This window comes from Haliotis asinina, chromosome 1 (assembly GCF_037392515.1).
Source record: "Haliotis asinina isolate JCU_RB_2024 chromosome 1, JCU_Hal_asi_v2, whole genome shotgun sequence".
Lineage (NCBI taxonomy): Eukaryota > Metazoa > Mollusca > Gastropoda > Lepetellida > Haliotidae > Haliotis > Haliotis asinina.
In genome coordinates, this window is record NC_090280.1 from 82,802,570 (window position 1) to 82,946,748 (window position 144,179).

Consider the following 144,179-nt stretch of genomic DNA (forward strand, 5'->3'; position numbering starts at 1 on the left):
GATACACGAGCACCACTTACTATACAGATTTTACCAAGAAAGTATGTTACCCAACATACGAAACAAGTCTCTTAACATTTGCTTTAATAAGGTCAAAGGAAAGGTAATATCACTACAGGCACTTTAATGATGAGTCTGTCACAGGGTAAACGCAGTATTGGCAAAGGCAGCCAAGTTTGCTAATCTCGGGAGTTTACAAATCACACAGTACAGCTTTAGGATTGTAGCAGAGTCAACAACAAGCAGTGATGCAGATGAACATCTGTTGCTGCCAGTTATGTCCGAATGTCGTAGGATTGGTAACTCCTACCTTTCATCATATCATCCAATGAAGCATAAATGAACGTATTAACATTGACATTCCTTCCGTGATATCTAAGCAAGTCTTCATCAGAAATCTGGATACTGGGATGGTCATATACCTATTGGGCGCATAAGAGGGCAGTTAGACGATCGGTGGTGCGCAGTCTTGGGCAACCAGGGAATTGTAACATGGGTGAGCAAGCGTGGACTGAGATGGCAGCACGTGCATACGATGATCGAGCGTCGTCTGCAAAGCAACCCACATCCTGCTATGCTGATCATACAGGGAGGGCCGAACCGCATGACCAAAAGAGGGAATAGACAATTGAAATCAGAGAAGGTAAGGCACACTCTACAATGTTGCTACCAGACTGTACGTTAGTCTGGTCTGAGATGCTTCCCCTGATGAAGTGACCCGAAGGTAAGACTTGAACACTTTTTGTGAGTTCCTGGAGCTGTAAGGTTTATTGAGTTGTAGGAGCCAAATCATAGGTATGAATTTGGTGGTGTGTTTTGGGTGTTTCTGTTTTGCTAATGCCTGTGCTCTTACAGGTTAACCGTTGGAGGTGAACCCGACAGGGTTACGTGGCATATTGATTACGCTATCTTTCGGTCCTTTTTTTCGGTGTAATTGCTAATACTGTTAAAATGCTTGCTCTCCCTTACGTACCCACACAGAGCTACGAGTCACGGACCTCTATACCTTCGGGGTGCGATTGGCATGCTTGTATATTTCAGCCTATCTAATTTGTAATATTCTGGCTGCATCCCTTATCATCCTAAGTTACATTTTGTTATCCTTTCCTTCCCTGGCCTCACTGATAGTAGACATAACGAAACAAACTATAGACTGAATACCCCACTCCTGCACGTCATACTTGCACGGTCCTTAACCATTCTTAACCGCAAGGACGAACAAGTATCCCATTTTAACGTCTCAGAATTTGATCGAACTCTCAACCTTCCGCCCTCTGTTATATTGTGCTATAGTGAACATATTGATTTGTTTCATTTTGGAATACAACTGCTAATATATTTCTTAGCGGTTTGTTGTATTTTAATCGAGTGATTCCTCATTTATCTTTCAGTTTCAACCTGTGAATAAACATGTAACAATATAATATTCGTAAATATATTTCAGCATAATAAAAAACATGTTTAAATACCCTTGCCTAAACACCTACCTGTATTCGTCACAGTGCAGGATGGAGGGTGTACGAAATTCCCTGTATCCGTTAGTTGGCCTGATGAGTAGTCTGGATCTACCATTGTACCAACCACCGATCAAATACTCAACGAGTTCTGTGCCGTTGGTGTCAAGGAGGCTAAGACCATGGTCCTGGCAGGCCTTCACCTCGTACACTATACTTGTACATTCTTCAGCATCGACTCCTAAAGTGATCAAGTCTTTGATCACTTTATTGGCTCCATTTGTATAAACTTCCATAGGAACACCTTCAAAACAAAGAAGTTTTTCCGCAGTCAGAGTCATAATGTAACTTTTTATTGTAGTTTTCCTAAACTGAAATCTAATTCACTTAGTAGTAATCTGGGGAAATTGTCTTCATAGTTAGTTATCGCATTTCCTCTGCTAATCGCCATCCATAGAATCTAAGCTTACGATGAGAGGTGTTACATAATGTGTGTTACATGATGACCTTAAAAGCTTACTCATATTAGGAGTGCATGAATAAGTGCGTCAGTTTTACGCCGCACTCAGCAATATCCCAGCTTTATGGCGGCGGTCTGTAAATGGTCGCGTCTGGACCAGACAATCCAGTGGTCAACAACATGAGCATCGGTCTGAGGAATTGGGAAGTTGTCTTAGCCAAATCCGCGAGCCCCGTAAGTCGCCTCTTGCGATAAGCATGGGTTACTGAAGATCAGTTCTATCCCGCACTTAGATTAGGTTGAATCACCAGCAAATGCGACCCAGTTAACTATATGAGTATACCCTGGTGACTTGCCCAACCATGCTGACACTGGGACGCCACGACCATAGCCTTCAATCTCAATAACATATTATTTCAAGGCAAATAGTCGCTGTACAAGGATTTGAAAGACATGCTCCTACAGGTCAGTTAAGAGAACTCAAAAGTAACACTCTGAGAATGTACTCAAGTGCACTCTTGTCAGTGTGAAGAAATGGAGGTCGGAGAAGCAATGGGACAAACACAACATCTCACAAAGATATATCAATGTTTGCACTATCCCTGTAAAGATTTCCCACTTTAGCTGTATCAATTCAGGGCAAAACTACACTTTTTTACACAGCACATGCCTTTAAATTCAACAGTGGCTAATAGTAATCTCAATGCATAATATACCTGTGAAGTTCCGGTTTAAAATTCATCCTCTGTAACCCGTATTTGTCGTAAGAGCCGACACGATGGATCGAGTGGCCAGACTCGCTGCCTTGGATGTCACATGTCATTGGTTACCAATTCAGACAGATGCTCATACTATTGATCATTGCCTTGTGTTGTCCATATCAGTCATTAACAGGAATAATACATTGTACGGTATGAAACTCAACTCATTCACTCGCTAAATGCCTTTAAACAGAGCAAAACGTGCTTTTCAACCTAATTGCAACCGCAAGTAAAACGTAGTTTACGTGGTCTTCTAACATAAGTAACATATCACTTATTTACATCGTTTGTGTTTTCTTTCGTGATATACTGTGCTTCCTAAGATGGATTTTTACTGCATCGTTTAAGTTGCCATGTAAAATGCTTCTCTTATTGAACACTTTTACTAAAATTATGCTATTTCACAACGAAAGCCTTTAGTTGCACGGGCAATGTCGCGTTCCAAGGTTGTCCTGAACGTGAAAACGAAACCTTTGAAGCTTGCAAGCAATATATTGTAGACCTGTTAAAACGCATGTGAACACTAAGGATTGGCAGTACAGTGGCATTGTACGGTGCCCATCATACCGGTAAGAACAACAACAGCCAAGCAAGGCCAACTCCCCTGTCGTGACATTTGCGTCAACTGACGACAAATTGAAACCTTCAGACACCGAAGCCAGGTTCCAAACGTCTAACTTCGGCGTTGCCGGTGACTTAACGAAAGTGCAACGAGTGACATTGGCTGATCTGAAACGTAAGGGTTTGTGTGTGTACTGTGTTCATTAAACCAGCCAGTCTTCGATTCAGTCAGGCGATTCGCACGTCTAGACCTACATGGACGACACCCAAGGGACATCGCCGCTACTCCAGTCGCTTCCATGGGTACCGTCGGTGCAGAGACGCCAACCCGTGGAGAGACGTCGAGGTCACATGACTCCGATCCCCTACAACCGTTACGATGGAGGAAGAATAGGTAGGAGACGCTAATGTTTTCTTACATGCTAATGTTTCCTTACATGCAAATGTTTCCTTACACGCCAATGTTTCCTTACATGCTAATGTTTCCTTACATGCTAATGTTTCCTTACATGCTCATGACCTGTTTACTCTTACACGATATATTAATGGTCTAATGTCCAAAATTGATTATAGTGAATTCATTCAATTTCTGCAACAATTGCATGTTTAGTTGAAACATACCTGCACAAAATCATAAATATACCACAACATTTTGCTTATGATGCTTTTGCTCATGCTCCGCTAATGCGCATAGTCTAGCTACTGTCGGGAGATTATCGGGCAGGGTTTATATGTTCAGTCATGCAATTGCTAAACACTGCCAACATTTGAATTTGAATATTGCTCATCCAGTTGGCATAAGATCTGATAAGGTCCTAACTAGAGAGGATAAAGACATAGTTCTAACAGGAATGTATGTAACGCCCGTTTGCTTCTCGTTCCATCGGTCCATAGATAGAGCGAAGGCATTAGAGTGAGTGAAGTCAGTTTTATGCTGCGCTCAGCAATATTCCAGCTATATGGCGGCTGTAAATAATCGAGGCTGGACTAGACAATCCAGTGATCAACAGAATGACATGTGTCAAGCACGTCGGCAAGTCAGACCCCCTCCCCCAAGCTAGGGCTCGACAGTCGACAGCGCAGCGTTCTCCGAGGAGGAGAGTACTCCTTTGGACGTGAGACACTCTTAATTGTGTTATAACTAAATGTGTTCGGAAGAATTTATATCAATTTTGCTTCACTCATCACCTGTACATATGTAATGGTAGATGTGTAGGGGACAGAGAGGGTGGCTAAACTTATATATCAGGAGCGGGTTGTTGTGTCATTGATTACTTTATTGCATCTGTAAATACCCATCCATACTGTAAATACCTATCAGTGCATTCTCGAGTTTCGAAGCACTTGTTCCTGTTAGTTTAGATTCTATATATGGTATGCAAATCACGAGGAAACATTGCATTCTGGTGTATATTTTGTTGACAGTTACATAGACAGATTCTATATATGGTATGCAAATCACGAGGAAACATTGCATTCTGGTGTATATTTTGTTGACAGTTACATAGACAGATTCTATATATGGTATGCAAATCACGAGGAAACATTGCGTTCTGGTGTATATTTTGTTGACAGTTACATAGACAGATTCTTTCAAATATATGCATCAAATCGGTGATTTACATAGGGAGATCTTGACATACGCTTCAGAGTGTGTGTGTAGTTTTTTGCAATATTCCAGTAACACTGACAAGGTGGTGAGGGTACATGATTCACCACTTGGGAATGTGTGAATATCATTTTGGGTAGTGTGTATTTCGAAAATCAATAGACTAATAAAAAACACACACTAATGTGGACTATAATGATAGTGAAAGGATTGTTACGTACCTTGGACAACTGTGAAAATGAAGAGGAACAAATTGAAGGAGCGTGTGTCTTCCAACATCATGCAGCGCAGCGTCTGTTGTCAGCTCCCAGATGGCTACATATGACCAAGATGCAATCGATAAAATCAAATCAGCCATATATGTACAAAGTTTTCATTGATTATTTCTGTCTATAAACGGCACCCGTGGTGGGTGCTGGGTAACGCTAAGAGCTCGCCAACACCCCTGTTGTGGGGATATTTGGTCCATCAAGCCGTGGGTTGCGGCCCTGAGTCGGTGGAGGATTTGGATTTTGAAATATCATAAAATATATTTGAATTTTGCCTAGCGTCTTATAATTCTTCCGCTGGAGTATATCATCTGAGTATCCTTGGTGCTGCAAGTCGGAAGCCCACATTGTCCTTGTGATAATCCGTGGTGGGTGGGGAGCTCAGATGATGAACCATATTAAACTAACTATGGCCTACACAACTCCCATTAAGAGAAACAAGCGTCAACTTGACAATGATGATGATGAACTAAGACCGTCTAATCCGACCGTTGATTTCTAGTGATCGAGACTCTTGACAAGTCACCTATCAAATTAAACCCGTTTACGGTATCAACAGGTATACATGGTATCGCAGGGGAGGTACGAAATATCAGACGACTGCGCGCAGGTTCCGTACTTGTAGAATGTAGCAGGAAACAGCAATCAACCAACCTGTTGTCAACTGAGGTGTTTGATGGAGTTCAGGTTTCAGTTACTCCACACAGGACCCTGAACATGAGCAAAGGGATTGTTAGAGACCGAGATCAATTGTTCGCTGATAACACTGAACTTGCCATCGTATCAGAAATGAAAGATCAAGGAGTGACTTTCGTTAAAAGCTCTACAACTCGGATTAACTCAGAAACAAAACTTACTAACACATACCTCTTCCACTTCTCTTCTCGGAGTATTCCAAAATCAGTAAGAGTAAAATCAGGATATTGTAATATCAGTGTTGATACTTATGTTCCCAATCCACTGCGATGCTTCAAATGCCAAAGGCACGGGCATGGCGTCACTACCTTTACTAACTCGGTAACATGCGTTCATTGTAGTGGGAAAACTGAGGACTGAAACAATATTATTAAAAAATACCTCAGCTGCTCTGGGACACATTTTGCTTTTCTAAACAATGTCCAATCTGGAAGCAACAAATGGAGATTAACAAAATGAAATTTACACAGAATATCAGTTTTGATGAACCTAAGAAACTTCTTGTTTCCGCACAAGACACAGTTACATCATAGGCCTCAATTACGAGAACATATTGCAAATAAACTTGCTGAAACTCTCGCTAAACACTCTTCTTCTTCGAATTATGTGCGTAAATGTCAACTATATCAAAAACAACAAGAAGGAAACCTATTAAATTCAACTCAAATAATGAAGAAGATTATAATGAAACATTTTCTATTCATGAACTTCATACTGCTCTTGATCAAGTTCACGATACTGCTACAGGAGCTGATAGCATACATTATCCACTTCTGAAGCAATTACCAGAATCATGTTTAGAAACGCTCTTATATATTTTTGATGATATTGGAATTCTGGGAAATTTCCTTCTTCATGGCGAGATGCGAAAGTAGTACCAATACCTACACCTGGACGTGATCAAACGGATCCATCCAATTATCGTCCGATTTCATGAACTAGCTGTGTTTACAAGACCATGGAACGCATGATAAATAATCGACTTGTTTGGTACTTGGAAACAAGTAACCTCATAACAGAGATACAGTGTGGTTTCCGTAAAAGCAAAAGTACTGTCGATCACCTAGTGCGCTTGGAATCATTTGTTGAAAACGCACTAATTAATAAACAACATGCTGTGTCTATATTTTTTATCTAGAAAAGGCATATGACACAACCCGGAAATATGGTATTTTAAGGGATTTACATGGCTTCGGCTTGCGAGGTCGTTTGTCGGAATTCATAGTCAACTTTTTAAATAACAGACAATTTCAAGTCCGCGTGGGTTCTACCCTGTCTGATCATTACAATCAGTACCAGGGTGTTCCACAAGGTAGTATTTTGTCTGTCACACTTTTTAGTATACAGATAAACATTTATCCAAAGTTTTAAACGATTCAATTGATGGATCGTTATTTGTGGATGAGATTAATATTTCCTGTCGTTTTAAAAATATGTATACCATTGAACGGCAACTGCAGTTGTGTTTAAACAAGATTAATAAATGGTGTTTTGAAAACGGCTTTAAATTTTCTAAATCCAAAACTAACTGTATACATTTTTGCAGAAAATATAAGCCACACAAGGACCCAGAACTATCTCTAGATGGAACTCCCATCAAAGTTGTAAAGGAGGCCAGGTTCTTGGGCCTAATATTTGACTCACACTTAACATTTCTGCCTCATATTAAGTCCCTTAAAATTAAATGCCTGAAGGCTCTCGACTTATTGAAAGTTGAGGAGTGGGGAGGAGATCAAACTACCCTCTTACACCTGTATCAATCACTGGTCCGTTCAAAACTTGATTATGGCTCCATCGTATATGGCGGAGCCTGCAAAAGCAATCGTAAACTTCTTGATTCTGTCCACCACAAAGGTTTAAGACTTTGCCTTGGGTTTTTCCGAACTTCACCCATTGACAGGTTTTACGTTGAGGCCGATGAACCATCTCTTAATTCGTATAGAATTATCCTTATAATACAGTACTAAATTATACGCTAATGAATCTAACCCTGCATATAACTGTGTGTTCAAACCACTTTATGAGGATTTGTACGAGAAGAAGTCTTCTCTTGTTCCTCCTCTAGGGCACAGAATTAAACCCTTTGTGTCTTCGGCCGACATTTAGCTGGAAAACATAGCCCCATCCCGTGTTCTGTCTTCTCCTCATTGGCAGTTGGTCAGGCAACAAGTGGGCCCCAAGTGGACCACACTGACCACATATAAAAAATCAGAAACTAATGAATTACAATACAAACAAGAATATCATCAATTAAAACATAAATATAGCAATTATAAATCCTTATTTACAGATGGGTCCAAGGACGGTGGCACAGTGGCTCATTGGATCCAGAACATTATCTTCTAGATTACCAGACAATAGTTCTATTTTTGCAGCTGAAGCTAATGCCATATTAACAGCTCTTAAATATGTTGAAAGACACCCTAAACATAAATAGTATATAATCTATTCAGACTCTCTTTCTTGCCTTCAGGCTATTGCAATATTTCTTGTAAACATCCGCTTTTAATTGAAACTATTGAAATGTATATTTAGTAATCTTGCTACTGGCCAATACGACAAGTTCTTTTGTTGGATACCCAGCCACGTGGCCATTTCTGGGAATATGATGGCCGATCTTGCTGCCAAATCTGTGACACCACGTCTTATTCCTTACACTGACTATAAAGCTACCATTAGATCTTATATCCGTGATCTGATGCAGAAGTGGGACACCCAAGTGGGCATATATATATTACATGCAATAAAACCTTATATTGGTTATACCTACTTGGGTTGCCAGTCCAGATTTGAAGAGGTGATCATGCGGCGATGTCGTATTAGCCATACGAGATATACTCCTGAATACCTTTTAAAAGGTGTGGATCCTCCGTTTTGCATCCCTTGTGATGAGAGAACCACGGTCAAGCATATTCTGCTTGACTGTCTTGAATTCTCCATCAATAGGGATAAATATTTCAATGTAAAAACAATTAAGGACCTTTTTAACGTCGTAAGTTCTCATTTAATTCTTGGATTTTAAATTTTTTAAAATTTCTCCTTTTAAAAAGAGATTTTTAAATTGATTTTATAACTGAATTGTGATTATTATGTTCTGTAGATAGTTGCATTTCAATTCATTGTAGTTTAGATTAGTAACTTGAATTGTTAGTGGCTGTACCCTCAAAGGGGGTTGAAGTATTGCAAAACTATTGTCCTCTTGAGAGGGTACGTAAGTCCCAAATCATTCCATGTACGTTTAGACTTTCCACTGATTTTAATCGCAGTATATGTATATTTTTAATTTGTGGCTAGATGTGACTAAATTCCTAATATCTGAAGGGATGGTGTAAATCCAGCTAGGGCCCATGCAGGAGGTAAAGGCACTGTAAGTCCCCATGGTCCCTAGTATGGTGATCTACTTTCAGTTGTTTGCAATCTATAGACTGTTTTTATATTGTATTGTCCGAATAGTGATATAAGTTTTAACTTTCCACGCTAGTTTTAATTCTATTTGTTATATTCTAGTTGTTTCAATGTCTTTCGTTGACAGTTTTTTTATGATATACATATATTCTATTTCAGTGTTAAATGTTCTCGTCACGATATGGCTGAAATATTGCCGCTGTGACGTATAAATATTAACTGACTCACTCACTCAAAATCAGTTGTAATACTGATGCAACCATTTAATTAACCATTAACCGCTCGATGCTGTGAAAGCCAAATACTGTAACAGTACAGTTTGGTCAGCTCCATGTGACACTAAAGCTACCTGTGTAACCTATACTGACTAACAGAACCCCGCTATAGTAACAGTGAAGGGATAAAGGTTCCAAGTATTTGTTTCTTATAGTTTAAGGCCTCTAGATACAAAATAACAGGAGCACATTTATTTCAACACGAATCCGGCAAACATGGAGACCTTTGTCAACATGTGCTCCGTCCAAATAATTTTATCCCTTTTACCATATCCACATACATAGACATGTTGGCATTTCTTGTACTAGGATGCTTGTACGTCGGCGCATTGTGTACTGTTATGGCAGAACACACGCACGGGTTTGTTTCTTTGCCTTTATAGTATTTATTTGTTCAAATGATTGAAAACAAGACGGATTCGATTTAGTTAATTATACATTAAGCAGGTGTTTATATGTGCAGAAATCAAACGTTTCTGATTTGTGATGTATGCTCAATAACGAATTTTTTTCACTTTGTAGTTTCCTGAAACGCATCATCAGCTACAACATTCTGTAGTAAATGATCCACAGTTTGTATATTAACAACCTTTGTCTCACAGCCAATAAAGGAGTGTGTCTGGGAACAAGGGATATACCTTTTACCAACGTCCTGCCTGTCTTGTATCTACCTTTAGTCGTTCTTAAACTGCTTTTTCCGTGGGCGACATGATATGGCTGCAAAATTGCCGAAGTAACTTACAACATCCTATCAAACTCTCTCGTGGGGGCGATACAACCCTCGGTCGTTATTTGTATTATGAGGGTTTGGTAGTAGAAATGTGTCAATTTATGGCTGCTGGTGGCATTTTGTATTCACGTGTGGTTTAGCATGCTCCAAACCATGCTGAGGAACTCCAAACCATGCTCAGGAACAAATGAACTGCTTGTCTCAAACACTCCCTGTAGCCCGATATCATAATTTATGATAGGAGACACCGCATTGCCTTTGTTGCCACACACGTCGGGTACAATGCGATTGAGTCAGTTAATACTTACCATTGTATCGGGAATATTTCAGCTATATCATGGCGAGAACAAATTTGACGCTGACGAGAAATACATATGTATTCATTATATTATTCATTTGCAGCAGTTTCCTCTTACATTGCTAAGTTATTATTATGTTGTGTTGGGTTTTGTTATTATTATTACTCGTAATATTATGTATTGATTATCCTTAGTTCTGTTCTGAGTTCCCAATGGTCCCGTGTATGATGATCTACATTCAGCTGCTGATACTTTAGAGCCCATTCATAAGCTGTAATGTTCTGTATAGTATATATAGTAATATAATAGTATATGTAGCTTTAAATTACGTGGTAGTTATAAATGTCTAGTTATATACAATACTAGTTATTTTACTGTCCTTTATGCGACAGATTTTATAGAAGAAACGTAAAATGTGATGACTGTTTTCGTCACGATATGGTTGAAATATTGCCAAAAGGCATCTGTAAAATGATCGAACAGAACCATAACAGAATACTTTGATAGTCTAAGTGGAGTTAGGCAAGAGTGTTTAATTAGTCCATGTCTATTTTCAATGTTCATTCTTGAGTTTCAATCTATGATTGGTGCAGACTTAAGAGGTATATTCATAATACTTAATATTCATAATGCTTAATATTAAATTTAGAGCTACATCTGTGATTGCATGGAGATGATTTATGTATTTTCGATGACACTGTCTCTGGGATACAGAAAAAAGATCGATATTTCACGTAAATTTTATGTAAATACGGTGCAGAAGTGTGAAGATTTCAGGAACAAAAATGTGCTATTCATAGCATTCACGATAGTTTTTGTAAATGTGTTTCAGATGTAGGTAAACTATCGCAGGTTCAGCTGAATTTGGTAGACATGGAATTCATGTTGATGTTTGCTTAAAATGTATGAAATATTGGTGTAAATTGTTAAGAATGCCTAATACCCCCTACCCCAAACATTAAGAATCTAGACAATCGTATCAGGTTATTGTTGAATATGTATGGTTTTGGAAACGCGTGGGTTAGTCAAGATAGTGGAGATATATCATACTTGTGTCGTTATTTCAGCAGAGATTAGAAGATTGTGGACAACAAAACATATTTAGCAATGTTAATGCTTCATCGAGACTTGTACATTAGTTTAGTAAATCATTGAATATTATGTATCAAATATTAAGAGTACGGAAGTAAGATACTTTTATTTGTTAAGAGTAAATGAGCTTCCTTTACGTTGTCATGTTAGACAAAAAGAACCCCTTACTATAAGTAGAAGATGTAGAATTTGTAATAATAATAATAATAATTATCACCCAAACCCTCTCTGCTGCCTTTCATTTCTAATCTGTAATAAATAACAATAATAATAGTATTGAAAATGAGGTTTATTTCATATTTAAATGCGATGCATGTATCTCTTTAAGAGTGAGTGAGTTAATATTTAACGTCACATCGGCAATATTGCAGCCATATCGTGACGAGAACAATACAAGTTACAGTAATGTTAAGATGAGAAAAGAGAAAAAGTAAAACCTGACAGCGAAGGACAGTAAAAACACTAGAGTATCACGGAACATAAAACTAGCATTGAAAGTTAAAACATTGGAATTAAAGAAGACAACATAAAACCGGGGCTATAGATCGCCAACAACTGAAGGTAGATCACCATACTAAGGTCCATGGGGACTTACATTACTTCTGCTACCTGCATGAACCCTAGCTGGATTTACACCATCCCCTCAGCTATTGACGATTATCCTGAAATTTAGCCATTACTTAAAACAACAAATATTCTACGATTAAAAACTAGTAGTAGATTTAAATTGACTATGAGAGTATTGGACTTACGTACCCTCTCAGGAGGACAATAATTTTACAATACTTCAACCCCCTTTGAGGGTACAGCCACTAACAATCTAAGTTACTAATTTAAACTACCAATCATTAAAATACAACTATCTACAGAACATATCAATTACAATTCAATAAGAAAATCAATTTCTTCTAAAAATCCAAGAATTAAACGAGTACTAACTGTGCTAAAAAGATCCTTCATTGTTTTGACATTGAAATAGTTATCCCTTATGATGGAAAATTCAACACAGTCAAGCAGGATATGCTTGACCGTGGTTCTCTCATCACAAGGGATACAAAACGGAGGATCATCGCCTTTTAGTAAATAACTGTGGGTGTAACGCGTATGGCCAATGCGACATCGTCGCATAATGACCTCTTCATAATGACCTCTTCTGACAGCCCAAGTGAGTGTAACCAATATAAGGTTTTATGGCATGCAATTTATTTTTTCCCACTTGGGTGTCCCACTTCTTTTGCATCAGATCACGAATGTAAGTTCTAATGCTAGCTTTATAGTCACTGTATGGAATAAGAAGTGGCGTGACAGATTTGTTGAGTGCAGCCTTAGCAGCAAGATCGGCCATTGCATTCCCAGAAATACCTACATGGCTGGGTAACCAACAAAAGACGCTGTCGCAGTGCCCAGTTGCAAGATCATTATGCAATTCAATTATGTCAATTAAAAGTGGATGTTTACAAGACACATTTTTAATAGCCTGAAGGCAAGACGGAGAGTCAGAAAAAATTATATACTGCACATGATTAGGGTGTCTTTGAATATATTGAAGAGCTGTTAATATTGCGTTTGCTTCTGCAGTGAAAATGGAGCTGTTATCAGGTAATCGATAAGATATTGTTCTGGATCCAATGACAGTGGCACAAGCAACTGTGCCACCATCCTTGGACCCATCTGCAAATAAGGATTTGTATGTACTATAATTATGTTTTAATTGCATAAACTCTTGTTTATATTGTAATTCGTTTGTGTCTGATGTTTTGAACTTTGTTAATGTGAGGTCAACTTGTGGCCTCACTAATTGCCAAGGAGGAGAGGAAAGAAGACGAGAAGGCGCTATAGTGAGTGAGTGAGTTAATATTTAACGTCACATCGGCAATATTGCAGCCATATCGTGACGAGAACATACGTGACAAAAATAATATATATGTATATTATGAAGACCCTGTCGACTGTATGCAAGATTAGCCACAGATTAGCCACAGATTAAAATTACACATATGCTACGATTAAATAAGTGGAAGATCAAATCTGACTTAAACCGTTTTGGGACTTACGTACCCTCTCAGGAGGACAATAATTTTACGGTACTTCAACCCCCTTCGAGTATACAGCCACTAACAATCTTAGTTGCTAATTCAACTTCCATTCATAAAATATTAATCTATTTACAAGACATGTAACAAGTCTAATTCTTTTAAAAACGCAATGATTAAATGAACACTGACATTACTAAAAAGATCCTTCATAGTTCTTGATTTAAAATACTGATCCCTTGTGATGGAATATTCCACACAGTCAAGCAGGACATGCTTGACTGTGATTCTTTCATCACAAGGGATACAAAACGGAGGATCTTCACCTTTAAACAAATATTCATGTGTATATCTTGCGTGGCCAATACGACATCGTCGCATGATGACCTCTTCAAATCTGGACTGACAACCCAAGTAAGTGTAACCAATGTAGGGTTTTATTTCATGTAGTTTGTTGATACCTCAACACCTCTTCTGCATCAGATCACGGATGTAAGACCTAATGTTAGCTTTATAATCAGTGTAGGGAATATGAAGTGGTGTCACAGATTGTTTGAGTGCTGCCTTAGCAGCAAGATCAGCCAGTGTATTCCCAGAAATGCCCACGTGGCTGGGTAACCAACAAAAAACGATGTCGTATTGGCCAGTAGCAAGACCATTATACAATTCAATAATTTCTATTAAAAGTGGATGTTTGCAAGAAACATTTTTAATAGCCTGAAGGCAAGAAAGAGAGTCTGAATAGATTATATATTGTTTACGTTTAGGGTGTTTTTGAATATATTTAAGAGCCGCTAGTATGGCGTTTGCTTCAGCTGTAAAAATAGTTGTCTGGCAATCTAGAAGATATTGTTCTGGATCCAATGACAGTGGCACAAGCTACTGCGCCACCGTCCTTCGAACCATCTGTAAATAAGGGTTTGTAATTGCTATATTTAGTTTTTAATTGGTTATATTCTTGTTTATACTGCAATTCATTAGTTTCTGATTTTTTAAATGAAGTTAATGTTAGGTCGACTTGAGGCCTAACCAACTGCCAAGGAGGAGAAGAAAGAAGACGAGAGGGAGCTATGTTTTTCAGCTCAATGCCGGCCGAAGAAAGGAAGGGTTTAATTCTGTGTCCTAGAAGTGGAACCAGAGAAGACTTCTTGTCATACAAATCCCCATAAAGTGGATTGAACACACAGTTATATGCAGGGTTAGATTCATTAGAGTATAATTTAGTAATGTATTGTAAGGATAATTTTATACGACGTAGTGTAAGAGATGGTTCATCAGCCTCAACGTAAAGACTGTCAATAGGTGAAGTTCTGAAAGACCCAAGACAAAGTCTTAGACCTTGGTGGTGGACAGAATCAAGAAGTTTAAGGTTGCTTTTACAGGCTCCACCATATACGATGGAGCCATAATCGAGTTTTGAACGGATCAGTGATCGATATAGGTGTAGGAGGGTAGCTTGATCCCCTCCCCACTTTGAGTTGGAAACAACTTTCAACAGATCTAGTGCTTTCAGGCATTTGGCTTTGAGGGATTTAATATGCGGCAAAAAAGTTAAATGGGAGTCGAAAACTAGGCCCAGAAACTTGGCCTCCTTTACAACTTTATTTAAATATAGTTCAGGGTCTTTATGCGATTTATATTTCCTACAAAAGTGTAGACAGTTAGTTTTCGACTTTGAGAACTTAAACCCATTTTCAAGACACCATTTATTTATTTTATTTAAACATAACTGCAGTTGCCGTTCAATAGTATGCATATTTTTACCACGACAGGAAATATTAAAATCATCCACAAAAAGTGATCCATCAATTGAATCGTTTAAACCTTGGATAAACTATTAATCTTAATGCTAAATAAGGTCACCGACAAAATACTGCCCTGGGGAACACCCTGATCCTGTTTATAATGATCAGACAGGGTTGAACCCACACGGACTTGAAATTGCCTGTCTTTTAAAAATTGTGATATAAAAAGAGGCAAACGGCCTCTCAAACCAAAACCATGTAGATCCTTCAAAATGCCATGTTTCCATGTGGTATCGTAAGCCTTTTCAAGATCAAAGAAAATTGATACAGCATGTTGTTTATTGACTATAGCATTTTTAACAAAGGATTCTAAACGTACCAAATGATCAATGGTACTATGATTTTTCCTGAAACCACACTGAATATTTGTGATAAGGTTATTGGTTTCAAGATACCAAACTAATCTATTATTCACCATACGCTCCATGGTTTTGCAGACACAGCTAGGTAACGATATTGGTCTATAATTCGACGGATCTGTATGATCCTTACCAGGTTTTGGTATTGGAACTACAATGGCATTTCGCCATGAAGAAGGCAATTTGCCAGACGTCCATATTTGGTCAAATATATCCAAAAGTGTCATCAAACATGATTCAGGTAAGTGTTTCAGTAGCTGGTAATGTATATTATCATCACCTGTTGCAGTGTCGTGAGCTTGGTCAAGAGCCGTATGGAGCTCATGTAAAGAAAACACTTCATTGTAATCTTCCCCGTTATTTGAATCGAAATTAAGTTTTGTCTTTTCCTGTTGTTTCTGATATCTCTGAAACTCAGGGACATAATTCGCCGATGATGAATTTTCGGCAAGAGTTTCGCCAATTTTATTTGCAATTTCAGATGTGTCAGTAATTAAATTATCCCCATCTTTAAGATGGTGAACACCAGCTTTTGAACCTTTACCTTTAATTCTTTGAAACACGTTCCATACTTTGGATATTGGCGTACGTGAATTAATTTTGGAGACATAGTTTCTCCAGGATTGCCGTTTGTTTTGTTTAAAGGTACGACGTGCTTTCGCGTTGAGTATTTTAAATTTATTTAAGTTGTGGACAGTTGGGTGATGGCGGAAATATTTTTCTGCTTTTTCTCTCGCTTTCCTGGCTTGTCTACAATCTGTATTAAACCATGGTTTCCGTACATGTGGATTCGTAGAGGACTTGGGTATACACTCATCAGCAATTTCATTTAAAACGTCAGAAAAACACTGAATGGGATCAGCTATGTCACTACAAACTTCGGGCCGTATTTTAGATGTGCATAAAGCAAGAAATAAAGACCGGTCTGCTTTGGAAAAATTCCATCTCGAATATGATGGAGAGTCAGACGGATTAATTTCTGATAAGATAGTTGGAAAATGGTCACTTCCACAGAGGTCATTGTGGACCGACCATTCAAATTCATTAAGTAGCCTAGAATCTGAAAGAGACAAGTCTAAAGAAGAGTAAGTGCCAGTTGCAGGGTGCAGGTAAGTGCTAGAATCATCATTGTAAATACACAAATCATTATTGGAGATAAAATCTTCCAGTATTTGACCCTTTGAGTTAGTGTTTGCAAAATCTTGGACTAAAAGCTGTAACTCATTAAAATTGGAACGTAAGCCTCTACAATTCCACTGTACTGGTTTTTTAGAATGAACTATCTTTTAGAAGGGTTGATTGGGGATCTGCCCCGCACTTTCTTTGAGGGCGATAAACTATGTGCCCTTTGATGGATGCTATCAGAAACATCCATATCCTCTAGTGATCCACATTTGTTAGATATTTTTATCTTATCCTTTAGATGCCCGATTTGTTTTTGAAGTGTCTATCCGTGATTTGATTTTGGACTTTCCAGGTTAGTTCTCATTTCTGTCAGGTTGAGAACAAGTTTGTGGAAGAGAAGATTGTTCTTGCAAGTGGTTCAGCCGTGAAAGTGATTTTGCTGTCTGAGTGAACTGATCAGGAGACAATCGTGTAGGAGTGTCAGAGTTTACCCATGTCAAGTCTGTTTGGCATGAGTGCGAGGAGGTATTTTTAATTGTGACTGAAGGACTTTCCTTATGGGTTGTTTCGGTTGATGAACTGGCGATAGAGGCATAGGTTTCACTGTGTTCTCTAGACTGAACAAGCTTTTTTGCTTCAGCAAAGCTGACATTCCTGGTATATTTAACCCGATTTATTTCCATCTGTTGTTTCCAAACAGGACAGTCTTTAGAAAAGGATGAGTGACTCCCGTGGCAATTGGTGCATTTTTTATAACTATTGTCACAATCTTCTGTTACATGTGTATTCTCAGCACAGTGAGCACAAGTAACAGACAATGTACAATTATTCACTCCATGTCCGTACTTTTGACATTTAAAGCACCGCAGAGGACTAGGGATGTACACATCAACGTTCACATTACAGTAACCTGCCTTGATTGATTTAGGAGGGTTTGGCGCTGAAAACGAGAAGAGATAAGTGTTTGTTGGAACTGATTCATTATTTTTGCGGGTTGTAAATCTCCTGACAAATAACACTCCTTGGTCTTTCATCTCAGAAGCGATATCAATCTCTGTCATGTCAGTAAAGAGGCGATCTCTGTCTCTTACGATCCCTTTGCTAGTATTCAAAGTTCTATGAGCAGAGATCTTAACGGGAACACCAACAAACATATCTGTTGATAGCAGGTTCATTGCTTGCTGTTTCCTGTTACATTCGACTAACAGGGATCCTGAACGCAACCTCTGAACATTCTTCACTTCTCCTGCTATGCCATAAACTCCTTTTGAAATCGCGAAAGGATTTAGATTCAAGGGAGTCTTATCCAAAGTCTCAATAATCAGGAAACGTGGCCAGTAAGTACTGTGGAGGGTCGTTGTTCGTCATCAGTGTCATGGGGACGTTTTGTTTTCTTAGAGGGTGTTTCGTAGTCCATGGTAAGTGTATAGTCGTTCATCATCCGAGCTCCCCACCCACCACGGAGTATCACAAGGACAATGCTAAACACAAGCGGATCTCCGACTTGCAGCACCAAGGATACTCAGATGATATACTCCAGCAGAAAAATTAAAAAAGTTCAATAATTCCACCAGATTGGCCCATGAGCCACTGCCTTCTGGACATAGGACTCTAGGCAAGTTACAAAGTTGGATATCGAAATCACAATCAAAAGAAAATTATATCATCATGAAGCTAGAACAAAATTTGTAAATAGTGTCTCAAATTTGTGCAGCCAAATTTACATGTACATGGCTTAGCATGACCAGCCGATTGGTTGAACCGGACCCATTCAACTACCCGTCTAGGTGAAGTAAGGGTCGAAGGGGTGTGTTGAGCAAAGGAAACACGGTTACAGGCTCCCAGTGCCCTCAACCCCCAGACTCCCGTCCTCCACCGACACAGGGCCGCAACCCAGGGCAAACGGGTTGGTGGACCAAATATCCCCCTGGGTCCACAACGAGGGTGTCGGCGAGCTCTTGGCGTTACCCAGCACCCACCACGAGGAGGTGGCTCGCCACGGGTGCCAGAAGGCGCTATAGTTTTCAGCTCAATGCCTGCAGCATAAATGAATGGTTTAATTCTGTGCCCAAGTGGCGGAACAAGAGAATCCTTTTTGTTGTATAAATGCTCATAAAGAGGATCGAAAACGCAGTTAAAAGCAGGGTTAGATTCATTAGAGTATAATTTAGTAATGTATTGTAAGGATAATTTTATACGACGTAGTGTAAGAGATGGTTCATCAGCCTCAACGTAAAGACTGTCAATAGGAGAAGTTCGGAACGACCCAAGGCAAAGTCTCAGACCTTGGTGGTGGATAGAATCAAGGAGTTTTAGATTGCTTTTACAGGCTCCACCATAAATGATGGAGCCATAATCAAGCTTCGAACGGACAAGTGAACGGTATAGGTGCAGGAGAGTAGCTTCATCCCCTCCCCATTTTGAGTTTGACACAACTTTCAACAGATCAAGTGCCTTCAGGCATTTAGTTTTCAGGGATTTGATATGCGGAAGAAAAGTTAAATGAGAGTCGAAAATCAAACCTAAGAACTTGGCCTCCTTAACGACTTTGATAGGAGTGCCATTTAAAAATAATTCTGGGTCCTTATGTGGTTTATACTTACGGCAGAAATGGATGCAATTAGTTTTTGTCTTAGAAAATTTAAAACCATTCTCAAGACACCATTTATTTATTTTGTTTAAACGTAATTGCAGTTGCCGTTCAATAGTATGCATATTCGTACCGCGACAGGAAATATTAAAATCATCCACGAAAAGTGATCCATCTATTGAATCGTTTAAAACCTTGGATAAACTGTTGATCTTGATACTAAATAAGGTCACAGACAAAATGCTGCCTTGCGGAACACCCTGATCCTGATTGTAATGATCAGACAGGGTAGAACCTACTCGGACTTGAAATTGCCTGTCAGTTAAAAACTGTGATATAAAAAGAGGCAAACGACCTCGCAAACCAAAATCATGTAAATCTTTTAAAATTCCATGTTTCCAAGTAGTATCAAATGCTTTTTCTAGATCAAAGAATATAGATACTGCATGTTGTTTGGTAATAATAGCATTTTTGACGAAGGATTCTAAACGTACTAAATGATCAATAGTACTATCTCTTTAAGAAAGAAGTGTATACCAAACTGGGATTCTTTACCAAATGTATGTAAATTCCATAAATTATCGACCTCGCAAGATGTGACCTCTGAAATGTAAATCTGCACTAGTTGAATAATAATACACGTCAGTTTCTACATGACGATGGCCGAAAAAACCCTCTCTGTATACAAGTATTGCCAAAGTGAAATTAAATTATAACACTCTCACTCGTTTTCCATTTCTAACAAAGACCTCAAAGAAAATACACAAAAGAAAATACTCTCACTTGTGTGTCACCACAATAAACGCGGACAGGAGTAAAATAAGGAGATGCATTAAACGTATTTAAGTGTACATTTGATTACGTTTGAACATGAATGAGGGAAATTCAAAACACGGGTGACACACATTTTCAACATTAATTCAGTTCACTCGCTGCACTGCGTGTGCACAAGGTGTTCAGATCAGGACCTGGTGACACCATCCCTCGCAGCCATCACTGCGATGCCTTGGAAGAGATTGCCTTGGAAGAGATTGCACTAGTCCTCGGACATGATCTACCCGTATCGGACATGATCTACCACAGTCCAGACACCATGACGCTCTCCGCACTAAATGTGCTCACCTGTCGAACGCAGTTCGACGCAAAACGTTTGTATTGACGTCAATAGACATCTTGTCTCCCATTTGTCGCCGAAACAAAGACGTCACTAGTTACTGAGGTTCCATGTTGTATCCTGTTGCACCATGGAACACGTCGTTGTCGGCGTAGTCCAGATGGGACAGGTTCAAAGTTTGGTTAATATGCTCGAATCCCCACTTCTCTTCGGCGATGTCTGATGGTATGGTCGGAAAGATTTCGAAGATCAATCCCCAGCAAGGTGGTGTGGCTTTAGTGACTGACGGTCTTTAGCTCTTATTTTATCGGTGTTACATGTAATATTGATCTTTGTGTTGTTGGTCCTTTATCAATTGAATTGGTTTGTTTTTTTAGATTCAGATTGTGATAACTTGCTAATGTGTTACTGCCTTTTGATACAGATATTAAAGTAAGTTAAACCAAATGTTTCGTCACTTTATTGCTGAAGAATTGCCGATGTGACGTAAAATGTCACTCACTCACACTCTACGAAGAGTAGGCACCTGTCCTGCCGTATCCTTTGCTGTAGCAAAGGGGTGATGAAGGTGAAAAACAGGATGAATCGGTTCTGAGGAAGAGTGGTCACTCTTGGTCTTCCATTTCTAGGACGGTGGTGGGTCGAAATGAAATGGATATAATGGCGATATGATGCTAGACGTGCAACGGCAGACTAGGACTCCCATGCTTCCAAACTTCCAATGACGATAATTCGGTCAGCAGCTCTAAATGCTTCGTTTGCGCTGTAAATTTCGTAATAATGAGATGATGAATTTGGTTTGTCCTTTCACAGGCGATGTCTCTTCTGATCACTATTCACATTCACGCCGGCCTGTATTGGTGGGGTTGATAAGCAGATATCACGTGATCTCACACAAGCCAATCAGGACTTTACTCGTCATACAGACGAAGGTCTAAGGTGGGAGAAGGGCTGGGGTAGTTTACAGAGGACCAGTCAACACGATTCTAACTATGCTCGCAGTGCGGATTCAGTTTCATTAAATCACTATTAAGTAATAACTTACAGTATATATAGAGATCCTCATTGTTTTGTAAATATTTACCGTTTCTGATGGAAAAATCAAAGCAGTCAAGCATGGGAAATATGAAGTGGAGTCACAGATTCGTTGAATACTGCATAGCGGCAAGATCTTCTTTACTGAATTGTTGTGATAATCCTAATAGCAATAACTGCAGAAGACTGAGGGTTCCAGCGTTAAATGTGATACGTCATGTGTACTTAATGACTTCTTATCTGAAACCGAAGTGCGAGACACTTGTCAAGACTCCGTGAATTATTTTCGTATATCTGGTGAACAGTAAATCGATGTGGATAAGACTGTCCTTCTTTTCCCAGCGCAGTTAAACAGGAAATGTTTGACAAGATGCCATGTCATAACAGTGAGCATCCTGTTGTGTCATGTTGACAGTTTTTTCCTACCTCTAGGAATAACAATCCGAACAATCATTTCTGCTCTCGGCATTGAGCTGGAACATATATTTCCGTCCTGCCTGCATTCTCCTTCTCTTTGGCACTTGGAGAGGACACGTGCACCAGCTGACCGCACACAGACAACATTCAACCAACCAGGAACTAATGAATCAACAATATACACAAAAAAAATAATTAATTAAAATGTAAATATAATACACGTAAACCCTTGTTTACAGATGGGCCCAAGGTGGCTATGTCGACTGTGCCTCTGTCATTGGGTCCAGACAGATATAGATTTTTTCTGATTCGCCTTCGTTCCTTCAGGCTATCAAAAACTATCTTGTAAACATTCACTTTTAACCTGAAAAAGGGAATGATAGAATCAGTTTTCGACTGGGAAATTCGACATCGTCCTTTGTTGATTACTGAGCTAAGTTGGAATCTGTGGCAACAAAATGGCCGACTTTGCAGCACACTTCTTATTCCGTACTTTGATTACAGAGCTACCATTACACGTCAATATTTCATCAGTGATCTGATAAGTAGGACATCCAAAAAGGTATCAAGAAATCACAGAGAATATAGCCAACTATCGGTTACACCTATTCGGGTTGTCAGTCCAGATTTAAAGAGATCTCTGTCCGACGGGTTTTCGTGAGATGTTCTAACAGGACCTTAATATGAGATGGTGTCGTGAATCGGCGATAGGTCTAGTTTTGGTCTCTCTGAAACGTAACCTTTGTTTATGTTTTCTACGCCACACGTTTGAGATATATCTAATGATGGGGATAACGGTGTGTTTAACATGTCTTTGCTGAGGCTCACCGAACTGCAAATGGTTGTTATCTGATTAACCCTCCTGAAGGCCTGGCGGTATTAAAATGCAGTACTGACTTTTGTATCATATTGAAGATTGTCTTCCACAGCAAGCTGATGCAGTCACAAAGTTTGTCACATGCCTTGTGACGGCAATGGTGACTTCGAATCCAAATTCTGGAAGATACTGTCCTTGTGTAAGCATAAAATCACCAAATGAATCAAATCACCCGAAAGCAACAGATTCCTGTAATGGAGTGCACATGTAATCCCCATACGTTGGCCCTCTCCTTGCTCCCCATCACTTGTCACCAACATGCCACGCCTTAACAACAGACGACCAGGCCAATGGGGTGTTGAGCGCAGGAAGTACCATGCACTTGCACGTCCATTCATCGAGCATATCCAGGCATTGAGACCGATTTAAGACAACAGGAAACGTTGCTATTCAGGTCCAGTTGCCCGTTACGTCAGGATCTAAACATTAGCCTTGAGCACCTCCGGAATTGTTTTCAGACCGCAACTGCAACAGCACGAACGGCTATAGGGACAAAACATTGAAGTTTCAGAACACGTACAGTCCGTAAAAGTCTTGCGCGTTACACTCTATGCCGTCGGCGCTCATACATCGGACAGATTCTGACGCCATGTCATCACCGCGACACATTCAGCTGGGCCCAGAAAAGTGGACAGTTGGGCAACACTCCATGGGGAAATGTCATTTTCTCATACGAATCGATTTTCAGCTTAAGCTTCAACGATGGAAGACGCCGATGGAAGATGTATTGACGCCAAGGTTAAAGACTGGTGCCGAACAACATTGGTGAAATGGACCGATTTTGTGACGACAGCGTCATGGTATGGGGAGCCAGAAATGCCCATCGCCCTTGTTTGTAATCCGTGGAAATCTGAGAGTCCAGGGGTACACTGACAACGTTTTTCGCCAAACGCTCCTTCCACTGACAACACGACAATGCCTACCCCTATACAGCAATCGGCGCGTGAGCTTTCCTGAAACAGCCATCTAGTCCCAGTGATGCACTGGCCATCTCGATCTCCGGCAGAGTTCGAGCCATTCTAAATCCAGTCATGACCATAGCAGAATTGACAGCAGCTCTCCAGCAACAGTGGCAAGTTATTACACTTATATGTGCTCCTCTGTGTACGCCCAGCAGACTGCGGGCTATCATCAGAATACTGACAATCTGTGATTCCGTACTTGGTTGCAGTGATTTTACGTCATAAGGAAACTAAACTTCTGAACCATTTGGTTTTTGATGTATTCACTAGGGACAACCTAATCGTTTTACATATGATGCCATATGTACAACATCGAGTCCTATTACATATCTTTGCTTGAAAGATTGTGTTTTAAGACCGCCATATGATTCGGTGATGAGAGAATAACCAAACAATATATGTATATACATGACAGGGTATGAGAATTGGTTTAGGCACTGACAATTTAGCAGTCTTCGAGGTGACGGGAACGGAACTTGAAGAACTTTAGAATGTCTTTTATGGATGAAAGAATACGCAAACAATACGCGTTTTAACCACATCGTTATTCTTCACAGCGGAAGGCAGGCAAGCTGAATTCCTGAAACCAGAGGGCGAACCATGTCTGGCATAACATCCCATATATATTTATTTTCTTCTTTGATTTAACCACGTCTCTGTTTACCAGAAGAAATAAATAACAGACGACAAATTCATCAATGATTTGGCCATTCATTCATCAATCATAAGAAAGAAGGATAGGAGGTGATATTTCTTGGTGAAGTTGAACTGATCTCGCTACAAGTAACATCACTTCTGTAAAGGATTTACCTGTATTATATCTAGGATCATGGACGACTTACACTGCCTCGTAAACCACCCTGAAATTGCAATACAGTCAACTGAATTTAAACATTGCAATACCGCATTTTCCACGATTTCCAGCCAGAGTCGGAAATCAGTGTGAAAGAGGACGTCGTTCTGTCGAATAATGCACAACTCGCTTGGCTTTCTCTGTGGCTGAACATTCCACACTTGGCGTGTAGAAAGCATCTTCTGGCACAGGTTAGATAGTCTGTTTTCATATTATCCTCAATGAGACCGTTGGTCCACTTGCCCGAGACACTGCGAAATCCCCCTTCGCAGGTTTCTCCTGAATTGGCAACAAATGAAACCTGTTTTATCAAACTGTGGTTTGTGAAAATTAATGTGTATCAGAAAGTACAAGGACTTTGTGTATCTTTGTGTAACTGATAGGATGACAGTAAGATTTTTGAAACGTTACCTAAACGGATTCGGTGAGCCATGCCATTGAAACCTTTCAGGCCTAATCGTCTGACAGAGCCGCCTGTCGGATCTGTTACATCGAAGATTTTATTGATTCCAATCGTTTTGCCTTTTCCATAAGAAATATTTCCATTGCCCCAAAATGCCCAGAACCATCTGCAATGAGAAAGAAGATGTTAAGAAGACTGTGATGCAGCTGTCCATGTCCATTCTGTTATTCCCCTTGATAACATTAGGATAACATTATAAAAGTACTGTACGTCACTTTGGTCTCTGGCCTGGTGATGTAACTTCAGTTGTCCTAGTTTCAGTGTTATATTCTAGCTAGTTTTAATTGTATATGTGACATTCCATTTATTGTACTGTCCTCGACTGTCAGATTTTATAATGATACTTATTTGTTATTACTGAATAACTTGTTTTAGTCACCATATGAATGGCATATGGTAACTGAAAAACAATTCTTTTCTCACTCTGATAACATTAGGGCTAAATATTGTAACATTTATAATTTTAATATTTCACACATGGTATTATATTTTAGAATTTAGAAACAGGTACATTTTGGGGGGGAACTTATGAAAGTGCAGGAATTATATTTTGTGTATTGTATTCTAGATACTTGCATGGTTTTATAGTACACAGCCTTAGCGTTAGTTTTAATGTACATACAATGCCACGCCTCGCTGACAAAAACGTTTCGAATCTCTGCATTAGATACAAGTACACTAAATATTTCTTTCCAGCATTGAGATAAATAGCCCCAGATCACAAATACTACCACTGCCAAATTTTCTTTGCACAAACTGTCAAGTAAAGAAGATACCGCTGGCTCCAGCCTTCTCACTTTTCGTCGTCTGTTTTTCGTGATGTCAATACGTACCGCAGTCAACTGTCGCACATAGTGATATAAAGTAACGAACTAAGTCATCCACGAAACAATGTGACGTCGCATTTTGTGGGTGATGAAAGGGTGATCATTATTGTGGCGTTATATTTATTTCTCGTCAATAGGAATGACTGAGACACTATTGCTTTGGTTTGAAAATTATCTGAGTGATAGAAAACCGTCAGTTGTCATTAATGGCCACGAATCAAGTCCAAAATCTGTATTTCCCGGTGTTCCCTAAGGCACTGTCTTGGGCCCACTATTATTGCTCGTCTGTATTAACGATTTAACAAATGGAATAGTAAGTAAAGTTGAACTCTTCACTGATGATACTTCCCTATATTTAGTAATTGCAGATCCGTTTCAGTCTCAGACATTGCTTAATAATGACCTAGAACGTATTTCAGACTGGGCAGCAAGGCAGGTTAATTTCGGTGCTGAAAAGACAGAAGCTACGTTATTCTCCAATAAGACTAAAAAGTTCGAAATTTCAACTTACACTCAATAGTACTGCGATTTCTGAGTTTGAAGACATAAAAATCTTGGTTTGATTTTACAAGATGATGGAAAATGGCAGAAACAGATTGACATACATTATCATCGCCAGTAGTGCTGCCATACTTAAAGGTCACATGCAACCAAAAAATCAAACATAATTAAAACACATTTATCACTTATTCATGACATATAATATACATTGCTGCTTTTAAAAAAACAAATAAACAAAATTATATCGTACAATCGCGATTCAAAAGTGCAATATTTTGTACTTGGGCTTACTTCCCCCGAAACGAAACCCTCGGGAGACCGAACCCAGTCATGGCGGGTGGATATGACGGCTTCCGATTGGCTGTTTCATTTGCTGATATGCTGAGGGTTCATTGTGTGTACAGAAAGATTATCTGTTTGATGGGCATTTTAGAAGTATAGCGAGTCACAAAAAGTAAGATTCTTTATGGATTACAACTTCTCTTTGTGTACTTGATGCGTCATTTCAGTATGGATTCATATACTGTTGTCAAACAAAATCATATACACTAAAAGAAGTCGTTATCCATGAAGAATGTATATAGAGATGTTGGGTTGGAAAATACATGTTCTCTGAATTTGCGCTCGATCCAGTCAAAAATCATGTCAGTAGAGATGGTAGACTACTGCGTGGCTGGAATCTGTCATTCGTCCAAGTACAAAGCAGGACTTGAAACTGACAAGGGTTTGCACCAGTTTCCGTCAGATCCACTCATCCGAAAAAAATGAATGTAGTTTGTTTGCAACCCACAGACATAAAAACATGTCATGTGTATCACACGTGCCTAATTACATAATGTGGCAGACACGGGACTCGGGTGCACGAGTCATAAATCAACTTATTTTCTTTATGTCGTATAGTCTGATAGGTGTTAAGTTCAAATTGCACGTGGTCAATGATTGAAGCTGTGTACTGCATGTTGTCTTTAGCAGACAGGCAGACAGACATATAGGTGTGAATAAACCAGACACTGAGCTTTCTCTGTGACAGAGACTGCTTACCACAATCAACAAGTTTTTTTACGTAACGAGTAGATTATTTACTTGTTTGTGTACACAACCAAGATTAGACTACTGCTCACGACCTCAGACGCCGGGCATGCATACTGTTTCAAGCTCCGCGAACCTATTCACTGCGCATGCGTTATGGACGCAGCGCAGCACAGCTGTTGAAACCAGTTTTCCCCTCAGCGCTGGGGGGAATTTAGTGAAACGTTTGAACTCCGATTTCGCGGGCTTTTTTTCATCGCGTTTTTTTCAACTTTATAGGTTGAATTGGCTTTTGTTATGATTTGTACCAGAATCTGCAAAGTTGTGCTTTACGTTGCATGTGACCTTTAACATCGTACTTACTACTGTCTTACATAAGGTAAAATTTCGCACGGTTGTCATGGTAACGACAATTTGGCATACTAAGTATTGTCTTATTCTTTAATCTTCGATTAGAATTTAATGTGATGTGAGCATTCATGTTGAGAGAAAAGAAGCCGTAAAAGAAGCATTGTTATCAAACGCTTTTGTAAAAGTGAGTTTCTAGCCACCTGCACATAAACCTGTTTTCATGATAGATATCTGCTGACTCGTGGCACGATTCCGACCGTGTCATGAGCATGTGTTTGTGAATCATAATCACACAGTAATGTTACAAGGCGGCCACACCGCATCATTAAGTCATGTAGACGCACGAGAAATTCAATGGAGGCCCTAAACTAATGGCTAGTCTCTGAATATATATTATTTCAATAGTCACAAAGTGACCCATATAAATATGAAAGGAGCCCCAGTCCGACCAGAGAGATCCCTGAGGGAACCTAGACTTCCTTCATTTATGGCGTTAGCTATGCAGGAAGGAGTTGACAATAGGGCAAATACTGTGGTTCAGGGAGTGTGAGACAGGTTCAGCGTCTGTTATATCAAATCTGCAGGAAAACTCACTGCAGGGTTCGGGTTACAGAGTAAACATGGGTGTCGGGACCAACGTCTCCAACGTCTTTAATTCGTAAGTGGTGAGGCAACAAACTAATGAGGCTGCGGGTCCTGTACTATGTTTCTGAAATATCTATGATGCCGGACATGAAGTCTATAATTTAAAGGGGCGGTGGGGTAGCCTAGTGGTTAAAGCATTCGCTCGTTACGCCGAAAACCCGGGTTCGATTCCCCACATGGGTACACTGTGTGGAGCCCATTTTCTGGTGTCCCCCGCCGTGATATATTGGAATATTGCTAAAAGCTGCGTAAAGCCAGCTCGCTCACTCACTCTATAATTTAAACAAATCTAGCTATGTGTGTCTTTAAGTCACTCTATGAAGAAAGGTTCCTTTAAAATTGCATGTGGAACGTAGTAATATTTCACTGACGTTATCATATTGGAAAAAAAACACGCCAATCTATACTTCATTGTGACTATGATTAAGGCATCATGGTGAACGACAAGTGTTATTTCCTGTGAGTTAAAACTGACAGGCTTTCTGTGCCAAATATTTTGAGCTTCGGCCAAAGGTGACGTTACGCTGTCAGGAAATTATGGCCTTGCGCAATGCTTTGTTTCGCACTTAATGATAAGTCATTGTTAAATTACATATGATGTTTTGAAGGATAACCTAAGGTGACTTAGATACTTTGTGATTGAAAATGATTTCTGCACCTGTAGCCCCGATATAGATGTTCCTTTGTCTTTATGAAAATAACATATTTTCAAGGCACACTGTCAGTGTAATTGTGCCTATTGTGAACCAAACGGCACTTGATTCGGCAAGCTAACGCTTTAACCACGAGTGTACCCCATCACTCCTTGACACTCTTAAAGAAATATACATTAGCACATTTATTACACTGTGACAGTTACACATTTTATTACACAGACTGAACCCAGTTCTCACCATTTTTTGTTCTTCAGTTTTTCTGTTAGTGACATGATCTGTACACTGATGACTTAAAACACGTATATTAATAATAGTTTTTTTTTTCAATTAATTAATATTTTTTTTCAGTTCAAAGGTTTTTTCCCCTTTCTAATCTAATTTAGGTTTCCATTTGTGCAGCAATTTTCAGTTTCCATTGCCTGGAAATTCTGTACGAAGGTACATTTAAAAGTTTCACCCAGTAACAGTAAAGCACACAGACAATAAATTTTGGTAGTCTGATAGATTAATAAGACAACATATATTCCAAAATTGGGGGATGCCGAAATTGCCGACGATAATCTATAATGTATAACATATCATACAGCAAAATCAAAATCAAAAGCGAATATGAAAACTCATGAGCAACAGAAATGCTGTCAGATAGTAAGCTTTCAATAATTATTGAAACTGCTTACATATCTAAGTTTATGAAATAATATAATTACTAGAATATTTTTATAATGAATCTACCCATGAGGAGAAATTAAAATAAGTGTACAGTCAATTTGGGAAAAAAAAGAAAAACCAAAACAAAACAACGTCCGTATGGGATAATATCTGCATTCTGAATCAAAACGAGGTCATATCGAATATGGGCATGTTTATACATTTACAAAATCAATTTACACCGGGAAACATTAATACCTTCTAATCATCTGTTTCGAATGTATAGATAATGGACTTTTGCATATGAGCAGTTGGATACAAGTATACACTAAAATTAGGGACCTACCGGTTCATGCTTGTGTGTACACATCCGTCTGGGTTTTGTTGTGTTAAGTAATGTCTCCTCATATATATATAGGAAGTGTACCTAAGGCCAGTTATTTTAAACTCTAATGTAATTCCAATTACAAGAAGTATAAACAACGATATTACCTTCTGATCAGAAAAACTTATCAGCACCCACACACCGTCACCAGCCCACCCTAGGCCTACCCAACCCACCTCTCTCCCTCTCTCTCTGTATGTCTCACTCACTCACACACACACACACACACACACACACACACACACACACACACACACACACACACATCCAGTATTCAAACCTTTGAACCTTTTAAGCAGACAGCATGTGTATGCCGAGAAAAGCACACACGTTAATCGCGATGCTCCCACGTGGGTATATATCAGTTTTCCATGTGTTGTTAATGATCTCAGTAAATTATCGTATGTTTGGACGCGTTTACAAACACTTACAATGAGACAGCTATAATACAGAACCATTGAAATACATATTAAAGTATTGTCAATCTTGTAACACTCTAATCGTTTATACTTCTTGTAATGGATATGACATTAGAGTTTAAAAGACTGGCCTTAGGTACCCACTGCCAACGATCTACGAGTCGACTAAATGTATGAAAACCTTACCCTGCTCATACCAGAGTGTTGAAATGCATGTCCTACAATAGCACCACTTACACATGGCACACATGCATGCTAGAAAGCACACGGAAATAATGGTCAGTTTTACCCGCCTTTGAAATACATGTAAATGCAGAACTGTCCGTTTATTTTAACACCGCGGTAAAGGTTTGTAAATCTGACAGTCAGATGATACTTAGATCTCAGACGTTGTTCATGTGGCCGCTGGATGAAACGTGTATTTTCTAATGTTAGTAAATTTGGGTAATACACTCATTCTGAGTGGTGTTGCTTGTGAACCCTCATGAATAATGGATATTTAATGCATATTTCATTTTCTTTTCAGCATAATACATAACCTTTCGCATAACTGTGTCTTCAACCGCCGTAATGAGGATTTATACAACCAGAAACCTTCTCTTGTTCCGAATCTTGGGCACAGAATTAAACCATTCATATCTGCTGCCAGCATTGAGCTGGAAAATATATCTCCTTTGCGTTTGCTTTCTTCTCCTCCTTTGCAGCTCGCTAGGCCACAAGTCGACCTAACATTAACCACATTTTCAAAAAGATCAGACAAAAATGACGTACAATAAAACCCAAAAATTAGTCAATTAAGAAATAAATATGATACATATAAGTCCTTCTTTACAGATGGATCCAAGGATGGTGGCGCAGTAACTTCTGCCATTGTCATTGGATCCAGCACAATTTCTTCTCGATCGCCTGCTCCATTTTTACTGCAGACGCTAACGCCATATGAACAGCCCTAAAATATAGTAATAAACACGGTAATAAACATCCCAAATATAAACAATATATCATCTTTTCAGACTCTCTTTCTTGCCTTCAGGCTACTACAAAGTTACAACATCCGCTTTGAATTGAAATTCTTGAATGGTATAATGATCTTGCTGCTGGCCAATGCGACATTCTCCCCTGTTGGTTACCCAGCCATGTTGGTATTTCTGGGAACACAATGCTCCTAAGGCAGCACTCAATAACTCTGTGACACAACTCCTTAGTCCTTAGACCGATTATGAAGATACCATTCGATCTTATATTCGTGATCTGATGCAGAAGAAGTGGGACCCCGAAGTAGGTATAAATAAATTACGTGCATTAAAACCCTATATTGGTTAAACCTACTTGGGTTGTCAGTCAAGATTTGAAGAGGTCATCATGCGACGATGTCGTATTGGAAATACGAGATATACTCATGAATACCTTTTGAAAGGTGAGGGTCCTCCTTATTGCATCCCTTGTGATAAAATAATCGCGGTCAAACATGTCTTGTATAGCTGTGTTGAATACTATATCACAAGGGATAATTATTTGAAATCACGAACTATGAAGGATCTTTTTAGTACTTTCTCATTTAATTTTCTTTCTCATTTGAAAATGGGATAGATGTGTTAAGTGACGTGTGAATAAATACATATTTAGTAGGTTGAATTAGTACTTTTGATTGTTAGTGTCTGTACCCTTGAAGGGGGGGGGGGGGGGGTTGAAGTGCCGTTAAAGTATTGTTCCAAAACTTTCAAAGTGAAATTTAAACCTACCAATATTTCAAACATAGTATTTTTGCTACTTTGAACATCCGGCTAAATACTCTTGCTATAGCCAGTAGCTGAAGGGATGATGTAAATCCAGATAGGGTCTTGGAAGGTAGCAAAGGTACTGTAAGTCCCCGTGGCCTACCTTGTCTTGCTCGCAATCTATAGCTTATTTTTTATATTATGTCTTGTCCAAATTGTGCTGTTAGTTTTAACTTTATATGCTAGTTTTACATTCAGACTGCTGTCCTCTAGTTACTTCATCGTACTTTGAAGACGTTTTTATAATTATAATACATACTCATTCTTTATAATCATGTTTGTACTTGTTGCAATATGGCGGAAAACTGCCGACGTAACGTTAAATAGTAACTCGCTCACTCACTTCAGCCTAATACATGATATACTTGGTACACTGGGGATGAATACCTACCTGTATTCGTCACAGTGCAGGATGGAGGGTGTGCCAAATTCCCTGTACCCGTTAGTTGGCCTGATAACTAGTCTGGATCTACCATTGTACCAACCACCGATCAAATACTCAACGAGTTCTGCCCCGTTGGTGTCAAGGAGGCTGAGACCATGGTCCTGGCAGGCCTTCACCTCGTACACTATACTTGTACATTCTTCAGCATCGACACCTAAAGTGATCAAGTCTTTGATCACTTTATTGGCTCCATTTGTGTAGACCTCCATAGGAACACCTTCAATAGAATGTGTGTATTAAAGTGATTATAATACCAATAGTCATTAACAGCGGGTACGTAACTCCACAAACATTCAAAGTAAAATAAAACTTTCCACACTTTTAATCGTAGAATATGTGTCGTTTTAATGTATGGTTAGATTTCCTAAATTACTAAACGCTGAAGGGACAATGTAAATCCAGCCAGGGTGTATGCAGGAAGCAAATGTACTGTAAGTTCCCATGGTCCCTAGTATGGGGGTCTACCTTCAAGTGATGGTGGTATGTAGCCCGTATTTTATATCGTCTTGTCCAAATAGTGATATTAGTTTTACCTTTCCACACTAGTTTTAAAATATAACTGTCATATTCTAGTTGTTTACTGTCCTTTGACGGCAGGTTGTATGATATACATACATTCCATTTCAGTGTTAAATGTTTTCTTCAGTTGCCAATGTGACGTTATATATTAACTCACTCACTCGGTATCAGCAACATGAATGCCTACAGCTTCAAGCAGTGGAATTGATATCATAAGTTGTTGAATTCTTTAATGTTGTGATACGGTTACAACCCCTTGATTCAATAAGAGGTAGGACAGTGTTTAAAGGTAATGGTCAAAAAGTACCAAATACTTCCTGATGTCTATGTCTTCCACATATGGTAGAGACGTGGTACACACATATGGCAGAAACGTGGTACACACATATGGTAGAGACATGGTACACACATATGCTGGGCAAATGCAAAATGCCGATAAAAAGGATAACAGATTATTTTACAAATGGAAACTAGTAAAACATATCACAATTAAATAAAAATTGTAGGTAAGTTAGGTTTAATTTTTTGTGGGTGTGTTTTTCGTAGGGAGGGGAAGAGTTGGCATTGTATCCATGTGACAGTTGTCCAAGCGCCGCGAGGGAACGATGGGAGAAGTTGACACGCAGTTATTGCTCCCTCGACCGGCGCGTGGGAGTTTCTGCCCAATGTTTATAGCATTCGAAAAATAAAACACGTTTGGGGTTCCTTTTTAATCTTACTCATTACCATAACACTACAAATACAAACAACGAAGAGAAGGAGATAATTTGTGAAATTAGTGTTATTTGTCAAGAATTATTTTTTTCTTCAACTTTCATATAAGTTAATGTGTTCTGCTGTAATTATCGTGCTACCTATATATCAGCTGACGACTGATTTATACTCCAATTCCTTAAGAAATAGAAATTTGAATTTGCATACAAAGTGTAAACATGAGATGCTTGATTGCTTATGTGGCATGGTTGATTTGTCAGGTGATATGTTGGTCTGATAATGATCTCATTTGTGTTACAGGAAAGCAGGCTGAGGGAGAGCATGCTGACACGTATATAGGCAGCTCAAAGGAGTATGAAGCAATAGGTGGAGCTATGCAGGCTGTGTACTTCATGGGAAAGGACGGCATTGCAACCGCCAAATACCCCAAAATTGAGTTTTTAAGTGAAATGAACTGTCCAGCAGTTCTAAAACTAAACTGTGGTAGCTATGCAGCGTATATGTCAAGACATATTGCTGATGAATTTCAGGTAGAATTGTCATTTGCTTCTCAACAAGACATGGGTGATCTTATGCTCAAGGGTGAGTTTATATCTGTAAGGACACTGAAAACACTGATATTTCTGTAAATAAGAAACTGGTTGTGCACACCAAACTGTTGAACAATGCACAAGTTGAAACGCATTTCTTAGGCTATCTTCTTAAGTAAGCGAGTGTGACTGTAGAAGTCTTGAAGACCCAGAAATGAGACTTAGAGGAGTCCATCAAATTCATTGGTTTTTTTTGTTTCTCTAGTGCTCTCTCAGCTGTCTACCACAGTTGGGTAGCACTTGTCATGTTTCTGAAGAAATAGAAAGACAGCAAGGCCACCTCTCTTGTAAAATATATCAGTCTACAAATTTGTCTACGCTTTACATCTGATGATGGGTGATATACCTGCTTTTACACAACTAAATATGGTAAAAAAAGGCAACTGTGCTTGTCGTAAGAGGCGACTAACGGGATCGGGTGGTTAGGCTCGCTGACTTGGTTGACAAATGTCATCTGTTCCCAGTTCTGCAGATCGATGCTCATGCTGTTGATCATTGGATTGTCTGGTCCAGACTCGATTATTAACACACCGCCGCCATATACTTGGAATATTGCTGAGTGCGGCGTAAACCTAAACTCACTTATTCACTCAACTAAACATGGTCTTCCAGAAAGTCCACCTTGACATAGCAGCAGTGAAGTCAGCAATAGAAGGGTGCCCGAATGATGCCAAAATGACAAAGGCTGGCGACACTTAATATCAGAAAATGTTCAAGGAAGACACTACCGTCGTGGAAAGTCATGTTACTTTCAGAAAACAGAAGCTGGGTTATGGGCATATTAAAAAGACACAGGATGAATGTAGTAAGATCAGGAAAGATTTCATTGATTCCTTGACAAGTAAAGTAGGGAGAAGATTCCCCAGTTACTCTACAGATATTACTACTTCCTTTGATATCTTTCGGTTGGGAAACATTTCATTCCTCTCAAAAGAAGAGCAGCAGGACTTCGGTAATGACAAATTAGAAATTCTACTGAAACACTGTGGTCCAGTTGTTTCAAAGGCATTTAGAAGTTGGAAGAATCTAACTAAAAGTGCTTTATGGTTCAACCTCTTTATTATACAAGGTCACGTTTCGAGACAGATTCTAGTCTCTTCTTCAGGTGAAGTGGTTCAGATCAAACTTATGGGCAAGTTGTTAGTGAAAAGACGGTGGATCCTAACGAGTGTAGACTGGATTGGAAACTAGTGAAGTCGATCGTTCGTGAGCAAAGGTACCCAAAAGATAACACCCATACTCTATGGAATATTCTCAGAACGAACCACATAGAAACTCTACAGGAAATCCTCAAGTTGTCTCAGGTCTGCTGTTGCTTCTTCACACTGCTGAGTTTGAAAGGGAATTCAGTGCCCAAAACAATTTACATACCTCTAAAAACCACATTCTAAAGCAGAAGCGCTGAAGCACAATGAGCACTGAGAACACCGCCAATTACCGTTATTGTCGCTTAGTGACGTAAAGGGAACAAACAAACATGTAATTTGAATTTCAAAGTTAACTGAAACAGAGTAATTGGCATGTAAAGATGAACAATCACTTGTCACGGTGTTGCCAACGCACATGTCGACAGGGAATTCGCTAAGTGAAGGTACCAGGGCAACGCTGAACATGCTCAAGCAACATCACTCTCCACTCCCTCTTTATGCAGTTGCAGTACGTGTAAAAGTATGTTACGCCATCACATTACGTTCTCTGAGACAGTCTTCACCAGGGATGATCTGGGGTAGAACAGGTTTTTAGCAACCAATGCTTGCCATAAAAGGCGACTATGCTTGTCGTAAGAGGCGACTAAGGGGATCGGGTGGTCAGGCTCGATGACTTGCTTGACCCATGTCATCTATTCCCTACTGTGCAGATCGATGCTCATCCTGGTTATCACTGGATTCAGATATTGCGAAATCTCTGACAAATATTCCTCCTCGAATTACTATGTTCCCGGTTATTTACAGACCGCCGCCACAGAGCTGGAATATTGCTGAGTGCGACGTAAAATTAACTCACTCATTCGACAGTCTGCCAGACACTATATGACCAAATTACAAAGTCTGAGTGGTGATAAACCACTTCGGGGTACTACTGACACCAATGCGAAAGACAAAAATACTGTTATTGCATGTTTAATGATTGTTCGAGGACTTACTTATTTTCTGCAAATGAAACTTAGTAGAGGACCTATCGGTTAGAGATTCTTATTTACTTATTACATTGGAATGGTGTGTCCAATCACAGTGACGATTCCCCCTACCGTATTAAAATCTTTTACACCATCTGATGTTTCTTCGTCATCAAGATGGAATTTTACTAAAACTGGGCAGGTTAGGAATTTCTTTGTTCTAAAAGCCCAACATCTGTTCTCGTTGATGTTTCCAACTCTTCTCCGACGAGTTTAGCAAGATGGCTGATGAATGTATTCCCAAGTCATTCCCAAATCCTCCCTTATGTAAACCATGGTTTACTACCGATTGCAAACACGCTAGGAAAGCATGGAGGAACACTGACCGGCCGCCATCAAATTTAATGGTCCATAATTGAAATGATTATACAATTCTAAATGTTCAAACACAACATACATGACATACACTCCAACATAACAAAATCAGTCTTGGCAAATGTATGTTTCAAAGAAAAAAAATCAACGGTATGAAAAATAATCCCGATAATTCAAGGTAATGTTCTTGATTACCAAAACACCAAAAACTCCACCTTGCAAGTATTCACACAGGGGTTCAATACTCAGTGGACTAAACTGAATGAAAGACAAATAGTTGTTACTAACCTTGGACAACTGTGAAAATGAGGAGGTACACATTGAAAGGCAGTACGGCGTCCAACATTATGTACCCTCAGAAATAGCGTCTGCTGTCTTCTCTAGAATTTCTACATTTAAAACTTTTCAGACCTGGAAAACAAATCGATACAATGTGTGTTCATCTAGACGACATGTGAAGTTGTAGCTGGCTACCTTTTCCCAAAACATCATATCATTGATAACGTTTGCTTGTTTGGTGACGTGCGATGAGTTCGTGCTTCCCCAGAGCATAAATAATTTACCAGATACTGAACAAGGACATCCTTTATGTCAAGTATGTCTTTTTTTCTTGATCAATAAGAGATATTCGATTATATGATTATGTAATTGTTTTTAACCTGGGTCTGGGGATTTTCCTTTCCTTCAGAATACGTCCTTTAGATCGCTCCTTTAGGATGTATGAGTGTTCTCTCAGAAAGAAGAATCAGTTTGTTTACAAATGTTATTCACAATGACAAATCGTGTTTACCAGAAAGACAAAATGTGTTCAGTGTTTTTTCTTCTTGTATGTAACAGTTCTTCAAATTGTTAATATCGAACATACGACTGCAACATAACTCGACGAAATGATGAAAATGCTGTTTGTTCTACTCCCTTGCGTTGCGAAGTTTGCTATTTCTAAAACCATATCTGACCATGGAGAAACTACCGATAGCATATGTGTGTAATAACACACATAACTGACAAGGAAAACTGTCAGTTTTGGTAATTTTAATTTTGGCTTCAATTCCTCTATACTGCTAGCGACTAAAGGCATGGTGTACATGCAACTAGGGTCCACGTAGGTAGCCAAAGTACTGTATGTGCATTATACCCACATATATATTTAATCTTTCAACATTGTATACTCGCATATTATTTTATATATAATATATATAAATATATATAAAAAATAACAGGTATAATTAGTGGTAACGCCACTTATATCAACCGACGAACGTCCCCATTTGGCATTTCTTGTGTCTGGATCGATAAAAAAATTAACCAATAACAGGCTGATTGGTTTTATGAGGATATAAATGCAGATTAGTCCAACGTTAGTGTTTATGCATGTACATTTACTAATCTGTACTGAATACACTCTGTCGTGTCTGAACAAAAAATACTGTACGTCCGTATGATCCCTACTTTGCAGACCTACCTTTTAGTTGTTGGTGATCTCTAGCCCGTTTTAATACGTTGTCCTGTTCCTAAATGTGTTTAATTTTACAGCAATATGCTTGTTATAATTCTCTATCCTAGATACCCTTGTTATTTTGCTTCCCTTCGTCGACCGACTTTTATATGATTTAACTGCATTTATTATGAATGTATAATTTGTTATGTCACGATATGGATGAAACATTTCGGATGTCACCATAAATCTAAACTCTCTCACTCTTAGGCCTAACACGGCCGGCGGGTTAGCATTAAAGGTTCAAGCGTCCGCTTGTCGCAACGCAGTCAGTTACGATTTAAAGTACCATAAGCAATATTTCAGCTGTATCAAAATTCATAGTACATACATATCATATGTAAAACCCTGTCAACAAAGGACAGTAAAATTAATAGCTTTTAACAAAATGAATCAAAACTTGGCTAGCATATATCTTTTGAAAGTAGTAAAACTGTGTTTGGACAATACAATGTAAAATGGTCTATAGATCGCAAACAACTGAAGAAAGATGGCCAGGCCAGGGACCATGGGGAATTACAGTGAATTTTGTTGCCTGCATGGGCCATAGCTAGGTTTATACCGTCCCTTCAGCCGCTGGGTATTGCAGTCGAATGTAGCCATAACTTGAAATCGCAGAAACACTACGTTCAAAGAATCCGGCAAGTACAAATTGAATTTAAAGATTGTAAACTTAGGTACGTCACGCTGAAGTTCTGGGTTCGATTTCCCACATGGATACAATGTGTGAAGTCCATTTCTGGCGTCTCCCGCCGTGTTAGTGCTGGAGTAGTCCAACAACCGGTGTAAATGGAGGAATAAGCCTAGTTCCAATTTATGCGATATCAAGTAGTGTTCCTAAAATTGTGTTTCTACAATTTACCGGCATTTGTTCTAAAATTCATACTTGTGTTAGTCACGATATCGTTGGTGATGAAATATTGCCGATGTAACTGTAAATTTTAACTCACTCACTCATCACATACTTCCCCACTACAATTCTTCACGGGTTTCACAAATGATTGCCATACAAATGAAACTTTAGTTGTAAGGGAAAGAGCAAAAATGAAAGATGTCGGAAGGATGCCTGATGCACACTTTGAAATCCTCGGTCCCGTGGTCAGTGATGATTTGACTGGGCACCAGACTGATATTGATTATAGTTGCAAACAAATAATCTGTAGGAGACAAAGTAAGCAAACGTACCATGATTAACTATTAATAACGGCTTTAAACGGAATAATACTTAAAAGAATACACGCACTTACTGGAGTGGAATGAACAGATACTAGCATCCCCAAGGATGCACACAGTGATCTCATTGTACGACTTTGCTTTGAATTGCCAGCATTAGGGAATGTACAACCGGTTTGTAAACAACATCAATGATTACATACAGTGTGTAACATATAAAAAAAACATCCTCACGTTTTTGGACAATCAGCTGACTAACAACTATATCGGCAATATTTCTTTCCCTTTCACTGTTTTATTTACATGCCCTAAGCATATAAAATGTGCAATGCTTAGTACGGTGGCCAAACCAATGATTTATAGCCCAGTCTTAGATTGGATTGTTGTGAGCTGACCCATTTTAAGGCACACATACTACCTTTAGAAGTATATCTGTGATCATCTAGTTATTTAGCTGTCCACTGTTGGCAGCTTTTAGTTTTTTTGGAAGGTATTGTTTAAAAATATATGTTTTGATGAAGTCACAATATGGCTGAAGTACAACCGACTGGTCTTACACCAGAAGGTGTTGGCTCATCAGCCTATCTGGTTATGTTGACGCCCGATAGATGTATGTTCCTAATTTCGTTAATAATTAAATTGGAGGACACGTATAGCTACTTGCGTCGTATTGAGCATAACATATCTGTTTCCTTTGTGTCCTATCTTGTTTTCTATCTTGGATATCCCGTATAACAGTCCCTGTTCTGGGAGCAGAGGTGCTGAAATATTTTGCTGTCATCACTATATCTCGTGTCACTACAAATACCTGGGTCCAGTCTCACAAAGCTGCCGTAAGCCTAATATTTCGTAACTCCCATGTTACAGTATAGGAGGTCCAAATTCTACGAGAAAGGTTTTAGGCGTACAAGAGCTTTGTGAAGCGGACCCCTGCTTCAGATCGAAGTGAAATAAACAGACGTCCCGAAACACACATGGTGTCTGGAAATTGTGATTCTTCGGGGAGATGCACAGTGACTGAAACTAAGGATCAATTGCCCATCAAACTTCATGACTAATCCATTTCCAAAGCTGTTTTGGGAATTTGTTGCCAAATTAGGAATTTCATTCGTTTTCGCATCGGTTCACTCGAGGTGAGTTTTTGCGACGAGAGCAATCTCTTAATCCCTTATCAATCACTACATTTACACACAGGGCATTAATATCTTGCATTTAACTTGCATAACTATGTTAACCAGCATTTGGCCAGTTTCGTTTGCCTGGAACTCAAATTAATATACATGAATATTTAAATATGTGAAGAAGGACCCGCTTTGTGGAAGCATTCGGAATATTTGTATTGCGAAAATATTTCATGAACGGAATACAATAGTTCGAAACCATTTAGAAACTGTGTGAGCGTAAACGTTCGTGATAAAAAATAACAACAACAAAGCACGAATAGGCTGTATGCGTTTGTCTCTTGATGACAGAGCGTGCAGTTACCTGATGCGGAACAATCGATGTAGATGACAATTAAGCATGTTTAAAGCCTTCCCGAATTTTGTGATTTTTGCCATCATATAGCACTGGGTACAAAAACCTACCACACAAGGGAAAACACTGTCATCAAGGGTGAAAACTTGTATGCAAATCGTTCTTGATGGTGTCAAGTGGGATTGGCGCTACAGCCTGATTATTATGTATCTCAAACGTATTCATAAGTACGATCAATAGCTCGCTGCACTTCCGCGAAGGCCTTTGATGTGGGTAAAGCACAATGAAATCAAACGGTTTCAACGTTTCTCATCTTATGGTACAGTTGCTGATGTATTTGTTTTGGATTCAGCGGAGAGCAGGGACTGTCTGCACTTGTCCACACGTCTGTGGCACAATCACACAATAATAACTCTGATTGTTAGTGGCTGTACCCTCAAGGGGGGTTAAAGTATTGTAAAATAATTGTCCTCCTGAGAGGGTACGTAAGTCCCAAAACGTTCAAAGTAAATTTAAACTTACCAGTGCTTTTAAATGTGTGATTATTCTTGTTTTAATTTTGGCTGACATTTCCCATAATCGCCAGCAGCTGAAGGCATGGTGTAAATCTAGCTAGGGTCCATGTAGGTATCAAAGGTACTGTAAGTCCGGAGGGTCCCTAGTATGGTGATCTACCTTCTGTTGTTGGCAATCTATAGCCGGTTTTTGTGTGGTTATGTCCAAATAGTGATATCAGTTTCCAGTAACTTTCCAGGCTAGTTTTGATTCTAGTTGTGATATTCTAGTTGTGTTACTGTCCTTTGTCGACAGTTTTTCATAAAATACATATATTCCATTTCAGTGTTAGATGTTCTCGTCACGATATGGCTGAAATATTGCCGATGTGACGTTAAACACTCACTCAATGAAACTTCTTGTTTGTAATCTTTAGGGGCATTCCTTCCCCACTCTTGTACGTTTTCCATATTTTGGTTGCTACCTGCTGGGATGAATTGACAATGTGGTGTGCAACGGATCCATTCATTCACTTCACGACCTCACGTCATTGGATCAGGTACATTTCAAGACAGTGAGTGTACAAGCTAACAGATATAATAATAGCCGGTGTTTAAGGAGCAGACGCAAGGTGTTTGAGAAAAGCGGAACTTTAGATATTAAATATATGCACTAGTGAGTCTAAACATTTGAAAGGAAGTATATATCAATATTAATGAATAATAAATTATAAATTCCATTCACAAGGTGGATCCTCATAGCGCTAACAATCCGATTACTATTATCACCCGGGATAATCCAACCTGCCAGTGGAGCGCTAACCTATGGCACTGGGTACCCATTTTATGTAAGGTGTAAAGAGGCATTGTGAAACAAACTCACTTGTCAAAACGAATGTATGATGAATGCATGCTGAACAGTAAGCCTTATAGTGGTCCATGACATTAAAGCAGCATATGTTTATCTCGCTAAGTAACAGGATAATTAAACTTAGCTTACGCGATCGGACGCTTTAACCACTTGGCTACAGCGCCACCTGCTGAGGAAACGAAGCTGGTACTGTTCTAGAAATTTTTAGAACTGCAACTACATCTGTGTCCATCTAGTGTTGGACCGAGGTTTGCAGTTTATTGAAAGCGGCAGGCACCGTGTGTGAGTTGTGTCTTACGCCGAATTTAGCATCCTCCGAGCAAAATCACAGCGGAGGAGACCATATGGGCGTCACACATTGTAGCCATGCTGGAAATCCAACCCGAAGTATTGAAGCACCATCTTGGGATATGCGTCAGCCGTACAAAAGCACTACAGATACTGACATCACTGAGACAAGGGAGTCACGAGAGGATACTTAAATGAAAGTCCCACATGGAGGTGTGTGATTATAGTGGCATAATCTTTTGAGTGCCATTCTACGAGCTGGTGGTGTAGAGATGACGTTTCGGTATAGATTCGTATACTTGAAAACGATGTAAGAATGTGCACCGAAATGTCGCCATTTATGATCTATGTATGTAATACAATTACGTTGTTCATGTCATGGTTCAGTAATGTTCACATTAGAAATGATATCAATAACTGAAAACACCTTTGTATACTTTACTTTGGAATAAATATTATTAATCTCTGATATATGTTTCAGGAAACCATTGACTAGAAAGTGAATGAGGTCTTCGATCAGAGTGATGAAGATGTCAGTGATGTAGATGTCCGTGATGTCGATGTTTAGAGCGTTCAGATTGAAATCAGCCGTTCAAGTGACACTGTCACCACACCATTTGACCTAGACTAGGAGCTGAGTTCAACTTCTCAACCTACTAATGGAGACTTCCGGACAGATACTGATGAGTTTAGATTATTAATTTCGCCACTGAAGGAAGGTGGTTTAAAGTAAACTATGATTATGTTTTATGCAGATTAAGACATTTGTAATATGAATATGCATTACAGACCGTGTCACTGACAGTGTACCAGGCATGAAGCTTTATGCATTCATGAGGAAGTACTGTTTTCACTTTCAGACACGTGTAACGACTACACATTAGTCTGGAACAACGTTGGCACGGTCGTGAGAGCCGGACACCAGTATACTTAACGCCAAAACAAAATGATGCTCTGGGCCCTGGCGTATGCCGCTGAGAACAGAATCCAGACCCTTCACCTGTCAATGATTGCGGTCTGGAGGAAGCGCAGGACATTCCGGTGGCAGTTTTCTATCACAGTGCTGGGGAGCTGGAGGGGATACCCACATACAAGCTGTGACCCACATTCCAGACAAGTTCAGCGAAGAATCTTCAAGACAGTGAAACTGTAAATCTAAACTGGAATAGTCTTACACGCACAAATACACACATTTACAAGAAATACTCATGACGCTTCTCATTTGCAGGTGAATCTTAGCATATTTCAAGAAAACCCTTCAAACCTCCGTGGAACAGTGGAAATACTGAAGCACCTTCATCAATTTGTTCGAAATAACAATGGGATTCTGACGACCATCCTGTGTTGTGTGGATGGACTCGCTTGAGAAAGACATCATGATGCCCACAGAGCGAAGATGAACGAGTCTACTCGAACCAAAAGACTCCTTGGACTAGGGCCCACACCACAGGATTTCCACTATAGGATGGTAGAATTGTTAAACCTCCATTCTAAAATTAAGATTTTGTAAAAAATGCAACTTTATGTTCGTGACTACGATAATGTTATTTTCAGGACATCATGGTTGTATTCTTCGACGGATCTTGCCAGAATCAAAGGGGCACACGTTTGATCATAGAAATGTCAAAACTGATGTTGGCGAGTCGTTCAATGCTACAGCTGACTCCGTGAATTTTTACCACACTAGGATTTGACTTTCTGGCTGCGATGAGCATTCTTGGACAGGCAAAATTAGATAGCCCTCCCGAGTATGGGCCCACAGATGTCGACGGAATGAGTGAGTGCGTTTAGGTTTTTACGCCGCACCCAGCAATGTTACAGTTATATGGCGGCGGCATGTAAGGAATCGAGTCTAGACCACACAATCCAGTGACTAACAACATTGGCATCGATCTGCGCTACTGCGGACCGATGACGTGTCAACCAATTCAGCGAGCCTGACCACTCCATCCTGTTAGTCGCCTGTTATGGCAAGCATGGGTTGCTGAAGGCCTCTTCTACTCAGGGTCTTCACGGGAATGTCGACGGAATGGACGACAATACCATATTTAGTAGAAAATACCCATAAAATTTGAGTAGCACCAGGGATTCGAACCCAACACTGAAGTCTGAAAGTTGTTTTGTGTAGATCACGAACTTGGTGATCAGGGTAAAATGACGTGATTAAAGGTAAAAAAAAGTTATACATAGGAACTACATCATCTTAATAGCAGAAATTGTTGTACGTTAGGGGTGTTATACAGTTCACAGTAATGATATCTTCTGTTATTAGAGATATCGAGGACCCAGTGTAGCGGGAAGAAGAGCCCAAGCAAGTGGTACCACATGGAGTGCGCGGGCATGGAAGAAGATGACACCACAATGGGAAGTTGGTACTGTTCACCATCATCTGGACAAAGCCTACAAATACTTCATCTGTAAAACAACCGTCCACGGCAGTATCATGATTGGGTGCAACAACGATCTTTGTCCACGTGGAAGCTGTGTTCACTTGACCTGTATGTCACTACAGGACGTGTACAACATTGGTTCACTTACTTATCACATGCTAGGTTTTCCAGGCGTCAAGAAAACAATGTATAGTAATGGGTATGATTCATAGTTGTTAACACTTTTTATACATAACTAATACTCTATTTCCAGATGAAGACTGGTATTGCTGCGAAAAATACACAACCAAGGAGATGCAAAGACTCCCCTCTAGTGACTGAAAATCACATCTTCAATTACATTGCGTTCCTCACCATGTGTTCCCTTATGAACGAGGAAGGATGTTGTCCGGGCAAATGATGGACCCGCCATGTGCTCCCAACTGGCGACATGATGCAATTCCCTTTCACAGCAGCAACTATGTGATACTTGCTCATCGCTTGTTGACAGGTATGTTACAGGCAGTGTACCTGTGTGTGAAACAATCGTCTAGCTATAAAGGAAGAGAAAGTGCTCAAGTGCAATGCATTCTATAGACATAACTGGTTATTGTAAGTAATCATATTTCTTCAACCTACCTCATAATATTAACATTATTTACTACAGGAGTAGCTGGTTGGTTACCGGCCAGGCGGAGGGAAGTGGAGTGTAACCGAACTGTAAACCTTACGGGAATTGGAGACAGGAACATGGCCAATGCATTCCTAAACATAGGCTTCAAAGATAATGAACAGATAATAAATGCTTTCAAATGTATGAAAGTAAGCGACACGTGCATTTTCATGTCCTTTTAGAGGGCATGTATCATATTCGTGATACATATACCTACTGCACTGTGTTGGATTTTAAAATATCGCTATTGTACATAATTTATTGCATTTTGTATTATATTATTAATATATTTGGACGCTACTGATTAGAACGAAAGTTGTCCCTTTAGTCATACATTACTGTTTACTGGACAATATGAATGTTTTAAGTTAATGTCTTGTTGTCCTGTTAGAGCTTAAAGATGTATTTCTTTGTTTCTGGTTTGAAAGAAGGGGTTTGATCATTGTGTATATATGTTAGAGTAAATGCGTCCAATCATGAAATGGGTACATTTCCTGGAATGTTTAGGAACTTTCCATATTTCCTGATTCACTCAGTAAATGTACACATTTCCTAAATATTCCAGGCAATTTACATATTTCCTGCTTTGAGGGTCTGATTTCTTACACATTTCCTGGTATGAAGTATTTGCAAAAATGAAAACAGGAGAAAGGACCAATGTTGATTATTTTAAGCCAGTATCAAAACATAAAAGTCAAAACAAAGCAAAGACAATGTTAAGAGTATAATAATTAGGTTATAATAACAAAGTGTTTAATCCCAGATGAGCTATCCTACATAATACAGCTTAGGTTTAATGGACAAGCAAAATTATCACTTTATTGTGACAATTTAAGCTTGAATGACAACGACTATTACAGTTAAGTCCTGCTTTGTAACATTATATTTGTTGGTATTGCACTGCTTAGCACTTCGCGCACAATTGCACTTAATATATCCTTGACCACCACAGATTGATTCTTGTTATCTGGGAGTACGTCGATAACGACTTTTCAGTCTAAAAAGAACTGCAAACATTTTTTTTAAATGGGGAGTAATTTCACTAGAATCTGAACAGGATTTAAAAAGGTGGTGTTCTTGGCCGCGATACAGGGTCATGTCTTCACTGCATTGGACAGCATCGCGGCTCTCGGCGAACGTGTGCAGTGAAGCGCCGTAAAATCAGACGCATTTTTCAATCGCAAAAAATCGAATTGCCCATGTGGAAAATTTCAAAGTTCGCGTCAAAATCCATGAAGTTGTTGTTTTGGAACGCCATCAATTTAGTCAAACGGAAGTAGTTCTCACAATAAGATGTGTTAATGCGCGGTGAATCGGCTATAAGCTCAGATGAGCGTCAACCAGAATTGATGCCGTCTGATTTTTCTTCACAACAAATCAGCATCTAGCAGTTTTTTAATTCATGGTGGAATTTCATAGTTACAAAATATGTTTATGAAAACTATACAAATACTTCAGTTTAATGTCAACAAACCACTAGATGATAACTGACCTTGTTAAGAAGACCTTTCTTTGTGTTTACACTTGCATATACTGATCTGTTATAATGGAAAAATCAATACAGTCAAGCAGAGCGTGTTTTTTTTCGTAATTCTTTCATCACAAGGATAATCGATGATTATGAATGTATATACAATGACCAATCCGATATCATACTTTATGACTTTTCAAATCTGAACTGACTACCAAACTGGGCATAACCAATAGTTGGGTTAATTGTATGTAATTTATTAATATCCATGGGTATATATCACACATAGCTGGGCATATTATTCGGAGAATAGCGCCTGGAATTCACAGGTTTTCATATTTTTCTCGTTTGATTTTAAGATATGTACATATTATTCCCGTAGTTGCTTGACACATGTCATCGGTTCCCAGTTGCACAGATAGATGCTCATGTTGTTGGTCACTGGATTTTCTTGTCCAGGCTCGATTATTTACAGACCGCCGCCATACAGCTGGAATATTGCTGAGTGCGGCGTAAATCTAAACTCACTCACTCACTCACTGGTCTCGCCACGGAATGGCTGAACTATTGCTGATGTGAGGCTAAATATTAAGTCTTTCACTCAAATGCGCAACAACTTCCCACAAACACGGTGTTAAGATGTAAGCCTTTACATGTCATTATCAAAAGAAAATAAGATAAGTCTTATAATGAGCAATAAAATCCCGTAACCGCGACAATTAATTTTGTTTGTTTTTTCGCCGAACTCAGCAATGATCCAGCTGTATGGCAGCGGTTTGTAAATAATCGAGTCTGGATCAGACAGCTGACTGATCAACATCGATTCACAGTTGGTCGAGGTGGGGTAGTCTTCTGGATAAAGCGTTTGTTCGTCAGGCCGAACACCCAGGTTCGATTCCCCATAGTTGTACAATGTGTGAAGTCCATTTCTGGTGATTCCCGCCGTGATATTGCTCGAATAATGCTAAAACAGGCGCAGCACTAAACTCACTCAACTCACACAGGACGTTTAGAAAACTAAAAGTGGGTAAAACTAATCTCACTCACTCTACGCAATTGGCATGCGATGATATGAGTTAAATAGTCTAGCCACATCCTTCTGCAAAAGGGACCCGTGAAGGTCCCAGGGTAGAATAGGCCTTCAGCAACCCATGCTTGCCATAAAAGGCGACTGTGCTTGTCTTCAGAGGCGACTAACGGGATCGGGTGGTCAGACTCGCTGACTTCGTTGACACATGTCATCGGTTCTCAATTACGCAGATCGATGCACATGTTGTTGATCACTGGATTGTCAGGTCCAGACTCGATTATTTACAAACCGCCGCCATATAGCTGGAATATTGGTGAATGCGGCGTAAAACTAAACTCATTCACTGTTCGAAAGGGTCGTAATTCCGAGCTTTTTTTTAAAAACAAAATTACGACTTGAAAATAATTGTTCGAGTTCGAATTGGAGGCTTGTGTTGATAAGTATCGTTCTGATTTAGGTAACCACCCTGTCACTGACTTACACTGATGGCAATTTAAGTTGTCCCAGCTGTTTTCGTAGTCTCGTGACTTTCAATGGTCAGTTTGGGACAGCTATTTCGTCGTATGACGTAGATGAACTAAACTGAACAGTCGAGGATTGTCAGAAAATGTTCCTTAAATATGAGTTGAAGACAGAGTTTACGACCGCCTCAGCAAATTAGAGTGAATGAGTTTACGTTTACGCCACACTCGGCAGTATTCCAGCTATATTGCGACAGTCTGTAAATGATCGAGTCTGGACCAGAAAATCAATGACCACGAGCAAGAGCATGAATCTGCACAACTGCGAACCTGTCATATGTTTCAACCAAGCTAGCGAGCCTCTCCACCCGATCCCCGTTAGTCGCATAGAACTCACGCATGACTGTCGATGGAATAAATAAGATCCTTTCAGCAATGGTCCAGACATACAAATGTTCTGTAAGTGATAGTAAATCCACACTTCCAAGCCGCCCCAACCTCTACCTGTACATATATAACACACCTGTTTCATTTCATGAACAAATAGAATTTGAACAACTTTTACACTTGAAGTGGGGTGAGTGAATTTGATTTTTCGGCGCTCAGCATTATTCAAGCTATATGGCGACCGTCTGTAAACAATCGAGTTTGGACCAAACAATCCAGTAATTCGGATATGTTGACAAGTCAACCAAGTAAGCGAATCTGACAACGCGACCCTGTTAATGTAACATCCCCAGTTACTGTGAGTGAGTGAAGTCATATTGGCAATATTTCAGCTATATGGTAAAACTAGTTTTAAATTCATAATACATCCATATAGTATATAAAACCCTGTCAACGAAGGACAGAAAAATTACCAGATTATCACAAAATTAGTTAAAACAAGCTAGCATATATCTTGAAGAGTAGAAACCTATCGTTGGACAATACAATTAAAAAATGGGCTTTTGATCGTCAACAACTAAAGGTAGATCACCATACTATGAACCATGAGGACTTACAGTGCCTTTGTTACTATACTTTTGCTACCTGCATTTTGCTGTAAGCACCCACTTTTATACTTCGACTTATCAGAGGTGCAACACAATAGGAAAATGCTGAATTCATAATAGATCTGGAAACATGACTAAACTTCGACATACATACAGTGGTGCTTTAGTGAGTTCATGAGATGTAAGTTCAAATGATAGCTTCCTCATCAGAAATTTCTAAGACAGAGTACAAACGATTCGGGTCGATGTGTTGGAGACGATTGAGGGACTGGTAGTGTTCCTGAGGTGGATTTTGAGCGTTCCATGTGCTGTTATGCGCACCATATGGATTTGAGTACCCAGCACCCCTCTCAGACAGATCACAGGTCTGACTGTCACTGACGGCACGCGGTTGGTAATCCCCAAACAATCGCCGGTGATCCACTCGCCGACTTCGGTCATCCGCCATCTCAGCATATACAGAACTGTGAACCGGAGATATGTAACTGCTGTTGGGAGACGCCTGATGTTTCGAAGAGATTGTCCAGAGGTTGTTTGGAAGGGCGTAACCTCCTTCTTCCGTATCCCGATGAACAGCTGACAGGTAGCCTTCACTGAGAGGCAATGGTGCGCCCATGTCCCCTATCTCTCGGAGTCCGTCACCTGCATCTCCTTCACGATCATTCGCCGTGTTGACGATATCATCAACGTCTCGGGCAGAAAGCTGATACGGAGAGGATGCTGGTGGTCTGTTTTGGGTCTTCCCTGGACAACTGCAATTAATTATAGTGTGGAAACTATGAGACTATTAAACCATCATATAGAGGGACAAGCAGGTCAGAGTAAATATGATGTTACGTCAGTTTGTACAATATATCAGTAATTTCACGACGAGGTCATATTTTATAATGAAACTTTATTTCTGAGCAATGAATAACTTGTTGTAACTTGTAACTTGTAACTTGTTGTAACTTGTTGTAACTTGTAACTTGTAGTCACGTATGGCTGAAATATTTCCGATGTGAGCAAAAATATTAAATGACTCACTGCTAGTTTGTTTTACCATTCTTTAACGTGACAACGTCATAAATGCTTTCGTTTTTAGATCCATGACAGATTCAAATTGTTACATTAAATTTTAATAAATATAAAAAATAACACTTTTTAATGATACGCAAGAAGAAGCATTTAAATACTTTGTTACCCACTAAAATCCTCTATATATTCTTATTTGCTACCTGACGGCGAACATAATCGAATCTGGACCAGACAAATCAACGAAACGGGATTTGAACCTATAACCTGCATTCAAGGGAAGCAACTCTGCACAACAAAAAGGGTATTCAAGGTAAACACAGAAAATTTACATCTGAAAATTATTTGAATGGATAACAGGAATAGATGGAATGAATTTTAGGCGGCTATAGCAAACGATCCTGGGTATTTTCCATCAGAAAGCGGTGGAACAGTAGCGATGATACTCACCACCTTACTGAGAGAAAAACACAGGATGCTGTAATAACGATGGTGATGGTGATGGTGATGGTGACGACGATGGTGATGATGGTCATTTTCGGACGACCACCTGTTCACAAAAACAACAATCAGACATGCACAACGAGTTTGCTGCGAGGGGAACAAGCTTAAGCTGCCTCGCTTAGATACGTCCTCCACGTTGTCAGTGTGTTTCCAGGTCAGCCACTTAGTGTCATTCTGGCTTGACTGATTTGCTTTGGACAAGGCCACTGCAATTCGAAACTGAAAGTTGGTCATACGTGATATAGATCAGAAGCACCTACAGGACCTAGATTGGGAGGAAATTTTATTTCAACGCGTCACTTTATGACTAAACGCTGTAGTGACAAACAGTAGTTTCTCGAGAATACCAGTATCGGGCGGTAAATAGTTAGTCACGTACACACTGACGCATAGATTTCATTCCCAATACGTGTCAGAGAACAAACCGCAAGTCGTAAATGTGTTAGGAGAAGGTGTAAAAGGTGCTGCTCTCGAAAGATAGGTTGGCAATACATTTTTTGCAAAATGAGTGTGATGTTTTCATATCCGGGGAGAAAACCTGGTAGTTCGATTTCGAATTAAACAAAGAGGTATCAAATCTGGGACAGTATCTACACTGTAAGGTAAAGGGATTGTGGAAGAATATAGACTAACATCGACTTAAAAGCAATAAATGGCCAACCATTTTTCACTTGGGTAAACCTCATGAAAGTAAGAAATACTGACAGGCTGGTGTTTGTATGTGGTTTAATGACGTTTCAGTCAGTCTGTTTTAGACCAAGGAGTCAGTCTAGTCTGAACAATCCAGTGATTGTCATTATGAGCATCGACCTACGCAGTCAGCAAGATCGATACCCTTTGTCCCCGTGTGAGTGAACCTTCGTAGTGACATGGACGATTGTATGTCAAATATGATTGCTCATTCTCTTGACATGTCTAGAACATACATGATTATTTATAGGTGACAACAAATTCAGACCACTTTCGACATTACTTTGGTTTGATTGGTCGATTTTTATAACGCCGCAAACAGCAATATTCCAGCAATATGTCGACGGTCTGCAAATAATCGAATCTGGATCATAAATCATCCATTGATCAACATCCTGAGCATCGATCTACGCAATTAGTGAGTGAGTGAGTTTAGACTTACGCCGCACTCAGCAATATTCCAGCTATATGGCGGCGGTCTGTAAATAATCGAGTCTGAACCAGACAATCTAGAGATCAACAACATGAGCATTAATCTGCACGCAACTGGGAACCGATGACATGTGTCAGCCAAGTCATCGAGCCTGACCACCCGATCCCGTTAGTCGACTCTTACGACAAGCATAGTCGCCTTTTGTGGCAAGCATGGGTTGCTTGAGACCTATTCTACCCCGGGACCTTGTCAAGCAAGGCAGCGAGCCTGACAATCCAAAGCTGTTAGTCGCCACTATGACAAGCATGTTCACGGGCAGATGTCAGTGGTGTAATCTCCCAAATACCCTTCTAGGAATTGTATCGTGCTGTTGGTATTCCTACATCACATGCATGATAGATATGTACAGCCAGTACCTCTATTTGGTGTGGTATCCTGTTCCGACTCCTTGCCTTGGCCGCAAATGTCATCACAAAGATGTTCACGGATGCATTCATCTACACAGGCTGTTAACAAGAGGTCACATTGAAGTGTGTCATTCACGGACAGATTACGACAGTACATGCTGCAGTTCTGGGAACACGCCTCCACATATTGAATCTTTAAACTTTCATCCACATTGCTTTCATTGAAACACCTAACAGTGAAACCCAAGCCGATTTCATTGCAGTCCTCACCATCCAGTCGACTGACATTCAGTTTGAACGACGTGACATGACGTTCATTTTGTGAGCTGTTTCTGGGACTCGTCTTGGCACAAACTGTTCCGCGAGCGCCATCTGTACACTCGTAACAGCAGACTGTCCAACCGTTAAATTCAATCCAGCATTCCCTCTCACGGCATTCTGACCTTGTTGCATCTGTTGTCATTGCGGAGTGTGTGATTTCGTTGGTTGGTTCATATGTTTTGGACTGGTGATCTATAGAAGACAAATCTGTTTTCTCTGAAGATTTCCCAGTACACTCTCCTGACCAGCGATGACAAGGACCTGGGCACCCGGAACACTGCTCGTCACATTTCTTGCCGTGCCAGCCTTCAATACACCCCTTCTTACACGACACGTTGAATCTGTGGCACAAGTTGTCGAGGCATTTTGATGGACATCTCTCCTCGCACGATACACCATAGAATCCATCACGGCACTCTTTCAGTTGAAAGTCAGTATGTGAACATAAACGCAATGACATTCATTTAGAACCTGCTTTTAACATGATCTAATTATAAAGTGATGACTGCCATATACCAGCTACTTGGATTCTCGACCAGATACTAAACCATTTGTTTGCACTGAATGAAATACGAACATTTCTCCTCAGCCTAGTGCTTAAAGTATTCGCTCGTCAGACCGAAGATCTTGGTTTGATTCCCAACATGGATACAATGTGTGAAGCCCGTTTCTGAGCGGCGTAAAATCATAACGACTCAACTCAGTCATGGGTCATGGGTACTTTTGTGTCGCAGCCCAGTCACTGACAGTATGTTTAGAAAGGTTAACTCATACACAGTATCAGTAAATCAGCTTTTCTTCATTTCAAACACTGTAAAGGCCAAGTCTTTGCAATTCTCAACCTAATCACCAGTGTTCCTTTAACGTGTGGTTATATCACAGTGACGAGTAATATTCGGGATGTGTTCTTAGAAATTATGTGTGGCATAACGGTGAAAGTTGAACGTTTCATGTGTATGTCATTGGTCATGTGAATGCATGTGTTTGTGAAGCCCATTTCTGGGGTCCCCCGCCGTGATGTTGCTGGAGTATGGCCAAATGCGGCGTAAACCCATACTCACCCATTCATTAATTGTATGATGAGTCCGATATATGCATCATCAAACTATCACTTACCATCATTAGAACTGCAGTGGACCCCGACAAGCACACATGTAATCAACCACAATTCGACTGCGCCCATTATATACGATGTGTCTCAAGGGATAGCCTTCTTCATCATCTGGAAAAATTAATGGAATTGTCTTGTGCTTAACTTCTCATTCCACCCAGTGAATCAACTAACCAACAGATCAACAATGATCCAACTAGCAACTGCAACGACGCGTATCACCTCGCAATATTTCTTTAAACATCACATAAGTGAGTGAGTGTAGTTTTACGCCACTTTCAGCAATATTCCAGCAATATCACGCCGGGGGACCACAAATCAGCTTAACACAGTGTACCCATTGTGGAATCGAACCCTGGCCATCAGCGTGACGAGCGAACGCTTTAACAACTAGGCTGTCCAACCGCTCCAAACATTGTATAAATTTAAAACATTTCAAACTGGGAATAATCAGCTATACCGGTACAGTACATTATTAAGTGTATGGGTGCTCCGTTATATGTTTGTGTTCATCAGTAGTCAAACTAGGGAAGATCCCGGATAGTAACCCCCCTTATTAAGAAAAGTTAACTGCGGCCCAGATGAATGAATGCAAATCGTTGTGCGGCTTCTCGAATTCACTACTCCTGGATCAGGACCGATGATTCATCCAGATTAAATGCTTTGTGGTATAGTCATCAATGGTCAATGTGCTTTCCCTTCATTTTGTTTGAAATACAGTTTCTTGAACCATATATCGATTTTTCAGACATTCACCCTTATAGCTGACGGAGGCCATGGAAGGTTTAGCACTTTGTCGAACACCACGAGCATGGATATTGTACGGACGTAACATGTAAACTAACTTCTACCAACAAGTGACCCATCATGGCTTCAAACTCGCTGAACGACGCACGGTAATGGGGCTATAAATATATTTTATGGTTATCTAAAACGCCAGTTTTTCTGAATCAAACATGTTTGAATCATGAAATAGTTTTTAGCATTTGATGTATTTTATACAGTAACAGCGACAGAACCCTGTCAACAGACACGAGAAATGACGCCCCCCAGGCACACTACGTTGTCTGTCTATTATGACACCGCGGTACCGTGTTGATGAATCACTGTAAAACTGTTCATACAGTACTTCTGGTGATGCGCAGAAATATACTTAGTCTACAAATTATGTCCCTAAGTATCGTAGATGATCATATTTTTGGGGTCCAGTACAGGTGTAGGTAAAATTGTTATATACTGCCACGTATATGAGACCTCTTACTCACCTTAATTCACTTTACAGAGCATGATCGACATTGGATCCTGTGGACTTCTTGGCTGGTCATTTTGAGTGTTAATTGTACTGTCATTTACAGAGATCGCGGCTATGGCAAGGAAAATGTGAAGTATCATTTCCGCGTCGTTTGGGATTTTGTGAATACTTCCGTGTTATGTGAACTATGTCAGAAACCAACAAACGACAACGCCGTGTCCTGTCATAAACAATTGTTTCCTAAAATTATTTAAGTTCTCAAATAGCAATGGCCATTTATAAAGAGCCTGTTTACATGCACCTATCCATGCTCTAAGCGGTAAAACATTATTACCCCAAACATCCCACCGGATACCCATTTACAGCTGGGTGAAAAGAGGCAGTTCATGACCAAACTAACTTTCCTAAGGTGAGACCACAATTGTAGTGGTGACCTGTGTACAGTGTCTGTAAATGATGGGGTTATTTCCATGTCACCATTTGCCCTCGTGAACCACTGCAGAAGAACATGCTGAACATTGTTTCGTGCAGTGTTTCTTGGTTCTGAATGGTACAATCGATTTTTAATGTATGAATGATCACAGGTATACAGATGGAAGAGAAGTGTCATAATACCCACGTTTTGTGACAGGACCTATATCTAATCACAGTTAACAGATAACTATTTCGTAGTCAAAGTGCTCAACAAACTTTTTGTCAACGCGTAAGTCGACAACAAAGAATATGAATGATAAATTATCCCCTCGCAACAATGAAGTTGTGGAGATATATAGGAACCAGTTCCATCCGTCTGTCCGTCCCTCCGACCGACCGTCACACTTTGTCCGAAGCATATCTCCTAAACCATTCGTGATAGCTTAGTCAAATTTGGTAGTCATGATAACCAGGATCCTTAGATGTGCATTTTGTGGTTAGACCCAGATGCCATTATTTGATGATTTCCGATTTTGTTGAGGGGTGACCTAAGGGACCCTTGCGATTTGACTCAAGGTCAATCCGGCGGCATTTGAGACAAGATAATAAATATGCATTTTAGCTCAGTTTTCTAAATTGTTTACTGGGACTGTATATTCATGACAAGAGTTTCGTATGCACCACACTTGAGACCGGAAGCACCGTCATTTGTTATGTTTGAGACACATAATAAGTTGTAGTTTTCTTTTGTTTTCTTGATATAATTTGGTAATTTTCAGGATATTCTATCTCTCTGGCAACCACACTCAAACTCTAGTGACTAACTAAAGAAACCTGCAAAATGTCAGTGGCAAAAACAAAAACGGTATGGATTTATGCATCAGATTTTAAGTAATGGTTCTGAAGACACGTCTGATTCCTTTGACACGTTTCTGTGATCTGCACCACTGTTTGAGGCACACAGTCGTCTCCACTGTATGAGGCTGAAAACGAAGATCCACTAATGTAAATTTTATATGGAAAATGTTTTATCATTGAAACAAACACCGAAGACCAGGATTCGATTCCTCACATGGTTACAATGCGTGAAAACCATTCTGGTGTCACCCGCGGTGAATTTCCTTAAATATTGCTAAAACTGGCGCAGAACTAAACTCACTCACTCATTCATTGGAAACACATTGCTCACCGAGTTTACGCAATAAACATCATCAACATTATCATAAAATCAAAAGCTTAGCTTTCTTCTTTGGTTCTGATACTCGCATTAAAGGTCACATGCAACGTAAAACACAACTTTGCAGATTCTGGTACCTTTCGGTATGCACTTACCGAAACAAATCATAACAAATGCCAATTCAACCTATAAAGTTGAAAAAAACGCGATGAAAAAAAAAGCCCGAGAAATCGGAGTTCAAACGTTTCACTAAATTCCCCCCAGCGCTGGGGGGAAAACTGGTTTCAACAGCTGTGCTGCGCTGCGTCCATAACGCATGCGCAGTGAATAGGTGCGCGGAGCTTGAAACAGTATGCATGCCCAGAGTATAAGGTAGTGAGCAGTAGTCTAATCTTGGTTGTGTACACAAACAAGTAAATAATCTACTCGTTACGTAAAAAAACTTGTTGATTGTGGTAAGCAGTCTCTGTCACAGAGAAAGCTCAGTGTTTGGTTTATTCACACCTATATGTCTGCCTGCCCGTCTGCTAAAGACAACATGCAGTACACAGCTTCAATGACTGACCACGTGCAATTTGAACTTAACACCTATCAGACTATACGACGTAAAAAAAAATAAGCTGATTTATGACTCGTGCACCCGAGTCCCGTCTCTGCCACATTATGTAATTAGGCACGTGTGATACACATGACATGTTTTTGTGTCTGTGTGTTGCAAACAAACTACATTCACTCTTTTCGGATAACTTGATCTGACGGAAACTGGTGCAAACTCAAAGTCCTGCTTTGTACGAATGACAGATTCCAGCCACGCAGTAGTTTACCATCTCTACTGACATGATTTTTCATTGGATCGAGCGCAAATTCAGCAACAACTCTATATACATTCTTCATGGATAACGACTTGTTTTAGTGTGTATGATTTTGTTTGACAACAGTATATGAATCCATACTGAAACGATGCATCAAGTACACAAAAAGAAGTTGTTATCCTTAAAGAATCTTACTTTCTTGTGACTAGCCATACTTATAAAAGGGCCATCAAACAGATCATCTTTCTGTACACACAATGAACCCTCAGCATATCAGCAAATGAAACAGCCAAACAGAAGCCGTCGTTACACTTGAGTGCACATCCACCCTCTATGTCTGGGTTCGGTCTCCCGAGGGCTTCGTTTCGGGGGAAGTAAGCCCAAGTACCAAATATTGCACTTTTGAATCGCGATTGTACGCTTATAATTTGGTTTATTTGTTTTTTTAATATGTCATGAATAAGTGATAAATGTGTTTTAATTATGTTTGATCTTTTGGTTGCATGTGACCTTTAACATATTTCATATCACCACAGAAACCTTCAACAAATGGGAATGAAAGACAGTTTATGAAGCCCGCATGTAAATACATGGAAAATAATTAATAACATTATATTAATCTATGTAAAGCAGTTACTACATACCCCACAGGTACGACGACAACCAATATGGCAACTGGGATGCCAATGGCAAGAGGGAGCGTATGATCTGAAATTGCAGGAAATGATTACAATAAATGCATACTAGTATCTTGTTTGGTTTCAGTTCAATTCAGTCAGCGTCGATGAACTGAGAAAAATATGAAAGTGTTAGTGAAAAGGTAGCACCGCAGACTCGAACCTAAAACATTAAAACGTACCGAAAAACGCGAATAATTTTAACTAGAATAATAATAAGTAAGAATTAAGAACGTATTCCGGTTTATTTTGTCTAGAATTTGTTAAGTTACCTTTGCCCCCACCCCACGTTTCCCATGTCCGTGTGGAACTATTCTTTTAAATACTGTGTTGGTTCATTGGCGTTTAAACCCAAATGAAAATGAAAAAAACAATGACATATATCTTACCATTACGCCTGTCGTCAGCTGGGTGAGATTCTGACGCTGAGAGGGGATCCATAGAAGACAAGTCTGTTTTATTTGAAGATTTCCCAGTGCACTCTCCTGACCACCGATGACATGGACCTGGGCACCTGGGACACTGCTTGTCACATTTCTTGCCGTGCCAGCCTTCACTACACTCCTTCTTACACGACACGTTGAATCTGTGGCACGTGTTGTCGGGGCACGTTGAAGGACATCTCTTCTCGCATGATATACCATAGAATCCATCACTGCAGTCCTCACAAAGTCCGCTTGGTTGACACAGTCCGTCCTTGCACTCCGATGGGCAGACCTTAGAACAGTTTCCTCCAAAACGTCCTGGCTTACAAACTGTTGAACAAAGCAATCATGCATTAACATTAACGTTGTTAAAAGAAGGACGCATATGGGGTAACCAACCACAGGCAAACTGTAGCGCAAGTGGGGTTGCGCAGCGTAGAGAATATGACCAGTATTCATATATGTGAGCGAAGCGAGCAAAGGTTGTCAAAGCACTTTCCTCGCTTCGGTTCAAAAACTATTTTTCATGTCAAAATAAAATATTGCCAATTTCAAAGGTACACTCCAATTTCCTCACTAGTTTGTGCTCTCAGATTTCCAACATCATATTTAATAATTACTCACGTGAAATATGTTTTATTCAACATTTTAAGCACCACTCGTGGTACATCACACCGTTCTTCGCCTCCATTACCCCTGCCAGCATCCGGTTCAAAGCAGTGAAGGAACAAGTTATTATTCCGTGTGGAATACATAAAGAGTTACCTCCCATGTTTCATACGCCTACTACGACAGAAGTGTGTTTATTGTAGAATATATGTTACAAAAGATCTAACAATAACGCCGACAGTTAAGACAAATACAATCCAACGGAATCATGATAAAATTAGGCAAAATGGTATATCTGTATAGTTTCTGCTTATTCTTGTTCCTTCACTCCGTTGAGCCGGAAGCTGGCAGGGGTAATGAAGGCGAAGAACGAACTGAACACCACTAGTGGCGCTTATAATGTTGAATAAAACATATTTCACGTGAGTAATTATTAAATGTGGGGTTGGAAATCGGAGAGCACAACCTAGTGAGGAAATGGGAGCGTACCTTTGATGGTGGCGATGTTTTATTTTGACATGAAATATACTTTTTGCACCGAAGCGAGGAAAGTGCGTTGCCAACCTTTGCTTGCTTCACCAGCATATATGAAGACTGGTCATTTTCTCTACGCCGCGCAACCACATTTGCGCTACAGTTTGCCTGTGAACCAACTGATGACGACGTGTGTTTATGAAACTTCAAACAATAATACTGTGGAATTGTGTGTTACTCCTAACAATCCAAATTGATCTATAGGTAGGAAATCTCCACCGCTCATTCGACGTAAGTTATGATGAGATTCCATATTTACCAGTGTGAATACTTTTATCAACTCACGAAATGTTTAAGCATCTTGTTTGGACTATTCTCATATTTTGACAGTAAGATGTTTCCCTCTGACAGACTGCACAATAGAATTGGTTGAAAATTAAAATATATTACAAAACATAACTGGAATTTAGAACACATGCTGTGAGCTCAGAATACATTGGGAATGTAACATTTATAGCACCTGACAGGTTCAGTATTTTTTCTCAAATTGTCAAAACAAAACTTATTGATTTAAATTCTTAAATTCCTTGGAAAATGTTCAAAACTACAAAATAGTACTTGTATGGGTTTTTTTATGGTGAGCGTTTAGTGTATTACAGAGTATGGCATGAGGTTGGCCATCGGAATTGCACCGAACTTTCGTCGGAGACCGACCGATCGATCGAGAATAGCAATTTCGAGCAACATCAGAGCTGGGACACCTGAAATAGCCTTGACACATTGGTCCCACACGGGGAATCGAACCAAGGTTTCTGTGTCTTGAGCAAATACGTTAGTCACTAGGCTGACCCACCGCCCCGTCAAAGACACACCTTCACATACAGTCGAAGATATGACAAACACAAGGAAGAAACACAGCAGGTCAGGGTCGAAGCACGGCGCAAGGGTAACCATCTCTTGTCCAACTTTAACGGCACTCGCAAAGGTACTGTCCTGCAAAAGAGTGCAAATGGATAGGCCAGGAGGAAAAACACAGCATGTTATATTCACACTATCTACATGTGATTATATTCATATATTGTGGGGGGCGCGGTGGGCGAACTGACTAAAGCGCCAGGCTAGCGATTCTGCGAGGTTGAGGTGTTGGGATAGAAACCTTGGAGTCAACTTTGTGTGCAGACTCTTTCCGTGCTGTCACAATCCCTAGTGTACAGTACACATCCGTGCGCACTTAAAAGAACCCACGAATCCGTTGGTATATAACCAGATGGTGGCCACATGGATACGTGCAAACACCTGGTTGCAGGTACAGCAACGTGCAGTAAAATTGGACAAAGTACTGTGACGATGTGTCCCAGTCCACCCAGCTGTCAATTGGGTACCTCGTTAGGATGAGAGAGCCACAGTAAACTAGTGCCCCTAGTGGCAGCAAGAGTTGTATACTCCCCAGTGAGAAGAGACTGATGATGCGATGTGGTGTTGAGATTGACATCCAGTGATCGAGGGACACAAATATCAGCGCCTTGAGCAAGCACTAGTTGCATGGATAGGTGCGCTATATAAATATCCAATAATAATACACTGACCCAAAAAAGAAACGCATAGCTGAAATCTCATTTTTAAAGTAGATTTTTTCGGAAAATATGGAATGGAATGACAATTAATGTAAATATTAAGTGTTTTTATAGTCAATACAACCAAAACAGACAAACAAACACAACCTCTGGTGATTATTCGCCACACCACAGCACCTTGAAAACGCTTTGTATAATCTGCACGTGGGAAAATCTGAAAGCATTATGCACCTGCAAATGCAGGATCTCAATCTTGATTATGATGGCTATAAAAGGGGACAGGTCCTGTTGCGATTCATTCTTCGAATTTCTTTCTATGCGACGTGAAAAATGCCAAGGTTAAATGAAGAAAACAGAAATAGAGCCATTGGACGTCTGGAAGCTGGGGAAAGTCAGTCATCAGTTGCCAGACGTCTGAATGTGAGGCAGGGCACGATTTCCCGTCTCTGGCAACGATACACGCAACACAACTCGACCAGAGACCGTCCAAGGAGTGGGAGACCAAGGGTGACAACTCCAGCACAAGACCGCTACATCCGGGTGCTTCATCTGCGTAATCGGGCCGTCACTGCTACGTATACCGCTGATCACGTTCCTGGGCTGCGTAGAGTCTCTCCACAAACCATCAGGAATCGCCTAAGAGAGCATGGAATTCGACCTATGCGACCTCATGCAGGACCTGTTCTGCATCCCCATCACCGTCGTGCACGTCTTCAGTGGTGCAGGAACGTTCGGGCATGGAACCTCTTGAATTGGAGGAGGATCTGGTTCAGCGATGAGTCACGTTTTCTGCTGTACAGACATGATGGAAGGATGCGTGTTTATAGACGTCGACATGAGAGATATGCTCGACAGTGCGTTCGTGAGGTCAACAGACACGGTGGCGAAGGTGTAATGATGTGGGGTGACATATCTATGAACGGCAGGACACAGTTGGTGCATGTGCAAGGGAATCTCAATGCTGTACGCTACCGGGATGAAATTCTGAACCGTCATGTTGTTCCTACAATTGACGCTAGAAGGGAAATTTTCCAGCACGACAATGCAAGACCGCACACAGCACGCATTACCACGGATTTCCTTGCCAACAACAACATTACAGTTCTTCCATGGCCCTCAAAATCGCCAGATTTGAACCCAATTGAACATTTATGGGACCAATTGGGTAAACGGTTACGACGTCGACAGCCGCAGCCACAGACACGTCTACAGTTGGTGAATGCGTTGCGAGATGAGTGGAGAAGAATCCCACAAAGGCGGATACGACGTCTTATACAGTCAATGCCCAGGCGATGCAGAGCAGTGATTGATGCCCGTGGTGGTCACACCAGATACTGACTTTCTCACTATGCCATGGAAAATAGAGACGCTTAATACCACTGTGAATGATTGTATATGTCTTGACACACATTTGTTAATACCCGTGTGAATTATCATTGCTCAAGTTCCATTACTTTTTGTGCAATTTAAGTTAATAAATCATCTCTCATAACATTGGATTTTCACCTATGCGTTTCTTTTTTGGGCCAGTGTAATTATACGATACGCAACAAAATGATGTTTGAGGAATTGAATAAGGAGCCCTTGACTATTTTCGTAGGTTTACAATGGGACGAAACGGTAGTCATGTTATTGTTATGCTAAGTGTAGAACCCTACTGACGTCGTCCTATGTTTTGCTTGTTAGCCTTGTTTACGAAGACATCTTGACAGGTCCTTTCTGCAGATACTGGATCTGATCTTTTCATATAGGCTCGCTCTAAATGAAGTAAAATTGGTGATACCACTCACTGTTAAAAAGGATGTTCCCTCTCCAAGAACTTAAAGCATTCTCTCTTCAGGAACCTACCACCATCCCTGCTGTGAGTACCTGTCTGATGCACGCCCCGCGTACCTGTCTCGTCCCTGCTGTCTCTATCTATCTGCCCTCGCCCCCCCCCCCCCCCCACCATACCTGTCTCGTCCCTGCTATCAGTACCTATCTGACGCCCCCCCCCCCCCATTTACCTGTCTCGTCCCTGCTATCAGTACCTATCTGACGCCCGCCCCGCATACCTGTCTCGTCTCTCCTGTCAATATCTGTCTCACGCCCGCCTCTCGTACCCGTCTCGTCCCTGCTCTCAGTACCTATCTGACGCCCGCATTTTAAAAAGAAATAGATTTGTCAAATGACTTGTTAACAGATAAATATTTTATGCTCGGTAGTTTAAATTAGTAACTCAGATTGTTGGTAATTCGCTGTATCCTCAAAGGGAGTTAAAATGCTGTGAAAATATTATCCTCCTGGGTGTGTACGTAAGTCCTAAAACACCCGAAGTAAAATTTAATCTTCCACATTATTACACTTAGTATTCTTGACATCCTAACTGTGGCTAAATTTGCCTACCATCGTAGGTGTAAACCCAGCTCCTAGGTCCGTATTCATGTAGATAGGAAAGACAGTGCAAGTCCCAAAGGTCTTTAGTATGGTGATCTACCTTCAGTTGTTGACGATCACTAGCCTGTCGTTACATTGTATTGTCCAAAAATACTTTTTTTCCTGATTTTAAAGATATGTGCTAGCTAGTTTTAACCCATTTTGTAATAATCTAGTAATTTTACGGTCCCTTACTGGCAGGACTTTAAATTTAAATGTATGTATTATGAATCTTGAACTAGTTTTAGTCATGATATGGCTGACATATTGCCGATGTGACTTTAAATCGTAAATCACTCACTCACCCATTCACCGTACCACGTACCTAGCTACCCCATCAATGTTTTAAGTACCTACCTGCCCTGCAAAAAAATTACATCCCCCACACCCGCTTATGTACATGCAGGGGCGTAGCAATCATTATATAAAAACATGGACTTACACTTGATTTTTATAAGAAAGATCGACAAGCACTCAACACTATCTGTGGTCCATAAAAGATTTGGCCACCTATCGGGTTTACACGAAAAGAAATGCCTTGCTCCCTGACACTGTCCATCGATCCCTACCCTACGTCCTTACCCCCGATTTCATGTATATACGCCATCCCGCAACATGAACCTAGCTGTCATACGCAATTCAAACATTGTCTTTTCCCCAGGACACTCAAATTTACACATAGATGTACCTTATTCTAGATGCGTTCATAAAATCGCCCCTTACGTCACAATTTTCATGTTTTTATCAGTTTCATGAGACATCGCGATTCTTAACTAATTTAGAGTATTGGTTCTGTGAGGGGATTCGTACTTTCAGTTTGATCGTACTTTCTGTTTGATCTGCACTAGTGCTTGTCGTTGGTGCACAACAACAATCTATTCAAAGCCATAGTGTTACTAAGCTTACTTGGGTCACGCTGACCTTTGGTGTGACTGCAAGCGATACAACGACTGTATATCGGCTGGTGTCTCCGCTCATTGTACCATTGCATCGGACATGTACCAGGCAGGAGTGGATGTGCTTTCAGATCAACTACCCCGCCACCATGAAACGAAAGTAGAAACTCTTTTATTGGACACACCGTGTGGCGTCTTCTTGACTATTGTGTAAGCTCGGCATTGGCAAGTTGAATGGAACGCCACGACCCAGAACAGCTCCTCGCAGCGATAGTGCGTTTCGCCGAGTTTATTTATACTGTCAGCTCCCAACATAGCTGCGTTTATCATGCACGAACCGTTCGGCAGAACAATGGGTAGTTTGGACACGTGAGCACAAGTTATCGTCCGGTTGGCTCAAAAGCGGACCGGTGAATTGCAATCCAACTCGAAAACTCAAAAAAAAAAAAAATAATATACTCAATGAAACGCTGATCATCATCAAAACATTTTTGTCCTAAGAAAAGTTGTTGTACTTCCCGAACACTTGGCTGTTCCTTTCTCCGCACTCCTCCCTCGTGACAAACAGCGAACGGTGTCAATATTTTAATTACAGTTTCTTCAACAATTAAGGCCTCTCTCGGTCGCTCTCTCTCGTTAGGTAAGCGAAGTTACAAGTGATGAAGCAAAACGATCGCGGTGTCCAAGAAGGGATGGAGACTGCGCAGAACAGATAAATGAACCAATAGCTTTGTCGGCACTTGATTTACGTACGTCTGGCTGTTCATCTCTTTGCACTCAAATAGTGAGCTGTGTCAAAACATTTGTGATGATTTGCAAGACAACTTTTTTCATATATTTAGAACATAAATTCTGCAAAGAAACTCACAGAGTTGGTCTGATGTTTTGATTATGATCAATGTTTCATTGAGTATTATATGTTTATTACCTTTCGAGCTGGGCTGCAATTCATCGATTCGCGTTTGTGCCAAACGGACTAGTACACTTATTATCAGGATTCTAAGTGCTCGAGGTGGCATATGTCCGTAACACGGCCCATTGTACAAGATTTTATTAATATAATAAGCCAAGACCAGATATTTTTTAGGTTACAGATCTCACCAGATTCTGTTTGCAATACGGTACTTTAATTAATCATTCTACAGTATGTGTCATTTTATTTATCTGTAAGCCATTAGTGCTACGATGATCTCAACTCCGATAGTTTAACATAGACTTACGGCAGTCTTAGCACTATGATCGCTTTGAGGTACGGGGACCAGATTACTTGCTCCGCCTGCTTGTCACAAACGCGTTCACGGCGCTGGCTCATCTAAAACTTGTCAAGCAGTAGTATGGTATAACAATCAAAACACGATTCGCACGAACTTTGCAATTTTTTGACGACAACCTGTTTCCCTCTTGTTTCAAATGGAATGTTCTGGGAGGCGTTCCCATATATGCAAATTGGGGTCATTTGTCAGGTAATATGATAATACTAGCTCATCTAATACATGTCAAGCAGTAGCTGTGGATATATTGATCACAAAACAGTAACCTGACAACCTCTCTAATGGGTAAGCTATCCCCAATAACATGAGACCTTGGAGCACCTGTCACTGGTTCGATATCTTGTAACTGTATCACACGTGGGGCTTTGAAACTCATCCCTCGTTCTGACATGCGCAGAATCGGTTGAAGCAACTGGTGCAGAGAGATCATGAAATGGTTTAGCTTAGTTTTACGCCGCACTCAGCCATATTGCACATATATGGCAGTTGATGAAGTTTAGTGAGTGACTTTAGTTTTACGCCGCACTCAGCAATAATCCAGCTATATGGCGGCGGTCTGTGAATAATCGAGTGTAAACCAGACACTACAGTGATCAACAACATGAGCATCGATTTGCGCAATTGGGAACCCATGACATGTGTCAGCCTTGACCAACCGATCCCGTTAGTCGCCTCTTACGACAAGCATAGTCGCCTTTTATGGCAAGCATGGGTAGCTGAATGCCTATTCTACCCCGGGACGATGAAGTATAAGGACTGTCAGATCTTTAACATGCAGCAAGACTGAAATAGCTGAAAATGTACAGACTTGATTCAGAATAATCCTGCGATGTTAACACAGACTTACAGCATGGTACTCGTGCTATGTGTACTTGGTGGTTAACGCCACACTCAGCAATATACCAGAAATAGAGCTCCAGTCTGCATAAAAATCGGCTTTGAACCAGTGACCAACAGCATGCATGAGTATCGATCCACAAAACTGGCATACGATATCATGTGTGAATCAAGTCAGTAAGCCTGACCAGTTGATCACCTTTGCTGAAGACCACTTCCAACCTTCTTCAAAGGTTGATGCTTTATGATGATGGAGGAACAAAATACAGTATTTGACGTTTCGGCAAATCACGTCCCAATTTCGGTTATGTTAATCACTCCGTAGATCACGTTTCAGTGGGTATGTCGTCCCCCAAAAGTCAATATTGGCTTGTTGCTTATTTGATCCCTACATGTGACGTTGATAAGACGCGCTCTGCAGCATTTATTGAGCGATTATGTATCTATTGTCACGTTGGCAGTACTTAAGGCATATAATCATGTGAGAAAGGTATACGACATTGGCGAATATCCACAAAGAACTTAATTAGACACCCCTTGTAGTTTTGCAGTGATATGTTTTCAACACGTACATAATAATTCTCGAGGGGAGAACGTGTCTGACACGTATGATCCTTTCACTCACAACAAAACAACAAAATGATTGGAATCCATGTTGATGTTATGGTAATGACTGCTCATTTTAAAATAAAAAAGATTTTTTCCAGATATGTTCCAAAGGGTTAGGATAGGGGTACATCGAATCGTGCGATACTTCAGAGACATGTGTAAACCAAGTCGGTGAGACTGACCTCCCGATCACTATTGTCGCCTCTTGCGAAAAGCATGGGGTGTTGAAGATCACTTCTAACACGGATCTGCAAGGGCTTTTATGTTATGATAGAGGAATGAAATGCAGTGTTTGCAATATGCAAAACCAGTGAGCTACTGACTGTCTCGGTTACTACAGCACAGAACAGTGGCTGTGAGTACCTTGCCCTCTGCGATACACATATAGTCCATGATGATATGTATAGAAAATGAATATTGTACATTGAAATCCAACAATTATAGACCTAATATATGCGACACAGAGTCTTTATTTAAAAACTCCTGTTTCTGAAACTCCATATAGACCTTGAAACATATAGACACTAAATAACAACCTCATACCATACAAAGCCAACAGTGGTAACACGTTGACAGAGTTTGTTCTTACGCCGTTTTAATCAATATACCAGCAATATCACGGACAACACAACTGGGCTTCACACACTGTATCCATGAGGGGAATCGAACCCCGGTCTCCACCGTGATGAGCGAACGCTTTAACCACCATGCTACCCCACCGCCCTCCGTCCTTCATGTACATGTTATAGTGGGACGAGTGAGTGAATTAAATTTTAACGCCAAATCGGCATTATTTCAAATATCGTTACTAAGAAAGTTATACATTTATAAATAAAGAAAAACAAATATATAACATACATATCTGTCTGCAAAGGACAGTCAAACAGCTAAATTTATCACAGTTTGAATTTAAAACTAGCATATGAATTTAAATTGAATGGCACAATTTGGACAATGCATGATAGAAAAGTAGACCATAGTTCAATAACAACTGAAGGTAGATCACCATACGTGGGGCCATAACAATTAACAATACTCTTGCTACCTGCATGGGCGTCCCTTCGCCACAAGCGATTGCAGTCATCGTCTGATATTCAGCCATTACTAAGCCAACAAATATTATAGGATTAAGAACGCTGGTAAAGTGAGTGACTGTGTTGCATTTTACGCCAGACTCAGCAATATTCCAGCTATATGGCGGCGGTCTGTAAATAATCCTGTCTGGACAGATAATCCAGTGATCAACAGCATGAGCATCGAGTTGGGTAACGATAACGTGTCAACCATGTCAGTAAGCCTGACCACCCGATCCCGTTAGTCGCCTCTTACGACAGGCCTAGTCGCCTGTTAGGGCGAGCATGGGTTGCTGAAGGCCTTTTCTACCCGGGACCTTCACGGGTCGAAAGTTCATTGAGCTAAGCGGATTTTAAAGTTTTGTACGGAAACGTAGTAGGGCCATGGTGAATATTATTTTTTGTTTTGACTTTCTCCTCTGTAGGACCTAGTATCACCTACGTAGGGCTGAATATAACGTAGAGCTTAATCTTTCTTTTTTCAAGGTTCGGATTATGAAGTTTGGTTATTTAGCTGAGAAATGTTTGGTTATGCAAGACGTTAGATAGTAGAAATACAAGTCAGTAAAGATTAATGACACTAACGGAGTGTTACTATACAGTGTTATATTGTGTGTTTTAGGTAAGGATGACGTGGACCTTGATCTAATTGCAGTTGTGGAGTTTGGGACACACGCACGCACGCACGCACGCACGCACGCACGCACGCACACACACACACACCGGTGGAGGGGGAGGTGGTTAAAGTACTGATATGACATTCTGGTTATAGCACATCCTCCGCGAGATTTTGCTTGTCTTCAGATGAGGTTAGGTTGGATAAAACGTTCGTTTGCGGTTTGTGTTTTCGTGATTGTTAACAAGCTGACTTGACTAGAGTGGAAACGTGTTGAGTGCAGGGTAAAACAATACGGCGTTCAGAAACCAAAAGATGAACAGTATAGTTGCGTGTATAAGAATAAAGGAATAAGGAAATATAGACTGCCGCTGTATAGACTTCTGAATTATTTAACGCATACTAGTAAAGTGCAACAAAGTGCAACAATAACAGTGAACAAATTCCAACGCCTAACATTAGGGCAAATGGGCCCTAGCTGCCCGAGCACCTGTTAAATCTGTCTATGAGGACTGACATCCTAGAGACACTAAAGAACCAAGCTGTCGCCCATCCAAGTCGTCGTGTGACGTGAGAATCTTTTCACTGGACCACACAGTACACTGACGTGATTTTTCATAGTGTGCGTGTGTGTGTGTTCGAACGTATGCATATGGCATATAAGACCATGGCGATGTGTGGTCTAGTGAATATGGTCCTTGTCACGAATCAGTTGGTTTTGCATGTTGTTTGGCCGCACAGAGCTTTATGGCGGTGGTTTGACAATAATCGAATATGGTCCAGACTATCCAGTGATCAACAGCATGAACATCGATCTACGCAATTGGAATACGATAACAGGTGGAACATTAATAATAGACTAGGTATCGGTTCATTAGAACACAGCATGCACAACACGCATCTTCTGCCTGCCTGGGTCGTCTTCTCACATGCAAGGGACTCCCATTATCAGCCAGTGAGTGAGTTAAAATTTAAAGTCACTTCGGCAATAGTTCAGCCAAATGGTGACTAGAAACGTTCATTCATAAATGCTTTATAATGTTATGATGTAAAATCTGTCACCAAAAGAGAGTAAAACAAGTATACCACGTCACTAGCAGTGACCATTAAATTATATACCTTACAGGACAATACAATATGAAGCAGACAACAGATAACCAGCACCTGAAGGTTAATCACCATACTAGAGGCGACTCACATGATGATACAAAAATCTGAAAGATCTGTTTTCTCACGTGAGCTGACATCTCTTTGTGAACTACTTGATATATATGTATATATGTGTAATAGTCTGTTTTCAAATTTGGTGTTATGAATTTTCAATTTGCAAATGGCAGTGTGGTGAGGAAATATGAATTTAATATGTATTAAGTATGTATTTCGTTTGGACTTTGTGTGTTTGTGCAGATAGTTGAATCCGTTCCATAATGAATGTTCAAAACACTGCCGATGTGACGTAACACTTAACCTCAACTCATCTCCTGAAATGGAAATTAGTTACAAATATTTTATTTCAGATTTCTCCTCACTGCACATCGAATATCTATAATATCCACTGTGTTTCACGTTCCTTCTCGATAGACTGACGTCGTGGAAGACTTGCACCAAGACCAAATGTTGTCTATACCAAATGTTGTCTAGGTGAGTGAGTGGGTGAGTGAGTTTAGTTTTACACCGCTTTAACAATATCATATTCCAGCAATATCAGAAATGAGCGTCATGCATTGTAGTTAAGAATGGAACCAGAGGTTTCAGCGTGAGGAGCGAACGCTTTAACCACTAGGATACTCACAAATACACACAAGTACACACAAGTACACACAAGTACACACACACCCAATCCTGTTCTAGGTGACGTCAGATCGGTGGGCTGTTGAAAAAGAACACTTATCCTGGACAGTGCCCTCAACCACCAGTATCACTTCCTCCACCGGGACAGGGGCGGAACCAAACAGGGACCCGTGTCACAAAACACTCGTAAGCCTAAGGTCTCGTAACATGCGTACATTGTAACATAGGAGGCAAGAATACTACGAGAAAAGTTACGAGATCTTAGACATACGACAGTTTTGTGAAACGGAGCCTACGTTACGACAAGCAGCGGGTCCACATGAGAAATAACATGAGAGTTATCAACGCCACGGAGCACTCATCACGACGCAGTGTCTCTTCTCCATTGCCTTACATGTTTAAGCTGACCTAATGACCAATGCTAAAATATAGTGAAGAATTGTTATGTATTAATCTTTACACTCATAGAGTGTATCGTGTTGTCTTTCAGTGTGGAGTTTTCACGCTCGTTTCAATGTATGGCTAAAATGTGATAATCCTAACATCGATAATAAAAAAGAACAGATGAAATTACACAGCAGTTTTATGCAGAACGTTTATTCACGAAACTATTCTTACAAAAAGTTTCCATGTCAAGGCTCGCCACGAAATTTATTCCCGTAATGCCACATTCACGTTGCACTTCCTGTAGATGGTTCGCTTCTTGATTTCATCAAGGGCCAAAGGATTGCTCAAAGAGAAAACATGTTCTCGGTCTGGGGCTGAGGCCACGTGACTAATATCCGACAGGTCGAGAACACCTGATGACGGAGTAACAATAATAACGGTAGCATCTGAGAGGAGGTCACCAATGGGGTCCCTTATGCTTGACTTTTTGCTACTATTGCCATCCGTGAACAGGATAACAATGTTGTCTGCGTCTGGACGGTCACCATTTTTCTCCACAAACACATCTTTTACAGCCAAGTTGATTGCATCGGCGAGGAAGGTGGACCCACCTCTGTGTTTTTGAGCATTAACAGCTGCAATTGCACCTCTTTTGTTGTTCTTGTTCTTGTTCAGATAAAATTTCACTTCAGCCTTTCCTGCATATGTCATTGAAGCCACATTTACTCTATTCTGCTTTATGCGAGCGTAGGAGAGCAATTCGACTTCAAAATCCTTAATCGCCAAATAATCTTTTTGAGATATGGAGGAAGAAACGTCTTCAATCAGAAGGATATCCAGTTTCTCCTGACTACATCCTGAAAACATAGGGTTTGAACACCATTGCATTTGCTGCACAGAATCTATTTCATATATGTATGTATGTATGTATGTATGTGTGTGTGTGTGTGTGTGTGTGTGTGTGTGTGTGTGTGTGTGTGTGTGTGTGTGTGTGTGTGTGTGTGTGTGTGTGTGTGTGTGTGTGTGTGTGTGTGTGATCATATTACTCCCGCAGCCACTAGCCGCATGGAGTTATTGCGGCTTTCCCATCATTACGATAGTACTCATTCGCAGCTAAAAACGTGAAAATACCTCAATATTGCATGATCGTGTCTTAAGCAACGTTTTCCGCTATCGATAAAAAACCGTCAGATTTCAGATCCTGTTGGATACAGAGGTTTCAGAATCATTTGTCTTATTTTTGTTTTGTAACCTTATCCCAATTTTGAGCTGTTTGATCATTCATCCTTCTCATTGTAACCCAAACAGTGTATAGACACAGTTCAAATTTACTGCATGCTGTTTTACCCACCACGAAGTGTTTGGACGTATTCTTGTGGCCACCACTTGGTCATATATCAACACTTAATTTAAATGCACAGGACTGTGTACTATACAGTAGGAGTTGTGACAACACTGAAACTGACTCAGGTTTTGCTGACTCGATCCGATACCTCAAGCTAGTTGGATCACCTCCCCTACCCCCACCCCTATAGAATGAATATTACTTGATATATATAATACTTTCTATAATTGATGACTACTCTAATATATTTTTGTATACTGGACAATGATAGTTAGGGATATATGTAAATTTTGAAAAATGATGTATTTATTTATTGACATAATGATAAAAATATCGGTCATTAAAATACCAATATCCCAAACTTATTCTGTCCAGTTCATTTTATAGCTACAGTTTCCTGTATTGTTGGTGGAAAAGAACACAAAGAGCTTACTTTGTCCACATCTGCGTCCCTCGAATCCAACCAAACATGTACAAGTGTATCCATCGTCGTCGTTTCGACAGATCGCTCCATTCCTACATGGTTTATTGTTGCACTTGTCTGCAGCTGAAATAAAGGCAGAATACCCTCTCATTACATGCAACATATGTCATATTTGGGATTACACTTTCTTAGTAAAGTATAAATTCTTATACTTATTTTGTTGAGACCCATCCGGGATTCGAACCCGCACCCTCAGAGTCAGGCACCTAATCGCCAGCACACAAAGTCAGCCACCTAACCCGCTCAGCCACCGCGACTTCCAATGACCAGGCCTGACTCTGAGGGTGCGGGTTCGAATCCCGGATGTAATCGTGTAATCATTCCTCATATTACATCTTGTGGTGTGTAAAAGGTAACCTTTCATATGAAACCTCACTCGTTATTTAAACTATTTATTTCATTTTAATTAATACAGAATCCAAATTTCATGGATCACTTCGTTGTAAAGTTTACATTTTCATTATGCTGTCCTCTGATGAGTCCTATAATTAAACAGAATAGCGTGTGATAGTATGAGCAACGTACTGAACCATTTTAACCCCATAATGAGTGAGTGAGTTAAATTTCAACGTGACATAAGAAATGTTGCAGACATATCGTGACTGGAATTTGAATATAGATATTAAATATATTAGCATTAGGAAATCTGTCAGCGATGGAAAGCAGATTCACTAGAGTATCATACTCATTAGGTATTAGTTAAACTAGATGATATCATACAAGAGAACAGCTTTGTATGCAAAGAGACATTGTAAACATGGATTATATATCGTCAGCCACTAAAGGGATATCACCATACTAAGGACCATGGAGTCTCACACTACTGCATGGATGTGGCGTATTTATACTATCCCTTCAGCCACTTGCGACTTCACGCTAATTTACGTTGCAGAACGTTAAAAGGACAAATATACTTCCATTAAAAAGCAGGGCTAGATTTTCGAAGCTGTCTTAGTGTCATACACTAACATTAACGTACGACTATCTTAGCAATAAGAGAGCTTCGAAAATCTAAAAAATCTTCATGTCATCGGTTCCCAATTGCGCAGATCGATGCTCGTGCTGTTGATCACTGATTTGTCTGGTCCAGACTGGATTAACATACTGCCGCCATACAGCTGGAATATTGCTGAGTGCGGCGAAAACCTAAACGCACTCACTCACTCACTTAAAGAACAAGCATACTTCGATTGAAACCTAGTAGATACGAACACCTTGAAAGGAATCGCCAGTCACTCAACCTGACAACTCTATCCCTCCAGTCGCCTCAAAGGCCACGGAGGCGTTACACTGGAAGAGCTTTAAAACCGGAATAACCATTGGAGCCAAGTTTCTATTTCTATCAATATTGGACGGTACTTACATCCTCTACAACGTCCACCTGAGAACCCTGGAGCACACTTGCAGTAGAACGTCGTTGGTGTTGTCTCAATACATTGTCCTCCATTAGCACATGGCTTGTTGTGGCATGGATGAACAACTCTTGCAGTTACTGAAAGATAATGAAGATATACGGTCACTATAGAGTGAGTTCGGTATGACGCTGGAAGATTAATAACATTGACAAAACAAATTTCATCCTCCTGTATGTATTTAATTGGGTGAATGAATACTGCTTCGTTCACTAGGCCAAATCGAAAACGTTTGGTACGTAAATGTCATATCCAATACTACGACGTTTTTACCTTTCAGTATATAATGGTTCATAGACAACCTACGCTTATTACACTATTTCCTAGGTAGTACGATATCTATTCTTAAGAATGATAGAAGTCTGTCAGTGTTTTTGCAGCCAATAATATTATGCTACGTGTTTGAACATGTAACAACTTACCATCGCTATACAGAGACAGTACTGCGAGGAAGAGAAAGACAATTCTGGCTGTCATTTCCTGCAAAATACACATTTTCTGTTATTGTCTGATGTTACTTTCACACACAATAAAATAAAACAGCACATGTTCTATATCTATCTCACGACTAAAATCTGTTTTAACAAGCTATTGTAAACAGGGGACCCGTGAAGGTCCCGGGGTAGAATGTGCCTTCAGCAACCCATGCTTGCCACAAAAAGGGCGACTATGCTTGTCGTAAGAGGCGACTAACGGGATCGGGTGGTCAGGCTCGCTGACTTGGTTGACACATGTCATCGGTTCCCAATGTAGCTGGGTGTGGCGTAAAACTAAACCCACTCTCTCATTCACCTGTAAAGCGGGTTCCTCTTTATGTGTTAGGTATTATATCAGTGGCAGGAGTTATTGACCCAGGGTACAAACACTAAGAAGCTCATTAATGTTAAAAAATGTAAATATATATATGTACATCTTACCGTTTTCTTACTGACTGTTGCCGCGCGTAACACAGCATCTATCGTTTGATGACAAGTTTTGCTTTGGTCTTATATCCATCCGTTGCACCCGTGCAACATGTTGTGCGTGCTTATTGAACGGTAATAGTTTTAGGAGACTTACCAAGGTAAAACGCTACCGAAGCAACAATAAAGTATTATGTTCTGAATGTTAAGATGATGAACATATTTAGTCCTATGCATTACCATACATGACGTCCAGCTTGCGGATATCAATTGCTAGTTTTTACTCGCTGCACTTAAAAATGTGGTTCATATTCTGAGGGAAGATCAAGGTTGTTGCTGCAAACATAGCAGGTGTCTGACAATAAGTACCCCACAGCAGATTGAGTAACATTATCAACATACAGAAAACCTTCAGCTGTCCTCGAACAATGAGTGATGGTTGAAGAGGTCACCAGAAAATTCTCGATCTGCCCAAAATTTGTTTGTCTAAAGTAATTCCTTCAACTGTGTGGCTCGTGTTGCAAATATATATTACTGTATGTGTTGGTGTCTGGTGTTCTGTGAGTAGATACTGAGACAGGAATGGCAACAAACGATTCAGTAGTCGTCAGGTTTGTTATCCGTTGGCTTTTTCTGCATCCACGTGCACTTTAACGTTTAGTTTTATTTAACGTCTCATGCAATGCATGGTATGGTCTTTGATCCCACAAGCGTGGAATGTTCCCTCATTATAAACCATTGTCGGTTCTTTTGGTAGTAGTGAGTTGTTTGTGTTCGTTATTAAGATCGTTGTCAACTGCAGATTTTCTTTTCTGGTGCGTGCAAGAAGCAAATGTACTGTAAGTCCACATGGTGCTTACTATGGTGATCTACCTTCAGCTGCTGGCAAAATATAGTCTGTTGTAGTATTGTATTGTCTTCAGTAATTACGCAGTGTTAGCGTTACATACTAGTTTTATATCAACATCTGTGACATTCTTGTTGATTTTACTGTCCTTCGCTGACAGTTTGTTTTTTGTTTAAAAAAGTCTACCCATTCTGTATTGTAAAATCATCACTTGTTTTTATTTGTCTCGGTATGGCTGATATATTGCCTATATGACTGTGAATTTTAATCCACTCACTTTGCAGGTGCTGGTTACATAAGGCATGTTTAGAGTGTCATGTCCCCTACCCAACACAGAGTATCAGGATGACAACACTAAAAGGTGCAACCCGGACAAGCACTGACAGGATACACAGATGATATACTACACCAGAGACAAAATACAAAAATAGCACTACTTTGGCCTATGAGCTGCCACCATCTGAGCAAATGAAGAGGGTGTTACGCATTGGAATGCGCATGGAATTTGGCCAAGCTTAAAAAATCAGGCGATCATGTTTTATCAATTTCGTGCAACAGCAGTAATTGGGCGTAACATGTCCAGCTGCTAGAACCTGCCATTCATGCGCTCGTCCAGATAAAGTAAGGTTGGTGCGTTATGCAAGGGACGCCCATTGCTTGAACCAGTGCACACAAATTCCAAAACCCCGTCCTCCACCACAGGCAGACACACGTGACTTGTTGCGAAATTTGGCCGCACTTTACCCCCCATACAATGGGGGCAATATGGATCTACTCTACCTCGGGTCTTCTGTGGCAAGGGCGTACTCATTTTTCCATCACAAGGTATCAGTATTTCATAACATCATTCATGAAGGATCTTTTTACTTTTTCGAAGCTTCATTTTGTTAAGTAGCTATTGATACAGTAGTCTTAAAGACACGTTATGATTTTTTATGTACAAACTGTGTTATTTCACCTAAGCAGGGGTCGTAGAATATATCATAATGTTATTTTATTATCGATTGCAAATGAAGGGATGGTGTAAATCCAGTTAGTTTATCTGCTGGTAGAACAAGTGCGGTGCGTCTCAGTGGCCTGTACCATCCATTACTGATATGTATGTTAATGGTAAACTATACAGTTTAGTACAGGACTTGTCCTCTCAAGTGGGGATCACTGGCTGCTTTGTTGTTTACTCACTCTACAATATTCCAGCTATATGGCGGCGGTCTGCAAATAATTGTGTTTAAACAAGGTATAGCAGCTTTTATCCTATTTGTCTTTCCCCTGTTGATTCCCCTGGTGAACATTTTATCGGAGAATACATCCGATAATAGATGCTAACAAAGTGGAACACCCACGTAGGTATAAACAAACATCATAATATCGAACCTATTCTAGGATATATTTGCTGGGCATGTCGAACCAGTCATGAGTGAGTGAGTTTAGTTTCGGGCCGCACTCAGCAATAATACAGCTATACGGCGGCGTTCTCTGGTAATCGAGTCTGAACTAGACAATCCAGTGGCCAACAGCATGAGCACCGATCTTTGCAACTGGAATTACATTTTGAAGCTCTATGGGAATATTCATGGGTTGCATTTGGTCCCTCAATAAAGTAATACAGGACAAAATGTATGGATAGCAGCTTCTTGAGTTTATTTTCACGACGTTTCGGGGTTTATCTAGCCCTCTCATCAGGTTGAGCTGATCCTTTTATCTGACGTCATAAGCATTGTGAAGTCATGGACAAAGTTACCAGTTCGGCCTTACTGTTCAGTTCAGCTCAACCTGATGATGGGACTAGGATAAGCCCCGAAATTTCGGGGGAAAAAACTCAAGAAGTTGGTATCCATAAAATTTGGCCTGTATTATTACGTCCACTTCTTTTGCATTTGAAGATCACCTCAATAAAGAGCTGCATTCTGGCTAGTAATAACATAATAACATTCGTGTATTTTCCCCTCTGACTAAATATGTTCAAAAGATTACAAACATACATCGTTGCTTGCATGAACTTTATTCTTGAAGCTGTCAGTATATTGACAGATTACGAGACGATTCCATTGTGCAGGGAAGAGAATCAGAGTCATATTTACTCCTTGAGGGCAACTTCCTCTCCGCACCTCTCATAGATGGTTCTCTGTTTGATTTCGTCAAGAGCCAAAGGATCTGTCATGGGGAAAACGTGGTCTTTGTAGGGAGGTGACGCAACTAGATGTATGGTAGAATTGTCTGCTTCTGACGTCGTGGGAACAACATATATAGCTGCCTCTGAGAGGAGACGGCCAATGTTCTTGTAAATTACAGACGTCTGACTACTTCGGCCATCTGTGAAAATGATAACTGCATTTTCAGCATCTCGACGATCGCCATTGCTCTCGACAAATACATCAGACGTCGCCATTTGGATAGCATCACCAAGGAATGTCGAACCGCCTTCGTATTGGGGGACGTTAACAGCTTCGATAGCAGCTGTTTTGTTGTTCCTGTATGACTTCAGTGGAAATATCACCCTTGCCCTTCCTGCAAAGGCCATCAAGGCCACATTTATGATGCCGGGCCCGATATGAGAATAACTGACCAATTCAATTTCGAATTCCTTTATTTTCCTGTAATTTTCTTCCTTGATGGATGAAGAAATGTCTTCTATGAGAAGAATATCCATTCTTTCTTGTTCACATTCTGAAACAATAGAAGCCTATCATTTAGGTAGTGTAATATTGAATAATGAGTTTCGGACCGAATTATTGTTGTTGGAATATACGCTTATGTGAGTGAGTTTATGCTATTTTTTGCGCAACATCACCGCAGTCTGTAAATAGTGGAAGGTGCGTCAGGCAGGCCATGAATGATACTAGTGATGAAGGGATGCGATATGAGATATACTGAACCATGAGTTATTTCAAAGCTCAGATTTGTATTCGAACATGAGACGTTAAGATTCCGATATCCCTTGGTGTTTATACAGATGTTCACAAAATGCTGCATTAACAATAGACGTGAATGCATGTTTATAATCATCCAAAATTCAAACCGAATGACGGCTTGAGTCAGTGAGTGGCAGTATTTGCTTAGGTGGATTTACACATCCCTTCAGATGTTAGCAATCAAGTTATGAAAGAATGACAGCTTCAATATTGTTCAGTGTTTCGTTAAACAAAATGATAATATAATGACTTTCTGACATCTTGTAGAAGATGATGCTACGCAATAACCACGTTTTTTTTTCAAACGTTAATGACAGTTTATGTGCCCTCCTTTTGTTAGATTTTAACAAAGTGCAAGATGCCCACTGTCCAAGTTCTGGGAATTATGCAGAATCAAATTGGTATTCAATGCTACCACCAAACAAGGTATTTACAAATCAACGAAGATGGAAGAACCCCCAAATATCGTGTAAATAATACATCTGTGTCATTCAAACTCTTAAATGCTTTTCAACTTCATTTCTAGTAATAAGAGAGGATCTGAGTCATGACATGACAATGCCGTCTGAATGTCCTTGGCATCAACGAATCTGAGTATCGTTAGAACCCTGGCTATATAGGGATGGGTGGGTGATGGATGGAAAATAGATGGATGATAGATGTACATGTGCTGACTGAACACCTATCTTCATCTTCATGATGGTCTAAGAGTAGCTTACTTTGTTCACATGTTGGTCCAGTGAATCCGAGAAGACATCTACAACTGAAGCCGAGTGCACCTGTGGCCTTCTCACAGATCCCTTTATTTTGACATGGTGTGCTGAGGCATTTGTCTGTGGGTAAATACAATAGATGCAGAAAGTTTAAATGTACTGATTATCGTGATTTGTCACTTATTTATTACACAGCATTGTCCTTTCTCGGGTGCTGATTTGAGAAATACACCAACATTACAAACGAGGTACTTAACAAGCTCACCAGTAATGTGGTGCCCGAGATGACTACGTGCGAAATCTCTATAAAGAAGTAAGAGGCGAGGGAACGGCTTCGTCTTTATATAAGGATATATATATATATCTATATATATATATATCTATATCTATCTATCTATCTATCTATCTATCTATATATATATATATATATATATATATATATATATATATATTCAGAATGTGCAAATTCACAACGCAATGTGGGACATCAAGAGAGGTAATTTTACGAATGTCAACTCTAACTTGTCAACGGGCCTTGTAGAAGTTCCAGCCTTTTGAGTCTGTATCCTTGATTTATTCAGCCTCATGAGTAGTGCCACAGTACTCAGTACTGCGGTATACCAAGGTTTTTGTTCAAGCATGGATATATAGGCTCCCTGGTTCAAGTACCACGGTATTTACCACGTTATACCATGCTGCAGTTGCATGCAAATCTTTTTTCAAAGAATCCAATTTTAAATCGAAATGAAAAGATTTGTTTGTTGCTTTGTACTTGCAAAACTGTTGTTTTACCAAATTCGTTTAAAAATAATTCTGAATCAGATTTATTAATCAAACTTTTTTATCTAAATATTTAACGTTAGAATTACGTCACAAATGAGCAGCTTCGGATGTTACCATGGGAACCAACTGAAACGGCCGGCAGGTGACACATCACTGCTGTACCCGTACTCGATGTAAACGAGTACAGACAGTAAAACCCTTTGGTTTACTTTTTTGTTTACAATGTCGATAAACATCATATGTTGGCCGTCTGTTCCAAATGTATTCACGTGCTTCAAATACTTAATAACACCCGGAAATTCGCCAACACATGATGTTTATTCCTAAATGTTACTCTCTAGATCACTATTTCCACCGACTTTAATGTCCATTTAATTTCCTCTCTTGTTTTGAAATACATCTCTAGAATAATTGTTTCACTTATTTCCCTCCTAATGCGAACCGCGTATCGACAATCCAGTAAATTACACAGTTCAATAAATTAATATTTATCTTTGGTAATTCTCCCTACAAGCACCGTTAAAGTGTTCTGTGGCTTGTTTTAAATGTGCGGACTTGTATATCGAGTACCAACCACATGCTTTTCTGATGGATATTCACTTTGAGCAAGATGGTGATGACGGCAAATGTGACTATACATTTGCCCAGGTACTTTATGTGAACGCTACGAAGCTTGCAAACACAATATGCCCATACGGGGCACTGTGGGCAAACTGGATAAAGTGTCATGCTAGTGTTCAAGTGAGGTTGAGGTGTCGGGATCGAGCACATCTGTGAACGGGTGTAAAATCCTTGGAGTCAACTTTGTGTGCACACACTTTCAGTGTGGTCACAACCCATAGTATGCAGTACACAACCCTGTGCACTTAAAAGAACCCACCGATCCGTTGGTATGTGACCAGATGTTGGCGACATGAACACCTAGTTGCGAGTACAGCAACGTACAGTGCATTTATACAAACTACCGTGACTATGTATCCCATTCCACCCAGCCGTGAAGTTAGAATGTGAGAGCCACAGTAAACTCGGTGCGCCTCTTAACTTCCCATGGAGTTGAGATTGATAACACGATGTGACGCTGAGATTGACATTCAGTGATCGAGGGAAACAAATACCAGCGCCTTGAGAACGAACTGTTTGAATATGTATAAATATCCTATAATATTTCCCACTAGCTCTCCCTTTGAGTCCAAAATTCTGCCATATATCGTCTTTCGCCTCTTTATTTGGCATAGTTACGTTCGAAGTTATGTCCGTCATTTTGTAACGCAGCAAGTTGTGGCAATAGTTAAATAGTTGAATAGTTATTCTACCATGACTCTAGTAAACACTGGATTGTGGTTGGTTAATCATAGTCATTCAGAGGTACATAATCACATCATATACTGATGTTCCAACACATTATGTATTTGTTTAATATCTGAATAACGCGGTTATGGTAGAACGGACGTATATAAGGAAATTATAATTGCTCTAAATTTGATTTAAAACCACACGCGCAGCGTGAGGTATTAAATACAAAATTTAGAGCTACTATAATTTCGTTACATACCTCTGATTTTCCAACACAGCATGTTTATCTCCTAAATACCATTCACAAATCAAACTACGATCATCTGGATAATTGGGCATTTAGTGCATTGAGAGAACTTCATTCAGTCTACATTGGATAGTGGTATTTTAAAGAAGCCATTTAAACTAGTGAGATCATAAATTTGTTAACAAATGACATTGTGAAGAGAAATGAGTGTTTTATTTGAATGACAACAGAAACATACACAAACAAAAAACAAAAACAAAAAAAACAAAACAAAAAAAAAACAAAATAAAAAAGCAAACAAACACAAAATGCAAAACAAAAACAAAAAATACAAAACAAAACGTTTTTCTGGTGGCGTTAAGTACCGGTACATGTGAAAAAATAATGATTCACCGGTTACCCGGTAAAATCTCAGTAACGCTTCGCCCACAACCAACAAGCATAGAAACAATCGTATTTTGTGGAAAAGGGTATTGCCGCTCTCTTTTCCTCCACAGGCATGGCACTTGTTTCAGAGGTTATTGACGAGTACCCTTTAACATATAGCCTGTTCACTTTGAACTATTTTGTTGGAAGTAATGTCAGTGTACAGTCAATTAATGCTGTTATGTCCTTACTTCTGTGTCTCTTCTATAGTCATGTTGTATTACATTTTTTTAAACTTTATATCCAGGGAGCGTATTTATGCTTATGAATATAAATTTATGAATATGTCAGCCTATTTTTTTCAATATATGTACAGTTCTCATGTTTACGATATGCCTGAAATACATGCAGTGACGCTATATTTAACTCACGCATATACTCGTCCGTATCCATTAAAATTTATAAGGAGATTCAATAATTAAATGATAATTAATACTGCTTAAGGACCATTAAGATTTTGCATTGAAATATTTATCCCGATTCCCTATAATGGAATTGTTTTGGGGGATCTAAATCTAATCGAAATCTATAACTTTCCGACATTTACACTTTAAGTTTCATTTCATCTGTTAAAACATTTCAAGTGTATTCCTTTCATTGCTGCGGCTGTGAATCTATCGGAATTGTCAGTAGGTTGCGTTTTAGGACATAATTGAAGGACTGAGACAGAGTTTAGGAGAAGAGATGCTTCTTCAGTGTATTTAGGGGGAGAGTAATACATCGTGTGCTATCGGGAAGAAACAAGTTTCCATCAACAGGTATGCAACAAGGAAAACGCCCCAAAATGCATTAAGCTGTTTCTTTTCATAGCGTCATGGTTTTTAGTATCTGTAAAATCTGGAAACACTCTCCACTTTCAGCGGCTCCTGTAAAAACGTCCTTGTTGGTTGTACCTACCCGCTTCGCTGCAATTTCTGCCATTCCCTTCAAATCCAGGAGGACACGAACAATTGTAGGAACCATGAGTGTTCGTACAAAATTCGTTCTTATAACAGTTGTCTGTTCTTTCTGCGCACTCGTTGATATCTGAAGAAAGATTTTGAATTGGTCTTTTTAATTTTCTATACAAACATTCTTGACCTGTACCTGTCATTATGTAGCATGCGTCTACTTCTTCTCTCTTTATGTCAATAAATGTGAAACGAATGAGTCTATCATTCATTAGATCTGGGAGGTTTTTGTTTTTTCTTGTTTTCAGTTTTGTGTGTTTGTCGCCGCATTTAGCAATAATCGATCTATTTTGAGAAACATACACCGTATTTGATATTCTTCCACATGTAATGATTACACTGATTAGTACGCAGAGTCGATAAAACAAATCATTTCAGAGTTCACTGGTTTTGTTTCTATGCATAATAATATTGAAACATGCATCACTCCTACTTTGGTGTCTACCTTGATCCAGAGGAAACACAACAATGCAATGCGAGAGACATATATCCACAAATTATATCGTTCTGTTTAACGCAGTTCCTAATTTTTTTTGAGCCTTTGTGTCGCTTCTGTATTCATTTCAAATCTGTCTAAAATCCGTCTTTTCGAATACACCATTAATCTCCGAGGGTATTCAAAATTAGGATGCAATACAAATTCTAGAACCGCTTGTACACATTTCTAGATTAATATGCTTCTATCCTAAACTCATTCACTCACTTATTGTTATAAACTCAAGAAAAATAAAAGCTTTAGACACGTTTCAAAGTCAATAATTTGAACATTTTGGAAAATGGGTTTGAAATAATGATTGTATTCAATGTTCTTGTCATTTAAGATGCTATAGCATAGAGATCATGTTTGTCATAGAATGCGACTACAAAGTCCTTGATCAAAAACTGTGAGTCACAACTTAATGAAATCATGTCAAAATCGGGTGTGTCCTCCATGGTCGTTCACGACTGCGATACAACGTCTCCTCATGGATTGGATGATGCGCCTGAACACAACCTGGGGAATGCGCCGCCATATTTGTACCAACATGGCACCACGCTCCTGCAAGTTCTGTGGAGGGTTCCTTACCTGACGGAGCCGCCTGCCTAACACATCCCACACATGCTCTATGAGGTTGAGACCGGGAGATCTTGAGGGCCACTCCATGATATTGATGCCAGCGTTCCTGAGGAAATTCGTTTTCAAATTGGCCGTATGAGGTGTGGTGTTATCCTTTTGGAGAGTCAGACCTGGGCCATGAGCTGTCATGAATGGCAGGAGCTCTGGAACCAGCACCTGGTCCCTGTATGCTGCCACATTAAGGTCTCCCTGGATGACAACGAGTCGGGATCGAGCATCACCGTTGATAACTCCCCAGACCATAACGCTACCTTCCCCAAAGGTCAATGGTTAATGTGAACCTTGATTCATCACTAAACACAACCCTATTCCAATCTCGCTGGGTCCATCTTAGGTGCCGTCGTGCCCACAGAAGACGTTGGCGTCGATGGAAACGGGTTAGAATTGGTCCACTATATGGTCGTTGAACATGAAGACGAGCAGAGCAGATTTCGAATGGTTTGGGCAGTCACTTGACCTCCAAACAATACATTCCCAGTGGGTGTGGCAGTGACAAACCGATTACGCAAAAGACGTAAGACAATCTGTCGGCCTTCTGTCGGCGTGTGACGTCACACGTGGTCGACCAGGACGGGGGCGGTCAGCTGTGGTGTCAGTTTGATGGACACGTGTCTGGAGATTATGAATGGTCTGTCGACTGCATCCCATAACCCTTGCAACATCAGTGACGGACATTCCCGTATTCAGCATGCCAATGGCATGTTCACGCTGAATGTGTGACAGTCGTGGCATTGCAAATTAACGAATAATTAACCATAAAATCGTTTTTTTCTGAGATGATACTTTACTCTGCTACCGTGAGATCAATTATCAATAGGTCATGTGACTTGTGGCACGTGGAAACGTGATTTTGCAGTGCTCTCCTGCTTGCTACCTAGGCCCTACCAATAGAATGAATGTGTGATGTAATGCCCTTGACAATGCATTTAGCCATAATCACAACAAAAACTCTTTCAAGAAACGTTTCAAAACACTATTTGAAAAATAATGAGTGTCAAGTTTTTAGTTTTGCTGAGTTTAACATCCCTATTAGAATTTATACATTACCAATGCATAACGATCCGTTTCCGCGGCGAAATCCTGCTGTGCATGAACACATGAATGATCCTGGGGTGTTGGTACACTCAGATCCGGATCGACAGGGATTTTTTCTGCACTCATTTCGATCAGCTAGTCAATGCAAACATGGAACCAGAAAATAAAATCAATATTGTTTTGAGCTGAAAATTTTGAATCTAAGAAGACTATTCATTGAAAGTAAGGGGTAGAATGGGCCTTCAGCATTCACTTCACTGAATGAGTGAGTGAGTTTAGACTTACGCCGCACTCAGCAATATTCCAGCTTATATGGTCTGTAAATAATCGACCCTGGACCAAACAATCCAGTGATCAACAACATGAGCATCGATCTGCGCAATTGGGAACCGATGACATGTGTCAACCAAGTCAGCGAGTCTGACCACCCGACCCCCTTAGTCGCCTTTCATGGCATGCATGGGTTGCTGAAGGCCTATTCTACCCCGGACCTTCACGGGTCTCGTGGCCATTTGAAAGCAACTGTTACAATGCAAGTCGTATCCAGTTGAGACCTTTCATCACTGCACACCAATGACTGAGTGAATTAATTTTACACCGCAGTCAACAATATTCCAGCTATATTGCGGTGATCTGTTAATAATCGAGACTGGACCAAACAATCCCGTGATCAGCAACACGAGCATCGACCTGCTCAATTAGACTCCGAGGACGTGTCAACCAAGTCAACAAGCCTGACCACCCGATCTTTGTTGCCTCTTAAGACAAGCATAGTCGCCTTTTGTGGCTAGCATGGATTGCTGAAGACCTATTCTTCCCTGGATCTTCACGGGTCTACTATTCACGAACACAACTCGGTACTCACATTCACATTTTGGTCCTTCGTATCCTGAGTTACATCTGCATGTGTGGAACAGAGGTCCAAACCTTATACACGTGCCAAATACACAAGACGACTTCTCGCACTTTCCTGGTCGTACTGAAAAACCCACAGTGACATAAACTATGGCATCCGATTAACGTAGACAAGATGTATTCATAATCATCACATTAAAGCGCCACATTATAAAAAAGACCTTAAACGGGTTTTGAATACACCGGGAACTGTGTCAATGCCCACCATTGTCAGGGTACCATAAACAGTGGATTCAAATTTCAGTTTCCCTAACACGACCCGTTTCAGTGAAGATAACACATTGATGCCCTACACTTAACCTGCAAAGCTGAGTGAGTGAGTGAGTTTAGTTTTACGCCGCACTCAGCAATATTCCAGCTATATGGCGACGGTAGGTAAATAATCGAGTCTGGACCGGACAATCCAGTGATCAACAGCATGAATATCGATCTGCACAAATGAATACCGATGACATCTGTCAAGCACATCAGCGGGCCTGACCACCCGATCCCGTTAGTCGCGGCTGACGTCAAGCATGGGTTACTGAAGGCCAATATTCTAACCCGGACCTTCACGGATTGACAACATTGCCTTGAAAGAGGCGCTAAACCGTTTTGCATGATTTATTGTTAATATTTCTGATCAATTCAGTATGAATCGTGTCTTCAATGTGAGAAAGATCATTTGTATAGCACTCATTAGAGCCAATATCTTATAAAACAACGTAACTGACCTTGGCCCTCCGTGTACGACAGCACGGCAATGATGATAACAATGGTGGCGACCACATTCTGTGCAGCAAAGAATCAAACGGAAGGTGACAATACAGAGACCGCAAAACAGAAAGAAATACAGATCAATTCGATGTGACTGAATATGTGTGTGATTTCAGATTACAAGTCACATCAGCCATATGGTGAATAAAACAAGTTATAAATTCATTTGTTTGAGTGGCATTATAACAGTTGATGGTATACAGATGACAAAACATAATGGATAATCAACTTTTTTATATTTAAAATAGTGCCGTTTCGGTATGGCTTCTTATGTTTGAAATAATGTTTGAACAAGACGCTGTATCGAAACGTCGCTATTATGAATACTTTGAAGTATATCCTTAAGGATTGTCATCTCCAAGGTATTAATTTATAATCCATTCAGTTAGATCTGCCAACGAAAGATTTTAGCTAAAATATCATGTAAATGCAAGATTCCTGTACATACGTCAATGTACAAACTGTTTAAAATGAAATTGTTTTCCAAATTGCTACAGTATTAATTTACCCATAGTGTCCAATAAGTTAAATACTTTCTTAATATTTAAAGTATATTTCCATTTAAGTTATCAATATAAATGTTTATATTTGGCCAGTAAATTTCCATTGCCCAGTGGCCTTAACCTTCATGTCTAATGTCAAAGGTCACATCTTGACCTCTCCAAAGCTTATGCAATTTGGAGCACATGCTTGTCAGTGTGTATTGGACCTCCATGCTGCCTAATTGTCTCTCAGCTGACTGTAAGTTGAACTATGTACAGACACACATGTGAGTACTTTATCTTTTCATTGCTAGAGTATGCTATGTCTAAATAAAAATGAAATTATTTGTATGCCAAAATGTTAATTGCTTAGTGCAAAAATATGTCACTATATTTCACACAATTTTTTTCAAATTTGTTGTTAATTTTGAACACTGTGCTCCTGACTAATACATTCACATATCATTCGAATGAAGTATTGAATGTCATGTACTGTGAAATTTGTAAATGTTCCGAATTTTATTGACAGCTATTGTTTGTCGTAGTTTTCTGAACCTCATCAACGTCACAACTGTAACCCTCAACGCAACTCATCTGTGAAGTTTGTATCTCTGCCTCAGCCACATACAAACACTAATTTCTAAAGGCTATAATAATAAACCCTGTTGATGCGAGTTTCAGTTTTGTGTTTTTGCATTAATATATCACATGATATGAATATAAAACTGGTACTGATACAACATACAAACAGACTATAGATTGTCAGCAACTGAAGAAAAGGTTTTACCATGCCTTTATCAATAGTCCAGCAATGTCATGACGGAGGACGTCAGAAATGGGTATGGGGTTAAATATTGACTCACTCGCTGATCACGCAGACATTTAACTGGAGTTATCATAAATCTGGATCTGTTAACTTGCATAGGCCGCGAAGTCACATGAATTTTTATGATATGGTTAGACTTCTAAGTCAATAGACCCGTGAAGGTCCCAGGGTAGAATAGGCCTTCAGCAACCCATGGACCCGTGAAGGTCCCGGGGTAGAATGGGCCTTCAGGAACCCATGCTTGCCATAAAAGGCGACTATGCTTGTCGTAAGAGGCGACTAACGGGATCGGGTGGTCAGGCTCGCTAACTTGACTGACACATGTCATCGGTTCCCAGTTGCGCAGACTGATGCTCATGTTGTTCATCATTGGATTATCTGGTCCAGAGCCGAGGACTAACATTTCTTTCGCTATCTACATGGAACCTAGTTGGATTTACACCATTCCTTCAGCTAATGGCGATTGCAAGAAATGTAAGACTAAATTAAAATAATAACAAATTTTAAAAAAATACAAAGAATGAACCGATGACATGTCAACCAAGTCAGCGAGCCTGACCACCCGATCCCGTTAGTGGCCACTTCCTACAAGCATAGTCGCCTTTTATGGCAAGCACGGGTTGTTGAAGGCATATTCTACCCCGGACCCTCACGGGTCATAAAGGTGAGTGAGTGGATGGGTGAGTTCAAATTAAACGATAAATCGGCAATATTTTAATCATGCCGTGACGAAAATATGTTTAGCATTGAAGTAGAACGTGGATATTATATAAGCCTGTCAGTAAAACAATAAAACAACTGAAGGTAGATCACGAGGTACCATGGGGACTTACAGTAGTCTTGTTGCCTGCATGGACCCTTGCTGGGTTTATAGCATCCCTCCAATTCAGCTGAACATATATTCTGAGATTAAGACCATGAGGTTACATACCGTTGTAGACAAGCAGTCTATTTAAACCCATTTGTACAACACATGCAACGAGTGAGTGAGTGTTTAACGTCACATCGGCAATGTCCCAGCCATATCGTGACGAGAACATTTAATACTGAAATGAAATATATGTATAGTATAAAAACCTGTCAACGAAGGACAATAAAACAACTAGAATATCACATACTAGTTAAAACTAGTATCACTATTCGGACAATACAATATAAAAGCAGGCTATAGATTGCCAACAACTGAAGGTAGATCACCATACTAGGGACCATGGGGACTTGCATTAACTTTGCTACCTGCATGGACCCTAGTTGGATTTACATCATCCCTTCAGCTGTTAGCAATTTAGGCACATCTAGCCAAAAATTAAAAATACACATATGCTACGATTAAGAACAGCGGAAAGTTTAAATTTACTGTAAATGTTTTTGGTTTTACGTGCCCTGTCAGGGACAATATTTTTACAATACTTCAAAACCCATTGAGGGTACAGCCACTAACAATTCAAGTTACTCGTCTAAACTACCAATAATTAAATGCATTTACAGAACATAATAATCAAAATTCGGTCAAGAAATCATTTTCTTTAAAAAATGCAATAATTAAATGGGAAGTAATTGTGTTAAAAAGATCCGAAATTGTTTTTACATTGAAATATTTGTCCCTTATGATGGAGAATTCAACACAGTCAAGCAGGATATGCTTGACTGTGGTTTTCTCATCATAAGGGATACAAAATGGAGGATTCTCACCTTTCAGCAAGTATTTATGTGTATATCTAGTATGCCCAATACGACATCGTCGTAAAATAACCTCCTCAAATCTGGACTGACAACCCAAGTAGGTGTAACAAATATACGGTTTTGTTTCATGTAATTTATTGATACCTACTTGGGTGTCCCACTTCACCTGCATCAGATCACGGATATAAGATCTAATGTTAGCTTTATAATCAGTGTATGGAATAAGACGTGGTGTCACAGATTTGTTGAGTGCTGCCTTAGCAGAAAGATCGGCCGTTGCGTTAAGGGAAATGCTTTCGTGGCTGGGTAACCAACAAAAGACGATGTCGTATTGGCCAGTAGCAAGATTAATATACAATTCAATAATTTCAATTAAAAGTGGATGTTGACAAGAAATATGTATAATAGCCTGAAGGCAAGAAAGAGAGTCTGAATAGATTATGTACTGTTTACGTTTAGGGTGTCTTTGAATATATTTAAGAGCTGTTAATATGGCGTTAGCTTCTGCTGTTAAAATACAACTATTATCTGGTAATCTAGAAGATATTGTTCTGGGTCCAATGACAGTGGCACAAGCCACTGCGCCACCGTCCTTGAACCCATATGTAAAAGAGGATTTATATTTGCTATATTTATGTTTTAATTGATTATATTCTTGTTTAGATTGTAATTCATTCGTTTCTGTTTCTGTTTTAAACGTAGGTAATGTTACCTCAACTTGTGGTCTAACCACATGCCAAGGAGGGGAAGAAAGAAGATGGGAAGGAGCTATGGTTTCCAGCTCAATGCCGGCCGAAGAAAGAAATGGTTTAATTCTGTGCCCTAGTGGTGGAACAAGAGAAGACTTCTTGTCGTACAAATCCTCCCAAAGTCGATTGAACACACAGTTATATGCAGGGTTAGATCCATTAGAGTGGCATTTAGTAATGTATTGTAAGGATAATTTAATACGACGTTGTGTAAGAGATGGTTCATCGGCCTCAACGTAGAGACTGTCAATAGGTGAAGTTCTGAAGGACCCAAGACAAAGTCTTGGAGATGGACAGAATCTAATAGTTTCAGGTTGCTTTTGCAGGTTCGACCATATACGATGGATCCATAATCAAGTTTTGAGCGGACGAGTGTTCTATATCAGTGGAGGAGGGTAGTTTGATCCCCTCCCCACTTTGAATTAGAAACAACCTTTAATAAATCGAGTGCCTTCAAGCTTTGGCTTTAAGGGATTTGATATGGAGCTAAAAGGTCAAATGTGAATTAAAAATAAGTCCCAAGAACTTAGCCTCCTTGACAACTTTGATAGGGATGCCACTTAGAAATAGTTCAGGGTCTTTATGAGGTTTATATTTACGGCAGAAGTGTATACAATTTCTTTTTGATTTGGAAAATCTGAAGCCGTTTTCAAGACACCATTTATCTATTTTAGTTAACCACAACTGTAGTTGCCTTTCAATAGTATGCATACTTTTCCCACAAGAAATATTAAAATCATCCACAAATAACGATCCATCGAGTCGTTTGAAACTTTGGATAAACTATTTATCTTTATACTGAAAAGTGTGACAGACAAAATATGTAGGAAGCGTATTTTCTTTCGGAATGATTAATCTGTCTGGCATTTCACGTCCGTCTAAGATACTAGCAGGGAAGTGAAACTGAAGTATGTTGTTTGTTTTTTATTCCTAGATTACCATGGTAATTTTATAATAACCGTGAAAACAACCACAAGTTCAAGCTGCAGATCGTTTCGTTATCTATAAATACATTGTCAACACTGACCGAGGAGCCTTCAGTTCGATCTTTTATCCGATATTCAAATGAAGTTCAATCATTTACGTGAGATTATGAGTTTATACCTTTGACTAACAAAGCCGAAAAAATGTTTCCATGTATCTGAACATACCTAGAAGCAAATATTCAGAACTAATCTTCAGCAAATGTCAGTAAAAGTTCCCTCTTCAAATCTGTACACCATCCTAAAATGACACGGAATATATGGAAATACATTTTTTAATCATCCTCTTCAATTCATTTTTCTGTGTGTACTTTGTTGTGGAATTTATAATTTATAAATTTATAAACTTCCACAATACTGGACTTAATGAACTGCCAGATTTTATGCTCAGGTATATAACACCACTATAACACAAAGAAGATACAAGATCCACTCTGCACCTGTACACTGACCCATCTTCCAGAAACAATCTCTGGAAATCTCTGAACAGAGGATCCACAATTACCAAAACAATTAACTAGGTTTCTTCAGAAATAATTACTAATGGACATAAGGTGCAAAGAATATCTCAAATGTTCAAAGCCTTTGTCAATAAAATTACATCTGGACATCATTGCTTCTTAAACAATGATCTTTGTTTTATTATATCAGAGACCATATCCCTAGAGGACATAGCACGAAATCTGATCCATTTCCTTTTCTGGAGTACTTACTAATGTCATCCAAAACACATTAAAGTTGTTTCAAAATGGGGTAAAAGTCTTAACAAAGTTTAGGAAAATGTCCTAAAGCATTCACATCCTGCAAACCAGTGAACAATTTAATATGAAGCTAATTTTCCAAATAACCATGTATCAACAAACCTTGAACAATTTGTCCATCTTAATAAACAACACTTTGGCTCAGTCATGAGACATTGGTAACCTCCCCAAAAGCTGGTGATTTCTAAGAAGCATTACATAAAATCTGGATTAAATGTATGTTTCAATATTCATTCCAGTTACATGAACAATCAACTGTGAGCTTGTAAATTATTCTGTTAAAAAAAACATCGTAAAGCAGGAGGCAAGAAACTTAGTTAGTGCCATGTTACTGCTGTGCCATGAAATGTCGATAGTGTTGTCTAAGCATGCCTGGTTCTGCTTTCAAACCACATGAATCTAATATGTCAGTTAGGTATAATTATTTATAATTGATTACAGTATTAGTTATTTTATTATCTTTCTACGTTTACTAAAGGATGCAAGATTCTTAAAAGATCTCTTGCTATCATTTCCAGTGAATAAAAATGACAGTTGTATTAATGTACCTCTCCTGAATTTATAGAAATTCCAAAATATTTAACGCGTGGTTTCTCATTTGAAATGCTTTTCATATTTTGGATATTGCGTGATAGGCATCTGCTTACACTGTCCCTTTTATTAAAACTTATTACTCCTCAAATACTTTGCGCTATTAACAGATAGTGTACTGCACAGAAGCCCTTCAGATTGTGTTTTTGAAACTTGACATCATAAAATTTGTGACAAATTTAAGAATATGTAAAATCGAAGGCAACCATATCCATCACATTGTACTTTAATGTAACATGTTTTGCAATTTTGGTCGTCCCTAACCGAAATTAGATCGCTGTCAGATTTGTTAACCTTGTGTCACGGCCTTCTCGCATGTCTCGTTTCAGCTTCATTGTCTACCAAATCAATGCCCAGTTTTGACTAAACTGTTTAGCAAAAACAGTGTTGTAGTTGCAAAAAACACCCGTGTTTATAATACTTGCGAAGCCTTAAACTGTTAGTTGTTGTCCTCTAATTGGTAATGAGTTTACATATGTGCGAAAGTGTGGAAATTCATGCAAATTCTCAACTTCGAGCAGATGTAGGTTTCGAGAACGATGGTGCCGACAATTCACTGATCGTGAGGCCTATCGCCTTCCTTTATCCACGTCAATTTTTTGTCTTTACCAGTGGTTCTGTTGAAGGTACTCATCAAATCGCAGCAATGTATAATAGATATTGCGAGTGTGAGTGGCATAATGCGAAGCACATCGCTTCGGAGGCTTCGTTTGACCCCGGAAATAGGTCTGACAAATCCACAATGCGCGTCCGGCCTGCTGATTGGCCGAAATCGACGCATGCGCCAGCTTTGATTGACAAACTATTGTCTGTCATTTAAAAACTTGACTATGAATTCAGGCAAGCGACAAAAATCATGTAAATCTCTCAAAATGCCATATTTCTAGGTTGTGTCATATGCTTTCTCAAGATCAAAACAGATAGACACGGCGTGTTGTTTTTTAATCAGCGCGTTTTTCACAAATGATTCTAAACGCACTAAGTGATCGACAGTACTTCTCTTTTTACGGAAACCACATTGTATATCAGTTATAAGGTTATTTGTTTCCAAGTGCCAAACAAGTCGATTATTTATCATGCATTCCGTGGTCTTGCAAACACAGCTTGTTAATGAAATCGAACGATAAATGGATGGATCCGTGTGATCACGTTCAGGTTTAGGTATAGATACTACTATAGCATCACGCCATGAAGAAGGAAATTTCACGTAAGTCCAAACATCATCAAAAATAGTCAACAGTTTGAAGACAGGTTTCTGGTAAGTGCTTCAGGAGTTGATAATGTATCTTATCAGCTCCTGTACCAGTATAGTGGGCTTGATCAAGACCGGTATAGAGCTCATGAATAGAAAATAGTTCATTATAGTCTTCCCCATTATCAGAACTGAAGTTAATAGTTTTCTTTTTCTTGTTGTTTTTGGTATTGCTGGAATAGGTACATAATTCGAAGAGGATGAGTGTTTAGCGAGGGTTTCACCCAGTTTAGTCGCAGTATGTGATTTATCTGTAAGTAATTGATCTCCATGTCTAAGATGATGGACTGTAGATTTAGTACCTCTAATTTTCTGTACCATGTTCCATACCTTGGACTTGGGTGTCCGAGAATTTGTTTTAGAGGCATAATTTTGCCAAGATTAGCGTTTGTTCTGTTTAAAAGTATGCCGCATTTAAAATTTTAAATTTATTTAAATTATGCACCATAGGATGGTGACGGAAATAATGTTCTGCTTTTGTCCTAGCCTTCCTAGGTTGTTTGCATTCATCGCTGAACCATGCTTTTCGAACATGTCGAATTTTGAATTCAGTTCATCAGAAAAACATTTCATTGCATCAGGAACGTCAATAAAACGTTCGGGTTTAAGTATTTTAGAACACAGTGTTTCATATGAAGCCCAGATAGCCTTTTTAAAATTCCGCCTTGATGATGGAGGCACATCAGATGGAGTTATAGATTTTAATATAGTAGGAAAATGGTCACTTCCACAGAGGTCATCGTGGACTGACCATTTAAATTCATTTAGTAGTTCTGAATTTGTGAGAGACATGTCAAGAGCAGAATAGGTCCCTGTACCTGGGTGTAAATGTGTGTTGGAACCATCATTATATATACATAAATCATTGTCAAAACAATAGTCCTCTTACAATTTACCTTTAGCGTTTGTAGTTACACTACCCCAGAGTGGGTTGTGCCCATTTAAATCTCCCATTATAACACAGGGCTTCGGGAGTTGGTCATATAGAGCTTGTAGATCAGTTGTAGAGATATAGAGAGAGCATAATGTAAACGCAACGTGCAAAGTTAGTCGTACTGCAACGGCCTGCAGATTAGTATTAAGTGAAACGGGGCTAGGATCCTCCCGTGGCCTTATCATCTAGAGGGGAAAAACAATGATATGCCTTGTAATGACGAAGGTCCAAATCATCTGTTTGTTTTAAATAAATCTCCTGCTACCAGATCGCAGAAGGTGTAAAATCTTGGACTCTTAGCTGTAGTTCATGTAAATTAGTCCTCAATCCTCTGCAGTTCCATTGTACAATATTGTTGGAAAAAACTATCTATTGGGGGGATGTATTGGGGATCTACGCCGTACTTTTTTTAGGGCGACAAGCTATGTGCCCTAGAATGGACGTATTCAGATACGCCTATATCTTCAAGAGATCGATATTTGTTGAATAACTGAATTCTATTTTGTGATCCTTTTGGGGCTGTGAGCTTTGTTGTTTGGAAGCATTAGGCTTAGGTTTGGGCTTAGTTTTAACAATTTGTTGTCTGTCAGCTGTTGAATGAGACTAGGGGCGTGACTGTGGAGATGATTTATGATCAGAAGATTTTGATGTACTAGGAAGTGATTCCTCAGTCTGAGATGACATAGCAGTGTATACAACATGTGGGGAGTCGGAACTGACCCAAGTCATGTAGTTTGGCAGCCTTTGGATGATTTTATTATTTTAGAGCTTGATTCAGATGATGATTTTGCTACTGTAGCATAACCTTCTGGAAAGTCAGATCTCTTCACCAGTTTCTTTGCCTCAGAAAAAGAGATATTTTGAGTAAACTTTATTCTGTTAACCGCCATTTGCTCTTTCCAAATTGGACACTGTTTAGAAAATGAGGAATGGTCGCCTGAGCAGTTGGTGCCTTTTTCAAAATCAACACTTCTGTTGTGTGTGTCTTCTCACCACAGTGAGCACAGACAACAGACAATGCAAGTATCTACACCGTGTCCATATTTCTGCCATTTAAAACACATGAGCGGGTTGGGGATGTAGATTTCAACTGGGATATTGCAGTAACCTGCCTTAACTGATTTGGGAGCATTTGGCGATGAAAAAGAAAACAGATTGGATGGTTTCATTGTTTTTTTAGGGTTGAAAAGCGCTTTACATACAGCAAACCTTGATCTTTCATCTCTGATGCTATGTCGAGTTCGGTCATATCAGCAAACAATCGATCACTATCTCTGATGATACCTTTACCTTTGAGCAGAGACCGTGACCGAAATAACCACGAAAGATTCAATACTCATCAGATTGGTTGCTTGTTGTTTCTTGCCGCACTAAACTAGCAGCGCACCCGAACGTAAGCGTCTAATGTTCTTGATATCCCCTGCAATACCTTGCAACACCAGCTTTAATGGTGTCTTGTCAGGAGTCTCAATAACAAGGAAACGTGGCCAATACTCAATCGATAGACACGGACTGTGGTCAGTATCAACAGGATCAAATTCAAGTGGGCTTTTTGTGTTTTTGTTGGGTATTTCATAAGCCATGGTTGGTGTCATATGGTTCATCATCCGAGCTCACCACCCACCACGGGTCACAAGGACAATGCTAACGTGAGCGGGCCTCCAGCTTGCAGCCCCAAGGATACCCGGATGATATACTCCAGTAGAAGAAATATAAATAATTAATCTACCAGATTGGCCCATGAGCCATCGCCTTCTGGCATAAGACTCTAGGCAAAGTTCATATGATCATAATTCAGAATAAAAAAAGTTATAGATCACCAGTAGTGCCAAGGCCGAAATTCAAAATAATTCCAGATCAAATTTGTGCAATGACACATACACAGTCCATGGACAGGGCTTGCCATGATCAGCCGATTGGTTGAATCGGGCCAATTCAACCACCCGTCTAGGTGAAGTAAGGGCAAAAGTGGTGTGTTGGGCAAATGGAACGCAGTTAAAAGCCCAAGAGCTGTCAACCACCAGGATCCCGTCCTCCACCGGCACGGGACGCAACCCACGGCAAACAGGTTGCCAGTAGTCGCCTCTTTCGACAAGCAGTGGGGTGCTTTGGACACATTTTGTCCCGGGTCCACACGGGAGACATGCAACGATATCATAAATGTATTAAAAAAGTAGGGTGAGTTATGACATTGTTTGATAAGGCCCCCGACTGTTTCATGACTATGTATGTCTGCATCTAAATGTCATCTTAACAATGTTGGCCGAGAGTAAATGCAGTCACTGAGGTGGTTAACGACTGTGGCTGTGGTTCCATGAGCTTTCTTGTATTGTAATCTACCAACTACTGAAGGGACGATGTAAATCCGTGAAGGTCTTGGGTATAATAGATCTTCAGCAACCCACGCTTGCCACTATAGCCGACACTACTTGATGCCAGAGGCGACTAAGGGGATCGAGTATTCAGGCTCGTTGATTTGGTTGACACATGCCATCAGTTTCCAGCTGTGTAGATCGATGCTCATGCTGCTAATCATTAGATTGTCTAGTCCATACTCGATTATTAACAGACCGCCTCAATATAGTTGGAATGTTGCTGATTACTGTGTAAACCTAAACTCACTCACTCACTAGTATGATTGAACTATTGACACAATGAATGGGGAGCACGTGCACAACGTGGGAGCCTCCTACACTTGCATGGGGTGACAATGGGGTGTTGTGAATCTTGACGTTTCTCAGGCAGGTCGATACATCACTCTAGACCATACATTTCTTACATGTATTCATGGTCAGGATTTTCAGGGTGAAATCACACACTATTGACTGACACCAGTCACCTAACAAGGGGGATAAATGAAAGAACAGATTTGCTTTGAATGAAATCCATGTGGTGATGCATTCTTAAAACATCCATTATTATTGTATCAACATTGATTCAATCCCGTATATCTTTCTATTTCGACAATCGTACATTGAAAGTACAGTTTCCCCTACGTTTGTTTTGAAGAGTAAATAAACACTCAGTCACACCATGGTTGAAATAATGCTTATATGACTTTAAAATTTAACTCCTTGTATGTAACAATTACATAGCATCTCCACGGATTAAAGAAAGAAAACTGTAGGGTATTACCTGCATTTTCCCGTTAGGCGTCATCTTCTGATGTTCAAGACGGAGTGTAACGATGGAATCGGGTGGTCTCAAGTTTATACTTTGTACCTATGGCGCCATGTGTACGTCATGAAATGGTATATGGTATACATCCAAGGTAAAACAGATCGTATTGTATCAAAATCGTGTTATGTTTGGCCATAAATGAAAATAGGAATGACACGTTATCCACAAATTATATCGCAATGTCCGATTAAAATCATTAGCCTACACAGATGTCTTCTGGCGTTATAATTGATTACTTTGGATTGAAATACAATTGGGAAGATACCATTATACGTTCTATATGACAAGGCTGTCTATTCGCCCGTTCTCAATGATGAGGTGCAATTCATGTCGTCAGCCATTTGTTCAAAATCCAATAAATGTTGTGCCCAGTATTTGCATTAATCACAAATTCATACATTTGCCCTACCCAATAAACACTGTTTCAGGTCTTCTGTCCTTATACTGGTAATGCTGGAAATGTCAAAGCTGGCAAAACGATACGTACGTTACTGTCGCCATGTCAGAGGCGATTCACTAAAGTTACTACTGTCATTTTGGAAATGCAGTTTGGGTTTCAGATTAACTTTTTGTAAGAACAATATACTTACCACTTACCAGAATAAGAAGCCAAACCATCCAATTCGGAGTAGTTATAGAGTGCTGAACCGTTGTCGCTAAACTTTGGATACATACGTTGTGTCGTTCTAGATGTTAGTGTAGCAACGTATCTTTCTGGCTTCAGGTAAGTACAATATCAAAGACTTACAACCAATACATTTGCCAGTTTAATAACGATAGGTTTCACTATAACTATAGTTCAGTATTGGAAAACTGCTCTTCAACGGCATAATCAAGATGCGTAGTAATCAAGCAATACATACGTTGCCATGCCAATACGTACTTCACTTTTTATACCACTTCATGCAAAACATTACACCAACAACACGTTTTTCCAGTATACAGCTCATATCGCGATCGGTAGCGCATATAGATTTGCAAAAGTAAAAATGAAAACCATTGACAATATACATACGCCACCGATACCTACGTTACTGGAGATGACGGAATTGAGTGCTGGAAACAATGTAAATGGTTTTTAGCTATGCCTACTTTTGTGGCGAAAGTCATCAAAGAGCAGACACATTTTGAGAGCGAAACCACATCAGGTGATTGTATGCATAATTAAGACGTCGTGTTAAACATATTACAAAGTGCACTTCTTTCAAATAGTCATTGAGTGTTTTAATTACCATCGTATCAAACGGGAAAGCGATGCTGGGGCATCATTTGGTGGTCCAGTTTTCGATCAAGGCATGCTAAAGTAACTGATACACATGTAACGACATTTCAAGCGCAAATGTCATATCATTTGAAGCCAGAAACCTTGGTATTTTTCTAAAACATTAGCACGTTAAATGGCTATCAGCGTTATTTACTGATGTTTTATTTTCACATAATGGGCTATGTGTTGGTAAAGAGGTAGCCTCCTCTCTGAATGATGCTAATTTTGAAATGAATGTTTGATTGTTTAATGGGATGGAAGAAGGAAAGGTACATTAGTAGCTAATCAGACATAGTAAAAATATTTATAACAACATTTGGATTTGTCATGGGTCTTTGCTATGTGAAACAGCATAATTATGTGGTAACGTGTGTATCAAAATGTATTATACATACGTTACTCATTTGTTAATTATTCCAAGTCCCGGGGTAGAAAAGGCCTTCTGAAACCCATGCTTGCCATAAAAGGTGACTATGCTTGTCGTAAGAGACAACTAGCGGGATCGGGTGGTCAGGCTCACTGACTTGGTTGACACGTATAACCGAGAAGATCATATTGAGAATGCCTTTCGTCAGAGGCGCTTGACAGCGACGACTTTGGTTGATCAGTCATCCCAACTGCGTTGATAGATGCGCATGATGTTAATCACTGGATTGTTTGGTCGATTACCTTTTTAAATCACTATCATGAGCTCGAACATTCTAGTGCTGTGTGTGCCGTTAATCAGCACAAAACAAGTTCGAAAGCATGCTTGATTGTGCCTAGAGGAAGTTGGGCGCACCGTCAATAATTGGTTCATAGGTATGTCTGTGCGACGTCAGACTGAGACACTGACGTATTACGCAACTGTAAAATATGGAATACAACCGGTTGAACTAATGATAATTTGTTATCAGAGTTTCTCACGTTCCCCCAAGGGTTGTAAATATCCTCATAAAGATGTTTAAAGACATGGATAAAGACTGGGTTAGACTTGCTTGAATATAGCAACAGTACTGGCCAATGAATTACGGGTGATGTGTTGATGCGCCAGGTACGGCATGGAAATATTAGCAGTGCGATGTCCTGTTGAAAAGTGAGGATATCAAGGTAGGACGTGGTTCTAAGGAATCTGGTCACGGCAGTAAAGGGCATTACCTCTCCCTTGACAGACATAAAGGGTAGCCCTATGATCAATGAATCAGTTTATTGCATGAAGGCCAGTGGCCCATATACAAAACATATATGTATAGTATGTACAACATATACAACATATGACACATGTTACAGTGAATCTCTTCTCAATAAGAGCGCATGATGAATAAACAGAGCCGTCTCATGTTGTAATAGGGATGCTTTACTTGAAAGTATTGAATAAAGTTTTGTAGCATTCTTGTATGATCGTAGCCATGGCGGGAAATACATCTGCCTTAAATCATTATATACAGGACAGATAAATAAAACGTGAAATTCATTCTCAACAGTGTTAAAGAATGGACAGAGCCTTTGTGATTGTATAACGGATGAACATCTTCCTTGACTGATACATACCTCATTTAGACCTAGTCTCAGGCGTATAAAAGCATTACGAGGGTTTGTATTACGTAGTTTGTATAGATACGACTCGGGTTCAAGTAGAGATTTAAACTCCCGATAACAGTCATATCTTGAACTTTCATATAGTGATGAATGCCAGTCCTGTTTAAAGATAACGATAGTCCTATAATCGTAAGTGAATCCATCCCAGGTCATGACACTTCCACCCCCCAAAAGTCTATATGAACCACAGCCTTTGAGCAACCCGAATCATGCAAATGCAAGTTTTCTTTCCTAGGGTGTTAACCTCAGCATCTCGATCGTCGTTTCATGATCGTCATTGAAGCAATAAGAATCGTTTCTCAAACACCTCACGTTAAGGTCACAGCCAGCATTATGTCACAACTAAATTCGCATTTTCCACTGTGAACAGTCTTGCAACTTCATGACACTCATATTCATTCATAATTGTCATACTGAAATCAGTCTTCATGAAGCTATTTACGAGTTTACATTGGTGCGATTTCAGCGCTGGTGAGTATATATTGAAAAGTTTTAGGATCTTGGGACTCATCTGGCTGACAAAAAGCATTCATTCATTTATTATTGTTTTCATTTAATTTACTATTTGGGCTGTGCGGTTACTGGAAACTGGTTATTTTGCTGATGTGGGCGTTTCATCTCTCGTGCTCAGGCTTGATTATTCTTAACTGCCTTTTTATGCCGGTTACTTTCATCATTTGAGCAACAAACATTAATTATAAACAGTGCCTATGAACTAGGGAGAGTGAGTGAGTGAGTTAATATTTAACGTCACATCGGCAATGTTTCAGCCATATCGTGACGAGAACATTTAAGTCTGAAATGAAATACATGTATAGTATAAAAACCTGTCAGCGAAAGACAGTAAAAACACTAGAACATCACAGATATGAATATAAAACCGGCATGAAAAACTAAAACATTGTAATTAAAGAAGACAATACATTATAAAACACGGGCTATAGATCGCCAACAACCGAAGGTAGATCACCATACTAGGGACCATGGGGACCTTAAATTTGCTACCTACATGGACTCTAGCTAGATTTACACCATCCCGTCAGCTGCTGGCGAGTGTACGAAATGCTAGCCAAATTTAAAATGACAAGAATGCTACGATTACAAACCTGGTAGACTCACATTTCCATCGAATGTTTTTGGACTTACGTACCCTCTCAGGAGGACAATAATTTTACACTACTTCAACCCCCTTGAGGGTACAGCCACTAACAATATAAGTTACCAATCTAAGCTACCAATATTTAAAATACATCTATTTACAGAACATATTACTCAAAATTCAACCAAAAAAATCAATTTCGTTTAAAAAAACCAATAACTAAATGAGAAGCAACAGTGGTAAAAAGATCCTTTATGGTTCTGACATTGAAATATCTATCCCTTGTGATGGAGAATTCAACACAGTCAAGAAGGATATGCTTGACCGTGACTCTCTCATCTCAGGGAATACAAAATGGAGGATCCTCACCTTTTAAGAGGTAGTTATGGGTAAATCTTGTATGGCCAACACGACATCGTCGTAGTATGACCTCTTCAAATCTGGACTGACAACCCAAGTGGGTATAACCAATGTAAGGTTTTATCTCATGTAATGTATTGATACCCACATGGGTGTCCCACTTCGTCTGCATCAGATCACGGATATAAGATCTAATGGTGATTTTGTAATCATTGTAAGGAATAAGAAGTGATGTCACAGATTTGTTGAGTGCTGCTTTAGAAGCAAGGTCAGCCAGTGTGTACCCAGAGATTCCATGGCTGGGTAACCAACAAAAGATGATGTCGCACTGGCCAGTTGCAAGATCATTGTACAATTCAATAATTTCTATCAAAAATTGATGTTTGCAAGAAATATTTTAAATAGCCTGAAGGCAAGGAAGAGAGTCTGAATAGATTATATATTGTTTACGTTTAGGGTGTCTTTGAATATATTTAAGAGCTGTTAATATGGCGTTTGCTTCAGCTGTAAAAATAGAACTGGTCTGGTAATGTAGAAGATATTGTTCTGGATCCAATGACAGTGGCACAAGCCACTGCGCCACCGTCCTTGGACCCATCTGTAAATAAGGATTTATAATTACTATAATTATGTTTTAATTGATTATATTCTTGTTTGTATTGTAATTCATTAGTTTCTGATTTTTTCAAATGTAGTCAGCGTTAGGTCCATTTGGGGCCTGACCAACTGCCAAGGAGGTGAAGAAAGAAGACGGGAAGGAGCTATGTTTTCCAGCTTAATGCCGGCAGCAGAAAGAAAAGGTTTAATTCTGTGTCCTAGAGGCGGGACAAGAGAAGACGTTTTGTTGTATAAATCTTCATACAGGGGATTGAAAACACAGTTATAGGCAGGGTTAGATTGATTAGAGCATAATTTAGTAATGTACTGTAAAGTTAACTTGTAAAGCCGTTTTCAAGACACCATTTATTAATCTTGTTTAAACACAACTGTAGTTGCCGTTCAATGGTATGCATACTTTTATCACGACAAGAAATATTAAAATCATCCACAAATAACGATCCATCAATTGAATCGTTTAAAACTTCTCATAAACTGTTTATCTGTATACTAAAAAGTGTGACTGACAAAATACTGCCTTGTGGAACACCCTGATCCTGATCAGACAGGTTAGAACCCACGCGGACTTGAAATTGTCTGTTATTTAAGAATGTGGCTATGAATTCATGCAAACGACCTCGCAAACTCGCAAAATCATGTAAATCTCTCAGAATGCCATACATTTCCAGGTTGTGTCATATCCCTTCTCAAGATAAAAAAAGATAGACACAGCGTGTTGTGTTTTAATCAGTGAGATTTTCACAAATGATTCTAAACGCACTAAGTGATCGACAGTACTTCTGTTTTTCCAGAAACCACATTGTATATCTGTGATAAGGTTATGTGTTACCAAGTACCAAACAAGTCGATTATTTATCATACGTTCCATGGTCTTGCAAACACAGCTAGTTAATGAAATCGGATGATAATTGGATGGATCTGTATGATCACGTCCAGGTTTGGGTATTGGTACTACTATAGCATCACGCCATGAAGAAGGAAATTCATGGCAATCCAAATATCATCACAAATTGATAAGAGCGTCTCTAAACAGGATTCTGGTAAGTGCTTCAGGAGTTGATAAATTAATGTATGTTATCAGCTCCTGTAGCAGTGTCATGAGCTTGATCAAGAGCAGTATGGAGTTCATGAATAGAAAACGTTTCATTATAGTCTTCCCCATTATCAGATTTGAAATTAATAGTTTACTTTTCTTCTTTTTTTTTTTTTTTTTTGATATTGCTGAAATTTAGGTACAGTATGGTTCAAAATTATTGAGAATAGCTAAAGCATTTCATATTATTAAACGAGAACAAATCAGATAAAATTGAATGTATTGTGAAAGTGAACTGACCTTTTCATGTTGTGCAGGTAACAATTTAATATTTTATCAAGTCTCCTTGAGCTTCACGGCACAGTCTAAGACGGATAGGCATACTTCCTATCAGAGAGGTTAGTGTTTCGTGAGTTATGCTGTCACAGTATCGGACCACTTCTCTCTTCATGTCTTCAATTTTTGTCAACCCCTTTTGATTCACACATTCCTTCATCATCCCCCAAATGTTCTCAATGGGATTTAAGTCAGGACTATATGCAGGAAATGGTAATGCAGTCACATGTTTCTCCTGAAACCACTGCTTGGCATGTTTTGCGGTGTGTTGAGGATCATTATCTTGCTGCAAAATCCAGTCATTTCCATAAAACACATGTGCACTTGGAAGGAGAAAATTATCTAATATGTTAGTGTTGACTTGTCACATTTCCCTCAAACACACACAGCGGGGTCGTTCCTAATAAGGATATCCCTCTCCATACATGAAACTTTGGGCTGTATTTAGGTCGTCGATACACCGGTGCTGACGCAGACTTTGTCAATATTTTCACATTATTGGGATATACCCATATTGAGCTTTCATCAGTAAAAATGACATTTTCCCAGTCAAAGTTTTCATGTGCCAAACACCACTCAACACGCCTGTCTTTATGTTCTTGTTTCATGAGAGGAGAAGGAATTCCAGTCTTTTTCTCCCATCCAAGATCAATCAAATTTCCTCTAACTGTAGATTTTGATACAACTGTTGATCCCCTTTCTATCATTTCATACCTGATGTTGGAGATGCTTGCCCTTTGCTTGCCCAAAATCCTTTCCCTCTTTAAAATTCTTCCTAATCCTATACACAGTAGAAAGAGGAGTTCCTGTTCTCTCTGCCAATGTATTTACATCATCAATTCCTTGATTACACAACTCCAAAATCAACCTTCTTTTATCTTCAGCAGACATTGTTGACAGTGCCGAGGAAAATGACGTCTGCTTCAAATTCAGGGGAGGTAACTCTAATTGTACTATACTCAGTAGGCCACGATGAGTTACCTCCCTTATACCATTACTTAGTTTTAAGTATCAGTGAATCAGTTGAGGTGTTAGGATAGCTCAAAGTAAGAAGAAACATTCTCAATAATTATGAACCAGACTACATATAATTAGAAGAGGAAGAATGTTTAGCGAGAGTTTCGCCCAGTTTATTCGCAATATCTGATTTATCAGTAAGTAATTGATCTCCATGTTTAAGATGCTGGACACTGGATTTAGTACCTTTACCTTTAACTTTCTGGACCATGTTTCATGCCTTAGACATGGGTGTCCCAGATTTTATTTTGGATACATAATTTTGCCAAGATAGGAGTTTGTTCTGTTTAAAAGTACGCCGCGCTTTAGCATTTAAAATTTTACATTTATTTAAATTATATATTTATTTTATGCACCATAGGATGGTAACGGAAATAATGTTCTACTTTTTTCCTTGCCTTCCTAGCTTGTTTGCATTCATCGCTGAACCATGGTTTCCGAATATATGGAACTGCAGAGGACTTTGGTATACACTCATCAGCTATGGAATTCAGTTCATCAGAAAAGCATTTAATAGTATCAGGAACGTCAATAAAACGTTCGGGTTTAAGTTTTTTCAGAACACAGTGTTTCATATAAAGTCCAGTTAGCCTTTTTAAAATTCCGCCTTGATGATGGAGGCACAGGAGATGGAGTTATAGGTTTTAGTATAGTAGGAAAATGGTCACTTCCACAGAGGTCATCGTGGACTGACCATTTCAATTCATTGAGTAGTTCTGAATTTGTGAGTGACAAGTCGAGAGCAGAATAGGTCCCTGTACCAAGGTGTAAATATGTGTTGGAACCATCATTATACATACATAAAACATTGTCAGAACAAAAGTCCTCTTACAATTTACCTTTAGCGTTTGTAGTTACTCTACCCCAGAGTGGGTTGTGCCCATTTAAATCTCCCATTATAATACAGGGCTTCGGGAGTTTGTCATATAGAGCTTGAAGATCAGTTTTGGCAAACGTCAAAGACCGCGAAATGTAAAGAGGACACAGTGTAAACGCAACATGTAAAGTAATTCTCACTGCAACAGCCTGCATATTAGTAATAAGTGAAGCAGGGCTTTGAATAAGGTTTTGTCTGACTAGAATGGATGATCCGCCAGTGGCCCTATCACCCGGAGGTGAAACACAATGATACGCATTAAAATGACGAAGGTCAAACGTATCTGCTTGTTTTAAATATGTCTCTTGGAGACATAACGCTGAAGGTGTAATATTTTGGAGTAATAGTTGTAATTCGTGTAAATTAGCCCTCAATCCTCTGCAGTTCCACTGTACAATATTATTGGAATAAACTATCTTTATTTGGGGATCTACCCCGCACTCTTTTGGAGGGCGACAAGCTATGTGCCCTAGAATGGACGTTTTCAGAAACGTCCATGTCCTCGAGAGACCTATATTTGTTAAACAACTGAATTCTGTTTTGTGACCCTTTCGGAGCTCTGCCACTTAGTTTTTTCAAAGGATCCGGCCTTTTAGGTTTAGTTTTAACGGTTTCTGAAGATTTTGGAGTTGATTGAGAAGATGGCTCATGATCACAGGATGCTACTTATTGGATTTGAGACGAAAGTGACTCTGGCGTTTGAGTAGATATTGTAGGTGAAAAAATCAGAGGAGCTTCTGATGTAATCCAAGTCAAGTCAGTTTGACAGCAGTTGATTTTGTTATACTTGCTTCCGACTGTGTTTTAGTTATGGAAGCATAGCTTTCTTTAGGTTCACACCTTTGGACCAGTTTTTTTGGCATCTGCAAAACTAATGTTTCGGGTGAATTTTAGTTTGTTGATCTCCATGTGATACTTCCAGACAGGACATTCTTTGGAAAACGATGAATGGGCACCAGTGCACTTTGTACATTTCTTAACGTTACTGTCACAATCTTCTGTTGTATGTGTCTTTTCACCACAGTGAGCAAAAACAACAGACAATGTGCAGTTATAAACCCCATGGCCGCACGTTTGGCGTTTGAAGCATCGAAGAGGGTTTGGAATGTACATTTCAACGTTGATGTTACAGTATCCTGCTTTTAGTTATTTTGGAACATTTGGAGAGGAGAAAGAGAACAAATATGTATTTGTGTTTACAGTAGCATCATTTCTATGGGTTGTAAAACATAAAGGACACCTTGATCCTTCATCTCTGAGGCAATGTCAAGTTCTGACAGTTCACGGTCCCTGACAACTCCTTTGCTCGTGTTAAGTGTTTTGTGAGCCGAGATCGTAACTGCAATGACGACAAAAGATTTAGTACTCATAAGATTGGTGGCTTGCTGCCTTTTTGCACACTCAACCAGAAGGGCACCGGAACGTAATCGCCTAATGTTTTTAACATCACCGGCGATGTCTTGTGTACCTTTAGCTACGGCAAAACGATTCAACTTTAAAGGGGTCTTGTCAATAGTCTCAACAACAAGAAAACGTGGCCAGTAATCAATTGAGTTGGGCAGTCTGTGGTCAGTTTCAACGGGATCAGTATCAAGTTGACGTTTGCTCTTCTTTTGAGGGGTTTTGTAAGCCATGTTTAGTTAGATTTCATCATCTGAGCTCCCCACCCACCACGGAGTATCACAAGGACAATGCAGAATGCAAGTGGGTCTCCGACTTGCAGCACCAAGGATACTCAGATGATATACTCTAGCGGAAGAATTTTAAGTAACTAATCCACCAGACTGGCCCATGAGTCATCGCCTTCTGGCATAGGACTCTAGGCAAAGTTCATATGATTATAATTCAGAATAAAAAAGGTTTCAGATCGACAGTAGTGCCAAGACCGAATTTCAAAACAATTCCAAATCAAAATTGTGCAAGGACACATACACAGTCCATGGACAGGGCTTGGCATAACCAGCCGATTGGTTGAACCGGGCCCATTTGAACCGGGCCCGTCTAGGTGAAGTCAGGGCCAAATGGTGTGTTGAGCAATAGGAACAATGATCCTGCTCCCATGCCCTCAACCACCAGGATCCCTTCCACAACCGACACAGGGCCGCAACCCACGGCAAACAGGTTGGTGGACCAAATATCCCCCCGGGTCCACAACAGGGGTGTTGGCGAGCTCTTGGCGTTACCCAGCACTCACCACGAGGAGGTGGCTCGATACGGATGCCAACTAGGGAGAGATAAATTGCAGATTTGAGAATCTGAAACGAGATAACGATTTGAATATTTCAGATTTTAAGTTAAATTAGGTTTTCGGGTTGTCCACAGAACAGTAATCCCATTGAGCTCTTTATAGATAACCACAAAACCCAGCTGCAAGTCCACAATAAAAAAGATACCCCTTTTTTATATTGAAATGTACCTACTATTTTATGGTTAGCTCGAATTTAACAGCTATCGTGTCAATATTTATGTTTTGTTGAAGGTCTTGAACGACGTTAGAGATTAAATATTTCCACATTAATCACATTTTCGAAAACACCGTTATTTGATAGATAATCAATGTGAAGCAAATACGTGTCAGCTTCTTGTGTGTGTGTGTGTGTGTGTGTGTGTGTGTGTGTGTGTGTGTGTGTGTGTAAAATCGGGTTCGAAATTCTGACGAACGGTGCCAGTATACATTATTTCATCCCTTTTAATGTACCAGGTGATCCTTGTGTCCCTGGATACATTAGAAACATTAACTACCAAACTGCATATTTGAACCTCAAGTTTGAGTTTTCTTCATATTCAGGTTTCGGCATTTGAATCCCGAATCTGAATATTTTGTTCAGATTCGACATTATCACCATCAGTGTCAATATAAATTATTTCACCCGTTCTAAGGTACTAGGTGCCCCTAGTAAACTAGGTATCTCAATAACATGAACACCCAAACCTACAGGTTTTTTTTCCATATTTCGATCTCAGGTTTGAGTGTTCTTCACATTCGGGTTTTGGCATTTGAATCCCGAATTCTTTTTCCTGGGTATCGTAAAAGCATAACCAACTGAACTGCAGTGTACTGTGACGAAATCCTACGCCAACACCTCCTTCAAATCATTGACCGACAGAGGGAGATGTTTCCACAGGTCAATGCCCCGCCCCACACAGCACATCACACTAGAGGCTTCCTCCAGAACCACAACATCAATGTGCTCCCCTGGCCCTACAAATCACCGGACTATACAACCCGATATAACATCTGTGGGATGCCCTGGACAGACGAGCGCGACGCCGTAATCCTCAGCCCCAAACATTTCAGCGACTCGAACAGGCACAACAGGCAACAGGCTGTGTATATTATATTGTTTTGAAGAACAGTCAGAGTTCTGTTTTGCATACTAGATATTCCCGTGTCTCGTGAAAGTTAGAGAGTGTCCTTCAAAAATATGTTGGCAAGTCCCACAGTTATTTCTGTTACATGTGGACACAATTCAATATAAATTTCATAAAAGTAAATTTTACTTTGGTTAGGATCTTTTTAAGATTCTGATTTTGTCTTTTCCTACGTATCATTTTTCTTTGTCTTATTTTTCTAGATTTCCAAATCAATGTTGAAATCTAGAAATGTACAGTCAACAATGCCATTTTAGAAAGTGGTCAAATGTAACATCTTGAGGTTAAGCGGCTGACCATGTGTGCTGGCGATTAGGCGCCTGACTCTGAGGGTGCGGATTCGAAACCCGTATGCCTGTCTGTCCTCTAATGACAATGTGCAGTGCAGAACTTCACTCACTGACCCCATGCAATTTGAACTTAACACCTTTCAGGCTATACACCAGAAATAAAATACACTGCTTTCTGTCTCTATCACATTATGCAATTACACAAACAGGGAGGTGTGATACTTGTACACATGACATGTTAGGATGTTTGTTGTTTGCAAACGAACTGCATCCATTTTTCTCGGATGAGTTTGTTCGTTTCAAGTCCTGCTTTTTACCTGGACGAACGACAGTTTCCAGTCACGCAGTAGTTCACCATCTCGGTAAGTGTTAACTGGTTTGAACGCCAAAGAGGAGAGCGTGTATTTACAATCCCTAACATAACTCGTGCTTGACAACGGTATAAGAATCCACATTGAAACGTCGCATCGTATACAATAAAGTAATTTGTTACCCATAAAGAATCATACTACCTGATAACTCACAATACTTCTCTCTATACATACACAATGAACCGTCAGTGCATCGGCAAATGAACCAGGCAATGGAAAGACTTCGATACACTACAGTACACATCCACCCGCTCTGACTGGGTTTGGTCTCACAGATGTTTCGTTTCGAGGGAAGTAAACCCAATTACAAAATATTGCACATTTGATTGCCGACTATACGCTTATAATTTGGTTATTTGTTTTTTGTTCACAATCAGCAATGTATATTCTATGTCATGAACAGGTGATAATTGTGTTTCAATAATGTTTGAAGTTTTGGTTGCACGTGACCTTTAAAAGACATAGAAGTACTAGATAATTTTGATAAATGGTTAGTAAAACGATAAATATTTTATCATTTGTAGTGTAGACGAATAACTTCAATGGTTAGTGTCTGTACCATCAAAAGGTGTTGAAGTATTGTAAAATCATTGGCCTCCTGAGAGGGTCCCAAGGCATTCAAGGTAAATTCAAAATTACTACTAGTTTTAATCGTGGTATATATATTCTTTAAATTTGTGGTTAGATTATCTAAATTACTAACAGCTGGGATGGTTTAAATCCAGCTAGGATTCATGCAGGAAGCAAAAGAACTCTAAGCCCCCATGGTCCCAAGTATGGTAATTTACCTTCAGCTGGCAATATATAGCCTGCCTTTATATTCAGTTGTTATACATGGTTAAAATATTTTAGAGTAAATTACTAGTTTTAAGTTAAACTAGTTATTTCACTGTCCTTTGTTGAGGGAGTTTCATAATTTACCTTAATCTATAATAAACACATAACCTGTCATCAGTCACCATAAGGCTCAAATATTGGAGGAGTGACTTAAAATTTTAACTCTCTCTCTGACACACACTCACTTCAGTGTCAAAAATGAATACCGAATCTGGAAAAAAATATTCAGATTCGGGATTCGAATGAGGTTCAAATATGGAAAATTGTACTTTGGTTGTTTTTGATTTTAAGTTACCCAGGCACATTTTAAGATACCCACACACGCACGCACGCACGCACGCGCGCACACATACATACATACATACATACATACATACATACATACATACATACATACATACATACATACATACATACATACATACATACATACATACATACATACATACATACATACATACATACATACATACATACTGATTCTGGAAAGGAAAAATCCCGAATGTGAATAAAAAATTCAGATTCGAGTTTCAAATCCCGAATATGAAGAAAACTTCAGTTTCGGGATGCAAATGCCGAAACCCGAATGTGAAGAAAACTCAAACTTGAAGTTCAAACCGTGGAAAACTGCAGTTTAGTTGTTTATGATTTTAAGATACCCAGGCTCACAAGGAGGACCTAGTACATTAGAAGGGGTGAGATAATGCATACTGACTCTGTTCGTCTTTCTTCGGTGGTCATGAAGGGTTGACGCTTGCAAGCAGGGAAGGGTGCACGGCCTTGTGAGAATAGAATCGTTTGACAAAGGTGCCCTTAGTTACAAGGGCGCTCAAATTAAAAATTCCAAAAGTGTAAAAGAAACGCATACGTACACACATATGCACGCACGCAAGCACACACATACCTACCTACCTGCACGCATGCAAGCACGCACGCACACACACACACACACACACGCGCGCGCGCGCACATACATAGATGCATACCGAAGGCTGAATCTACAAAAGAAAAATCCTAAGTGTAAACAAAAAATTCAGATTACGGATTTGAAGCCAGAATATGAAAAAAAAAATCAGTTTCGGGATTCCAACCCCGATTCCCGAATCCGTTTCTAACTTCATGTTGCTTTGGGTGTATGGACCAGAGGAATATGTATGTTAGGGAGTGTGCGAGGGTGTGGGATGGGGTAGGCCTAGGGTGGTGGGGTGGTGGGTAGGTGGCGGAGTGTCTGTGTTAGGATGCTGATAAGCCTTTCTGTATCAGTAGGTAATATCGTTTATACTTTTTGTAATGAACATTAAATTACAATTTAAATAACTGGTCGTAGGTACACTTCTTACATATGAGGAGACACTACTTATTACAATAAGACACAGACAGATGTGTTCACACAGACATGAACCGGTAAGTCCCTAGCCTAATTTTAGAGCACACTTGTATGAGTTATCCGTCTGAACATAGCCGCACGAATTTCATTAAGTATACTTTCAAAAACGATGATAACAGTGTATTAATGATTCCCGATGTAAAAACTGCTGTAAATGTGTAAACCCCCAAATACTTGGTATGACCCTTTTTAATTCAGAATACTGATATTATCCCAAACGTTCATTTTCTCAAATTTCAGTTACCTGACTGTATACTGTACACCTATTTTGATTCCATCTCTTGGGTAGATTATAAAACATTTCTAATGATTTCAAATAGTTCATAAACTTAGATAGCTTAGCAGTTTCGATAATTATTGAAAGCACACTACCTGACGGCCTTGCTCATGAGTTTTCACTTTGCATTTGCTTTTAGCTGTCTAACTTGATGTACATTTCACAATTATGTTCATTATTTTGGCATGCCAGCATCATGGAATAAAGTGTGTACATATTCATGTATCATAGTACCGAAACTTATTGTCGGTGTGCTTTATTGTTTTTGGGTGAAACTGTTCTGTGTACCATCGTCAAGAATTTCCATACAGTAGAAACTGAAAATTGCTAAATAAATTGACTATATGTTTCTATCATAAAAGCTGAAGGATATATGGTGACAAAACTAGGTGCAGTCTTGAATGTATAATAAATGTACCAATGTTTATTTCTGTATCAAGGAATGATGGGATACGCTCGTGGTTAAAGCGCTCGCTTTTCAGGTCAATGGCCGGTGTTTGATTCCTGACACAGGGTACAATAAGACTGACACTCAGTGTTTGGAAAAATATTATTTTCACGAAAGGCAACGAACTTAATTTCAAGTGATAAAAAGACCAAGTAATTTGGAACATCTATATGAGTGCTACAGTGCAGAAATCATTTTTAATCACATTCCACAAACATGAGGTGGACGTTGAAATGAAAAGCATATTTATTGGTATCATGCCAAGCTCTGCCTCTCTCAACGCAGAAAAACCGTTGTGTCTTACCATGATGCCAACATCATAGTCACAATGAAGTATAGGTTGCCATGTGTCTTCCAATGTGATTAAGTGGGTAAATGCTAATATTTACCAAACACAATTCTGAGGGAGCCTTTCTTCAAGCAGTGACTTAACACCATACATAACTAGACTTGCTTAGATTATAGACTTCATATAAGGCATCAAACATGGTACGGCACCCTTAGCCTCATTAACCTATTGCCTCAGCATTTGCGAATAAAGCTTAGATACGGCACCGAATCCTGGCATCACTAAATCAGATACAATACGCATATACATCTGAAGTTTACAGCTTGCACAGCTCATGGCATATTGTAACGGCTCGCCAGCCTGGACATGTCCGTTCCATTAAACAGTGTCATCGGTCTGTAGCATGACGCAGAATTAAACATTCAGGACAGAACGCATACATATATACAGACAGTGTATATATCCACTCACAGAGAAATCACATAACATAACATGACAAATCAAAACTTCTGGTGCACCGCAGCTGAGAATATATATTTGGTTGAAACTGGAAAAAATGCACTTATCCCGAGACAAGCACGAATGTTTATACAATGACAATGCAAAAGCATAACGGCGTGAGTATCCATTTTGCTTTCTAACACGTCCGACCCGTGAAGGTTCCGGGGTAGAATAGGCCTTCAGCAACCCATGCTTGCTGTAAAAGGCGACTCTGCTTGTCGTAAGAGGCGACTAACGGGATCGGGTGGTCAGACGCGCTGACTTGGTTGACACATGTCATCGGTTCCCAATTGCGCAGATCGATGCTCATGTTGTTGGTCACTGGATTGTCTGGTCCAGACTCGATTATTTACAGACCGCCGCCATATAGCTGTAATATTGCTGAGTGCAGCGTAAAACTAAACTCACTCACACACTCTAACACGTCCATACATTTTCTCAGTCACATGCGTCTCTAGGTCATGGTTTAGGGCTTCTTTTGCAATTCTTGTGTGTCTGCATATGTTGATGACGCGCAATGTAACCTCTCTATTTCATTATGATTCACAAACACATGCTCATGATATGCCACGGATTAGCAGATATTTATTATGAACACAGTTTTTTCTTAGAAGTGGCTGGAAACCACAAAGGCTTGACCACTATCCGTTTCTTTTCTCTTAACATGCTCACTCAAAAATGTTTTAAATTCTAATTGCTGATTAAACAGTAAGACAATACCAACTATGTCAAATTGCCGGTCGTTACCATGACAACCCTGTGATGTTTCACCTTATGGCAATAAATGCGATGCTAGATATGGCAGTACTACTGCACGTGAAAGTGTATGACGTAAATTTTAAGAAAGTGCTTCAACGTTATCATGAATCACCGAATACCGACAGCAATTTATGTGTCATGGAGGGGAACGTGCGTTGCTACAATAATATGAATATGTAACATGAAACTGGCAGATTCCTATCGATAAAAGTGTTTGCCCTATCTGTAACAACGGTGACCTACAACGGTGTCTATTAATTTCCACCAAGGTGACATCACATTTACTTGCGTGATATTCACTGCCAAACGGACTTTCTGGATCGCTAATTTATATTATAGGACAATCAAGACGGATTTCACAAAATGCACGGAGGTTCAACATGCCTATGGTATACCCAAATAATGTCATCAGACTCAGATACTTTGCACGTGTTTCCACCACTCTTTCCTTACCCCTAAAGTAGTTTTCTATGTATGTCTGTAAGAAGTAAATGTACAGAAATGGGATGGCTGAATTTGGCCACCTAAGGCAATGACCGCATCATTCTGGTTATCCTGCATTCTGTTTACACCAGCCTTTGACCGAACAAGTGAACGCTCTAACCAACAGCGTGCCCCATCATTCCTTGGTACTGTTAAAGAATATACATAGGTACATGTATTATAACTTGCAACGATGAACCCGGTTTTGCCACCATGTGGTTAACTTTATATTAATGACATTATCTGCGCACTGATAATTTGAAACAGGTATATAAATGATAATTGTTTTCAATATTTTGACTCTTTAATTTAGTTTTACATTTATTAAGCAATTTTCAGGTTCTATGCCCTGGACATTCTTTACGAAAGTACATTTAACAGTTTCACCCAAGAACAGTAAAACATACAGATAATATGTTCCGGTACTCTGATAGACTAGTAAGTACACATTATATATTCCACGATATTTGGATGTTAAATGATTAAAATAGTTTTACAGCGTATAACAAATCAGGCAGCAAAACTCAAATGCCAAAACTCAAACGCATGTGCAACATAAATTCTGTCAGGTAGTAAGTTTATGAAAGAATTGTAACCTCCACATTCTACCCAACAGAGTAGGTGCAACGTACATTCCGTCCGCAAACTGATTTTTGTTCCGTCCGCAAACGTCCGTATTAGGTAAATTAGGCAAAGATATGACTCCTCAATATACATGTCGCTCTGGACCATAGACCCGATATTTGAACCGTTTGAACAGACATCATGTCAATAAATACACGTACGTTAATAGTGGTACTCAGTCGTGTGTTATTTATTTATTTATTTGTATATTTATCTCAGTACATAATGACGTTGCCTGACACGCTAACGAATCCCATGTGAGTCATATTACAGAACCACTGAAATACACGTTAAAGTAGTGTCAATTTTGCAAAACTTTATTTAACCACTACTACCCATTTACTCGTGTACTAAATATATAACAAACCTAACCTTATACGAGATTTCAAAAGTATTGAAATGCATGTCCTAAAATTACAGTATTTACATATGTTACAAAGGCTAGCAAACACATGAAACCAACGGTCAAATTTACACACCTTTGAAATCATGTAAATGCAGAGTTGAATTTTCGTTTATTTACACCTGTGTAAATCTGAGAGCCAGATGACGCGAAGATTTCAAACGTTGTTCATTTGACAGTCATCGACCTCTCATGGTTTTAATTAGTATGCAGAATGTAAAGCCAGCAAGTACAGAATGCAGAGCTACGAAACGAGATAGACTTGGCGTCATTAACAAAGGGTTAGATGATACATAACTTATGTAAAGACAGATTTCTCAGATAGAACAGACCGGACAGTGTCGTCATAATAAATAACACTATGGATGTAAATGTCACATTCAAAATCTTCTTTGAAATAATCGTCACCTAGCTAGTGTTGTTTTGTTTGTTTGTTTGTTTGGTTGGTTGTTAAACGCCACAGTCAGCAATATTCCAGATATATGGCTCCGGTCTGTAAGGTAGCAAAACTCAGACAACCCATTGATCAACAGCATGAACAACGATCTACGCAATTTGACGGTGCCATGAGTCAGTGATCCTGACCACCGATACTCTTAGTCCCCTCTTACTTACGTCAAAACAAACCCATGGTTAAAACGCTGTATTTCTAGCTTGAACATTAGTGACATTTCCACCGTGACAAAAGTAGTATTTAAGAGAATACAAAACTTCAGTTGCGGTTTGTATGAGGTGTATTCTTGAAACTGAGACTGACAGATTACAAGTTATAACACGTCTGATAGATGGTTCTCTCCTTGATTTTATCAAGGGCCAAATCGTTACTTATAGGGAAAATATGACCTTGATAGGGAGGTGACGCAGCCAAGCGTATGGTAGATTGGTCAACGTCCGTTGTCACTGGAACAACAAAGACAGTTGCCTCTGCATGAAGCTTGATGATGTTACTGGCAATGACAGACACCTGACTACTCTTGCCATCCGTAAAAATGATAACTACATTTTCAGCATCTGGGCGGTCGCCGTTGCTTTCGACAAACACGTCAGATGCAGCCAGTCTGACAGCATCACCAAGAAATGTTGAACCGCCTTCGTAATGGGGAACTTTAGCAGCTTGAACGGCAGCTGTTTTGTTGTCCGTGTACGACTTTAGAGGGAATATCACCCTTGCCATTCCCGAAAAGGTCATCAGAGCCACGTTTACCACGCTGGGCTCGATGTCAGAAGAACTGACCAATTCAACTTCAAAGTCCTTCATTTTCTCGTAATGTGCTCCCGAAATGGATGTAGAAACATCATCTATGAGAAGAATGTCCATTTTGTCTTGCTCACAATCTGAAAAATAGAAGGCATGGTAAGTGCTCAAAGAATGTGCCATGGACGTGATTGTTTCTTGTACAACCAATAGAGGGGAGAACAGTTCACATCAAATGCCTTCCGATAGATTAAGAATGAAATCACATAGTCGTGCGGCACACACATATGCACGTGTGCACAGATCTTTCCGTCCGGATAACTGGATCATTTTTCAATGAAAATCTATGGGAATGGTTTCAAAATTCGCCGTCCGAGTCCGGAAGCGAGGGGTCCGGCTAAGCGAGTACAATTAATGAACGTAAGTTTCGTCTCACGTAAAAAGCGTCCGGAAGACGGGGTTTCAGGATATGTTGGGTCCGAGTAAACGGGGTTAGTTTGTATTACCTTATTTATGCCACAGCAGGTCAATCTATAATTGAGCAAACGTTCTTAAAAGCAGTCTAATGTATGTCACTGTGATTACAAACTGTGACTCAGGTCCCAATTTTTCACTAATTGAACCTTAGAAATGAGCCTCAGTATATACGATGGTGCTGTATAGTTTTGATCGGATCAGTGATCTATATAAATGAAGGAGGAAGCTTGGTCCCATCTCCACTTTGAATTCGAAGCAACTGTGAGCAAGTCGAGCTCCTTCAGTTATCTGGCTTCAAGATATTTGATATGTGGCAAAAAAGTCAAATGCGAGTCAAAGATGAGATCATAGACTTTAGCTTCCTTCACGACGTTGATGATGTGGCATTTAATGATAATTCGGGGGCCTTATGGACTTTGTATTTCCTACAGAAATGCATACAATTAGATTTAGAAATTAAAATTTTTCTAGACACCATTTATGAATTTTGTTCAGACAAATTGGTAACTGTCTCTCAATAGATCGCTATTTTTACCACGACCCGAAATATGAAAAATATCCACAAAAAAGATCCGTCGATTAAACCAGTTAAAACCTTTCACAAAACGATTTATTATGTTAACGCTAACTAGCGTAACGGACAATATACTGCCTTGTGGGACACTCTGATCCTGATTTTAATGATTAGATAGGGTTGAACCCACTCACAACTTGAAAGTGTCAGTCGCTTACAGACTGTGATATGAAGTGGACAACAATTAATATCGCGACCAAAATCATGTGAATCCTTTAAAATTCCTTGCTTTAAAGTATTATCATATGCTCTCTCAAGATCAAAGACAAGATTGATAAATGGTGTCTTGAAAACGGCTTTAAAATTTTCTAAATCGAAAACAAACTGCATACATTTTTCTCGTAAATACAAACCACATAAAAACCGAGAGACATCTCTAGATCGCACGCCAATTAAAGTTGTGAAGGAAACCAAGTTCTTGGGTCTATTCCTGATTCACACGTAACGTCTTTACCACATATTAAATCCATTTAAACTAAATGCCTGAAAGCACTAGTACTTGACTTGTTGAAAGTGATGTCAAATTCTAAATAGGGAGGGGATCAAGCTACCCTTCTCCATCTATATCGATCACTCGTGCGATCTAAACTTGATTATGGCTCCATCGTCTGTGATGGGGGCTACAACAGCATCCTAAAACTACCAGATTCTGTTCACCATCAAGGTCTAAGACTTTGTCTTGGGTCCTTTAGAACCTCACCTGTTGACAGTCTCTACGTAGATGAACCATCTCTTACACAACGCCGTATAAAATAAGCTTTACAATATATCACAAAACTATTCTCTAACGCATCTAACCCATCTTCTCTAACGCATCTTCAATCCTCTCCATGAGGATTTGTATAAGAAAAAGTCTTCTCTTGTTCCGCCTCTTGGGCTCAGAATATAGCCATTTATTGCTGCTGCCGGCATTGAGCTGGAAAATATAGCTCCTTCCCGACTTCTTTTTTCTCCTCCTTAGCAGTTGATTAGGCCTCTAGTTGACCTTACATTAACTACATTTAAAAGATCAGAAACTAATGAATTACAATACGAACAAGAATATCATAAATTAAAAAGTAAATATAGCAATTACAAATCCTTATTTACAGAAGGGTCCAAGGATAGTGGTGCAGTAGCTTGTGCCACTGTCACTGGATCTAGGACAATATATTCTCGATGTCAGTTCTATTTTCACAGCTGAAGCTAACGCCCTATTGACAGCTCTTATTTATATTAAAAGACACCCTAAACATAATCTATTCACACTCTATTTCTTGCCTTCAGGCTATTAAAATATTTCTTGCAAACATCCACTTTTAAAAGAAATTATTGAATTGTGTAGTGATCTTGCTACTGACCAATACAACAACGTCCTTGTTGGTTACCCAGGAATCTCTGGTAACACATTTGCTGACCTTGCTGCTAAAGCAGCACTCAACAAATCTGTGACACCACTTCGTATTCCTTACACTGATTATAAAGCCACCATTTGATCTTGTATACGTGATCTGATGCAACAGAAATGGGACACCCAGGTCGGTATCAGTAAATTACATGCAATGAGTGAGTGAGTGAGTGAGTGAGTGAGTTAATATTCAACGTCACATCGGCAATATCTCAGCCATATCTTTTCGAGAACATTTAACAAAGAAGAGGACTATATGTGTATTCGAAAATCTGTCGGCGAAGGACAGTAAAACAACTGGAATATCACAATTTGAATGAAAACCATCGTGGAAAGTTAAAACTAATATCACTATCGGACAATACAACCTAAAATCAGGCTATAGATTGCCAACAACTGAAGGTAGACTTACAGTACCTTTGTTACCTGCATGGAACCTAGTTGGATTTACATCATCCCTTCAGCTGTTAGCAATTTAGACAAACCTTGTAAAATAACACTTATTCTACGATTAAAAACGAAAACTACGAAAACTTAAATTCACATCGAATGTTTTGGGACTTACGTACCCTCTCAGGAGGACAATCATTTTACAGTACTTCAACCCCCTTTGAGGATACAGTCACTAACGATTTGAGTTACTAATTTAGTCTTCCAATTATAAAATATTTATCTATTTACAATTCATTTGCCAAATCAAATTCTTTTATAAATGCAACAATTAAACGAGGACTACTATTGCCAGAAAGATCCTTCATGGTTCGTGAGTTAAAATAATGATCACTTGTGATGGAATACTCAACACAGTCAAGCAAGATATGGTTGACTGTGATTCTTCATCACAAGGGATACAAAACGGAGGATCCTCACCTTTAAGCAAATATTCATGTGTATATTTTGTGTGGCCAATGCGACATAGTCGCATGATGATATCTTCAAATCTGGACTGACAACCCAAGTAGGTGTAGCCAATATAGGGTTTTATAGCATGTACTGGTAATTTATTGATGCCTACTTGAGTTTCCCACTTCTTCTGCAATAGATGACGGATGTAAAAGTTCTAATGCTGGGTTTGTAGTCAGAGTATGGAAAAAGAAGTGATGTCACAGATTTGTTGAGCGCTGCCTTGGCAGCAACATGTCTGGGTAACCAACAGGGGACGATGTCATATTGGCCAGTTGCAAGATCATTAAACAATTCAATAATTTCTATTAAAAGTGGTTGTTTACATGATACGTTCTTAATCGCGTGAAGGCCAGAAAGAGAGTTTGAACAGATTATATATTCCTTATGTTTAGGGTGTCATTCAATATATTTTAGGGCTGTTAATATGGCGTTTGCGTTAAAATAGAGCTGTCATCAGGCAATCGTGAAGATACTGTATCATCCCCTAGAGTGGAGACCATGTCAGCATGTATCTGTGTTGGGGACATCCCTTTCTTTTGCAAGTACTTGATGACTGCCCTGTATTCAGTTTTGTCCATTTCTGATGATTTCAGAGGGTAGGTTTACCAAAAGAGCTGTAGTTGAGATAAAGCTATTAGTACGTTTGTAGTTCTTGTGTCTATGATTCACTAAATGATTGTCCTCATTGGTGGCAAACACCTGTCTCTACCTGGTGGGGAAAAACCACTCAGGCTGAGAACTTTTCAGCCAACCCTCGTATTGCAAAGTTAATTTTATACGTCGCCGCTCAAGAGATGGTTCATCAGCCTCGAAGTACAGGTTGGCAACAGGTGAAGTTCGAAAGGAGCCAAGACAAAGTCTTAGACATTGACGATGGACAGAATCTAATAGTTTCAGATTGCTTTTGCAAGCTCCACCATATACTCTACAAATTTCAATGCTTACGAAATAGCACTAAGTTTCACTTACCACTTTCACATTTATGTCCAGTGAATCCGACCTTACATCTACAACTGTAACCGTTGTTACCGTCATTCTTCAGACAGGTCCCTCCATTCTGACATGGTGTGCTAATGCATGGGTCTTCCGGTAAGATAGTAGATACAGAAAGTGAAAACACACTTTTTAATATATTTTGTTTCTAATATTGTATAACTTGTATGCGTTCTTCCGCGAGCGCTACACAATGAAATATTTCAAATATATATACCGTTGGCATTCATCCGAATAAAATTATTGACACAAAATTCCCAACTCTCAGGATCATTTATTCTAGGAACATCCGATACATATAAAGATAACTGTACTTTAAGAGAACTCAGTGCTTATCATCAATTTCCCCGATACAGCACCGCTGACTTCTCTATCAAGCCAACCGAATACTCAAATCTCTAGGTGATAATATTACATCGACCTGGGCATCACCCATAACACTCATTCATTTTCAGAATAGCTGTAGGTTTTAATGTTTACTTCATTTAAATTTAAATTTAAATGTTTACTTCATGTTGAACACGTCCTTTTGCCTCCTACCATATGTTCGGAAAGTTATTTTTCATGTTCCACAATTTATACTTGCAGTGGAAAACGGTGGCCACACAAATACTCCCTATGATAAAAGTCTCTGCCTTTACAGCCACTCTGTTGGCCTAGAGTATATTGAGGACGGGCTCCATGTCCTACCTAACTCTGGTAAATATTCAGAAGTAAGAAAAGTGTTTTACAAACCATCCAACAACTAAATATTAAGCAAATTGCCATATGAACAAGTAAATCTTTACCCACTACTCAGTATGCATATACTATTTATTTTCCCATTGCTCAATGTGTGGTTATAGAAAACAATTAATCAAGATGCTGTACTATCAGATACTAAGAGTTCATGCCATGTAATACCATTGTAATTTCCCAACGTTTTGGACCTTATCTGTCGTACTTCAGTTGAACGTTGACGAAGTTAGCTCACTGTTCTAACTTGAAACCCCTCAGATCATTCCTGAGAGCAGACCGATCTATATCAGACTGTTGCATACGAGAGTACTATTCATGATTTGATGAGTTATAAGAGGATACAGACAGTCTACAAATTTGAATGCTGATTAAAAAGCAATAAGTTTCACTTACCTCTTTCACATACGGGTTCAGTAAATCCGATCCTGCATGTGCATTTGTAACCGTTCTTATTGTCATACCTCCGACAGGTTCCTCCATTTTTACACGGTGAGCTATAGCATGGTTCTCTCTCTAAACAGTAGATATGGAAAGTGAAAACATACTTATTCACATATTTTGTTACTATTATTGTATAATATATATTCTGTGTCCTTCCGCGAGCGCTACGACCCGTGAAGGTTCCGGGGTAGAATAGCCCTTCAGCAACGCATGCTTGCTATTAAAGGCGACTCAGCTTGTCGTAAGAGGCGACTAACGGGATCGGGTGGTCAGGCTAGCTGACTTGGTTGACACGTCATCGGTTTCCAAGTACGCAGATCGATGCTCATGTTGTTGATCACTGGATTGTCTGGTCCAGACTTGATTATTTACGGACCGCCACCATATAGCTGCAATATTGCTGAGTGCGGCGTAAAACTAAAACTCACTCACTCACTCCGCGAGCGCTACACAATGAAATATTTCAAATACATAGCGTGGCATTGATCGAAATAAAATTATCGAGAGAAAATTCCCAACCATCAGAATCATTTCTTCAAGAAACTTCTCATACAAATATAGATACCTTTACTAAAGCCACCTCCCCGCGGTGGGTGCTATGTAACGCTGAGAGCCCTTCAACCCGTTGTAGACCCGGACATATTTGCCCCACCAACCCGTTTGCCGTGGGTTGCGGCTCTGTGTCGGCGGAGAAAGGGATCCTGGTGGTTGAGAGCAATAGAGGCCTGCAACTGTGTTCCTGTTGCCTGATACACCACCTTGGCCCTGACTTCATCTAGACGGGTGGTTCAAAGGGCCCGCCTCAACCATTTGGTTGGTCATGCCAAGCCCTGTGCATAGATTATAAATATATTTATCATTGCACTAGTATGATTTGGAATTGATGCAATTGTGGTCTTGGCTTGAGTGTCGTAAACATTTTTGCTTTTGAATTATGTTGTTTTGAGCTTTACCTAGAGTCTTATGCCCAGAAGGTGTCCTTGGTATCCTTGGTTTCTAACATTGTCCTCGTGATACTCCGTGGTGAGTGGGGAGCTCGGATGATGAACCGTATTACATTAACCATAGCTTATGAAATTCCCTCTAAAATAAAGACGTCCACTTAAAATTGATCCTTTTGACCACTGACCATAGACTGTCTCCATCGATTGAGTATTGGCCACGTTTCCTTGTGATTGAGACTCCTGACAAGACACCATTAAACCTGAACCCTGTCGCAGTTTCTAAGGGTATTCAAGGTATTGCTGGGGATGGTAAGAACATTAGACGCTTACGTTTGGGTGCACTGCTAGTTGAGTGCATTGAGAAACAGCACGCAAATAATCTGATGAGTATTGAATCTTTTGTGCGCATTCTGGTCACGGTCTCTGCTCACAAAACCTTGAACACAAGTAAAGGTATCGTCAGAGTTCGTGAACAATTGTTTGCTGATATGTCCGAGTGAGTGAGTGAGTTAGTATTTATGGTCACATCGGCAATCTTGCAGCCATATCGTGACGAGAACACGTAGTGAGTGAGTGAGTGAACTACAATTTAACGTCACATCGGCAGTACGAGAACAAGTAATACTGACATTGTAGAATGAATGAATATAAGAAAATAAAACCCTGTTGACAACGAACAGTAAACACTAGTAAATATCACAGATATCCATTTAAGACTAGTAATTAAATCTAAAACAGTTTAACTATAGTGAACAATACAATATAAAAATGGGCTTTGGATTGCCAACAACTGAAGGTAGATCACCATACTAGGGACCATGGGGACGTACATTACTTTTGCTACCTGCATGGACCCCAGCTGGATTTACACCATTTCCTCAGTTGTTAGCAATTTAGGCACACATAGCCATACATTTAAAAGAACACATATACTACGATTAAAATGGCGGAGTGTTTGAATTTACTTTGAACGTTTGTCGACTTACGTACCCTCTCAGGAGGACAATAATTTTACAGTACTTTAACCCCCCTCGAGGATACAGCCACTAACAATCTTAGTTACTAATTCAAAATTCCAATCATAAAATATTTATCTATCTACAACTCATTTAACATATCTAATTCTTTTAAAAACGCAATAATTAAATGACTACTGTTAGTGTTAAAAAGATCCTTCATAGTTCGGGATTTAAAATAGTTATCCCTTGTGATGGAATATTCAACACAGTCAGGCAAAGCATGCTTGACCGTGATTATTTCATCACAAGGGATGCAGAACGGAGGATCCTCACCTTTCAATAAGTATTCATGAGTATATCTCGTGTGGCCAATACGACATCGTCGCAAGATCACCTCTTTAACCCTGGACTGACAACCCAAGTAGGTATAACCAATATAAGGTTTTATTGCATGTAATTTATTGATACCCACTTGGGTGTCCCACTTCTTCTGCATCAGATTACGGATATAAGATCTAATGGTAGCTTTATAATCAGTCTATGGAATACGAAGTGGTGTCACAGATTTGTTGAGTGCTGCCTTGGCTGCAAGATCGGCCATTGTGTTCCCAGAAATGCCAACGTGGCTGGGTAACCAACAAAAGACGATGCCGTATTGGCCAATAGCAAGATCATTATACAGTTCAATAATTTCAATTAAAAGTGGTTGTTCACAAGAAATATTTTTAATAGTCTGAAGGCATGAAAGAGAGTCGGAATATATTATATACTGTTTACTTTCGGCTGTCTTTGAATATATTTAAGAGCTGCTAATATGGCATTAGCTTCTGCTGTAAAAATAGAACTATTGTCTGGTAATCTAGAAGATATTGTCCTGGATCCAATGACAGTGGCACAAGCACCTGCGCCACCGTCGTTGGATCCATCTGTAAATAAGGATTTGTAATTGTTATATGTATGTTTCAATTGATTATATTCTTGTTTATACTGTAATTCATACGATTCTGATTTTTTAAATGTAGTTAATGTTAGGTCAATCTGTGGCCTAACCAACTGCAAAGGGGGAGAGAAAAGAAGACGGAAGGGAGCTATATTGTCCAGCTCAATACCAGCAGCAGCAATAAACGGCTTTATTCTGAGCCGAAGAGGTGGAACAAGAGGCTTTTTGCTATATAAATTGCTATATACAGAAGATTGAAAACACAGTTATATGCAGGGTTTGATTCGTTAGAGTATAGTTTTGTGATATATTGTAAAGATAATTTGATACGGCGTTGTGCAAGAGGTGGTTCATCGGCCTCAACGTAAAGACTGTCAATAGGTGAAGTTCGGAAAGACTCAAGACAAAGTCTTAAAGCTTGGTGGTGGACAGAATCAAGAAGTTTAAGGTTGCTTTTGCAGGCTCCACCAGAGACGATGGAGCCATGGTCAAGTTTAGAACGTACGAGTGATCGATATAGATGGAGAAGGGTAGCTTGATCCACTCCCCATTTAGAATTTGACACCACTTTCAATAAGTCAAGTGCTTTCAAGCATTTAGTTTAAAGGGATTTAATATGCGGTAAAAACGTTAAGTGTGAATCAAAGATTAGACCCAAGAACTTGGCTTCCTTCACAAATTTAATCGGCATCCCATCTAGAGACAGTTCAGGGTCTTTATGTGGTTTGTACTTAGGACAAAAATGTATGCAGTTAGTTTTTGACTTTGAAAATTTAAAGCCTTTTTCAAGACACCATTTATTTACCTTGTTTAAACACAGCTGCAGTTGACGTTCAATGGTATCCATATTTTTACCACGACAAGAAATATTAAAATCATCCACAAATAACGATCCATCAATTGAATCGTTTAAAATTTAGATAAACTGTTGATCTTGATGCTAAAAAGAGTGACGGACAAAATACTGCCTTGTGGAACACCCTGATCCTGATTGTAATGATCAGACAGGGTAGAACCCACACGGACCTGGAATTGTCTGTTATTTAAAAACTTGGCTATAAATTCAGGCAAACGACCTTGCAAGCCGAAGTCATGTAAATCTCTCAAAATGCCATATTTGCAAGTAGTGTCATATGCTTTTTCAAGCTCATTAAAGATCAAAAAAGATCCTTCATAGTTCGGGATTTAAAATAGTTATCCCTTGTGATGGAATATTCAACACAGTCAAGCAAAACATCATTTATTCATTCCCACTTGGGTGTCCCACTTCTTTTGCATCAGATCACGGATATAAGATCTAAACACTGTAAGGAATAAGAAGTGGTGTCACAGATTTGTTGAGTGCTGCTTTAGCAGCAAGGTCAGCCAATGTGTTACCAGAGATTCCAACATGGCTGGGCAACAACCAAAAGCCGATGTCGCATTGGCCAGTTGCGAGATTATTATAATTTAATAATTTCTTTTAAAATTGGATGTTTATAAGAAATATTGTTTATAGCCTGAAGGCAAGAAAGAGAGTCGGAACAGATTATGTATTGTTTATGGTTAGGGTGTCTTTGAATATATTTAAGACCCGTTAGTATGGCGTTAGCTTCAGCTGTAAAAATAGAGTGAGCGAGTGAGTTAAGTTTTACGCCACACTCCAGCTTTATGGCAGAGATCTGTAAATAATCGAGTCTGGACCAGACAATCCAGTGACAACAACATGAGCATCGATCTGCACAATTGGGAACTGATGACAAATGTTAACCAAGTCAGCGAATCTGACCACCCCATCCCGTTAGTCGCGTAAAAATAGAACTGTTGTCTGGTAATTTAGAAGATATGGTTCTGGACAGGCCACTGCGCCACCGTCCTTGGAACCATCTGTGAATAAATAAGGATTCATAATTGCTATATTCATGTTTTAGTTGATTATATTCTTGTTTATATTGCAATTCATTAGTTTCTGATTTTTTAAAGTAAATGTTAGGATGACTTGTGGCCTAACCAGCTGCCAAGGATGAGAAGAAAGAAGACGGGAGGGAGCTTTGTTTTCCAGCTCAACTCCGGCTGAAGAAAGAATGGTTTAATTCTATGTCCTAGAGGACATAGAATTCTTGTGAAAGAAATCCTCATAAAGCTGATTGAAAACACAGTTATAGGCAGGGTTAGATTCATTAGAGTATAATTTAGTAAAGTACTGTAAAGCTAACTTTATACGACGTTGAGCAAGAGCTGGTTCATCAGCCTCAACATAGAGACTGTCAATAGGTGAAGTTCTAAAACACCCAAGACAAAGTTTTAAACGTTGATGATGGACAGAATCTAATAATTCTAAGTTGCTTTTGCAGGCTCCTCCATAGACGATGGAGCCATAATGAAGTTTACAACGCACGAGTGATCGATATAGATGGAGAAGGGTAGTTTGATCCCCTCCCCATTTAGAATTTGAAAGCACTTTCAACAAGTCAAGTGCATTCAGGCATTTAGTTTTAAGGGATTTAATATGCGGTAGGAACTTTAAGTGTGAATCAAAGATTAGAACTTAGCTTCACTTTAGTTGACGTGCCATCTAGAGAGTTCAGGGTCTTTATGTGGTTTATATTTACGAGACAATGTATGCAGTTACTTTTCGATTCAGAAAATTTGAAGCCGTTTTCAAGACACTATTTATTAATCTTGTTTAAACACAACTGCAGTTGCCGTACAATGATATGGATATTTTACAACCACAAGAAATATTAAAATCATCCACAAATAACGATCCACCAAATGAATCGTTTAAAACGTTTGATAAACTATTTATCTTTATACTAAAATGTGTGAGAGACAAAATTGTGGAACACTCTAATTGTAATGATCTGACAGGGTAGAACCCACGCGTACTTTGAAATTGTCTGTCATTTTAAAAAGTAGGCTATAAATTGAGGCAAACGACACCGCAAGCTGAAGTCACGTAAGTCTCTTAAAATACGATATCTCCAGGTTGTGTCGTATACTTTTTCTACATCGAAAAAGATAGACACAGTGTCATCAATAAAACGTTCGGATTTAAGGTTTGCAGCACACAGTGTTTCATATAAAGACCGGTTAGCCTTTTTAAAATTCCGCCTTGATGATGGAGGCACATCAGATGGAGTTACAGATTGTTTTAGTTTAGTAGGAAAATGGTCACTTCCACAGAGGTCATCGTCGACTGACCATTCAAATTCATTTAGTAGTTCTGAATTTGTGAATGACAAATCGAGAGCAGAATAGGTCCCTGTACCAAGGTGTAAATATGTGTTGGAACCATCATTATAAATACATAAATCATTATCAGAACAAAAGTCCTCCAACAATTTACCTTTAACGTTTGTGGTTACACCAGAGTGGGTTGTGCCCATTTACATCTCCCATTATAATACAGGACTTCGGGAGTTGGTCATGTAGACCTTGAAGATCAGTTTTGGCAAACGTCGAAGACGGTGAAATGTAAAGAGAGCACAGTGTAAACGGTACATGTAAAGTAATTCTCACTGCAACAGCCTGCATGTTAGTAATAAATGAAACATGGCTATGAATAACGTTTTGTCTGATTAGAATAGATGATCCGCCAGTGGCCCAGGTGGAACAATGATATGCATTAAAATGACGAGTCTCAAATATATCTGTTTGTTTTAAATGTGTCTCTTGGAGACATATCACCGAAGGAGTCAAATCTTGGACTATTGGCTGTAATTCATGCAAATGAGTCCTCAGTTCTCTGCAGTTCCACTGCACAATATTATTGGAATAAACTGTCTTCTGGGTGGGATTTATTGGGGATCTACCCCACACGTTTTTGGAGGGCGACAAGCTATGTGTCCTAGAATGGACGTTTTCAGATACAGACCCATATCTGTTGAACAACTGAATTCTATTTTGTGACCCTTTGGGGGCTTAGCAGAATTAAACTTATGTTTACTTTTAACAGTTTGTTGACTATCAGCTGTCGATTGAGTTTCAGAGCGTGACTGAGATGATTTATCATCAGAAGAAGACTTTGATTTACTAAGAAGTGATTCATCAGTCTGAGATGATATAGCAGGCAAAAGCTGTAGAGAGTCGGAACTGACCCAAGTCAAGATAGTCTGGCATCCTATGGATTATATTGTTATGTTAGAACCAGCCTCAGGTGATGTTTTTGCTACTGTAACATAACTTTCTAGAAGATCAGATCTCTTTACCAGTTGTTTTCCTTCAGAAAAATAGATGTTTTGATTAATTTTATTTTTTGTTTATTTCCATTTGCTTTTACCAAATAAGACACTGTTTAGAAAATGATGAATGGTCGCCGGAGCAGTTAGTGCATTTTTTAAAAAATCACTAGTACAATCTTCTGTTGTGTGTGTTTTCTCACCACAGTGAGCACACACAACAGACAATGTGCAAGTAGTTACACCGTGTCCATATTTCTGGCATTTAAAACACCTGAGCGGGTTGGGGATGCAAGTGTCAACTTGAATGTTACAGTAGCTTGCCTTCACTGATTTGGGAGCATTTGAGATAACAAAGTACACAGATACGTATTCGTTTTGATGGTTTCATTGTTTTTCCGACTTGAATAGCGCTTCACGTAAAGCACACCTTGATGTTTCATTTGTGATACTATATCCAGGCCCGACACATCATCAAACAACCGATCACGATCTCCAACGATACCCCCACCTGCTTTCAATGTTTTGTGAGCAGAAACCGGGACCAGAACGCCCAGGAAAGATCCAATGTTCATCAGGCTGGTTGATTGTTGTCTCAACCAACATACCTACCAACATCCCGAACACCCACAGACACAGCAACTTTAACGGCATCCCGTCAGGAGACGCAATCACAAGGAAACGCGGCGAACACTCAGTCGATGCATACGGACTGTGGTCAGTATCAACAGGGTCAATTTCAAGTGGACGCTCTTCTGGGTGGAACCTCACAAGTCATACCTAGTGCAACATGGTTCATCATCCGAGCCCCCAGCCACCACGGAGCACCACAAGGACAATGCCAAAAGTATTCGGCTCTCCAACTTGCTGCACCAAGGACGATACACTCCAGCACAAGAACCACAAATAATTAATCCAGCAAACCGGCCCTCCGGGCACAAAACTCTAGACAAAGTTCATAACTTCAAAATGTATTTCAAAGTCAGAAAAGGTCGATGAATAATTAAGCCAATACCGAAATTGAAAGTCCAAAAGAAATTAGGGCAACGACACATACATAAACCCTGCACAGGGTTCGGCACGATCAGCCGACCGGCCGAACTGGGCCCACTCAACCACCCGTCTAGGAGAAGCCACGGCCAAAGTGGTGTGTTGAGCAACAGGAGCGAAGTAGTAGGCTCCTATTTCCCTTAACCACCAGGATCCCAATTATGCTTTAGCAAAATCGCAGCATCTCCACGGCCGTCAACACCAGAAATGAGCTTCACTTAGTGTCCCCACGTGGGAATATGAACCCGGTTCTTCGGCGTGACGAGCAATGTTTTAACTACTAGACAACCCCAATGTCCCTGGTAATGTAAGAAAAGGAATAGATAATACTATTTTGCATTTCCCAACTGCACTGATCCGCTGTGTGATGTTATGTCGTTCTACCCGTATGCTAACTTGTTGTCTTTCGCCTTTCACATTTTCAGGCTTTGTCACTGACAGGAGTAAGCTGTGATAAATAAGCTGTGATAAATATACTTTGCCTTTTATAAAACCGTTAAATTGTCATATTAGTGTGTACAGTTTTTCAATGTTGTTTTGGATGATTCTTGCTCCCAATGTTGTTTTGGATGATTCTTGCTCCCAAAGTCAATTTAATCAACTCCGCGACAGCAGCATCGGTTACAGAAATATGTAGTTCACTGAAAATGTGGGCCACATTCCTATTTACGAGTTGTGTCTCTACCCGTAGACTTGCTTCTAGTCTCTCTCTGATTCCGTCTGTGTGCCCTCAGTATAGTACGTGAAGATGAAGCTTCTGGTTCCGACTCCTCTGTACCCACGTGTAGAACACCATTCCTGTTGTTACCTCGCTGTCCCTGCTCTCAGAGTGCAGCTAACTTTTGCCTCTGTCTCTTGGTCAGATCAGCGCTGAACTTCACACCATTACTTTTAAACTTTTCTCTTGCACCTCTTATCAAAATCTGGTCATCGGTGTGAATAAATCTCGCTATAATTGGTCTGTCTTTCCCAGCTTGGCGTTTCCCAAGACGATGGGCTCTCTGAATATCCCTTGTGGTCAATTTAATGTCTGGCAAGAGACAATTTATCAGATCCAGGAGTTTAAGCCTAGCGCTCAGGGGACCCTCGTCATCTGTTTCCGTAATGTCATACAATATAATATTGTCCCGTCTGCTCTGTGTTTCGAGTTTGTCGAGATCATCCTCTAGTTGTGATGTTGATTCCATATCATCCTCTATCTGCGTCTCTATGTCCCCCTGTTGGGCTGACAGAGCTATGATATCTAGTTTCGTGATGTTTTGTTCCTCTGTAAGTCTTTTAACGTCATCATGAATAGACTGCATATCTCTCTGCAAGTCTGTTATTTCTTTCTTAACATCCTTCACTTCGTTCACGACATCCTCTAGTGTTACGGGACCAGGATTACTCTCGACATCTCCTGCTAAACAAACAACATCTTTTTGTTTATGTTTACACCGTTGCCAGGTATCAGGTCACAGATATCGGTCACTGTTACACCTATCACGCCGCACGTGGGTTTCATGAGTGGATATGCAGAGCTATATTCTGTGCAAAATGTGTTCTCGCCTCTATATACAACATCCATAGCTTTGATCTGTTTACACACAATTGTACTTACATAGAATGCTTCCAGAATTGAAATGAAGAACATTCCGCAGATCACTAGTATGTAAACTAGCTCCATCGACGATGTCCACGTCGTTTCCGGCGTGTAGGTCTCCATCGTGTCAATTTGTTTATGTCCTCGTGGATGTTTAAAGCACCCAATTCTGTTGCTCCATACCTCAATAGAGACTCCCATCTTTGTAATACACAATCACACAAATTCAGATTATCTCATTTTCAGTGGCCGTGTGCTGGACATGTATTTCCATTACTGACGCATGCGCATCACATCGACATTTACTAGTATATAACAAACGTGAGAAGTGTGATGATCACACATTATTTTTTCGTGAGTCTGTTTATGTTCGGGCTCAGGGAACACAAACAAACATCGAGAGTACATCAACCATAGATTTTTACAGTCGGCAGGATACAACATATGACAATTAAGCTCATAGTTGCTGATAAAAGCTTTTGGTGTAAAGTTGTTTACCAAATACTATTCAAATACCTTGTCAGTGTACACTGAGAGAATTCTTTACTCACGATCACATGCAGCACCCATATATCCTTTGTGGCAGAGGCAAATCCTATTTTGATGGCAGAATCCATTATGGCACTTGATCAAACATCCAGATGCTGTAAAGTGCAGAGTGATGCACATTAAAAACATTGAAAATTCATCTGAATGTAAAACAACATTTCTGAAATAGTAAACATTCTAGTGAGAGTGACACAACAGCAGAGAGGTGTTAGGAAATAAGGAAAAAGTGCCCATTTCGTACATTTTCCGGGGACAGCTAGCGAAATTATCAAATTCCTTGTTTGGGCGCACTGATGACATCAGTCAGATAATACACATCTTTAAGGAATGCACCTGACTGGTAAATCTTCCTGCAACCTCTTGTGGCATATCTATATATGCCTTACAGAATGCATGAAAAGTGGACTCTCTGACAGTCACGGGTGTGTGTGGACAAAAAAAATTGTGTCATTATGTTGTGTAATTATTTCAAAAATTCTTCTTATATATATGCTACTGTACTCTTGGTAATCTCACCACCTACACACACGCGCGCATGTATTACAATAAATCAATTACAACTGCAATAGAGAATCAGCCTTTTTCTCAATATGAGGCAGATAGTGTACTATATATTATTATCACTAATAATATAAGTACGACGTCTGCAAGTTGGCAACGAATTCTTTACTGTTGGTAATATATTGTTTTCCGAAAATGTAATATATGTGAGGATAATATCTCACCAAAACTGATGTTCAGCAGTATAGCAATGGTGATAACGACCGCTGCCGCCACACTCTGTACAACGAGAAAAAGAAAGAGAACATTACAAAGACAATACCATACAAAGTCCTTGAAAAGGTTTAGCCTCACAGAAATGTCACGTCTAAATCAAACACTGCCTAATCTCAAGTCCCAAAGACCCGTGGTAAGATTGTGATCCTGCTACTGGTCGTGGGCTATGTACTGTATGTTGTTGTTGCGCTACCATGTGACCGGTGAAGAACCTGCTGTAAAAGTGACAATACAATAGCCAATAGGGTACCTAGATCTAATTCATCTATTCTGATGTACAAAGACATGTTTCTTATAACTTGGTCGAAAATCCATATAAGAAGATACATTATGCCATTGACGATCATTTAAGCTACAGTGCTCTCTGTTACAAGTGACAGGCGGCCCCTCGTAATCTGTAATATTCTTACCCAACCTGGCAGCAACCTTTATCTGGACATCTTGCCAACTCAGCCAATGCCTAACCTTCATTCTGAGGTACATGGTATGGACGTTCTTCGACCAAGTCCAATGCTGAGGAGATCAACCCTCGATCAGAGACATGATCTAACCGTGGATATAGAAAATGGAGGGGGTCAGGCCAAACCAAATATACAGCCCCTCAAGAATGTAACCACTGTAATCGACATAGCTTTGACTATGACAACCATATCATCCTACACTGTGATTGTTTCATGTCCGCGATTTCTTCTCCAGTCTGATTGATAAACTTGATGTAAATGTCGGTGTGAAAATAGACATGCTCGACGAAGATGATATGCTGGCACTATATCTCGTTGCAGATATACATGAGTTAACTGAAATAATTGACTATGATACATGGGAATACATAATACTGTCATTTTGTTATTTTGTGTGGAATCTAAGGAAACATCTGATCTACATCTATTAAACACAGCCCTGATGCACACAAATTGTACATTGTAAATTATCTCTCGATGAACAGCCTAAAATATGCTTCCATTTTGTTACAAATGTTGTTCCACTTTGTTAGATGTATGTGATGTATTGTAAATGATGTATCTGCGTTTGTATGATCTTCGGATACATCTTTGGAGGACATCCATCCATCCATCCATCAATTCATTCATTCATTCATTCATTCATTCTGCCCCACCCTGCACGAGATGACAGTCTGAAGGAGTAATGAAATGCAGGGAATGTCACGTAGTGATTAAGAGGAGGCGGAGGCACATTTGTTCAAGCGGAATGGGAGTGCCTTGCGTTGGACCTTTGAATTCAGGCATCCCCGTTGGACCAAGAGAGGAAATCTTGTCAACGTTACGCATTTGATTTGTTATACATCACTGTCATGTGTGAACAATACCTTTAAACAGTATGGAAGATTTTGCAAAATCTAGTTTAGAACAGTTGATTGAAGCATGCAACTACATTTACACTAGTGAGCCTAAACCTTTGATGAGTAGTATAGTTGAACACAAGAGTCTAATGATGAAAGAAACAGTAGACTCTTAGAGTAAATGAAATATGTGATAGTAGATTCCAATGATAAATATAACACATAACTGTAGACTCTAAACGTAAATGAAACACATGGCTGTAAACTCTAAAACAGTGACTGAAACAGTAAAAAAGGAAATGGTTTCCGTGTCTGGGGGAACTAAGTTGACCATTTCAGATTAATGTATATTAAAATATATCGAGCATCTCCAACAGGAGATACTAAGTCCTACGTAGGTCTTAGTACTTCATATCTCTTACGTAGGACTTAGTAAGTCCTACGTAGGAGATAATAACTACTACGCAGGAGATACTAAGCCCTCCGTAGGTGATATTAAGTCCTACGTAGGACTTACTATCTCCTACGTAAGAGATATGAAGTACTAAGTCCTACGTAGGAGATATTAAGTCCTTCGTAGGAGATAGTATCTCCTACGTAGGAGATAACGAGACTAAAAACAAAATTCACTGTGGTCCAAATATGCTTCCGTAGGACAGCACCTGCACCTACATCACTTGCATCAATTTGTTTTCGCAAAATTTGGTGCCTGCAATAGTGGAGAAATCATGAGTATGGCTTTGACTTTTTCAAATGCCGTCTGATCACTTCTATCCCAATTGAAGTTTACCTTTTTCCCCAGAGGCTGGTAAGTAGTGATACAATATCTGAGATACTTTGACAAAACTTTCTATAATAGCCTGATATACCCAAGAATTTTACGAGTTCTCTCTTAGACGGAGGTACAACCTTAGCACAAACTGGCTGTACCTGGCTGTGTCCTACAACATGCCCTGAAAATCCAACTTGTGCCTCGAGACGTTAAATATTAGCTCACTCACTCACTCACACTTGGCGACATTCACAGTCAATCTTATTTCAGACAGTGTTTAGAAGAAAGCACAAGGTCCCTTCAGATGGTCTTCTCACTCCATGCTCCATTTGAAGCCTTTCCCTTTGATCTTTTGGATCATATCCCAGACCTTAGATATTGGCGTACGCGAATTACTGCTTGATACACAATTTTGCCAAGGTCGGCGGTTATTTTGAATAAACGTCCGCCGTGCTTTAGCATTTAAGATTTTAAATTCATTCAAAATATGCAGCCTGTGGTGATGGAGGCAGAGAACTATTCCGTTCCTCTGTATTCTAGTATAGCTTGTTTGCATTTGTCATTGAACCAAGGTTTTCGAATATTTGGAATTGCAGAGGACCTTGGTATACACTCGTCAGCAATGAAAGTAACATGTTCTTCATCAGAGAAACGTTTCATGGCATTTGGAACATTACTGAAACTTTCCGGTTTACGTTTACGCAACACACAGCGATTCGTATAAAGGCCAGTTTGCAATTCTTTACTCTACATCACCAAATTGTCCTCTAATGAATCTAACCCTGACTGTTACTGTGTTTTCCATCCCCTCTATGAAGATTTGTACAACAAGAAATCTTCTCTTGTTCTGCCTCTGGGACACAGAATTAAACCATTTCTTTTTTTCGGCATTGAGCTGGAAAACATAGCTATTTCCCGTCTTCTTCTTCTCCCCTTTTGCAGGTGGTTGGGCCACACGTTGACCTAACATTAACTACATTTAAAAAATCAGAAACGTATGAATTACAATATAAACAAGAATATAATCAATTAAAAATTAAATATAGCATTTATAAATCCTTATTTACAGATGGTTCCAAGGACGGTGGCGCAAAGGTTTGTGCCACTGTCATTGGATCTAGGACAATGTCTACTGGAATATCAGATAACGGTTTAAGTTTTACTGCAGAAGCTAACGCTATATTAACAGCTCTTAAATATATTCAAAGACACCCTAAAAATAAACAGTATATAATCTATTCAGGCTCACTTTCTCGGCTTCAGGCCATTAAAAATCTAGCTTGTAAACATCCAGTTTTAATAGAAATTATTAAATTATATAATGATCTTGCTACTGGCTAATACGACATCGTCTTTTGTTGGTTACCCAGCCACGTCGGCATTTCTGGTAACACAATGGCTAATCTTGCTAGCAAGGCAGCACTCAACAAATCTGTGACGCCACTTCTTATTCCATACACTGATGATAAAGCTACAATTAGATCCTATATACGTGATCTCATGCAAAAGAAATGGGACAGGCATCAATATATTACATGCAATAAAACCGTATATCGGTTATGCTTACTTGGGTTATCAGTTCAGATATGAAGAGGTCATTATACGGCGATGTCGCATTGGCCATACAAGTTATACTCATGAATATTTATTGAAAGGTGAAGATCCTTTCTATTCCTTGTGATGACAGAATCCTAGTCAAGTATGTCCTGCTTGGTTGTGTTAAATATTCCATCACAAGGGTTAAGTAATTTAACTCACGGACTTTGAAGGATCTTTTTAAGGATAATAGTCCTTATTTAATAATTTCATTTTTAAAAGAATTAGATTTTGCTGACGGATTTGTAAATAGATAAATATTTTAGTATCGGAAGATTAAATTCGTAACTCGGGTTGTTAGTGACTGAATCCTCGAGGGAGGTTAAAGTACTGCACACGTATTGTCCTCCTGAAAGGGTACATAAGTCCCAAAACATTCACAATAAGTTTAAACTTTCCATTGTTCTTAATCGTAGCATATATGTATTTTTAGTCTTTGGCTACACGTGTCTAAATTGCCAAGAGTTGAGGGGATGACGTAAATCCAGCTGGGGTCCATGCAGGTAGCAAAGGTACTGTAAGTCCCCATGGTCCCTAGTATGGTGGTCTACCTTCAGTTGTTGGCAGTCAATAGCCTATTTTTATGTTGTATTGCCCTGTATAGTTAAACTGTTTTAGATTTGATTACTAGTCTTAAATGGATATATGTGATATATACTAGTGGTTTTAATGTTCTTCGTCAACAGGGTTTTAGTTTCTTATATTCATTCATTCTATAATTACTTCTCATTATTACTTGTTCTCGTCACAATATAGCTGCAATATTGCCGATGTGACGATAAATATTCACTCTATCACTCACTCACTCACTCTCGTCTTCTTTCTTCTCCTCCTTGGCAACTGGTTAGGCCACAATTGGACCTAACATTAACTGCATATGAGAAATCAGACAGTAATGAATTACAATATAAATAAGAATATCATCAATTAAAAAATACATATAGCAATTACAAATCCTTATTTACAGATGGGCACAAGGATGGTGGCTCAGAAGCTTGTACCACTGTCATTGGATACGGAACAATATCGTCTAGATTACCGGATAGCAGCTCCATTTTCACCGCTGAAGCTAATACTATACTAACGGCTCTTAAATATATTCAAAGACAACCTAAACATAAGCAATATATAATATATTCAGACTCTCTTTCTTGTGTTCAGGCTGTTAAAATCGTATCTTGTAAACAGCCACTTTTAATAGAAACTACTGAATTATATAATGATCTTGCTACTGGCCAGTGTGACATCGTCTTTTGTTGGTTACCCAGTCATGTTGGCATTTCTGGTAACACGATGGCTGATCTCTCTGTTAAATCAGCACTCATTCAAAGTATTTTCCATTCTCAGAATTTGCTGCTTTGAGTGATTTATAGTCCGTTTTATATTGTAATATCATTTTATGACAGTATGCTAGTTTTAAATTAACTTGCTATAATCTGGTATTTTTTGCTGTCCGTCGGTGACAGCCCTTTTCTCGTGTGCTTGTTTACGACAGAAATGGTTCTCGTCGTTGCCTTTTTGTTATATTGCCGCTGTTAAACAAAATTTTAACATATTCACTCACACATAGACATTGTGCATATAATACTTTGTACTCCGTGTATTTTGGTCTTATAAGCCCTTTTTTCATTTTGGTTTGTGAATACTTTTCATCATCTTTTTGCGAGTGTTCAAGCAAGTTCATCAAACGAACCCAGTAGTGAACTGCCACCTCCTCGTGGTGGGTGCTGGGTAACGCTAAGAGTTTTCATATTTCATTTAATACCATTAAATAAATTTACATCATCCCTACAGGCGCGGTGATTGTGTCCAGATTTAGCCATAACCTAAAATTTAGTAAGCTTAAACTTACTTCAAATGCATCGTGATTTAAATACCTTTATAATATCTTAACCTTTTGTGGGGAGACAGCAACTATTAATTTAATTCAAACTTTTAGTAATAATCATTTATCTGTTTACAAGATATTAATTTAAACTTTATTCACTTTTTTCTTTTCATAATGCAACGATTAATTGCAACTGAACAATTATAAACAACTGAAAGAGTATTACCTTTTCTGTTCCAGTTGTCATCATCTTCTGATGGTAGAAATGGAGCTAAATTGTGAGTTGAAACATTCTCATATTTATACTTTCCGTGTAAGCACGTGATGTATAAGCAACAGCTTGTGTTGCTAAATATTCATTTTTACAATTGACATGACCGCCCAGCGCATTCACCACTGCTAAACCTCGTCTCCTCATCGACTGCCTGATGCTTGTGAACACGTGGTTGGGGATTCTGCACCATTGCTCTTGCAAGGCAGCACCAAGTTCCTGCAAATACTGAGGTTGGTTCCAAAGACCACGAAGCTTTCTCACAAGTGAGTGAGTGAGTGAGTTAATATTTAACGTCACATCGGCAGTATTGCAACCATGTCGTGACTGCAATATTCACCAATGAAAAGGACCATATGTACATTATAAGCATGTCAATGAAGGGCAGTAAAACAACTAGAATATCACAATTAGCATTAAAACTAGTGTGGAAAGTTAAAACTGATATCATTATATGAACAATACAGTATAAAAACAGGCTATAGATCGCCAACAACAGAAGGTAGATCACCACACTAGGGACCATGGGGACTTACAGTACCTTTGCTACCTGCATGGACCCTAGTTGGATTTACGCCATCCCTTCAGCCGCTGACGATTGTAAGAAGTTTTAGCCAAATTAAAATAACAAAATACTACGCGTAAAAATCCTGGTAAGTATAAACTGACTTTGAAAATTTTTGGACTTACGGAGTCTCTGCCAGTTAAAAAGTGAAATATAAAATGAGGTAAACCACCTCTCAACCCAAAATCATGTGAATCCTTTAAAATGCCATGCTTCCAGGTGGCATCATACGCTATCCCAAGATCAAAGAATATCGATGCAGCATGTTGTTTATTTACTATAGCATTTTTTACATAGGAATCTAAACGTACCAAATGATGGTACTTCTATTCTTCCGAAAACCACATTGAATATTTGTAATTAGGTTACTGGTTTCCAAATACCAAACTAATCTGTTATTTACTATTCGCTCCATGGTTTTACAGACACAGCTGATTAAAGATATCGGTCTGTAATTGGAAGGATCAGTATGATCCATACCAGGTTTGGGTATATGGATTACAATGGCATTACGCCATGAAGGAGGAAAGTTTCCAGATGTCCATATTTTCTCAAATATATCTAAAAGCGTGACAAGACATGGCTCAGGCGTGTGTTTCAGTAGCTGATAATGAATATTCTCATCACCCGCTGATATGTGTCATGAGCTTGCTCAAGAGCAGTATATAGCTAATGTAATGAAAACACTTCATAGTCCTCAACATTATCTGAATCAAAATTAAGTTTTGTCTTCTCCTGTTGTTTCTGATACCTCTGAAACTCAGGGACGTAATTTGCCGATGACGAATGTTTGACAAGAGTTTCGCCAAATGTATTTGCAATTTGACATTTGTCAGTAATTAAATTATAGATTTGGAACCTTTGCCTTTAATTCTGTGAACCGTGTTCCATACATTGGACCCTGGAGTGCGTGAATAAATTTTGGAGATAAAATTCCTCCAAGATTGTCGCGTACTTTGTTTAAAAGTACGACAAGCCTTTGCATTCAGTATTTTAAATCTGTTTAGGTTATGGACAGTTGGGTGATAGCGGAAATATTTCTCTGCCATTTTCTTTGCTTTTCTAGCATTTTAACAGTCTGTCGTAAACCATGACTTTCGTACATGTGGAGTTGTAGAGGATCGTGGTATGCACTCATTAGCAATTACATTTACAACGTCGGAAAATACCTGAATAGGATCAACAGTATCACTGAAATATTCTGGTTTTAGTTTAGATGTGAACTGAGTTTGAAATAAGCACCTTGGGTGGTCTATCAGTCTTTTTCCCATTACCTGTTCTCAGTTTGACAGTACTTTTAGACTTTGAATTTGTTTCAGATCGATTATGTCCTGTAGATTGTGACAATCTCTGTTCTTCACCCTGAACTGTAGATGGCACATGGGCGTTCACATTTGCTTCTGAAGTTTGAGTAGATTGTTTAGGCGTGAAAAGTTTCGGGTTATCGATTTTAACCCAAGTCAGGCATATCTGAGTCACACTTGATGAAGTGGATACATTTTTAGTCATGGTTTCAGAAGGTAATCTGATGCCTTCTCTCAAGAGCATCCCAAACGTGCTCTATTGGACAGGGGACAATGACGACCAGTCCATGACGTTCATTCCAGCGTTTTGAAGGAAATTTCGTGTCAACATCACGGTATGCGGTCGAGCATTATCATGCTGGAACTGTAGACCTGGGCCATGAGCCGCCATGAAAGGAACGAATGGAACGTAAGGAACGTCATTTGCACCACGAATGGATGCGCTTGAGTGAATTTTGCTAACGTTTTTCCAAGAGTCGAAAGAAATCCCATTTCGGATTCAAAGATATATCATCAGAGAAAGATTATTCATTAATATTATTTTTAAAAATTACTTCTTGTGAAGTTTCTTTTTGACTCAGTATATGTAACTTTGATCATATTGTCGCTGAACAACCAACAAAAAGCATAGCAGACAAAAGCACTTATTTATGAGTGAGTTTAACTTCAGCATTAAAGCCATATAGTGACTTGATCAGGTTATACACTTCCAGCTGGATATCATGCAAATGGGTTTAGTCCCGATTTTGACAATCCCAAATTTGAGAGCGAAATTTCACACTTTTGTAATTGAGCAAGCCAGATGTCCCATGCTCACTAATATACATTCGAAACAATCATTGGACGTATTCGCGAGACTGGTAGAATAGACGATATTTCCTAATATTCCTGTAAAGCGGTTGGCCAAAATCAACAAGACAGCCTGGACACTATATTTTCAGGCACTGATATCTCCATGGAATGGTATCAGTCACAACTGACAATGACGATAACTACTGTCACCCGCCGTGGCTCTTTGTGTGGTGGCACAACTTTGGGGCTCCAGGTGATCAACAGAGTTTTTGAATTCAGACTTGGACAATATAAAGCCGTTTTCAAAATACCGTTGTTTAATTTCATTTAAACTCAACTGCAGTTGCCGTTTTAATAGTATGCACATTTTCATCACAAGAAATATTAAATCATTCACAAAACGTGATCCACCCAGCGATTCATTTATTGGATAAACTGTTGATCTTAATAC

At 39.5% G+C, this 144,179-nt stretch overlaps 7 protein-coding genes across 9 annotated transcripts in view; all 7 read right to left on the reverse strand.

The window, feature by feature from the left end:
- The window catches only part of LOC137276349 (uncharacterized), a 14,904-nt gene extending 13,109 nt beyond the window's left edge, over window positions 1–1,795 (reverse strand). The window contains exon 1 of the mRNA XM_067808219.1: window positions 1,488–1,795. Coding sequence (XP_067664320.1) covers window positions 1,488–1,795 — 308 coding nt within the window. The remainder of the gene's footprint in view (window positions 1–1,487) is intronic.
- A 22,844-nt stretch (window positions 1,796–24,639) lies between these two features.
- Window positions 24,640–37,617, reverse strand: LOC137283544 (uncharacterized). The gene is made up of 4 exons (XM_067815107.1): window positions 37,531–37,617; window positions 32,875–33,145; window positions 25,193–25,350; window positions 24,640–25,060 (listed from the first exon to the last, which is right to left on the reverse strand). Exons 1-4 carry the CDS (start codon window positions 37,586–37,588, stop codon window positions 24,816–24,818), a joined length of 732 nt encoding a protein of 243 aa, XP_067671208.1. The 5' UTR covers window positions 37,589–37,617; the 3' UTR covers window positions 24,640–24,815.
- Window positions 37,618–46,742: 9,125 nt separating this feature from the next.
- Window positions 46,743–55,871, reverse strand: LOC137298123 (uncharacterized). Of its 2 annotated transcripts, XM_067830226.1 has the most exons (5): window positions 55,784–55,871; window positions 54,524–54,629; window positions 53,096–53,824; window positions 51,503–51,602; window positions 46,743–50,790 (listed from the first exon to the last, which is right to left on the reverse strand). In XM_067830226.1, the coding sequence occupies exons 2-5, from the start codon at window positions 54,588–54,590 to the stop codon at window positions 50,226–50,228; spliced, it is 1,461 nt and encodes a 486-aa protein (XP_067686327.1). In that variant the 5' UTR covers window positions 54,591–54,629; window positions 55,784–55,871; the 3' UTR covers window positions 46,743–50,225. The 2 variants fall into 2 exon arrangements, with proteins under 2 accessions (XP_067686327.1, XP_067686335.1); XM_067830234.1 differs by lacking the exon at window positions 55,784–55,871 and having other exon boundaries at window positions 54,524–54,661.
- A 443-nt stretch (window positions 55,872–56,314) lies between these two features.
- Window positions 56,315–65,412, reverse strand: LOC137298136 (scavenger receptor class F member 1-like). Of its 2 annotated transcripts, XM_067830255.1 has the most exons (6): window positions 65,269–65,394; window positions 63,987–64,062; window positions 61,231–61,351; window positions 59,240–59,605; window positions 58,818–58,881; window positions 56,810–57,167 (listed from the first exon to the last, which is right to left on the reverse strand). In XM_067830255.1, exons 3-6 carry the CDS (start codon window positions 61,310–61,312, stop codon window positions 57,065–57,067), a joined length of 615 nt encoding a protein of 204 aa, XP_067686356.1. In that variant the 5' UTR covers window positions 61,313–61,351; window positions 63,987–64,062; window positions 65,269–65,394; the 3' UTR covers window positions 56,810–57,064. The 2 variants fall into 2 exon arrangements, with proteins under 2 accessions (XP_067686348.1, XP_067686356.1); XM_067830247.1 differs by lacking the exon at window positions 63,987–64,062 and having other exon boundaries at window positions 56,315–57,167; window positions 65,254–65,412.
- Window positions 65,413–72,021: 6,609 nt separating this feature from the next.
- LOC137298150 (matrilin-2-like) lies at window positions 72,022–76,182 on the reverse strand. The gene is made up of 5 exons (XM_067830266.1): window positions 75,986–76,182; window positions 75,491–75,548; window positions 75,020–75,148; window positions 73,606–73,719; window positions 72,022–72,684 (listed from the first exon to the last, which is right to left on the reverse strand). Exons 2-5 carry the CDS (start codon window positions 75,543–75,545, stop codon window positions 72,092–72,094), a joined length of 891 nt encoding a protein of 296 aa, XP_067686367.1. The 5' UTR covers window positions 75,546–75,548; window positions 75,986–76,182; the 3' UTR covers window positions 72,022–72,091.
- A 2,712-nt stretch (window positions 76,183–78,894) lies between these two features.
- Window positions 78,895–85,501, reverse strand: LOC137276365 (matrilin-4-like). The gene is made up of 4 exons (XM_067808220.1): window positions 85,208–85,501; window positions 84,037–84,217; window positions 80,449–80,562; window positions 78,895–79,484 (listed from the first exon to the last, which is right to left on the reverse strand). Exons 1-4 carry the CDS (start codon window positions 85,499–85,501, stop codon window positions 78,895–78,897), a joined length of 1,179 nt encoding a protein of 392 aa, XP_067664321.1.
- A 32,887-nt stretch (window positions 85,502–118,388) lies between these two features.
- Window positions 118,389–141,046, reverse strand: LOC137276381 (uncharacterized). Its single transcript, XM_067808221.1, has 6 exons — window positions 141,023–141,046; window positions 135,249–135,303; window positions 134,526–134,618; window positions 124,292–124,411; window positions 123,137–123,250; window positions 118,389–118,963 (listed from the first exon to the last, which is right to left on the reverse strand). Exons 1-6 carry the CDS (start codon window positions 141,044–141,046, stop codon window positions 118,389–118,391), a joined length of 981 nt encoding a protein of 326 aa, XP_067664322.1.
- Window positions 141,047–144,179: the final 3,133 nt, after the last annotated feature.

Excerpts from the sequence above, each read along its gene's own strand:
- LOC137283544 (XM_067815107.1), bottom strand. The coding sequence starts at position 37,588 with ATGTTGGACGCCGTACTGCCTTTCAATGTGTACCTCCTCATTTTCACA. Across the intron at positions 25,351-32,874 it reads CTGCACTGTGACGAATACAG|ATGGTTCTGGGCATTTTGGG; the intron begins GTAGGTATTCAT and ends TTCTCATTGCAG. Across the intron at positions 25,061-25,192 it reads GGCTCACCGAATCCGTTTAG|GAGAAACCTGCGAAGGGGGA; the intron begins GTAACGTTTCAA and ends TTGCCAATTCAG.
- LOC137276365 (XM_067808220.1), bottom strand. The coding sequence starts at position 85,501 with ATGGTCTGGGGAGTTATCAACGGTGATGCTCGATCCCGACTCGTTGTC. Across the intron at positions 84,218-85,207 it reads TAGGCAGGCGGCTCCGTCAG|ATATCAACGAGTGCGCAGAA; the intron begins GTAAGGAACCCT and ends ATCTTTCTTCAG. Across the intron at positions 80,563-84,036 it reads AGCCGCTGAAAGTGGAGAGT|ACAAATGCCTCAGCACACCA; the intron begins GTTTCCAGATTT and ends ATTTACCCACAG.
- LOC137276381 (XM_067808221.1), bottom strand. The coding sequence starts at position 141,046 with ATGATGACAACTGGAACAGAAAAG. Across the intron at positions 124,412-134,525 it reads TATGGGTGCTGCATGTGATC|AGAGAGAACCATGCTATAGC; the intron begins GTGAGTAAAGAA and ends TCTACTGTTTAG. Across the intron at positions 118,964-123,136 it reads TGGACATAAATGTGAAAGTG|ATTGTGAGCAAGACAAAATG; the intron begins GTAAGTGAAACT and ends TCTATTTTTCAG.
- LOC137298150 (XM_067830266.1), bottom strand. The coding sequence starts at position 75,545 with ATGACAGCCAGAATTGTCTTTCTCTTCCTCGCAGTACTGTCTCTGTAT. Across the intron at positions 73,720-75,019 it reads AGGTGGACGTTGTAGAGGAT|CTGCAGACAAGTGCAACAAT; the intron begins GTAAGTACCGTC and ends CCTTTATTTCAG. Across the intron at positions 72,685-73,605 it reads GGGACGCAGATGTGGACAAA|GATGTAGTCAGGAGAAACTG; the intron begins GTAAGCTCTTTG and ends CTATGTTTTCAG.
- LOC137298123 (XM_067830226.1), bottom strand. The coding sequence starts at position 54,590 with ATGGGCGCAGTCGAATTGTGGTTGATTACATGTGTGCTTGTCGGGGTC. Across the intron at positions 53,825-54,523 it reads CCACTGCAGTTCTAATGATG|AGTGCCGTGATGGATTCTAT; the intron begins GTAAGTGATAGT and ends TTCAACTGAAAG. Across the intron at positions 51,603-53,095 it reads GGATACCACACCAAATAGAG|GTGGTCGTCCGAAAATGACC; the intron begins GTACTGGCTGTA and ends TTTTGTGAACAG.
- LOC137298136 (XM_067830247.1), bottom strand. The coding sequence starts at position 65,325 with ATGAGCGGAGACACCAGCCGATATACAGTCGTTGTATCGCTTGCAGTC. Across the intron at positions 61,352-65,253 it reads CAAAGGTCAGCGTGACCCAA|GACAGTACCTTTGCGAGTGC; the intron begins GTAAGCTTAGTA and ends ACTCTTTTGCAG. Across the intron at positions 58,882-59,239 it reads AGCTGACGACAGGCGTAATG|ATCATACGCTCCCTCTTGCC; the intron begins GTAAGATATATG and ends CTGCAATTTCAG.